At 33.0% G+C, this 144,179-nt stretch overlaps 7 protein-coding genes, 2 long non-coding RNA genes and 2 pseudogenes across 16 annotated transcripts; 3 read left to right on the forward strand and 8 right to left on the reverse strand.

Annotated features, from left to right (window-relative positions):
- Positions 1-736: 736 nt before the first annotated feature.
- LOC144547815 (UDP-glycosyltransferase 79-like) lies at positions 737-36,079 on the forward strand. The gene is made up of 3 exons (XM_078296502.1): positions 737-850; positions 35,489-35,661; positions 35,713-36,079. Exons 1-3 carry the CDS (start codon positions 737-739, stop codon positions 35,861-35,863), a joined length of 438 nt encoding a protein of 145 aa, XP_078152628.1. The 3' UTR covers positions 35,864-36,079.
- Positions 1,307-4,143, reverse strand: LOC144547734 (uncharacterized; annotated as a pseudogene). Its single transcript, XR_013509145.1, has 6 exons — positions 4,015-4,143; positions 3,069-3,289; positions 2,890-2,971; positions 2,583-2,786; positions 1,841-1,905; positions 1,307-1,773 (listed from the first exon to the last, which is right to left on the reverse strand). The product of XR_013509145.1 is annotated as an uncharacterized LOC144547734 (transcript).
- LOC144548113 (uncharacterized) lies at positions 21,423-21,894 on the forward strand. The gene is made up of 2 exons (XR_013509245.1): positions 21,423-21,603; positions 21,761-21,894. It is a non-coding gene; the product is annotated as an uncharacterized LOC144548113 (long non-coding RNA).
- LOC144548102 (putative disease resistance protein RGA3) lies at positions 22,400-30,506 on the reverse strand. 7 transcript variants are annotated; one of them, XM_078296796.1, is made up of 9 exons: positions 30,000-30,506; positions 26,494-29,721; positions 25,365-26,277; positions 24,762-24,946; positions 24,590-24,665; positions 24,311-24,401; positions 23,745-23,953; positions 23,585-23,633; positions 22,400-22,734 (listed from the first exon to the last, which is right to left on the reverse strand). In XM_078296796.1, exons 1-2 carry the CDS (start codon positions 30,369-30,371, stop codon positions 26,572-26,574), a joined length of 3,522 nt encoding a protein of 1,173 aa, XP_078152922.1. In that variant the 5' UTR covers positions 30,372-30,506; the 3' UTR covers positions 22,400-22,734; positions 23,585-23,633; positions 23,745-23,953; positions 24,311-24,401; positions 24,590-24,665; positions 24,762-24,946; positions 25,365-26,277; positions 26,494-26,571. The 7 variants fall into 7 exon arrangements, with proteins under 7 accessions (XP_078152922.1, XP_078152923.1, XP_078152918.1 ...); XM_078296797.1 differs by having other exon boundaries at positions 23,728-23,953; XM_078296792.1 differs by lacking the exon at positions 22,400-22,734 and having other exon boundaries at positions 23,228-23,633; positions 25,365-25,484; positions 25,782-26,277.
- A 6,649-nt stretch (positions 36,080-42,728) lies between the features above and the next one.
- On the reverse strand, positions 42,729-44,050 carry LOC144547816 (disease resistance protein RGA2-like). The gene is made up of 2 exons (XM_078296503.1): positions 43,679-44,050; positions 42,729-43,400 (listed from the first exon to the last, which is right to left on the reverse strand). The coding sequence occupies exons 1-2, from the start codon at positions 44,048-44,050 to the stop codon at positions 42,729-42,731; spliced, it is 1,044 nt and encodes a 347-aa protein (XP_078152629.1).
- A 21,791-nt stretch (positions 44,051-65,841) lies between these two features.
- On the reverse strand, positions 65,842-71,307 carry LOC144547817 (uncharacterized). The gene is made up of 5 exons (XM_078296504.1): positions 71,092-71,307; positions 68,175-69,102; positions 66,711-67,850; positions 66,085-66,572; positions 65,842-65,868 (listed from the first exon to the last, which is right to left on the reverse strand). The coding sequence occupies exons 1-5, from the start codon at positions 71,305-71,307 to the stop codon at positions 65,842-65,844; spliced, it is 2,799 nt and encodes a 932-aa protein (XP_078152630.1).
- An 8,692-nt stretch (positions 71,308-79,999) lies between these two features.
- LOC144547818 (putative disease resistance protein RGA1) lies at positions 80,000-84,099 on the reverse strand. The gene is made up of 6 exons (XM_078296505.1): positions 83,728-84,099; positions 82,498-83,437; positions 81,094-82,173; positions 80,807-80,931; positions 80,165-80,215; positions 80,000-80,059 (listed from the first exon to the last, which is right to left on the reverse strand). Exons 1-6 carry the CDS (start codon positions 84,097-84,099, stop codon positions 80,000-80,002), a joined length of 2,628 nt encoding a protein of 875 aa, XP_078152631.1.
- Positions 84,100-101,013: 16,914 nt separating this feature from the next.
- Positions 101,014-106,775, reverse strand: LOC144547859 (putative disease resistance protein RGA3). Its single transcript, XM_078296545.1, has 3 exons — positions 106,415-106,775; positions 101,487-104,775; positions 101,014-101,271 (listed from the first exon to the last, which is right to left on the reverse strand). The coding sequence occupies exons 2-3, from the start codon at positions 104,307-104,309 to the stop codon at positions 101,257-101,259; spliced, it is 2,838 nt and encodes a 945-aa protein (XP_078152671.1). The 5' UTR covers positions 104,310-104,775; positions 106,415-106,775; the 3' UTR covers positions 101,014-101,256.
- A 928-nt stretch (positions 106,776-107,703) lies between these two features.
- On the forward strand, positions 107,704-108,462 carry LOC144547864 (UDP-glycosyltransferase 74E2 pseudogene; annotated as a pseudogene).
- A 5,849-nt stretch (positions 108,463-114,311) lies between these two features.
- On the reverse strand, positions 114,312-115,196 carry LOC144547867 (uncharacterized). Its single transcript, XR_013509163.1, has 2 exons — positions 114,944-115,196; positions 114,312-114,727 (listed from the first exon to the last, which is right to left on the reverse strand). It is a non-coding gene; the product is annotated as an uncharacterized LOC144547867 (long non-coding RNA).
- Positions 115,197-115,341: 145 nt separating this feature from the next.
- Positions 115,342-120,318, reverse strand: LOC144547819 (uncharacterized). Its single transcript, XM_078296506.1, has 4 exons — positions 119,947-120,318; positions 117,034-117,961; positions 115,565-116,709; positions 115,342-115,431 (listed from the first exon to the last, which is right to left on the reverse strand). The coding sequence occupies exons 1-4, from the start codon at positions 120,316-120,318 to the stop codon at positions 115,342-115,344; spliced, it is 2,535 nt and encodes an 844-aa protein (XP_078152632.1).
- Positions 120,319-144,179: the final 23,861 nt, after the last annotated feature.

Raw genomic sequence — 144,179 nt, forward strand, 5'->3', positions numbered from 1 at the left:
TTGGCTTAATTATTTATTTTATTATTATTTTTTAATCTAATAGGTGTACTATTATGTGTTAAAACTTGAAAGAAAAATGGAACTGAAAAACAGAAAAAATAATTTTCGTTTGACCCCTCAAGTTCACAAGTATTATTAGAAAAATGGATGCGTCCCTAGCAAATTCATTTTTATAGGGTCTTTTCTAAAAAAACATATTGTAACTAATTGTTTGAAATTCATGAACTGCAGTTTGTAACTAGTTGTTGCAAATTTAATTGTAACATAGGTGTTTTTTTGCAAAGATTCTCTTCTTTTCTTTTCCTGCTACCATATTGTATTACAACTTTGAGATATAAATTAGCTCCAAATCAATATGATAATTAATTTAATTCAAGAAAAATTAACAAGAACATATGAAAATTAACAAGAAGATATGAATATCACAGATCAACTCTGTCACGGATTACTTGGCCCGGCTCGAGATCACCGACTCAGAGACACTAGACAACCTACTCTGGTCTGAGTCGACCGAGGGTCGGCCGGTCAGGGTTTTAGTGTATGATGCGTTCCTTCCTTGGGCAGGTGAAGTGGCAAGGCGGCAGGGAGAATCCTCTGCTGCATTCTTCGCACAACCATGTGCCGTGAATGTGGTGTATGGACACACAAGGGAGGATCAGGTCAAGGTGCCGGTCAAGATGAGCCCTTTTGTGGTGCCCGGATTGCCCGTTCTTGAACCCAAGGACTTGCCGTATTTATGCTCGGGGCCGGGCTGTACCCGGCTTATTTGGAGATGGTTGTGGCACAATTCAAGTGGCTAAATAAGGCAGATGGTGTGCTTGTTAACTCTTTCTACGAACTTGAACCTGAGGTTTGCCTACATAAAAAAAAAAAAACTCCTATTTTTCTCCTTTTTTTGGAATTTTTTTTTTTTTTTGCTACCTAGAAGCATGAGGACAAAGTCGGTAATTAAGTAAAAAAAAAAAATTTTGGCAACTAGTCTTTAGCTCCTAAATCAACAAACAAAAAATATCCACAAAAAATATCCACAGTAGTGCTGACGGTTTCATGATAAGGATCTTTCAAAAGTCAACAAAACCAAAAGTTATTCAAAGAAAAATACAATAAAACCATAATAGTACAAGGACTATCTATACCACTATCAATTGATGATAAGGATCTTTCATGTTTGTATCTCATTCATATTTGGTGTTGAATCACCTTTTGTCTGTGAAGAAAATGGCCAAGGACAAACAAGCATTTCTCAATATATAAAGCATATATTTCATCAAAAAAAAGTGTTGCCTATTTTGTGATTGTGGCTAGACTGATTTAAAATTGTTCAATTAAGGTTACCGTCAAAAACATGTATGCAGGTGTATTTTATGAGAATAATCACAAAAACATGTATTCAAACACGAATACCTAACCTCATTTTCAAAATATTTTGTAAAATGTTCTTCACTGCCAGTGACAAGCAAATATATAAATTACAAATCCAATATGCTCTCTAATCAAGGGAAATTTAATTCATTAATTCTACCATGTAAAAGAAGGCAAAACAAAGTTGGGATAGTCATCAAACTTGGTACATAGAGAATGCACGGCATCAGGTCTGGCCGTTTCACCAAAAGAACCAAGACCCAATTCGTCAGCATGTATGCCTCCAGTGATAAATGCTGATTGAATGTTTGCTCTATTTGATCCTTTTATGTCATGGTGCAGAGAATCACCTACTGTTATGCATTCCTTCGGGTCAATACCTGTTAACCCTATTGCTGATTCATATATCACCTAAAATGAAACAAAAGATATGTATGAGAACCCAAAATGAAACACGGGTAGAACACAAGTATAATACCTTATGAGGCTTTCCCATCCATCTCACTTCTCCGCCCAGTTTCTCATACTTAGCCCCTAGAGTACCTGACCAATGCCAATCACCTTATTTGTTAGTACGAGTGAAGCTACGGTACAATGCATAGTGCACACCAGCCTGTACTATGGCTCCATATCTCCATTTTCAAAGTCCAAACGGTCGATCCGAACAGCTCAGCATGACCTCCATATGAAAATGAACTTGAAGACCAAATTTTAAATTTTTCAGAATTTTTTTTACTATTTTTTTAGACAGCTAGGAAATTACTTGATCTAAAGATTCTAGAATTCATATCCCTGAGGTAATAGAAATTTTGAGTTTAGATTCGGACCGTCCAATCTGCTTTATTAAAGGGGCCCGTGCATTCCATCCCGGGCCGGATTGACCCGGATTCTAATCAGACGGTCCAGATCTAAACTCAAATATTTTGTTACCTCAGAGGATTCGTACTCAAGATTCTAGACAATTAAAATTTAGTGATTTTCTACCTATCTAAAAAAAGTATAAAAAATATAAAAAAATATAAATTTAATCACCAAATACATTTTAATATGGAGATCATGTTGAGCGGTTTTGATCAACCATTTAAAATCTGAAAACAGATATATGGAGCAATGGTATGTAAGGTTGTGCGCTATGCATAGTACCGTAGCCTCACTCTGATTAGTATTATACTATATTATATGGCATAGCCAAAAGAAATAATAGAATAACAGTAAAGCACCAGGCATCACACGCAAGTTACGTGCTTCGACCGTGACATAATCTGGATTAGCAACCAACATAGGTATCGGTTTTTGTCTCTTTGCACATAGTTCTAAAATCTGCTCAAGACCCTCCAAATCCATAGGTTCTGAACCACCAGATGGTAAACCTAGTGCTTCAGTGCCATGCGCCAGGATAAACTCAGCACATCTAAACCTAAACCCTATGAATAATTAACACATGAAAGCATTTGCAAAAGTTCACATTATTACATATGTTAAGCTAACATAGGAAGATTAATATAGAATACAACCAATTTAGACTACCTCAAGAGATATTGCCCCTCGATCATTCCATGTCATGTGGATGCATCTTCTTCCCATAGCAGCAAACCAGGAATCATCTCTCCTAATTTATTCTTATTATTATAATTAAACATTAAGAGCTAGATCTAACGAAAGGTAAATTTTCGTACTGACCTATATGAAATAATATATTATTATACCTCAAAAGAAATTGATGGGTTAGTTCTCCACTGGTAATAGCACCAAGGAATAGAGACGGGTCGAACCCGAGAGATTTAAGCTTATCATCTATAACAACTGCTCTTCTAGATGAATTGCTTATAATTACCATTTTAGCCCCTCTTGCTGCTAGCTTCTCTACTACCAAGTCAATATCAGCAAGCGAAATTATCAGATAAATGTTTGGGGCAAAATTCCTAAAATATTAAGTTAGCTCTCTCAGGATGTGAGAAAAATTCAGCAAGTAAAGTTACTACATCATGAGGTAGGAAAAACCATTACTGTCTAAATTAAAAATTCAAGATATTACATTGTATGTTTTTTACTAAACACTGAAAAGCAAAAACTGAAATGTCAAAGTTAACCCTTCTTAATCTTTTTGGAACAATTTACCCCTTTATCAGTCTATATCAAAAGTTTTCACCGATTTAGGCAATTTGATTTCACAAAAATCTCTCTTTCCTATCCTCCCTAAATTCTCCCAGATCACTAAAATTAACCCAATTTCTCTCAATATATCATAACAGTGCACGAATTAAATCAATTATAATGTCAAAGAGACCTTAAATCGTCCAGATTCAGCAAGAATACAGATCCCATCCAAGCAATTGAAAGCACAAGAAGCCTTCCCACTATCAGTTGAAGTGGTTTCAGCCAAGGTTTATGGTTAACTTGTTGCCAAATAAATTCAAAATTTGCATAAATTTTACAATGTGCCTCCAAAGTCCAAACCCTTCTTTCTCTGCCACTGTTACCGCATATATGATTAAAACGAATGCCTGATAAAAGAATCTCAAGGTCTAAAGTTTTCACCGATTTCGGCAATTCGGTTTCACAAAAATCTCTCTTTATCTCCAAAATTAACCCAATTTCTCTCAATATATCATAACAGCCCGCAAATTAAATCAATTATAATGTCAAAGAGACCTTAAATCGTCCGGATTCAGCAAGAGTACGGATCCCATCCAAGCAATTGAAAGCACGAGAAGCCTCTCCACTTTCAGTTGAAGTGGTTTCCTGCGAAAAGGAGCATTGGCTGGAGCTGGAGCTGGACATGGTCTTGCTCGTAACAGAGAGGAGTGATGGCTGGAAACGAGTATATAGACCTCTAGTGCTTGAAATGGAGAGAAATCTACTGGGCGTTATCGGAGGGGCGCAGTAGAAGCGTGCAATGTTGATTTTTGATCGGAGAGTGGGAGAAGGAGAGGACAAGTGAGAGGAAGAGCGCTCTCATTTTTTTTATTATGTTTTCTACCTTTTTTTTCTCTTGGCGAGGAGACGCTCAGAGCAACGATGCCTAGAAGGCGGAGTTTAAGATCTGCTGAGGTAACTCAAGTTTTGAGTTTAGATCCGAACCGTCCGATCCGAATAGATCAATCGTCCAAGTTGGAATGCAAAGGTCCTTGAGTATCGTGTCAAACACATATCGAATGGTCCGGATTTAAACTCAAAATTTGAGTTACCTTAGGTAAAATGAATAGTTTCATGGCCAGAACCAAACGAACCGATTTTTTTAAATATACCCAAAAAAAAAAAAATTTATTAAAAATAACCATTTTTTGAGTGAAATTTTAAAAATGCTCGGGCAGCAGAAAAAATTTGCGCACGAAAAAAAAAATATATTTTTTTAATTTTTTATTCCGAGCGCGGATATTTTCCGCGGCCCGGATATTTTTTTTTTTTTTAAGGGTTTGGACAATATTGTTTTTTGGGAATTTTTTGTCCAAATTTACATCTCTGCTTAACATATCAAATCACATTCAAATATCATGAAAATTTACCGACATGCATTCTTGACTTCATAGAATAAGACTGTGAAGTTTTATACAAAATCTCAAAACAGATCGTGAGATATTGACTCTCAAAAATTGCCCGAACTGCTGAAGGAGTACATCTAAGCCCAAAATTGCACCTCTGATAAACATACCAAAAACACCTTCAAAAGTCATGACAATTTACTGACATGCATTATTGACTTCATAGACCAAGACTGAGAAGTTTCATACAAAATCTAAAAACAGATCGTGAGATATCGGCTCTCAAAAATTGCCTGAATTGCTGAATGAGTGCATCTGAGCCCAAATTTGCACCTCTGATTAACATAACAAAACACCTTAAAAAATCATGAAAATTTACCGACATGCATTCTTGACTTCATAGAATAAGACTGTGAAGTTTCATACAAAATCTCAAAACAGATCGTGAGATATCGGCTCTCAAAAATTACCCGAACTGCTGAAAGAGTGCTTCTGAGCCCAAATTTGCACCTCTGATTAACATATCAAAACACCTTCAAAAATCATAAAAATTTACCACATGCATTCTTGACTTCATATAACAAGACTGTGAAGTTTCATACAAAATATCGAAACAGATCGTGAGATATCGGCTCTCAAAAATTGCCCGAACTGTTGAAGGAGTGCACCTGAGCCCAGATTTTCACCTCTGATTAACATATCAAAACACCTTCAAAAGTCATGAAAATTTACTGATATGCATTATTGACTTCATATAACAAGACTGTGAAGTTTCATACAAAATATCGAAACAGATCGTGAGATATCGGCTCTCAAAAATTGCCCGAACTGTTGAAGGAGTGCACCTGAGCCCAGATTTTCACCTCTGATTAACATATCAAAACACCTTCAAAAATTATGAAAATTTACTGACATGCATTCTTGACTTCATAGAATAAGACTGTGGAGTTTCATACAAAATCTCAAAACATATCGTGAGATATTGGCTCTCAAAAATTGCCCGAACTGCTGAATGAGTGCTTCTGAGCCCAAATTCGCACCTCTGATTAACATATCAAAACACCTTCAAAAATCATGAAAATTTACCGACATGCATTCTTGACTTCATAAAACAAGACTGTGAAGTTTCATACAAAATCTCGAAACAGGTTGTGAGATATCGGCTCTCAAAAATTGCCCGAGCTGTTGAAGGAGTGCATCTGAGCCCAAATTTGCACCTCTGATTAACATATCAAAACACCTTCAAAAATTATAAAAATTTACTGACAAGCATTCTTAACTTCATATAATAAGACTGTGAAGTTTCATACAAAATCTCAAAATAGATCGTGACACTACTAGAATTTCCGTTTTTTTCAAGGGTAGCATCTGTATTTTCAAGGGTAAGAAGGGCCCTTGGAAATGAAATTGAGTTTGCTGACACATTTAACTATTTTCAAGGGTAGGCCATTGGAAATAGTAGCGCATGGAAATCCCTGATGCCAACCCTTGAAAATGCTTGCTATCCACCCTTGGAAATACTTTTGCATGACCCATGACCCGCTAAACAGAACGAATACTATATTTTATTGAGAGCCCATATTATTTTCAAGGGACTACCCTTGAAAATGTTTTGGTAAGTCTGTTTATACTATTTTATAGTGAGGCTCATGGAAATGCTGGAGCACAATACCCTTGAAAATACTTTGTTGATTCAGTTTATATTATTTTATGCTGAGGCCCATGAAAATGCTGGAGCACACCCTTGGAAATGTTTTATTGATTCAGTTTATATTATTTTATAGTTAGATATAATATTTTCATGAGGCTACCGTTGGAAAAGTTTAGCTCTTAGAGACAGAAACATTTTTGATTATTTGAGATGCCCCTTTGAATGATAAAAATAATAAATCACAACAATAAAACTAGTACAATAAACACCCACAATTCCAATTAATAATACTAAATTATATAAAAAGATTACTAAATAACACAATAGTAATATCATATTATGCAAGTATCATATTTACAAAATCAAAGTATCTCATTATTCAACACAGTTTCATATATCTATGATCAGAAAAAATCCACCTACAATTTTTCTCAAAACAAGAAAAGTGTCAAAACCATTAAAAAAAACTCAACGCAAACTAATATATCCCCACTGGTTCTAACTAATACAGTGTACAGGGGGGATTTCATTGTGAATATGTCTAATAATCATGAATATCAATTACATTTTCTTTTGCTATATTAATTTTTTTCAAGATGGGATTTCATTGGAGTAAGGCTAGTGACTGGTACCAAGCCGGTACCAGCACATCAGTTTTACAACTGACCATATGTCAACATTACACAACATATATACCAATAGCATTCTTTTACTAATATAAACTCTTTCTAATAGCTAACCATGCAAAATAAAACCTGAGTTACAACCCAAACAAAACAAGTCTGACAACAACTATTACACTTTTGCAAATAAGTCCACATAACTAAGAAAATATCAAAAACTTGAAATCAGCAGCTAACAAATAAGCAAACTGTCAATTTCCAAATGGTTCAAACAGCCGATTCAAACCGTTAGACGTGGTATGTATATCAACAACATGTGCATGGTCATGCTCAAATGTAACCTGCTCTGCTGGCTTGAACTGCTCAGCCTGCACAAATTATCAAAAACACCAATTTAAAGCAAAAAAATAACATAAAAAGAAAAGGCATTTATTTTCTGGAGTGATTCAATGTCATAGTTATTAGGCAGACTAAACTCGATAATCAAAACTATAGGTTAGGCAAACAAAGCAAAGGAAACCACTTAAATTTTCCTAACATCAACCTCTTTAACAAAAAATTTGATTTCACTTTCAAACCCTTTCCTAATAGGTAACTATGCAAAATAATTTATGAGTTATAAGTAAAGTAAAATAATAAAAAAGAATATATATAATTAAGTCATGTTCCTTGATCCATTGTCAGAGAATTCTTCCCTGACCCGATACACAACCGATGCTGATAAGGAAATTATGAGGTGCAAAATCATGGAAATTATGATGCTGATAAAACCTCTCTCCCTGACAATGGATCAAGCTTAACTGATTCTTAGAAATTAGTTTCTTTGTACAAAATTACCTAAACTGAAAAATTCTCTTGTAATTATATCCGGTGCCAGCACATCCAGCACTAGTATATGTTGACATAAGTCTGAATTTACAAGCATCCATCTAATTTCACGCATAGAGTGCAAACTCTCCCTCTAACAGAAAATTAGTAAGAGTCAAAATATAGTTTTCATAAAAAATTAGTAAGAGTCAAAATATAGTTTTATCAACTTACTTTGGTACCATTGGGTACAAGGTCTTGCAAGATTCTCAGCCTCTCATTGATTATTAGGCTGTGAAGCTCTGAGGGTCTGTTGCAGAACCGTGACCGGCATGTGTTTTTGCAGAAGTTCGGTGTATTGTTTTTATTGTACATAATAGCTTTAAAAAGTGTATTTGGGGGTAAGCAAATAAACCATAGAGGGAATTGCGAAGCAAGGCATTAGATGAAGCAAGATGCATAACCGTAAATGATATCAGTACCAAATAATTTTCAATAAATGATATCTTGCAATAGCTCTGGTAGGATTCCATTATGACAATATATTTCATAATTTTCAATATAACCTAATTTTTCAACAAATGTAGTGAATGTTCCTTAAAAAGGTTAGGATATTTTACATTCTACATAACAAGGATAGAATCAGTTACTGGTAAAACCCTAATTCAATTAAAAAGCCCCAATTAAATAAAAATCAATCAATATCAGTGTATACAAAAAATGGTTAAAAAAATAGAGTGAGAGAGAGTACCAGTTGTGGAGGAGGTGGCGGTGGAACAGAGCTGCGGTGGCGAAGGATTGGACCGACGGAGAGGGGGAAGACAGCAGGGAGGGAACAGACCGCATGGTGTCGACCTTGGGTTTCAGGCGGGGATTTGTCGAAGGAAGGGGAAGGGAAAAAAAAGGTGGCGGCAGAGGAGGAGAGGAGGCAGAGGGAGGAGAAGGGGTGGTGGGAATGAGGATTGGAGGGGAGTAGAGAGAAGGGAAATGCAAAAAAAGAAGAAAAAGAAAGAAAGAATCGATACCGCTAAAGAAAGGGAGTCCGCATCGTCTGCATTAACTCAAAAACGGAGTCCAGCCGTGCGATTATAAACTGGATCCATCCGACCCTCCGCCTAAAACATTGGGTCTTTACTTTTAGTGCAGATCTAATTTGCACGACTCTCAAAGCAAATCAGACGGTCCAGATACATTAACTCAAAAGATTCCTTTTTGAGTTAACGTAGAGGATACAAATTCGAAGAAAGGGACCCATTATACTGTAGCAACTCATCAAGGATTAGATAGATAGTATAGATTGGTCCGGATCTCCTGAGGTAATGGAGATGTCCATTGACAATCAGGATGGCACATTTTTAATTGAACGGTTTAGATTTACAAATGTTCATAGCCCTTCGATGTCTCGATATTCCATTAGCTAGATGGATAAGTAAATGAACATGAAATCAGATCAAACTTTGCTGCAAGGAAATAAATACAGTGCTCTTTAATTTCAACGGTTCCGATCGACCACCGAACAATGTGTTTACGTGCGTCTTCATTAACTCACAAAGCAAGAGTATATGTTCTATAAAACATATACTCTTGCTTTGTGAGTTAATGAAGGCACACATATACACATCATTTGCTGATCGATCGAAACCGTTGAAATCAAAGAGCAATGCATATATATTATTGCAGTAAATTTTGATGAAATTTTATATTTATTTACCTATCCATCAAGTCGATGGAATATCAAAAGATCAAAGGGTTATAAACACTTCACGTTGGATCGAAACTCAAACACAACAAAACTTCAAAACTTTTATGTTGGTTGTGTTTAATATATGCCCTTGATCATTTCAAAACAAATTTATAATCATTTTATTGTAAATCAACCATTGATCGTTTACGCGAAAATGAACGGTCCACAGATATTTGCTAAATTTGAAGGGGCAAATAATGATGAAAGTCTTTAAAATTGACACTTATAAGTATAATTTGGCCATAAAAACATAATTAATTTTAATTTTAATTTTTTCATATTATTTGATGTATATGCATTACATAATTAGCAAATATCAACCTCCAAGCCGTATGATAGATAATGAATGGTGATGATGTATTTATTTGAGGTGATTTTATTAGCAAAGCAGTTTTGATTTATGCAGCGCACAACCTATATAATTTAAGGAGCTTCCAAAAAATTTGATACACTGCTTGAAGCTAAAACTGCTCTGTTAAAATCTATACTTGTCAAATTTAGTTCTCCCATTACATCCAGAGAATATCTTTAGGCGCCTCCTCTCTCTTTTCTCCCTAAATTTTTCATTTCTCCTAAATTTTCCCATTCCCTCCAATTTTATCCGCCATTTTTCTCTTCTTTTTCGAAAATTCCAAATGGAGCCGCCAAATGTGCCGATCTAACTAGACCCAGATTGAACGCGTCTCTCTCTCACACATACTTTACTCTCCTTCCTCTCTTTTCCTCTTCTAACTCCACCGTAGCACCTACCCTGCCGTAGCACCTCCCTCGCTGCCGTAGCACCTCCCGGCTGCCGTAGCACGTACCCCCACCGTAGCACCTCCCCCACAGCCGTAACACCTCCCGGCTGCCATAGCCCGTCACCTGATGCCGTAACACCTTCCCTGTCACCATAGCATCTTGAATTGTGAGTTAGGGTTTCAGTGAGTTAGGGTTCTGGACACATAGAACTCTTGAATTGTTTTTTAGTTGATGCCAAGTAATTAGGTTTTAATTATTTTAGTTTTAAATTAGACCACAACGATTAAATTAGACCATAAATTTCCTGGTTTTCCTTCCTTTTGTTGCTTGAAAATTGGTCGTTTTCTGTTTTACATTTTTTTAGGGTTTTGGATTTTATGAAATTTGGTTCAAAAGTTGAATACCAGTACCTTAGTGTATGCAGTCTAATAACAGGAATATTTGTATACTCTATAGTATGTACCTACATTGATGGCAGTTGTTCTCATTAGTGAAGCTGTATCCTGTACTGGTACGAAAGTCTCTGAGATTGGGACTAAAGGACATTTGTCTAATCCCCAAAGAGTACTACTAATTAATTAAGCCTTCATTGGGGATATATGATCCTAACACTACAAATCCTTATGTCAATTTGTACATATTGCAAAAGTTGTATGGAGAGAAATGCTTGGTCGGACTCTACGGACCCAACCCAAAATCTGGAACCAGTCAGCACATAGACATTGTGCTGCTCATAAATAAAAAGTTTGCCTTTCGTACCCTCATTTTATCAGTATAATTTATTTTCTTCTTTGCTTAAATCAGCCTGAGTTTTGTAATTTATGATAGTCTTAAATAAAAAAAAGATAGCATTGGAGATGTAATACCAAATCCAAAATTGCTAATAGTGTAAACAAAATTTGTAAGAAATTGACTTTACTGGGATCAATAAATTATAGACAGCAGTCGTTCTCTCTTTCATTTGCATAGTTGTTAATGCTTTACAGTAAGTTCATTTCATCAAATTTCTATTTCTATTTTTTGTATAATTAAAAAAGTGAATATGCTTTTAATTGTAGTTTGTCTATTACTTCATTTATATGCATTTGGTTTCACGTAGTTAATACATTCTTTCTTTTTCTGTTTCAGTTTATATTTCTTTACATATATTCTTTCTTTGCTTCATTTAATTTCAGAAACATAGTAAAACACTCTAACACTATTAGTTCTTTGTTTCAGAGGTCATGTATTTCAAGAAGAATGACAGTGCAAGAGCAGATATCAGCTTACATGGATTCGCCCCTGGCAGGCTCCACTATGCCAGAGAGTATCATCACCATTGCCATCACTCTCCAGATTTCGAAGAGGAGGTATCATACCACTTGTCTTTAATTGTCATTAGTCTAAAAATTGTGACTTATAAACTGAATTTCTGGTCTTCTGTCTGTTCAGTGCAACTTTAGTCGCCAGCTAAGCTTTCACTGGTCTCTTCCTGCACAGAGGTAAATTACTGCTTTTTTTTCTTTTCTTTTGTTAATGGCAAGTCTGTTGTTCCTTTTTTCCTCAATTGACTCAGCATTTCACTGATTTTTGTCAATGGTAGTGAGGTAAAAACAAATTTGTTCTACTTTTTTTTCCTGTGATTTTGGGTTCTATATCTCTGTTTTTTGTTGTATGTTGGGTCGTTTGCCTTTTCATGTAGAAATCACCTTATGTAAATGTCGGGAACAAGACCAAACAATAACGGTCCTATACTAATATAATACAACATTTTAAGTCAAAACAGACAAATAGTAGGACTGCAGTGACCATCCAATGTTGATTACAAAATTTTAAATGCACATATTAGGTATTGGGATGTGGATTGGAACTATCCTTGATACAAAAATGTTGCTGTCATGGACATGTAAGTAATTTTGTCAAAAATATTAGCTATATCTTAACATGTGCACTGCCAACACAATGTGAAATTTAATTGATATTATTCGAAATATGTACATGCTTAGTTATATGCAAATAAAAAATAGTATGCAATAATACTCTCAAGAATAACTTGTAAATATTGGTTGTACTAGATTTCACTACATGGCAATATCTTATAATAGCATAAGGAAATGCCATCTAAAAGAGAAGATACCATCTGAAAAGGATTACTTGTCAGAGGTAAATGATCTCATTTCTTGCTATCATTTTACTAAGTTGAATGTAGATGTAAGTTATGGCTATCATTTTATGTGGTGAAGTTGTACTTTTTTATGTTTGTAGAGTGTGGAAGCAAAATCATGACAAGCTAACAGTGATATTAAAGTGGTCCTAATTTGGATTGCTGTTGCGCTTGGCAAGGATTGGTAATGCTTTAGATTTTTACTATCTAAATATTAAATTGTATAACCTTTTAGTGATCACCACCTATTATTACAGTGAGAACAACATAGCAAGATAAAAGGAAGAGTGACTGCATTGTTCTCGTAAAACATTTTTGCAATTTAGTCAATTGTAAATATTATTTTGCTAGTTGTCTTCAATTAGGGCATATTTTGAGTATGTATAGAAGTGTTTTTTAAGCACTTTTAAAGGGTGTATACCATGGTTTATATTAGCGGTGTGCAAGCACACGATATTGTGTTGTAAAGGGTTTTTCACTTTCTTTTGATACAATGTGTTGATTATGCTATGTTAATGATTTATGCTTATTAAATGCTTTGCAATCTCTTTTCTTAATGTGTTTTTTATCGATTTGTAAGATGTGTTATCAGTTTGAATGGGAATTGGAGATTGTAAAGGAATATTGGGTTGGTATCGGGAGAATTATCCAATGAAAGCATTCTGGTACAAAAAAAAAAGAGGCTAGTATTTCCAGGGGTATATCAATGGAAAAAAAATGCATGGACCCATTTAAATAATAGCACCAATATCTGATCAGGTGGGGCCCACTTTCGCTGGTCATGGATATGCTGGGGTGTGTCCCTCGTAAACTACCCTTGAAAATACTCTAGTGGGTCCCAGGGGTGTCACCCTTGGAAATGTTCAAGTGGGACCCATGTTCCCTCCCCTTGAAAATAATCTGATGGGCTCCACGATGCTCCCCTTGAAAATAATCTGATGGGCCCCACGATGCTCCCCTTGAAAATAATGTAGACAGTGGCCAAGTTTGAAAGTATTTCCAACAGCCCTTTTTTCAAGGGTATTCTCTTGAAAAAAGTTAGAAAAGAGTATTTCCAACGGTACCCTTGGAAATACTGACTATTTGCAAGGAGGGTATTATCAACGGTAGTATTTTCAAGGGTAGCGCTTGAAAATAGCGATTTTTGGGCTTTTTTCAAGGGTAATCTCTTGGAAATAGCCATTTTCGGGAGCATGAAAAAAGAGTGAATTCTAGTAGTGTGAGATATCGGCTCTCAAAAATTGCCCGAACTGCTAAAGGAGTGTTTCTGAGCCCAAATTTGCGCCTCTGATTAACATATTAAAACACCTTCAACAATCATAAAAATTTACCGACATGCATTCTTGACTTCATAGAACAAGACTGTGAAGTTTCATACAAAATTTTAAAACAGATCATGAGATATCGGCTCTCAAAAATTACCCGAACCGCTAAAGGAGTGCTCTCAAAAAATTTGGGCTCGGACACTTCTTCAGAGAGAGTTCAGTTTTGTTATATTTGAGTTTTGATTTGTTATGTTCATTTTTATTATCTCACGATCTGTTTTGAGATTTTGTATGAAACTTTACAGTCTTGTTCTATGAAGTTAAGAATGCATGTCGGTAAATTTTCATGATTTTTGAAGGTGTTTTGATATATTAATCAGAGGTGCAAATTTGGGCTCAGATGCACTCGTTCAGCAGTTCGGGCAATTTTTGAGAGCCGATATCTCACGATCTGTTTTGAGATTTTGTATGAAACTTCACAATCTTATTCTATGAAGTAAATAATGCATGTCGGTAAATTTACATGATTTTTGAAGGTGTTTTGATATGTTAATCAGAGGTGCAAATTTGGGCTCAGAGCACTCATTCAGCAGTTCGGGCAATTTTTGAGAGCCGATATCTCACGATCTGTTTTGAAATTTTGTATGAAACTTCACAGTCTTATTCTATGAAGGCAAGAATGCATGTCAGTAAATTTTTATGATTTTTGAAGATGTTTGATATGTTAACCAGAGGTGCAAATTTGAACAAAAAATTCCAAAAAAATAATATTTTCCAAACTCCAAACTCTAAAAAAAAAATCCGGGCCGCGGAAAATATCCACGCTCGGAATAAAAAATAAAAAAAATAAAAAATTTCAGGGCACAAACTTTTTCCACGGCTCGGAATAAAAATTCCGGTGCGCGAATTTTTTCTGCGGCCCGGAATAAAAGTTCCGGGACGCGAAAAAAATGTGTGGCCTGGGCATTTTTAAAATTTATCTCAAAAACTGGTTATTTTTAATAAATTAATTTTTTTTTGGATATTTTTTAAAAAATCGGCCAAACTAGGGTATAACATGTTCTTTTTAACATATTGTTTACTATTTTACTGATTCAATACAATAAAATTAGTATTAACATTTAACATTAACAATATGAATTAGGGGTGCAAACGGATTGGATACGGATCAGATAGTGGTATCCGTTTTTATTTTCCGGATACATTTACAGATATTAGCCTTTTATAATAGTGAATAACATAATATTTTTTATAATATATATTAAACTATATTGCATATTTCTATTATTCGGATATAGATGATTAAAATTTAAAATCATATTTGTATCTGTATCATCACGGATATTTGTATCAAATTTTCAAATACGGTCGAATAATAATATCCGACCCGTTTGCACCCCTAATATGAATGATCGGTTTATATAAGCTTAAAAAAAATCAACTTTTCCTGCTAATTTTCCCCCGTGGAATAACATTTAATCGCTTTTACAAATCTTGAGGACAAAGAACTGATTAATTAATATTAAAAAAAGAGTGAGACTATGGTACATTGTAATACGTAGATCGGTCCGTGCATTAAATTTATGCCTTTATTTTTTAAATTTAAATAATCAATCAGAACCATAGTCACCTAAACATGTAAAGTAATATTACTCTTTTAACTAATTAGGATACAAATACCCTTCTTATTTAATTATCTAAATGTTATTGTTAGTAGTATTATTATTTGTTGCTGCTGCTGCTGTTGTGGCTCTTTTATCTCTCTTTGAAACATTTCAATTTCTTTATTTAAAATTAGTACTGAAATGAGGGTTTTTCTTTCATTCTATTAAAGTACAACATGGAAATAAATTTCTTTTCGAGTTTGTATAGTTTTAATACCATGAAAATATTGTTGTGTATAATCAATAGATTCTTTTCCTGTTAATTATAGAAAGCTAATTTACATTTTGCATAAAAGATGCACGATGCATTCTTTTATAAATTCAGATTCCCACAACCTAAGACTACATGTTTTGGTTATTTCAAAATTAAAATATATATATATATATATATATATATAGTAAAGCTAGGATGTGATATGCTCATCAAGAGAGTTTGGTGAGCACAACTCCAAAAGTTTATCGGATCGACTTCAAACGCAAAATCCAAACCGTTGAAATCCATGTGCTTCATGAGTGATGCATGTGCATGCAAAATTTTAAAAGTTTTGAGTTTATTTGCTACACGGTCAAGAGGTTAAAGAAATAATAAAAATTGACTATATAAAACAACTTATAAATTAACTTAATAAAATGTTCATTTCTTTGACCGTTTGACCGTGTAGCAAATGAACTCGAAACTTTCAAAATTTTGCATGCACACGCATCACTCATGAAGCACATGAATTTCAACGGTTTGAATTCGGCATTTGAAGTCGATCCGGTGAACTTTTGGAGTTGTGCTCACCAAACTCTCTTGGTGAGCACATCACACCCTAGCTTTACTAATATATATATATATATATATATAGAGAGAGAGAGAGAGAGGGTAAGGCTAAGGTGCTATGGCTTGCATAGAGGGCTACGGTGCTACAGCTCAATATTCGATTTTTTTTTAATTCAAACAGTCAATCCGAACCGTTTATCTTGTTCTCCATATTAATATGTGTTTGGAGACCAAATTTTACATTTTTTTTGGAAATTCTTTACTATTTTTTTAGATAGGTAGAAAATCAAATATCTGAATGGTGCAGAATTTTTTAGATCAACTGATTTTCTAATTATCTACAAAAATAGTAAAAAAATTTCCATCTAATTTTCTACCTATCCTTTGTAACTCTGTTTGGTGGAAACGACCTACCATCTAATTTTCAGTTGCTCTTATATATGCAAAGAATGTGTGGGATTACATGTCAATTCATTCAGGCATGCAGCTGCATAACTTGGAGACTCGGTTCAACAAACATGGGACAAATCATGGTTACTGCTCAGAGGATCTTCTTTGTAGCAGATTGAGAAAAAAAGTTTGGGCAACATGGTTTATCGCAACAGTCTGGTTTCTTTTGAAGCAAAGGAATGAAGTGGCATTTCGAGGGTGGCGGGTAGGATTAGAGAGGAGTGCAAGCTTTGGTTGAAGTTTTGCAATGGGAGGGGTAGTATGGATACTTGGTGCTTGTATAGTTTGTTTCATTAGCTGTAGCTTTATGCATTAGACTCATCCTATGTTACCCTGACACTTCTAGAAACTCATCGTACCTGTGTCCGACACGTATCCGACACTGACACGCCTCTGACACGGCCACGATACGTATCAGACACGCCAGTTGGCGCGTCTCCTTACGTGGCGTATCCTTAGTCCTTTGATACGGTCTCCGACACGCTCTGACTGGTCTGGATACGGCCTGGACACTGCCCTGACGCGTCTGGATACGCCATAAATACTACACAGTTCGTCGTATGGTCCATCGCTACCCCTGTGCACCGCGCCTGCAGTGGGCCTGCAGTGGACCGCCCGCTAGTTGCTGCTCCCGGTGCACCTAGCATGCTGTGAACCGCACCAAAATGTTTATTTCATCGCTACAAGGAGGATTCGAACCCGGGTTTCAGCTGAAAGCGCCAAAGGACTTGACCACTGCACTACTTCATATTTGGTGATATAATCTAGTAGCGTTTCTATTTAATGTATGTCAAGAACTTTTGATATTTAATTTATATAATACAAGTATTATTAAACTAATAATATAATATAATAGACGTGCCGTATCTTTAATTTTTGAGAATTGCCGTATCGCCATACCCGTGTCGTGTCCGACACGATACCCGTACCCATATCCATACAACATAGGACTCATCTAATAGCGTGGAGAACTCTTGGTAGCCACTACTAAGTCCCTAAAAAAGAATTTCCAGGGTCAATTTGAGTCTAGAATTAAATTAGACTTGATTTAGATCATTTAGGATTTTATTTGGATCAATTTAATTTGGAGTTGATTTGAGGTCATTTTAACTTGATTTGGGTTCAAAAGGACTTGCTTACGAGCTTTAAAAGTCAAGAGGGTCTATTTTGTAAATATTCAGGGGGGCTATATATTGTATTAGATTCAAGGTTTAAATTGGGTTTTATAACTTTTTAGGATCAATTGCGTAAAATTATTGGATATGATGGCTTGTTTATAAGTTTCTGAAGTGGCGAGGGTTGTTTTTTTTATAAAAAAAATAACATAATAGCTAGCTAGGTAGAAGTTTATGCGATATCATAATGAATTAAACATAACTCTTTGTGTGACAAAAATGAATTTCATTTGGAGTATATAAATAAGGAAACCCTAAACTAAAAAAAAAAAAAAATGTGTTCACGCAAGTCTTATCAAATCATGGCTATTCGCATTAACCTAATAGTATATCATGCAAGGAAGGTGTATCAAATGCATGCTATATATTCATGTTAAACTCTGTTGTATCATACAAACGACAAAAAAATACAAAGAAGAATTTCATGTATAGCTGTCAAAATCTTGAAATTATGTATCTTTTCTTTTAAAATTTCTAATATCATATTTATTCTCCTAAATATTAAATATTAAGAACTCCCAAATTTACTAAATTTATTATCGTCTCTATGAAAAATCATTTCAAATTTAATCCTTTATTAAAATAAAAATGTATCATGCATGTGTTAAAAAAAATGTCCGGTCTTCTATTGATAATATCATAGGAATCCAGATTAGCATTTGAAGTCAAAACATGGCGCACAGAAGCATCTGTTTGTTTATTATTCCAAGACGCTAAAAGTTAAAAATAACAAGCAAAAATTAAAAGCTTTTAATATGGGACTTTAATGGATCAAATTTAGGCCTTATAATGTTTTAAATTTGTACTCAGTTCTCATATGAGCTAACTGGGCTTATTTTGGGCTTAACGTTTTCTCTCCTATTTCAATTAATCGGATATTTAAATTACAACTCTTACTAATTCTAATTAACTTGCATTTGCTTATATGATTAATAATAAAAATAAAAATAAAATTGAATCTGGAAACAATGCTAGATGAATATTGGCAAATTAATTTCGTAAATTGAGGTTCATGCATTAGGCTGAGAAGAGGAAGAGATAAATTGGTACAAAATTAATGCTTGTAAGATTGTTATGGTCCCACCTCCACTTTTTTTTTTTTTTTTTGAAAAAGGAAATTAATCAGAAACTAGACTGGATTGAATGTGCATTGTAGTTTGTAGAGTTTGGATTTACCAAAGAAATTAGAGCTCATGGAGTTCAATTGCTAAATGCATGATAAGCTGCATTTCTTTAATTTATTATTGGAATCATCTGGAATCTAAGGATAGAGACATTTAAGGCTTAAATTGGATTTTATAACTTTCTAGGGTCACTTTCTAAAATTAATTTAGGCTTGATTTAGATAATTTAGGATTTTATTTGGGTTAAAAACGTCTTGTTTATGAGCTTTTAAAGTCAAGAGAGTCTTTTTTGTAAATATCCAGGGGCTATTGTTTTAGATTCAAGGTTTAGATTGGGTTTTATAACTTTCCATGGTCAATTGGGTAAAATGTCAAGCTATGAGGGCCTGTTTATAAGTTTTTAAAGTGGCAAGGGGTGTTTTCAAAAATTCTCAAGGGCTTCACACGTGAGTTTAGAGTTTCCTGCGGCCATTTTTATTAAAACCCTAAAAAAAATATTTTTTACAAAATTGCCCCATGTTTCAGGTTTTTTTTTAAAATGCCCCGGCCGCTTGGCCTGGGGGCGGTCCACTCTCCTAGCAAACCGTCCACACTAGGGACCTGACTGCCTCTTTGCTAGGCGGTCCTCTATTTTTTTTTTTTTTTGAGATCTTAATATTTTCATTTAAATAATTTTAGTTTTTTTATTTATGGTGTATGCCAAAAAATAAGAAATTTGATATATTTATGAGTGATGTCGTAACTCTTTATAACTCTGATTTGATTTGTTAGTTGGATATCACAAGTCTAAAGATAACAGTAATTAAGGACTTGGTTTTGATTCTTAATAATTTATTTATTCCAATATACACAAATAAATATAGTTAGATTGCATCAATAATGTCAACTTTTTCTCTTTTTTTTTAGAGAATAATTGAAGATAGACAAACGAACACAATAAATAGTAAATGTATTTTAAAATAATTATATGAATAATTTTTGAATAATCTCTTAGACTTTTAACTAAATAACATACCAATCGTTGCATGTATATCATTGAACGAAAACTTAAACTGAATTTTTGAGGCACTAAACGACGTTTTTTTTTTTTTAAATTGAAAAGGCCTGGCCATTGAATCTGGCCAATTTTGCTGTCGTATTTGGCCAAATTTATGAACAATGCATGCATCCATTCAACTCAAGTTTACAGCAAGGCTGAGGCTCACCGCTCAGTATGGTATAGGTCTGGTTGATGTACCAAGAATTATTTTCTTTTTTAATCTTTTGGTTGTGTCTGTTTGTTGTTAATGTCAAACAAAAATAAAATATGGTAACAATTTTAAATTAGTTCAGCTATTACTGAGAATTATGTAGTGGGCTCAAATTAAATAACCTTTCCAATGAAGATATATCTGAATTGCATTTTATGTGACAAGCTTCAGTACAGTTAATATTATCATTATTTTAGGAGATGAGAAGGGAAAATGTGACGCACAATACTGAGTGATGCTTCAGAGTTATGTTTTTCAACTCCTTTGTGTTCAGAAAATTCTTCTAGATGCTTCAGGGAAGGACACCTCTTAATCTTGATTATAATGATTCCATTTGCTTGGTCTTACTCCTTGACATGTCTTGAGAATTTCCTTGTTGTACAAAGAAACTGGATGTGCCAGTATATAACAATTGGTATCAGTCCTAAACTGTAATGTTCTTTATTAATTTGGAGTTGTGAAAGCAGAAATGTTTGCTTGATCTTGTACCAGTGCTTGCTTGCTTGCTCGGTTCTTTCATGACTAACCAGGCTGAGAATTGTTGCCTTTTTTGTTTCCTTGATATGTGAATTGAATTGTTAACTAACTTTCGTATACTTGGAATGAATATGTTTGCTAATTTAAGTTATATTTTGTTTTACTGTTTGCTTTCTCGAATTGTTAGCTAAATCGCCTTTGCATAGTCCTACCAGCATAATGTACAAGTTTTCAAGTGATTATGTACTGAGGTATCCATAGAATGAGGTTAGAATTGGAAAATTGTTGAAGGATCCCGATACACTTGCTCGGACCATTTCTGTCAAGTTAATTCTTTTTTGCTCGATGCTAATTATGTGTATGCAATAATCTATGTTGAAAAAAAGGAGCAGATTCCCTTGAAATTATTAATTCGTTTTTTCTTCACACCTGTTAATATTATAAAATAAAGGATGCATTTGTTGCTGCTTCATTTGGCATTTTCCCTTTCACATTATTTATTGTTATTCCAATTATAATATCTTCTTTCGAAAAACTGCACATATGATTCTTGATTCCATTTAATTAGAAGTTTTCTTTATGAAACCGAGAACCTTGGTATTAGTACATGCCAATACTTCAAATGGTTACAAAGTTTAGGCCTATGCTGATAACAGAAAAAGAAAAAGAAAATATTATTAAGATGTTACTTCTATAATTGTAGGGAGGTTTAAAAAAAATTAATCTTGGACCTATAATTGTGTAGTATATAAGGTGAACATAAGACTAGTGTCTTCTTATAATTGTACTGTTGCTTTTATTTATTTATTTTTCTCTTGGTGAAATTCAGGGAGGCTATGATTCCTTGCATCTTACTTGCTTTGGGTGGTAATCTTGTTGATGGTATGTGTTTTTTCTCTAACATGTTATCTTTTTGCTAATAAAAAGGTATATTACGCCTGATAATATATTTTAGATTTTATAGTGCTCATATTCAAATGTTGCTTCTGTCTTGAGGCTCCTATCTAGAAGAACAAACCTAATTTTTGTGTTTTTTTAGGTTTAGGAGTTGGAAGCAAGAGGTTGGGGTTGCATGCCACTTAATTTTACTTTCATATTAATTTATTGCAAGTTTTGTGCTATTGAATTGTCTTATGCATGTTATTCCTTTTTATGAATTCGTTATGCTTCTTATTCCTTGTATATTTTTTAAATATATATTTTACAAATAGATGATCATGTTTATCTTTAAATTAGTGCATGCACATTGATGCTCATATTAATTATTTTATATTTAAATTAGAATTATGAGTAATGAAATTGTGATCATGATAGATCGCCAAAAAAAGGAGAGACATGGAATGGAATGGTCACTGGGTGTATATATATAATTGTGATCGTCTGTAATATATGTAATAGTAGTGGTGTTGCTCATGTGTACCTGAATTAAGGATGATGGCTTACAGACACCAATTCAAAGCACAAAATGAAACCATGTGAGGAATGGGAAGTCCTTTGGTAATGTGCCGGTACACATTTTAACATAGTAGTTTAGGTTTCATAAAGTGCATGGACTATATGGATCGCTGTTTTGATTCGATAGTCAATGCGCTGCATGATGCTAAAACTACTATGATAAAATCTCTACCACAATATGCCTCCCTGGGAGCTCTCTTAAGAACACAAAAATAGCTTTTCTTAAGAACTCAAAAACTTAACAAGCAGCATAACCACATCAACAAAATTGCACAGTATTGAATACGATATTAACTACCATTTTACACAAGTGAAAAGAAAGCTTGGCAACTAGCTGACATTAATCCTAAAGTAAAAACTGATCAAACTCCAGAAATAAAAAGTAAACATCCAAAAACAATCACAACTCATTTTTAATTTTAGTTATCTTTTTTCATTACACACCCTGTCACCCACAACTAGAGATAGGTCAGAGAATTGACCTAAGATTAATGTTGGTATAAAAGAAAAAGAAAATTTTAGTCCTCCGGCTGCCACCTAAGCCTTGCTATTTCAGTTCTGCACAAAGAATATAAGAATAATTGACAGGTGTTAGCAACCTGAAAGTAATTTTGCACAAGTGTAAAAGAAGATTATTAAAGAATTTACCAGACAACTATCAACCCTAAACACCATGACATCCCATAAAGGTTGGGAAATATAGCCACAGAAAGTATGACCAGCATGGTACGAAAGGGATAAATACCAGTAGAACAGTAGTGCATCAAAAGTCCTAGCTTATACCAATTGGCACAGAACAAAGCTCCACGTAAAAGAAAACACACAGAAGTACATTAAATTTTCCCGTTTGGCCATATTACCAAAATTAGATGAAGTAGAAACAGTTTTAAGCAATTGCAGACAAGGATTGACTAGGGGTGGAACCAGCATAGTATGGTAGGATAAAGAAAAATTACAAGATATGACACAATTTTGTAATAATTTTGTAATCAAAGCAAATCTTAACAATTATACCCAAAATTTTCATTCCCCCCCAAACAACACTTCAATATAATTAAAAAAAAAGAACAAGATAAATTTTATTCATTACTGTAATATGTTCAATAAAAATCCTACAAACATAATATAAAACGTCGTTTGCCTATTCAGATAGACAGAGATGTCAATTTTTGATTCTACACTAATGGCAATCAGCAACATTTAAAATAAAAAATAAATAAAAGGACATGAGTTTGAATCTCATGTCAGACACAGACATTATACATGTATCTGTGGTACATAATCAGGATATACGCAAAACTTGAAAGCCAAACTTTAGATGGGTAATAAAAGAATATTGAGAGCTGCTGACAATATGGTGCCCTGATGGAACTCAACAGACTATTAACAGCAGTAACAGAAAGAACACCTTTCAAGGCCCCGACAACTGCTTCTGCTGTTTGTATTGCAATTCCTTCCTGTAAAAAAAGCATGTTAATAATTAGTATTTCTAAATTCAATATTTGGAATCAATAATTTAAGTGTGCAACACAGTAAATTGTCACCATATACCTTGATTCTTAATTTACCTTTGATACCAAGGAAGACATACTACCAGTACCAGCTGACTGCAACGAGCTTTGTGTATTTTGACCCGACTGAAGAGCAGAGGTTCGTAATTGACCCGATGAACCACCCAATGCCTGTGCTCGCATTTGGACTAGATAAACAACACTGACCATGTGACCTCCAGGCCCCATAGACTGACGCACAACACCTTGTGGATCGCCTGGGCTTCCTGTCAGTATGATGGTGGGAATCAAATTAAGCACTCAACACATTATTGTGATTCCATTTTATATAGATTTTGTTCTTTTTCTATTGGAAGCTACAAGTTGACCAGTCTAATTGACTTCTGAGCACGATACAACACTATAGAGTAGAAATAGATGATGTCTTAAATTTGGCCAGTAGTTATCATGGACAGACTGAAAGCAGTTACACAGATCCTACATGGTTACAATCAACATGTTTTCATGAAAATAGAAATATTAGGATCCATAATACCCGTCAACTCTCGGGAAATAAGAATCTATAAACCACATCATGTCAATTTTCTGTACATTATCTAGGTTTTGTTAACATCTTCAGTTACCTGCAGGTTGATTTGGTTGGGCTGCATTTGGATCAACTGAGAGTTTCATTAGCAGCTGTACCAGACGGTGGTAGAGCAGTTCCAGTAACACCTGATACCAAAGAAATTGTCAGAACTAAAATGATACTAGCATGAAGTGAAGGATTTAATTCGGGCCGAGTTGGTTTCTCGTTGCTCAATTAGCAGCTAGCATGATAGTTACTTTGTTAATTAAAAAAAAAAAAAACAAATTCAATTTTTCTTTGACTTGTATGTTAGAATTGTATATAGGATCCTCACTGGAAAATGGTCCAGCTACTCCACTAACGATCTGATGACCACCACCAAGCAAGGAGCTTGTTTGTAGAGGGAAAGGCTGAAAATCAAAGCAAAGAATAAAATAGAGAAGCTTAGAACCTTTTAAGTGTGTGTGTGTGTGCATGTGCGCACGTATCAACATGATGATACTGACCTGAACCATTATAGGATTGGGGCCATTAGCATTTATGTAAACCAAAGGTCCAGAATTCACAACAGACTCCTGCAGATTCAAAAAATTAAAAAGCTCAAAAAAAGAAAGAACAAATTGACTATAGCAAAGGAATGTTACTCAACCCTTTCATACTCTCTCAATGATGCTACATCGACTTCATTAACCTACAAAAATTGGCAGTCATTATTCCCTCCATAAATAAGCTAGGATATAATCAAAATTGAACTAAATTAATTGGTAGATAAACTTGTTGCTACTGCCATGTGCATAATTTTTATGTCTTATTCTTCTCCTGTCATTGTGCCAACTTGCTTTTAGGTCAAGTAGAAGTAATAGTGATTTTTATATTGTTAGGTACCAGGATTAAAGCTTACATTCTCAAGATTGCAACATCCTAATTTAAACTCATGAATTGTGGTCTGTGATAGGTTATACAAAATCTCAATTTATAAAACAAGTACGAGTTGCAATATCACTGATTACTACAGCCATCAATAGATGGCAAGTGCATTACTACAATATTTGAGTTTTCTACCAAGCAGGCTAGAATAGTCAGATATGCAAATTCAGTCGAAAACGAACCATGAGATCTGCTTCAGCAATAGACTACCGAGTCGAAGAGTACATTAGCTGTGGGCTCTCCTCCATAAACAATGTCATAATAAGAATGTCTTATCAAGTGAATGGAGCATCTCAATGAGGCTACAAAATTAAACTAAACTTTTGGGTGAAACTTAATTATAAAATGCTGAGTGCTTCATGTACAGTAATGGCAATTCAAATATTAATTGATGAAAGTTTCCCTGATTTGTGGTAGTAACTCAACCTGATTCAACTTGGAACAAAAGGTAACCATGACCCAACCCACAGAACGAGTCTGATTTGGAATGAAAGGTTTAGTATGGAATTAAATTTAGCTAAGAATAAAAATTTAAGGTGCAACATTTTTGTTTCCAGTTTAAAAGCACAAAAATATTTAAATGAAAGAAAAGAAAATACCTTGATTCATAAGGATCTGGAGGAAACGTGAGAGAAGCCATGTCAGGTGGCAGCCGGAGGTCAGCGCCCTGTGCAAACTCGACAGCCCTGTGTGAGAGAGGAAAGAGCAGCGAAAAGGGGCATCAGTACGATTGTAGCGAGAGATAGGACCGCGGGATAAGACACACTGAGAGAGAGAGAGGTCTTCGCGTTTTCTCTTTCGCGAGAGAGAGAGGGGGAAGGGGGCCGGGGCTGGATCGCAAGAATAAAAGAGGATTACTGGAAGCCTCCAGTGAATTTGGGCGTTTAGAAGCATCCTCTTTAAAGTTATTCCAAATTTAATTACCCTTTAATCAATCAACGGTTGTAGTTGATTCAGCCAATAGTTATTCCTGTAGCAGCAGTCCATAGAAGCATCCCTCATAAATCAAATAGTAAATTTATTTCTATCGAGGGTCTTCGAGGGGACTCCTAAATGTTGCTTGTGGGTCAAAGGAAGACATCATTGAATAGAACGCTGCAAAAAAGTGTTGGACAAGAGCTTAATTTTGTAGCAGCAACAAACAAGTAATATAAATATGAAATGTTTATTTGTCGAAACAGGTAATTTTGCAGCTTGATTAGTCAACAAATCCTACCAAGGCTTATGGTTACATAAAAGCAAAAAAATTCAGTGGTCTAAAATCTAAATATTAAAATACTAGTAATTATAATAATAGGAAAATTTATGAACCTGATTTGATTTATGTAGATCCCCAATTTTAATGGCAGTGCAACGGCAGTGAAGAACACGGATATAAGTGATGAATGGCTATGTCAGGGCAGTCTCAATTGATGGAATCAATCCATCTGGCAGAACACAAAGCAATTTACAGTTTTCAATTTCCAACCTTGTAAGTGTTGAAATGCTCCGTCGGCCGATATGTGGCTTTCCATGAGAGGAATCACCAATTGGCTTAGTAGATTCCACCAACTGTAGTCCATCCATTGTTATTGATTTAAGAACTTTACACTTGGAAATTTCCAGTGTAGCCAACATATCCAGATTCCCTAGTCCAGTAATCAACTCAAGGCAGCGACAACTAAAAATCTTCAATTTCTCAAGCTGGGAGGACATCTGCTCTAGCTGTAGAACTCGGAAACCATCACAACGACGAACAACGAGGTGCTTGAGAGTGTGAAGATTGTTGAATGGAAGAGATTGAATCTTGTCACATTTATCTAACAAGATTTCCAACGTTGTAAGTGTTGAAATGCTCTGTCGACCGATACGTGGCTTTCCATGAGAGGAATCACCAATTGGCTCAGTAGATTCCACCAACTGTAGTCTATCCAATGTTATTGATTTCAGGACTTCACACCCGAAAATTTTCAGTGTAGCCAACATATCTAGATTCCCTAGTCCAGTAATCAACTCAAGGCAGTGAGAACCAGAAATCTTCAATTCCTCAAGCTGGGAGGACAGCTGCTCTAGCTGTAGAACTCGGAAACCATGACAATCATGAAGGACGAGGTGCTTGAGAGTGTGAAGATTGTTGAATGGAAGAGATTGAATCTTGTCACATTTATGTAACAAGATTTCAAACCTTGTAAGTGTTGAAATGCTCTGTCGGCCGATACGTGTCTTTCCATGAGAGGAATCACCAATTGGCACAGTAGATTCAACCAACTGTAGTCCATCCATTGTTATTGATTTCAGGACTTCACACCCGGAAATTTTCAGTGTAGCCAACATATGCAGATTCCCTAGTCCAGTAATCAACTCAAGACAGGGACAACCAGAAATCTCCAATTTCTGAAGCTGGGAGGACAGCTGCTCTAGCTGTAGAACTCGAAAACCATCACAACGATGAACGATGAGGTGCTTGAGAGTGTGAAGATTGTTGAATGGAAGAGATTGAATCTTGTCACATTCCTCTAACAATATTTCTTGAATTGATTGTAAGGAACATGGATCACACATCCATCCCGGCACTGTGGCAGAAGAATAGGATCCTACTCCAAGTATTTTGAGGTTAGGATGTGGCTGGAGGGATTCTAACCAAGAAAAATCGGCATATTGGACACTTATTCCTGATTCGAGGCGTATTCCCAGCATTGATTTGGCAGGGTCAACCCACCAATCCTTATAATCACGATAACAGTTTATAAGCAAAGCTTCAAGTTTGCACTTATTTCTCATGTTAGCACACTGGGCATCTTTTAAATTACTCACTCCTCTAATAGTGAGATTTCCTTCAAGGTCCGTCATATCCTTTAACCAACCTACATTTGTAACTTTCAACCATGCTTTCATTGTCTTTATTGCTGGAAAATTAACAAGCCCATGCGGGAGATAATGCAATAAATTACCTGCTTCAATAATTAATCTCCGTAAGTTACTAAGTGAACCAATACTTTCAGGTAGATATTTAAGGTCATAACAATCAAGAATTAAAGTCTGTAGATTGTAAAGGAGGCCAATGGATAATGGCAATGTTTTAAGAGATACAGACTTAATATCAAGATAGGCTAGATGTTTCAACTCGGAAATGGAATCTGGAATTCTTGTCAAATTATATCCTTTCAATTCCAATACCCTGAGTCCTTCAAATTTTGTGAGGTTACATATTTGAAAATCTCCATAGCATCCTCTCATATCGATAGAAAGGGTTCTTAAACCCATCAGATTTTGTTGGAGAACTTGATTTACATATCTAGAGAAACCACCTACATATAAATGACATGCTTCTTGCAGAATGTTTTCCTTTTGAATATTAAGTGGTTGATTGATCTCCACTGAATAATGTTCATTCTCAGAATTAAGTCGAGCAAGATCATGGATTATATCGTGCAACTTACAACGTTCTTTAGATCCACTTGAAAAATCATCAACAAAGGACCTCTGTTTTAACTCTTCGTAATATTCAACACCAATTTCTGTAATTCTTCTTTTGCCCTTGGACTCAATGTAGCCATGAGAGATCCATAACTCTATCAAATTCATCTTTTCTAATAAGTAATCTTTTGGGTACATGGAGCACAATAAAAAACACGGCTTAAGGTGGCCAGGTAGATGAGCATAACTGATCTGAAGTGCTGGGAATATATCATTTGATGGATAGGACTCCCAAAGACCATTTTCTAGAATCTCTATCCACCTTTCTTCATCTGTTTCATGCCTAAGGAGGCTTGCAATCGACTTCACGGCCAATGGCAACCCACCACACTTCCTCATAATATCCTTTCCCATATTAACCAAGTGTGGTGGCATAGTGTCACTTGTACCAAGAAATGCATAATGCCGAAACAACTGCCAGCACGAATCTTCAGGCATATTAGTTGGCCTAAAACAGGTCGTTGTTTGCATGACATCTGCAACCTTTTTATTTCTAGTTGTGACGAGAATTCTGACCAGCTTTGCTTCTTTAAAAGGAATCGTTAACGAGTCCCAAAGACTTTGATTCTCGTTCCACACATCATCTAAAACAAGCACTATTGTTTTTCCCTTCACAGTTTTTGCAAGCTTCTCTTGTAATGAACTCAACTCACTCAATCCGTAATTGATTTCGGTGACTGATTCAATGATTGCTTTAGTGAGTCTCCCAACATCAAATTCTTCAGAGACACATACCCACCCACATAACTCAAAGCAACGGGTTACCCTCTCATCTTTGTAGACCAGTTGGGCAATGGTGGTTTTTCCGAGACCACCTTTTCCGATAATTGAAATGACTGAAAAGGGCTTTTCTTTATCAGATAGTAACAAATTGATTACCTCCTCTATTTCAGCATCTCTTCCAAAAATGCTTGCCTCATCTACCATGTGACCCGTTGGGGGTCGTAAAAGTTTATTGTTCGGACGCCTCGCCCCATCACTCTCCCTTAATTGAAGAGCCTCACGATGCTTTGCTATTTCATCAAATCGACTTCTTATTTTGTTAAGCCGATCAACCATATCATCAGGAATTGGAACAATGTACTATCCAAAAAGAAATGTATATATTATATAAGTATGCCAAAATTCATAATTTGTTAACTTAAAAATGATAATTAGATTGAAAATGTATTATATTATGTGACCACTCTGATGTTAGATTGGAAAAGCTGATAATATAACAAGTGACCATACATTCCGGTGGATACCAATCTAGCTAAAAAATAAATAAATAAATTCAAGCATCCTCTATTAAGTTTTAGTGCAACACAAGAAGAAAAATAACACTTGGACAATTAATATCTAAAGCACGAGGTACTAACCTCCATCTTCTTCCTCTTGTGAGAACCTGAAGCTTCAGAAGCCTTTCTTGCCTCTAGTTGGACTCGGGTGACCTCATACCGGTACTCGCCGAGCACATCCTCAGCATCATAAGCGACCTTCTTCAGCTCCTTGAGCCATAGCTTTACAGAACGATCCATGATCTCCCTCTCCTCAGCATCGTATAGTGTGGCCTTGATCCACTCCAGAGTTCGCATCAGCCTCTCCAGATCCTCCTCAACAGCTCGAGCACGCTCCCTTTCGGAGTTATTAGAATTTGAGGAAGAGGAAGAAGGAGCCTGCATAGAGGCTTTAATTGAGGGGAGCAAATTGGTGGCTAGAGAGAGCAGAGAGGTTATCAAATTCCCTGCCATTTTGATCTGTAGATTTCTTTGAAGAGCTTATTAGGAGAGAACCTTAGATCTGAGTGGTGAATGTGAGAAATGTGCGTAAAGTAAAGAGCACCAGAGTGTTGAGATCTGAGGAGAAGTGGTGTGGAGAAGACTTTGTACAGTAGTCAGTGTTTATTTTTTATTTAACGAGAGTGGGAATGAATATTTTAGGTGGAGGGGGGTCTTTTTATTCTCCACTAATTAATACCTTTAGGAAAGCTCTCTTCTTTTTCTTTGAGAAAAGCTCCGTTAGTTGTGAACTTGTGATAAAGGAAGAATTCAGAGTAGGTTCCGTGGAGGAGACTTTGTACAGTAGTCAATGTTTATTTTTTATTTAACGAGAGTGGGAATGGATATTTTAGGTGGAGGGGGGTCTTTTTATTCTCCACTAATTAATACCTTTAGGAAAAGCTCTCTTCTTTTTCTTTGAGAAAAGCTCCGTTAGTTGTGAATCTTGTGATAAAGGAATTCAGAGTAGGTTCCGTGGAGGAGACTTTATACAGTAGTCAATATTTATTTTTTATTTAATGAGTGGAAATGAATATTTTAGGTGGAGTGGAGTCACTAATTAATACCTTTACAAAGCTCTCTTCTTTTTCTTTGAGAAAAGCTCCATTAGTTGTGATAAAGGAATTTCCGAGTAGATTTGATGGGCATAGTGTTTTTTTTATTTTTGGACCCGTGTCAGTCTCTTCGCTCCTTCTTACTAATTGCCCGTCTTTAATCTTCTTCTCTTTAGTTCCACCGATCATTCCCAATTCAACCTCATCTCTTACTGATCGCGACCCGGGTCGTGACATCTTAAGCGTGTTTCATTTCAATTGACAGCGAACCAAGGGCAATTAATCGCATATTAGTCGTGACCATAGAAATAATTGACAGTGAACCAAGGTGAATTAATCGCCTTCTGTTAGAATTAAAATTGGTTATATATTATATCGGATGAGGTTTTTAATTGAAGAGGTCATGCGGCCTTTGACTTAATTATTTATTTTTAGGGAAAATTGGTTATTGGCCACTCCAAAATCTTTAAATTTGAAGAATGTCATTCTGAAATTTAAAATTTTAATAATGTCACTCTAAACTTCATTAATTTTTAATATTGTAACTCCATATAATTAATGATTAAAATATCCTCCATTTTTCTCATCTTCTTCTACCTCCTCTTTTTTTTTTTTTTTTTATATTCTCCTTCCATGGCCATAGCCATGTTGAAAATGGAAAAAAGAAGCTCTCAAATTATAAAGCTGAATGAAAAATTAACAAAATGAAAAATGGTTGAATACTGGAATTTCTTGACAAGGGAATAATTTAATATCCAACTCGAAATGTGCAGAGATTCAGAGAGCTAATCAATACTCAACAGTCAAGTATGACGAATCCATGCCAACCCATTACTCTTTATAACTCAAAAGACATATAGTGCACAGTAGATGTGCTACTAATTGTTATACAGTTGTATCTGTAAATCCAAACCGTACTTGTTAATTTTAACAATAATCTTAGGGAGAAAATCAGACGAATAAACAACACATCCAAAGAACTTGACAAGTAAATTATAATTAAATAAATCCAGAAGAGGTAATGCAGAGCTTAACTTCAACAAATACAAAATAATAACTTTTAACTAACGGTTGCACCAAAGATAACTAACATTAATTACCTCAACCCACCAAAATGAACTTAAGCCCAGAGAAACAAAAAACAACAACAGCAATAACGGTTCACTTGTGTTTGATCCCTAGAGTGAAAAGCAACCCTAATAAACAGCATCAAAATTTACTTCTTTATAATTTGAGAGCTTTTTTTTTTTTTCATTTTTGACACGGCCATGATCATGGGAGGAGAATATAAAGAAGAAAATGAGACAGGAGAAGAAGAAGAGAAGAAGAAGGGAGGGTATTTTAGTCATTAATTATTTGGAGTGGCAAAATTAAAAATTAATGAAGTTTAGAGTGGCATTATTACAATTTCAAATTTCAAGATAACATTTTTCAAATTTGGAGGTTTTGGAGTGGCAAATAACCAATTTTCCCTTATTATTATTATTATTATTATTATTTTTTTTTTAAATCTAATAGGTGTACTATTATGTGTTGAAAGTTGAAAGAAAAAAAGGAACTGAAAAATAGAAATAGTAATTTTCGTTTGAGCCCTCAAGTTCACAAGTATTATAAATAGACTAGTATCGTGCCCGTGCATTGCAACGGAAACATATTATAAGATTGAATAGAATATGAAGAGACTTTTTTATTTAACAATCACACAAAATAAAAAAAAAAAAAATTGAAAAAAAAAAACGGAAATCCAAATAATAAATAACAATATAAAAGAAACAACAACAAATGAAAAAAAGATCAAATATAACATGATTTTTTGTTTAAAATATCATTGCGATTCAATATCTAATTTTTTCTACAAGCGAGACAGGTCATTAAACAATTTAGAGGAGATGATATGTAAAGAAACAAATTTGAAAAATATATAATTAAATGATTCAAATAAGGATTTTCTCTACATATATATTCTTCATGAAAATTATTTTAACTGTAAAAATTTATGTACATATCATTTATGTACACGAAAGTTCTAGATATTATTTATTTTCTCTTCATATCAGAAAGATTTATTGCTTTTGTCAGAATAAGATCTGATATTCATCTATTCACAAAAATACAATAGCCATAAACAAAATATGAAAAAAATATGATTGTTTCCATTTTCATTGTTGAAACTATAAAGGAAGAGAAGAAATGAAGGAATCAAATCCTCTGTGCACTGGTGAGCAAAATTTTCCTGTCATCTATGAAAACTAACCAATACTAGTCTGACACGTTTCAGACCTCTTAATGATGGTTTTTACAATAATTAAATACTTGGTCCGTCATTAATATTTCTAAACATAGAAAAATTGACTTAGTCAACAAAAATAGAAAAAAAAAATCCAGTTTGTCTTTATGAAATCTCCATTTTATATTATGATACCACAAGTAAAATAAGTTTATAACAAATTACCAGAAGATTTTTTTTCTATGAAAAAAATATAAGTTATATAGAAGAGAGTTCCAATATAATAAATTTTATGTCAATTTGAGTAATAAATTTTCAAATATAAATGAAAAAGTAAACTTTGAACATTTTATAGCACAAAAATTTTGCTAGAGAATTTTGAATTTTAAAATTATTATTAAATAATATAGGAAAATTGATTGAATAGGTTAGATTTTCAAAGATTTAGAAGTCTCTGAGTTAGTGGTTTGAATTAAAACTCTTGAACCAAATTAGTAGTTCAGATTCAAATTTTGATGCCGAATTAGTGGTTCCGACTTAACCTTTGGACCCAAACTACCAACTCAATTCCAAAATTTAAATCCCAGTTACCCACTCAGCGCCTGCTATGCCATAAAAAAAATTCACGTACTGAATCTATATTCTTATATTATTTAATAATAATTTCTAAAAATAAAAATTCTCTATAATGCTACGACATTTTGTAGCAATTTTTTTTTTTATATTTTAAATTTTTTAACCCAAATTGCACATTAAATTTGTTATATTGAAACTCTCCTCTGAATAACTTCACATAAATAATACCTTGTGATATTCTTATTATTAATTTTTTATATTCATTTATATTCATTGTAATGATTATTCTCTAGATAAATTGTGGTATTATTTATTATTTCATAAAAGACATTGGATTGTATTTTTCTATCTTTGTTCATTATGGTTGTTAATTTTTCTACATTTACAAAACTTTATATATAAGTTAGTCTACACATATTAATGACAATTAATTATTGTAAAAACTTTCATTGAGAATTAACAAAATGAGGCATATACAGATTCATTAGTTTTTATAGATGGCAGGGAAATGAAACGGAGAAATAAGGAAATAATTTAATTGGCAAAATAGAAGATAGCTGTAAGGAGAAATAAGGAAACGAATTGCTAAGGATTTATTCAATTTTAATGTGATAAACCATGTAGCAGTCTGTGTGGCGAGCATGTTTTTAACTAAATTTAAATTTCTACACATAAAATAGATATATATAATCAAAAGAAGACAAATTATGTGATTGGAGGGTTGATATTCAATTGGAAAAATCATCTTTCAATCTCGGCCGTTGAAGGATCAGGACAACTACGTGCATAATATAAGAATGGAGATATAAAAAAAGAGATATATATATATATATATATATATCAAATGATTAAAATATATGGGTTCAAATATAAATTTTGAGTTTTTCGATTTTATTTCCAATAGACTAGATATAGCAATAAATCAACAAAAATATTCAAAAATCGTCTGCAAAACAATATGAATTTATTAAAGAAATCAAGTGAAAATATTTTCACTTGGACTGTACCAGCTGTGAGGAGGAGAAATTGTGCTCTTTAAATACTTGCTTAAAAATTAAAAAGTCAGCAATGAGTTGGCTACAAAGCAATATTCAATGCTTCCACTGTATCATGGATCCGTATCCTCCCAGGTACCTGACTCAACACAATTGAAATGGACGGTCCAGAAATAGTTTCAGCCGGTGCGTGTTTAATTGGGATGGCGTTTGGGGGCAATATTATTTGTGCTTTGTGATTCGTGCCAAGTTTAAAATTTCAATTTCAGACCGTCCGATTCAATTGTACTCGGTCAGGTAACCCGAGGGGATGTGAATTCCTGTATCATATCATATCTGCTACTTTTTTGCTGGTAGTATATCTTATATTTAAATAATAATAATACAAAAAGATCACACATTCAAGTCAAAGTCACAAACTCAACACTATCAGTCTATCATTATCATACATATTTCATTCATACCTCTTCCCTTTGCCAATACTTCTCTTGTTACATCTCAAGGCCTGCTCTGTACAAATTAACATGGCAAAGGAAGGAGAGCGCATTTGAAAGGCGCAGCCATGTGCTGCTGCTGCCATACCCAAGCCAAGGAATTGATGTGATTGAACAATGATCGAGTAGAAGTCAAATCTGCAAAGCCTCACAATCAAATTATTACAAGGAATTCTAAATTGCTTGACATACAATTTAATTCATGTGTTTTGCTTCACAAAAACAATGTCATGTATAATTTCAGGAAGCACAGTACATGGAGTCAAATTGGCGCGGTAAAACAATTGGGCCAACCGTACCGTCTTCGTACCTCGATAACCACCTCCCGTCTGACACATCTTATGGTTTCCACCTCTACACGCCAACCACAACCCCTTGCATTGCATGGCTCAACTCAAAACCCCTTGCATTACACGGGTCAAACTGGAGAGTGGCGGGTTGGTTAAGAGAGAAGAGATTGTAATTAAGGTGCATAAGTGAGGTGATGGAAGGAGAGAGATGTGAGGAGTATAGGAGAAATGCAAAGAAATGGAGAGAGAAGGCTCAAGAGGCAATGAGAGAAGATGGAAGCTCCTATAGAAATATTGTGGAATTTGCGGCTAAGTACAGGGCCAACTGATACTACATTACATGTGCACAGTACAGACTGGAATTTACTGGTACCGAGTCATGCCTCGATCATTTACTCTCATTCCTCACCTATTTATGTTATTGCTTTCATGTTTGTATCTTGTTCATATTTGGTGTTTAATCAGCTTTTCAATGTGTGTGAAGAGAATGGCCAAGGACAAACAAGCATTTCTCAATATATAAAGCATATATTTCATCAAAAAAAGTGTTGCCTATTTTGTGATTGTGGCTAGACTGATTTAAAGTTGTTCAATTAAGGTTACCGTCAATAACACTATCAGGAGTATTTTATGAGAATAATCACAAAAAACATGTATTCAACCAAGAAAACCTAACCTCCTTTTCAAAATATTTTGTAAAATGTTCTTCGCTGCCAGTGACAGAAGCAAATATGTAATTTACAAATCCAATATGCTCTCTAATCAAGGGAAATTTAATTCATTAATTCTACCTAGTCAAAGAGGAAGGAAATGTAGGAGGGGTATAATCGAAAATATAAATTTTAATGTGTGCGAGCTAAGTGCAAGGACAAACAAAAAAAGTATTGAAATAGTTATGGGTAAACATAATTGTATTGAAGTCTTGAGGGTACACAAGAAATTGATCCATTTTCAAAATATTAATTAGCTAAAAAAAGAGGTTGCACATATATCACTTAATTAGATAAAAAAAAGAGGGCATTTGAACCCTCCTCCACAAAGAATAGGAATAAATTTTGCTGGCTAGCAAACGAAGATTATTTTACTATTTTATCAGTGTAATATAAAAAAAATATAATTATTGTGAAAATATGTTCTTTCCTATAATATGATGGAATATTATAGCACAAAAACATGTATTCTTTTTTTATATTCAATATAACACAATTACATGTATTTTAAGGGTCTAATTCACAAAAAAATATTTGACTACTGAAATAGTTGAATGAAACATATCTCATATTCTAAAGAAAATTTATCTCAAATCGATATATGCATGTGTAATGAAATATACACCTTTAAAATATAGATATATATACTGCGCTACTTAAATACTACTACAAGTTATATAATTTCAAGGGCTTTGTGAAGAAGTGCAAACCTTTTAGCATTTTAAACTTTATTGCAACTATTTTGCCACTAAAGCTGCATTATTATTATGTTGCGGATGAGTAATCAACTAAATATCAACTTCAACACGAATAGTTGTAGAAATGCAGCCACAAACTGATTCCTGTTGCTGTAGGAGTGCAGAAAATACATGGGACCCATTAGTTCTCGCTCCTCATTTTTTTGTTTCCTATGACAGTATCGTACAAGATCTATGTAGTCATTAACTTTTTGACCCGGTTTCTCTCTACATTTCACCCGCAACATATTTCTTTTGTAAAGATTAAATCACAGAAGATCTGTGCTCCAAAATCACAATGAGTAAATTTAGAAAGCATGTTGATGGACTGGGCTCAAGAGATCGTGTAGCAGGTATACATTAATACGGTATTTTTATTTATAAATAATATAAAAATTAATACAGGGTAATGGATTAATTGTATAGAAAATTTGCTTTAACAGAAGGAACCAAAAATACCTCATACTACAAAAAAATTTCCCCAAGGGAAGATGCTGGACTCACAATGATTTTGTCACCCAATAGAAACTTAATTAAGGTTGTAGCAATATTTTCTTAGAATATTTGGCGAACAAATTTTAATTTGAAATAATTTAATAATTTTTATTTGAAAGAAAGCTAGATAGACATGTCGTAAAAGATGGAAAAAATGGTTTTATGTGGAATCAAATGTTTTTATTGGAAATTTTTTTTGAAATAATTTTATTTGAAAATGTTTTTATATGGAAACAAATGTAATTTGGTAAAGCACCAGCTATTTGAATATATAACACTAATATATATATTTTTTATAGCTGACAGCAAATGCCATCAACAGATATATTGATAAAAGTATATAACACTAATATAGGGCACATCTTGGAAAAGATGGAAAAAATCATAGTCAAAATAGACAATCTCATTTGATTAGCATTAATTGTTAGTCTGAAAGATATTTGAGGAGACTCCTTACCATATGTAGGATTATATTATTTTCCTTTTCTTTTCCAATTTGATTGTTGTGATTGGCCTATGAGGAGGGTTAAAATGCACCATCATTTTTGTGCTCCTAACGTGCACCCTCCTCTTATATCTTCATTTTCAAAGTTTAAATAGTTGATTCGAATCTTCCAACGTGTTCTTCATATTAAAATATGCTTGGAGACCAAATTTTACATTTTTTAGAAATTTTTTACTATTTTTTCAGATTTTTTTATTAAACTAAACAATAATAAAAAAAATTCAGCAAAGTGGTGATTTTCAAAAATTCTGAAAAAATAGTAAAATTTTTTCGAAAAATGTAAAATTTGGTCTCCAAGCACATTTTAATATGAAGAACACGTTGGAAGATTCGAATCGACTATTTGAACTTTGAAAATGAAGATACAAGGAAATGGTGCACGTTAGGAGCACAAAAGAGAGGGTGCATTTTAAATTGTGTAAATTATGTAATATCTTTTGTGGCAGGGGTTGTTCTACAAAATGTAGAAATGGTATAGCCAAAACTACAAACTTGAGAAGTCATTAAGAAAGAGATTGACAATGCTGTAGATAAGATGCGAAAATTTCGGAGTGCAATAACAAAAACAGGACCAAAGATTTGTTTTCCACTCAAAAGGATCAGCTTAGTAGGTTTTGTTCCTTCAAAAGGTTCGTTTTAATTAATACTACCAATTACCATGCACAACACATATATATTGGCTAAAAAATAAATAAATAGTAGAGATAAGGATATCGACAAAAAAATTAGGTAATACAAAAATTGACTGTTGGCTTGCTTAATTGTTTTTTAGAATTTCTTATTTACCCTTGTACTCTTTGTTATATTTAATATATTCCTTGAATTTCTTTACTTTTTTTTTCTATTTACCCATATATATAAAAATCAATAGTTAAGTCTTGTCAAAAAAATTATTTTCCCATTATACCCTTCTCTTTTATCTTGATCCTTTGACAAACTAAAAAATTGGTACAGCAACAAAGAGAAAAGAAAGGTTGAATTGTTGTGCGACCTCTCCAGTGCAATGGACACATAATAAGCGTCATAAAGATTAGCGGATGAAATACGAGATTTCAAGTGCAATGTGAGAAAAATACATTTTTTTGTTGGTATCTGTGAGAAAGGCAACAAAGGCAATGAGAAAGCAGAGTAGTTACTCTGCTTGCCTGGATAAGTGGTAATTGCTATTTTCAAAGCCAGATTTCAAAAACTTAAAGAGGTCTATTTGCATCTGAGAATAAAGCGAGCGTTTGGGTTTGATACGGATCCATAATCGTACACATAGTAGGAATTATCGGTATCGGGATCAGGATCGGTCCCGGCCAATACCGTTATAGGATCAGGGTATCGGCTCAGGATCAGCTCAGGATCAGGGTTTTTATTTTCCTTTTCTTTATGATTTGCTACGTGAGGATCGGCTCAGGATCGGATCGGGGTACGCCGATACTGATATGTATCAGCCGATCCATATCGGTATCGGCCGATATTTTCTACTATGATCGTACATCCACTTCTGTGAAGCGTACAAAGTTCCAACTGTAGAGTGTCGCACAACAGTTTGGCATATCTCTTCTATGTTGTTTTAATGATGTAAAAAAAGAAGGGCGCTAAGGAGAGAGTAAGCTTGGAGCTAATTAAGAACCCATTTGAGTTTTCATCTAATTTTCCAGACCAGGTAAAAACAATTTACATATTGCTTCCTGATGCATCGTCTGGTGCCGACCAGATAATGAGCTTAGTTTACATTCATTGAGAAGTGAGCTATTGGTACCAATCTAATCAAAGATCCATCCAATAAACTTTTTATTTTTGTTCTTTTAATGATATATATATAAAGATGAAGGCAAAATCACGTGCACGTGCATGCAGAGACACACACACACACACAAGTTCTCCAGTACGTGTTTGATGAAATGCCTATGAGAAATATGAATGTGTATTACTCCTTGGTTGAACTGGTACATTTCTGGCACCTTCTTTTGCATAGTTTAGTTTATTCAATTAACTTACTGATTTTGAAACAATAAGGGAATTAGTTTACTCATCTTATAGCTTGTGTCAGTAAATCTATTACTTAGAAATTCAACAGAGAACATTTTGGACCATCACACTTACACAACAAGTAACAGTGGCAAACTTGAACTTTACCTTCTCAAATCCTGAAGCTGACCGCCAACATGATTCAGTGAGCATTTTTAAGCTTGCCAATATAAAAAAGATGAAATAAAAGAGAAGGGTATAATAGGAAAATAAAAATTATGACAAGGTTTAACTATAGTTTTTTAGCTATATGGGTAATAGAAAAATGTAAAGATAGTTGAGGGATATACTAAATATTATAAAGACTAAAGAGTGTAGAGGTAAATAAGAAACTGAAGAAGTCTTTAAGTGTAAATAGAAAATTAACCCCAAAAAAATAAGTATAGAAAAAAAAATCAATGAAAATGAATCCCCATGAGAAAAGGAAATTATTTCTATGTATTACAAAACATGTAATAAATCAAATAGTAAATTTATTTCTATGGAGGGTCTTTGAGGGGACTCCTAAATGTTCCTTGTGGGCCAAAGGAAGACATCATCGAATAGAACGCTGCAAAAAAAGTTGGACAAGAGCTTAATTAATTTTGTAGCAGCAACAAACAAGTAATATAAATATGAAATGTTTATTTGTGGAAACTGGTAATTTTGCAACTTGATTAGTCAACAAATCCTACCAAGGCTTATGGTTACATAAAAGCAAAAAAGTTCAGTGGTCTAAAATCTAAATATTAAAATAATAATAATTATAATAATAGTAAAATTTATGAACCTGATTTGCTTTATGGTAGCTATGTAGATCCCCAATTTTAATGTCAGTGCAACCGCAGCGAAGAACACAGACATAAGTGATGAATGGCTCTGTCAGGGCAGTCTCAATTGATGGAATGAATCCATCTGGCAGAACACAAAGCAATTTACAATCTTCGATTTCCAACCTTGTAAGTGTTGAAATGCTCTGTCGGCCGATATGTGGCTTTCCATGAGAGGAATCACCAATTGGCTCAGTAGATTCCACCAACTGTAGTCCATCTATTGTTATTGATTTCAGGACTTTACACTCGTAAATTTTGAGTGTAGCCAACATATCCAGATTCCCCAGTCCAGTAATCAACTCAAGGCAGCGACAACCAGAAATCTTCAATTTCTCAAGCTGGGAGGACAGCTGCTCTAGCTGTAGAACTCGGAAACCATGACAATCACGAATGATGAGGTGCTTGAGAGTGTGAAGACTGTTGAATGGAAGAGATTGAATCTTGTCACATTCATCTAACAAGATTTTTTTAATTGATTGCAAGGAACATGGATCACACATCCATCTCGGCACTGTGGCAGAAGAATAACATCCTACTGCAAGTTTTTTGAGGTTAGGATGTGGCTGGAGGGATTCTAACCAAGAAAAATCAGCATTTATTTCTGGTCCGAGGATTATTTCCAGGTTTGATTTCGCAGGGTCAAGACACCAACCGATGAAATCAGGATCACAGTTTATATTAAAAGCTTCAAGTTTGCACTTATTTCTCATGTTAGCACGCTGGGCATCTTTTAAATTACTCACTCCACAAATAGTGAGATTTCCTTCAAGGTCCGTCATATCGTTTAACCAAGCTACATTTGTAACTGTCAACAATGCTTGCATTGTCTTTATTGCTGGAAAATTAACAAGCCCATGCGGGAGATAATCCAAAAAACGACCGTCTTCCATAATTAATCTCCGCAAGTTAATAAGTGAACCAATACTTTCAGGTAGATATTCAAGGGAATAACAATCGAGAATTAAAGTCTGTAGATTGTAAAGGAGGCCAATAGATAATGGCAATGTTTTAAGATATCGACACTTAATATCAAGATGAACTAGATGTTTCAACTCGGAAATGGAATCAAGAATTCTTGTCAAATTAAACCCTTTCAATTCCAATACCCTGAGTGCTTCAAATTTTGTGAGGTTACATATTTGAAAATCTCTCAAACATTTTTTATAACATTCCGACAAGCTTGAATTTAGGTCCATTGCCTCGGTATTGTTTATAAAATACTCGTGCTCTAAATCTCCATTGCATTTTCTCATTTCGATAGAAAGAGTTCTTAAACCCACCAGATTTTGTTGGAGAACTTGATTTGCATATCCAGAGAAACCACCTACATATAAATGACATGCTTCTTGCGGAACGTTTTCCTTTTGAATATCAAGTGGTTGATTGATCTCTACCGAATAATGTTCATTCTCAGAATTAAGTCGAGCAAGATCATGGATTATATCGTGCAACTTACAACGTTCTAGAGCTCCAATTGAAAAATCATCAACAAAGGACCTCTGTTTTAACTCCTCATAATATTCAACACCAATTTCTGTGATTCTTCTTTTGCCCTTGGACTCAATGTAGCCATGACAGATCCATAATTCTATCAAATGCATCTTTTCTAATATGTAATCTTTTGGGTACATAGAGCAAAACAAAAAACACGGCTTAAGGTGGGGAGGTAAATGATCATAGCTGATCTGAAGTGCTGGGAATATATCATTCGATGAATTTAATTCCCAAATATCACTTTCTAAAATCTCTCTCCAATCCTCTTCATTTGTTTCATGCCTAAGGAGACTTGCAATCAACTTCACAGCCAATGGCAACCCGTCGCACTTTCTCAATATCTCCCTTCCCATTTTTCTCTTCAAGAATAGTGTTTGCCCAGTGTAATTTGTACCACTAAATGCATAATGCTGAAACAACTGCTAGCATGAATCTTCAGGCAAGTTAGTAGGACTAAAATAGGTCGTTGTTTGCATGACCTTTGCAACCTTTTTATTTCTTGTTGTAACAAGAATACTAACAACCTTTGCTTCTTTAAAAGGAACCAGGAACAACTCCCAAAGACTTTGATTCTCGTTCCACAGGTCATCTAAAACAAGGAGTATTCTTTTTCCCTTCACAGTTTCTGCAAGCTTCCCTTGTAATGAAAACTCACTCAAATTGTAATTGATTTTGGGGACTGATTCAATGGTTGCTTTAGTGAGTCTCCCAACATCAAATTCTTCAGAGACACATACCCACCCACGTAAATCAAAGCACCGGGTTACCCTCTCATCTTTGTAGACCAGTTGGGCAATGGTGGTTTTTCCGAGACCACCTTTTCCAATAATCGAAATGACCGAAAAGGGCTTTTCTTTTTCAGATAGTAACAAATTGATTACCTCCTCTATTTCAGCATCTCTCCCAAAAATGCTTGCCTCATCTACCATGTGACCCGTTGGGGGTTGTAAAAGTTTATTGTTTGGACGCCTCGCCCCATCACTCTCCCTTAATTGGAGAGCCTCACGATCCTTCGCAATTTCATCAAATCGACTTCTTATTTTGTTAAGCCGATCAACCATGTCATCCGGAATTTGAACAATGTACTCAATGTACTGTCCAGAAAGAAATGTATATATTATAAAGTATGCCAAATTTCATTATTTGTTAACTTAAAAATGATAATTAGATTGGAACTGTATTATATTATGTGATCACTCTGATGTTAGATTGGAAAAGCTGATAATATAACAAGTGACCATACATTCCGGTGAATACCAATCTAGCTAAAAAATAAATAAAAAATTCAAGCATCCTCTATTAACTTTTAGAAGAAAAATAACATTTGCACAAGTAAGATAATTTTTAATATCTATATGCACGAGGTACTAACCTCCATTTTCTTCTTCTTGTGAGAACCTGAGACTTCAGAAGCCTTTCTTGCCTCTAGTTGGATACGGGTGACCTCATACTGGTACTCGCTGAGCACATCCTCGGCATCATAAGCGACCTTCTTCAGCTCCTTGAGCCATAGCTTTACAGAACGGTCTCTGATCTCCCTCTCCTCAGCATCGTACAGTGTGGTCTTGATCCGCTCCAGAGTTTGCATCAGCCTCTCCAGATCCTCCTCAAAAGCTCGAGCACGCCCCCTTTCGGAGTTATTAGAATTTGAGGAAGAGGAAGAAGGAGCCTGCACAGAGGCTCTAATTGAGGGGAGCATATTGGTGGCTAGAGAGAGCAGAGAGGTTATCAAATTCCCTGCCATTTTGCTCTGTAGATTTCTTTGAAGAGGCTATTAGGAAAGAACCTTAGATCTGAGTGGTGAATGTGAGAATGTGTAGAGTTCCGAGGAGAAGTGGTGTGGAGAAGACTTTCAATGTTTATTTTTTATTTAACGAGAGTGGAAATGAATATTTTAGGTGGAGTGGGGCCACTAATTAATGGGAAGGGAGTAGTTCGGATAGACAGGAAGGCATAAAAGGCTACCAGAGGAAGGATCAAAGTGAGACCTGCTCTGCCTTTCCATTTTCATTGATAGACGCTTCAGGATCGACCCAGGATAGAAGCCAGCAAGAAATGTGAACTACCTCTGTTTGTCTTAGTTACAACAAGAATTGGACAACACTCTATATGATTTAGGATTAGAACTTAAATATTGTGGATTGTAAATATATTTTTATCATGCACACATAAATGTAATTGATGTTGGTTGTACCAAATTGCGGTTGGTACAACTGTATCAATAGATTTTATTTCTATTTATTTAAATATTCAAATTCAAACTTTATTGTACCATTTTATATCAATCAATAATGTTCATGGTTGGTAGACTAATATTTTGAGAAGACAATTTGCAAGTTCAATTGTGTGTGTTTCTATTCAATTTATAGAAATAACAAATTATCTGATATGTAATTTTCCATCCACACACAGCTGCACAAACAATACATATTATTACAAAAACAATTTGAATCATGATAAGCAGGATATTCACAAATTGAGAAGTGAAGTAATCAAAAGATTAAAAAAAAAATAACAACACTAATCAAATCCACACTCTTTATTACATTACAAAATTTATTACTGAATTACATATTATAAAGAAAAATCCCCAAATTACCCTAATAAAAAGTATCCCTCACCAATTGACAAATATTTTGCAACATTTAATAGCATAAACTTGATAAAATTCTAAATCCATCATGAATAAATATCTCCTTAAATGAAACATATCCAAACAACCATAAGCTCTAAATTACAACCTACCCAAACCTACAAAACTAAACCTAATTGTTATACATATAGATACATTAGAATTTTATATAAAAAAAGATCCATCAAGAACACAGCTAAGATGAAGTCCAATACATCCCTTGCTCATTTCATTATTCTGTTCTCATATTATTTGCTCAGCTTTGCTTGCGTATGAGATCAATCAACTTGAAATTGATGTCATCACTTCTGCTTTAAAGCCCTTAACATTGTACCAACAATCAATAAAAAATATATATAAACCTCATACGAACACAATCAATCCTGAAATAAACAAGAAAGGATATTTTGTAAAATCTTTGACTGCAATTTAGAAATTAGCTAGACCTGATAAAATAAATAGTATTTGTCAAAACACTTCTACCAGTTTTTGTTTCAATCCCTATATCAGTTTTCATAACCCTTATGTCATCTTACAGTTCTTTTTTCTTGGAGTTGAGCACAAATTTTTTAAAGGGGATTGAACAATTTCTTAGCCGGTTTAAGTGTTGTACTAAAAACCAGACAAGTTGGGTGTCCAATCCGTCAACGGCTACAATTAAAAAATGAAACTTCGGATTTGATCTCAGCCCTCCAATTACATAATTTGGCTTCTTTTGATTAAATGCATCTGTTTTATGTATAGAAGTCTAAATTTAGTTAAAAACATACTCATTACATGTGCTGCCACATGATACGTTACAATTAAAATTGAACAAATTCTGAAATTTAGCGATATATTTATCCGTTTCCTTATTTCTTTGTTTCCATATATCTCTTCTTCAATTGAGAAGACTCCACATTCCATTTTCTTATTTCTTTGTTTCCTTACTTCTTCTTCGTTTCTATACGGATCACAATGGAAATCAATTTTTTTTTCTTATTTCTCTTTCTTTGTTTCTATACATATTGGTGTGGGCAATTTAGAATATATTTTCAATATATAATATATCAATGTATGTGTGTGTATATATTCTAAATTGGAAACAAAGAAGGAGAATAATATAAATTGGAAACAAAAAAGAATATAAATTGGAACGTGTGTGTGAATATATATTTCTCTTATAATATGTGTGTGTGTATATATATCATATACATACACACGATAACACTTTTATTTATATTTTTTGATATCATATTATATGTCGATATTGAATTGTTTGTATGATATTTGATATTAGATTCGAATCGAGCTATTATTTGATATCATTGGTACTTAAAAATAAAGAATCATCACATCATCAAATTGTTTTAAAATTTCATGATTAAAGTTAATTAAAAATACAGAATCATATAAATTTTTTATTAACATGTGTCTTGATTTTTAGTAATTATTATTTTTTATTGATATATTTGTTTCTTATAATATGTCTCCGTTGCAACGCACAGGTATGATACTTGTATATATATATAGAGAGAGAGATGGGCTACGATGAGTTGCGAAGTAAAGCAACTATTTTACTTCACACTCATATTTTGCGATTTAAAAATTCAAACAACCGATCCGAACCGCTCAACATGATCTCCATATTGAAATGTCCTTGGAGACCAAATTTTATATTTTTTTGAAATTTTTTTACTATTTATTAAGCAATTTTGAAAAACGCTGATCCGATGGTCCAGAAATTTTTACTGTTTTGTACTGTTTACAGCAAAACAGCAGTTTTCAAAATTGCTTAATAAATAGTAAAAAAATTTCAAAAAATGTAAAATTTGGTCTCCAAGCACATTTCAATATGGAGATCACATCTAACGGTTTGGATTGGTCGTTTGAACTTTCAAAATGAAAATACGGCGTAAAGTAGAAACGCGTTTTACTTCGTAACTCACCGTAGCTCATCTCTCTCTCTCTCTCTCTATATATAGGAGTTGGCTACGGTACTATGCATAGCATAGAGGGCCTCCGTACAATGGCTCAATATTTGAGTTCAATATGATCTCCATATGAGTATGTACTTGCGAACCAAATTTACTTTTTTTTAGAATTTTTTTACTATTTTTTTAGATAAGTAAAAAATCACTTAATCTGAATGATACATAATAATCAAGTAATTTGTGCCATGTCAATGCCATCTACGTTGGTTTGCATGCAGTAACAAGGAGAGAGGTCAACCAGTCCCAATTGACCTTAATTATATTATCTTTAAGTAATTATGTTGGTTGAAATAAATAATTGTGATGACCTCTGTGAATGATTATCTTCAACACACAGAATTTTGAAATAATATAGATTTTTTTTAAACTAATTATTTAATAGGGGCCTACCCCCTGTTTACTCGATTTATGATTTAGAAACATATATAATATAACTAAACTACGTACAATTCCTTAAATTGTAAAATATTATTTTCTAGCTAGATCCAATTTTTTCCCAATTAAGTTGACCTCATATCTACTAATTTACTGATCAACTGAGCCATGACATATAATTTAGGAAATAAATGAACGTAGATCAATTCTTTTGTTGGAGAGAGACCAACGACTTGAGTCAACTAATCCAACAAAAGAAATTAAATCTCGCTGTTAAGCTTAAAAACATCCAAATAAACTTGTTGATATATTGACAAAAGAACAATTTTACTGAAAATCTCGCACAGAAATTAAATTCTATATTATTTCAAAATTCTGTGTATTGATAAAAAGTTTGTTTATGCTGGTCATTAAGTTTTGTTAAGGTGACATGTATTTGTAATGTCATAACATGATGAGAAAAATATTATTTCTTACTATAATAATTGAATGTCCTAATTATACATCTTTCTTAAGTTTTTTTTTACTTTTTAATAATAAAGAACTATTGACTAACATGTTAATTTTATCATAATGTCTAAATTAGATATCCGAATTATATCTGTATCAGTTTAATTTCCGATTTATTAATATAAGTTTAATATCCGACTCATATATCCTCATCCAAAAAATAAAAACAAATATGAATATGATATTACCACTATCCAATCTGACCGTATCTGATCCGGATGGACCCCCATTGTTTCTAAGAATTAAACCACCTAAATACATATGGAGCCTTGAATTAAAGCCAATTCAATGTATGGCATTTAATTTTTTTTTTGTATTGGACTGGTACAAATAGGTACGTAATTTGAAATGATTGATCTTACTGCAAATTTTGAAATGGTCTAGCCTTGGTCTTAAGTGGACAGGTACAACGTGGTACAGATATAATAAGGGAATCTTCTTAATTTAAGCTTTGTGATATAATAAGGGAATCTTCTTAATTTAAGCTTTGTCCTCACGCTCATAATTATAAAATATTTTTATCTAGATACTTTCGGCTTTGAGATGTAAGCCTCGTTAGTGGATTTAATTACTTGATTAATCTCAACATTTTTACATAGAATCTCGAAATTAGTATTCAAAGGAAAAACGTCATGTAATTTTAGTTACGTATGATATAATTGAAAATTTTATTTTTAAAAATAAGTAATTATGTAACGCCACATTAAATCTAAATATTAAGGTACGATTAAAATAATTTAAATTTCTTTCTTCTTTCCTTAATCAAACCGCTTAATTAAATAAGAACACAAAATAGACACCTTGAATAGAATTTGTGTAGTCTGAAATTCATCAGAGATTAGAATACCATATAATTTCCAATTATAGGTCATCTGAATATGCAAAGCTCCAAATTAAAAATGGCTCAATATAATAAAAACAAATGTGTATATTAGAAAAAGGAAGGATTGCAGAGTAGGTAACCGAATGACATAAAATAAAAGGACAAGGGTCCTCTCTTCATGAATCAAGAGGGAATAAAGTGCTTCTCAGAGGACAGGACAAAACTAAATTAATAATTCTCAATTCAGGGATGGACATGGGTTATTAACAACGGCTCTATTAAGAACACTATGTTTTGGGTTTGGTGAGAAACCCACTTCCCAATCCTAAAAAAAAAAATTGTCTCTTCTTCTAATAAAACATTCTAATAAAAACAAATGTGTATATTATAAAAAGGACAGATTGCAGAGGGGTCCGGATCCGTAACCCAATTTTTGGGTTTCGGATCGAGATCATCCGATTCGAATTCGTCGCTAGAGATTGCTTCGCGATTCGAATTCATCTCTCGGAATGTGTCCTGATCCAAAACCTATCTACTTTGCCTTTACTACCAAATACCAACAATTTGTTTTGTATTCCTATCCTGCACAGATTGTAACTCTGTGAATGCCACATAAAATATGTTATTCTACAATAATTTAAAAAAGACTTGAGATTTTGATGTCAAGCTACTCTGTTAGTGCATTCAATCTCTATTCGTCTCTTCTATTCCTCATTGGATGAGCATGGGCTATTAACAACTATGTTTTTGATTTTGTGATTAACCCACTTCCCAATCCAATTTTTTTTTTTCTCTTCTTCTATAAAATTTCAACAAAAACGTCCTTTCGGAAGATAAAAAATTCTAATAAAAACAAATGTGTATATTATAAAAGGGATGGATTGCAGAGTAGGTATCACACACTACTACAAAAAAAATATCAGTACTTGATGGTGTATAGGTTCCAAAACTTAACCTGAGTAGCACAAGCAAACATGACCAGAAACATTACAGTACAGGCTGATTTTTTGTACCAGTACTGATATTCATATGGGTACCAGATAAGACCGGTAAAATTACTTGACCAGTACAACAACTAGCCAGCATGATATTTCATGGAAGTACTGGCAGATAGAGCCAAAATGTTTAATATATGGTGTCAGGTGATCAATTTTGATAATGAAATTAGAAATATTTCGATTTGAGAAACTTGATGATTCGTTTTAGCAGTATTGTTCTCATACCTTCTCCTGACCAGCTAAGAAGTCATATTATGCAAAAATAATCTCCTTTTGACTCTCATGGGCCATGTTTCTCAGGAACTATGTTGTGCGATATCTCCTAGAATCAAAAAAATTCCTTGGCACTCACGAAATTAGCAAACCGGTTTGAAGGGAAGTATTAACAGTTGACTAATACCTGATCCTCCAGTGAAGCACAGTAATAAGAAGAGTACAACAATGTCTAATTTTGTACATATGGCAGGAGGTGGCAACTTCTCAAGTGATACCCACTTCAGTGCCTAGCCTCCTCGTCATTCTCCGGTGTGAAAACGTTGTTGTCACGCTGCCTCGTTGCCATGCTACCTTGCCTGCTCAGCCTTCCTATTCTCTACAACTTTGCAATTTTATTTTTTATTCTATCTATTTCTATTATTTATTTCTGTTTACGGAGGTTTTGTTTTGTTTTGTTTGTTTTGTTTTCCATCTCATCTAAGTTTAAGTTTAAGTTTTACTTTGTCTCTGTTTTGTTTTGTTTTGTATTTCTTAATTGCTCACCATCAACTCTCTTCTTGCAATAGGATTCCATAACCCGCCTATTTCATTGATGAAACAAATGAAATATAATAGTTTTTATAAAGAATTGTCTGGTGGCAAGAAGGCTGGTTTTTATATAAGAAAGGAAGGCTGCTAGCTATTGGTTCAAAGAGTCGTTGCACTTCAAATTGATTGCTATTTATTATTAATTTTTTAATTATTTCCAAAATTATTTTAAAACTATTTTGAATTTTATTTTTCCTTCTAGACATCGATAGTTAAATAAATAAATCCAACCCCGGGATGAAAACCTCAGCTAGTCTCAGCAAATTTGGATGTAAAAGTAATTACGAATTTGGTAATTGATATCATAGAAGGAATTTTAGTTTTTAAAATTTCTAAGACAGAACAAATAAATTCATCAATATATTTTAATAGTTGGATGAAATATTAATTATCATCAAATTTAATTGTATGACTGAAATTTATTAATTTTTTACTTATAATTGTTCGTCAATTAATTAAATATAATGAGATTAATTATAGTTGGATGAAATTAATTACTTTATTGTATAATTATTTATTGACTTTATTGACCTTAAAAAAAATTCAACGTTCAGTCTTATTAATAATATTTTGTCTCAATTTAAAAATTAAGTTATTTCTTCAATACATAATTTATTTCAAGAAAGTCCGAGAACTAATCCTTAATAGAATCCAATTTTGTATTTCATGCTAGGTCCCCCTAACACTTGTTATTTTTAATTTGACAATGTACGTCAGGAAAACAATCAAGCGCAAACATTAAAGATAAGTTTGATTTACTACAATCAAGCACGAACATTAAAGATAAGTTTGATTTACTACAAGCTTAGAATCTTAAATGACATATTCAAATCATTAAAACCGGTCTACTTTGTAATAACCGATCCAAATGGTACTAATTTGGATCAGTTGTTACATATAACCGATCCTAATTCAAACTTTTAGTAGCGGCTGTTTGATTGATCCAGATTAATTTTTGCATTTGTATTGCTTGGATCAGGATCGTCTCTAGGTCCGATCCTAATATGCGTAAATAACCGATCCAGATTAGTGTTTTTCCACTAGTGACATCATTGACCTTATCGTCCAACTTGTTGACCGGCACCCTCGGCTCGTCCTTGTCAGATCGTATGGCCATCTTCGGTGGGTCTTCTGTGGCAGAACCCGGTGCAGTATGATAGGTGGTGGCGGTGAGAGACTCGTTGGGTTGTGCTCCTTGTGCACCTGACATTGATCTTCTTCTTTTTTTCTTTTTCTTTTTTGTAACCTACAAAACTGATACTGATGGAAAAATAGAAATAGCAAGTACTGAAACCTCAACTGTTGAACTAGAGTGAGATTTGATTTGTAGAAATCGAACGAAAGAAAATTGGGAAATATTTTATATGCAGAAACTACTAGCTAAGGGATGATTGGGGGCAATTAGGGGTGTCAATGGGTACGGTACAGGTCGGGTGGAGACATTTTCATACCCATACCCATTAAAATTGACCTTATCCATACCCTACCCATACCCATTAAAAATTGATCTTACCCTACCCTACCCTTACCCGTTAATATTATTGGGTAACGAAACGGTAGCGGGTGAATAACGGATAATACTAGTATAATAATTAGTATTATTATATTTTACAAATTAAACATAAAAAAATCATTCATTTTAACACATATATAATTGCATTTCTAATAAAAAATAAAATAAATGTGCAATCAATTCCAACTAAATTATTTTTTACAAATAATAAAAATTCAAAAACACGAACACACATTTAAGTGGGTTAGAAATTGAATTAAATATACATTTAAGTGGGTTGGAAATTGAATTGAATATATATTTGAATTTTATGATTACCCTATAGGGTAATGGGTACGAAATAGTCATTACCCATACCCTTACCTATTTATTTAACGAAAAAAAATTCTTATCCATACCCATACCCAATAAGCTAACGAAAAAAAAACATTACCTATACCCGCCTTATTGAATACGATACGGGTCGGGTAAACGGCTAAAATGGTACCATTGACACCCCTAGGGGCAATCCAACACGTGGGAGAGCTGACTGACACGTGTCTGTCAGACTTAAGGATGAAGAAACGCGTGTGATTCTAATTGTAATTGTAATAGAAAAGCACTCTGTTTGGGCCCTGACGCTTCATCTTGGGCCTATAATAAAAAATGTATTTTGTTTCAATTTTAAAAATTGAGGGCCGACAGAAAAATTTGTGATGATCGTTCAACTTGGTCCAATAAAAAACTATCAAAGAAAACAGCTAGACAATAGTCAAAATAATATAATTTGTATTATTTAGAAGAAAATATTATTTGATAAAACAGAGAGTTGGAATAATATAACATTATACCATAATGTGATATAATAACAGTAGTAGTAATGTAATTTGTATCATTGTGCTCTAATAATTTCAAAAAAGACGGACAAGAGCTAGGGGTGTAAACGGATCGGATATTATCCGGATTTATCCGGATCCGAATCCGAAAAATAGCGGATTCTGATATTCGGATACGGATATTTTCGGATACGGATCCGGATTCGGATACTTTTTTAACGGATACGGATACGGATACGGTTTCGAATATGAAGTCGGATACGGATCCGGATACAGATAATTATCCGTATCCGATATTTTCTTTATTTCGGATATTCGAATTTTCTCAACTGGGCCCAAACTCCACCGGCCTGTTACAATAAGGTTTCAAATATTGGTTGAATTTGGTTCTCTACTGTATACAACCTTAGACTTTTGGTCTACAAATAATATTTTAATATTTGTTTTCTTATAGCCTTCCTTTTTTTTTACTTTTACTGTGACCTCACTTTTGCTTCTTCTACAAGCTTCGAAAGGTAAACCATCTTCATATTTACTCCATTTGAATTCTAACAGCTTGGTTCATCTCGAAATCAACTAAGATTGATTAATAGGGCATGATTTCTGAACAAAACCAAAAGGTTCGATTTGTGCCAAATAAAAAAAAACAGTGGTATGTATAAATTATGTTAATTGTATAATTAATTAGAATAAAAGAACTATACTTGTTGCTGGTTCAAAAATAATGTGTACATAAATTATGATTTCTTTTTTTTAGTAAATTGATTTATTAAACTATATCTACATGTATATTTCTGATTGATTATTTATATATATAGGCCACACAGCATCAATATATGATTTTGTTGAAGAAGTAGAAGCAGAAGATGTTGGTTCAGAAGAAGAAGTCTGAAATTGGCATTGTTGATGCAGATGATTTAAAACATTTTTAGTTTTTGTTTATCCTACATGGATAAAAAGAATGTTATTCAGCTTAGATTGGTACATTTTGATGAACAATATGACATGATTAGTACCTATTATTTTGTTAACATGATATATGTTTTGTAACCAACGAACTTATGAAAAATATTAAATGTCGCAAAAAGTTATATTTAGATATTACTTTTTACTAGAATGTGCATTAGTATTTTATTTTTAATTATCCGAATTATATTGATATCCGTATCCGTATCCATCCGAAATCCGATCCGTATCCGTATCCGTTTAACATCCGATCCGTATCCGTATCCGAGACTATCCGTATCCGTATCCGTATCCGAAAAGTTATAACGGATACGGATACGGTTTGACCATTATCCGATCCGTATCCGACCGTTTACACCCCTAACAAGAGCACACATTTCTAGATCAAAACTAGGTTGTGATGTGCTCACTAAGAGAATTTGGTAAGCACAATTCTAAAAGTATATCGGATCGAGTTCAAATTTCAAATCCAAACCATTCAAATCAATGTACTTTATGAGTGATGCATGTACCGAGATTTTTATTTTTACCCAAAAAAAATATATTTTATTATAAATAACCACGGTTTAGCAAAATTTATAAAAATGCGCAAACCGCACAGAATATTTGCTGTCCGGATTTAAAATTCCGGACCGTATAAAATATTTGCGGTCCGATTTTTTATTTTTTTGCTTTTTTCAAATGGCCGAGGTAATTTTTGAGTGATGATATCTCACGATCTATTTAGAGATTTTGTATGAAACTTCACAGTCTTGTTCTACGATGTCAAGACTACATGTCGGTCAATTTTCATGATTTTTGAAGATGTTTTTCTATGTTAACAAAATATGCAAAGTTGGACTCAGAAGCATTCCTTCAGCAGTTCGGGCAATTTTGAGTGATGATATCTCACGATCTGTTTAGATATTTTGTATGAAACTTCACAATCTTGTTCTACGATGTCAAGACTACATGTCGGTCATGGTTTTTGAAGATGTTTTCCTATGTTAACCAGAGATGCAAAGTTGGACTCAGAAGCACTCCTTCAACAATTCGGGTAATTTTTGAGTGATGATATCTCACGATCTGTTTAGAGATTTTGTATGAATCTTAAGACTTGTTCTACAATGTCAAGACTACATGTCAGCCAATTTTTATAATTTTTGAAGATGTTTTTCTATGATAACCAAAGATATAAAATTGGACTCAAAAACACTCCTTCAGCAGTTAGAACAAATTTTGAGAGATGATATCTCATGATCTGTTTGGCGATTTTAAATAAAACTTCACAGTCTTGTTGTACAATGTCAAGATTACATGTTGGTCAATTTCCATGATTTTTAAAGATATTTTCCTATGTTAACCAGAGATGCAGAGTTTGACTCAAAAGCATTCCTTCAGCAGTTCCGGCAATTAATTTTTGAGTGATGATATCTCACGATCTGTTTTGAGATTTTGTATGAAACTTCACAGTCTTGTTCTACGATATCAAGACTATATGTCGGTCAATTTTCATGATTTTTGAAGATGTTTTTCTATGATAACCAGAGATGCAAAGTTGGACTCAAAAGCACTCCTTCAGCAGTTCGGGCAATTTTTGAGAGATGATATCTCACGATCTGTTTGGAGATTTTAAGTAAAACTTTACAGTCTTGTTCTACGATGTCAAGACTACATGTTATCATCTCCAAAACCCGGTGCAGTATGATAGGTGGTGGCGGTGAGAGACTCGTTGGGTTGTGCTCCTTGTGCACCTGACATTGATCTTTTCTTTTCTTTTTTTCTTTTTTTTTAACCTGCAAAACTGATACTGATGGAAAAATAGAAATAGCAAGTACTGAAACCTCAACTGTTGAACTAGAGTAAGATTTGATTTGTAGAAATAGAACGAAAGAAAATTGGGAAATATTTTATATGAATAAGCTACTAGCTAAGGGATGATCGGGGGCAATCCAACACGTGGGAGAGTTGGCTGACACGTGTCTGTCAGATTTAAGGATGAAGAAACCCGTGTGATTATAATTGTAATTGTAATAGCAAAGCACTCTGTTTGGGCCCTGACGCTTCATCTTAGGCCTATAATAAAAATTGTATTTTGTTTCAATTTTAAAAATTGAGGGCCGACATAAAAATTTGTGATGATCATTCCACTTGGTCCAATAGAAAATTATCAAAGAAAACAGTCAATTATATCTATTCAGACAATAGTTAAAATAATATAATTTGTATTATTTAGAAGAAAATATTATTTGATAAAACAGCGAGTTGGAATAATATAACATTATACCCTACTGTGATATAATAACAGTAGTAGTAATGTAATTAATTTGTATCATTGTGCTCTATTAATTTCGAAAAAGACCGACAAGAGCACACATTTTTAGAGCAAAACTAGGGTGTGATGTGCTCACCAAGAGAGTTTGGTGAGCACAACTCTAAAAGTATATCGAATCGACTTCAAATTTTGAATCCAAATTGTTCAAATTCATATACTTCATGAGGGATGCATGTACATGCAAAATTATAAAAGTTTTGAATTTATTTGCTACAAGGTCAATCGGTCAATGAAAAGAATATTTTATAAATTGATTTATAAATTTTTTTATATATTTAATTTTTATCATTTCTTTAACCGCTTGACCTTGTTATAAATAAACTCGAAACTTTCAAAATTTTGCATATGTATGAATCATTCATGAAGTACATAGATTTGAACGGTTTGGATTCGATATTTGAAGTCGATTCGATATATTTTTGAAGTTGTGCTCACCAAACTCATTTAGTGAGCACATCCCATCCTAGCTTTGCTCCACATTTCCGCTCCGTTTCTCTCGAACAATTTAGACCATAAATCGGAAATGCATCAAAAATCGAGTCTAAAACGAGACTTTTTTGTTTGGACCCATCTATTTGTCATTGTTGTTCGAAATTGACCAAATTCTTATAAACACAAAAAAATCCATTAATTTGTGAAAAAGCCCAATTTCTGATGTTGATTCAGAAAAGCCCAATTTCTGATGTTGATTCAGAAAAGCCCAATTTCTGATGCTCATTTCAGGAAAGCCCAATTGAAGTGATTGATCAAAGGCCTGATCAGCCTGTCCTGTCACTGTCACTCAGACAAGTTCACAAATCAAATGCTCTTTTCCTCTTCGCTAATCATATTCACAAGTTCACATGCAAATCCATTTTGTCTAGCCGGTCGGTTACAGCGCAAATTCATAAATTCATAAATAATGCTCCCTTTATTAGCGAATTTTTTTTTTTTGAAGGTCAGGGACAAGATGCCCTCCGACATTTGCTGTATTAAAATAAAATAAAGTGTAATATTTACAAGGTCACCTCAGCACATCATATTACATATTGCATAGTCCACATAGCTACCTATTTGGAATAAGATGCTTCTAATAATATACAAAATCCTCTCACAAAATATCTCTCTAAATCACCCCCTCTAGTTGGAGTGATGAGATGCCTATAGAACAGCTTGCCATTGCTTGATATGTGAGGATGCTTCATTTGAAATAAGTAAACAAAAAGAAAAAACAAAGGAAGGAGAAAGCTTAACTTTTCAATAGTTATTTAGTACACCTCTTTTCTACTATATAATCAAGACATACACATTGCCTTCTTCCTAACTTATTACATTGCATACATAGATAACAAGAGGAAACTTTGTGGTCTAGCCAATACCGGCAACACCGAGATCAGGTTTTCCATCAGCTCCGGCACCAAAGAAGGGCCTTATCCTCCAAATTGTTCACCGGCACCCCCGGCTCGTCCTTGTCAGACCTTATGGCCATTGTCGGTGGATCTTCTGTGGCAACACCCGTCGCATTATGATAGGTGGTGGCGGTGAAAGACCCCTTGGGTTGTGCTCCTTGTGCATCTGACATTAATCTTTTTTTTTTCTTTTAATCGCAAAACTGATATTGATGGATTAATAGAAATAGCTAGTACTGAACTAGAGTGAGACATGGTTTGTAGAAATCGAAGAAAGGAAGAGATTAGAGAAAAGATTTAGATGAAGAATTGACTGACACGTGTCAGGAAGATTTAAGTATGGAGGGACGCGTGTAATTGTAATTGCACAGCACTCTATCTGGGCCTTCACGCTTCTGTTTGGGCCTAAAACATAAAATGCTTTTTGGGCCTGTAGCTGTTGGTCCAGTACAGTTAGAGCAGTTAAAGTGAGTCGTACCATCATCTGATAAATCCCAGCCCATATAAAAAATTAAAAGGATAGTATTGCACTTCAAAATACTATTAAATTTCTACCCTTTCCTCTTTTTTGTTCATGCTAAACAGTTGATCTCATATATTATTAACAACAAGCACTTATGAGATATTTAGAGACATTAATTTAAGTACACGAGTAATAAAACGAAATGAAAGAATAAGAATCTCAATTAAGACTAAGCCTAAATCTAAAGAATGATTGTCAGGGCAGCCACACAGAGAAAGTAGTAATAAGGAAGAGAGAATCAGATGCATAACCAAAATCGAAAGTTTTTGTTGATGAAAACAAGTCACTAAAGAAGAACAAATAGGAGATGCATACCTGAAGCGGATCGGACGATAGAGGAATATATCGGGTTCGAATTTGAGCTTGTTGAAATTTTTTTTCCTTTTATAAAATGTAAAATAGGTAAATATGTGAGTTTTCAAAGTTTGGAAGGCTAAAAATATAATTACGAAATTTAGAGAGAAAAATATGTAATTTAATTTTTTTTTTGAGATGTATACTTGAAATTCCCCCTTTTCTTTATTTGGCAACACAACAAAATACCGTATTGCACCTTTTTATATTTAATTTCCTTCAAAATCTCAATTATTTCAATACATTTTGTTTAAAACTTGAACAAGAAGAACGACAAATGTTGATATCAATAATAATCATGGCATAAAACCATACATACACGTGGATGTATAGCACGTTTAGAATATCAAAAATTAAAGAATTTGAATTATATACGAGTTAAAAATTATACTCCTGTAAATTTTGTGGTTCATTCAAAATACCGTACAAACTATGTAACCCGGATACTCCATATAAGGGTCCGTACCTGTATCAATATGCGTCTGATACGGTCACGATACGTATTAGATACACCAGCTGACGTATCGGCCACAATACGTATCGGATACTCATATCCATGCAACATAGCATGCAAATAACACAATATGTACACTTCATATCATGCTTTTCCTCCTTTCAAGCTTAGAGAGGGGTGATGCATTAACTTTGTCTTAACACATAGTAAGCAAAAAAAAAAGTGAGACTTAATTTAACATTTAAAAAAAAACGTGAATTAAAAATCCAAACTCAGACTATCAAATTATTTCAGATTGACACCAAACTGATACTTAACCTTCAATTGAAATAGAATAATGAAGTACTTGCCTCAAAAGCCAGTATTGCACTTTAATTTTTAGGTTGACTAATATACAATGTTTCAATTGTGAAGTACTTGCCTCAATTTGCATTTTGCTTTTATACATTAACATTGCTTTAATACATTCATAGAATTTAATTTAGGCCCAAGAGTGGATTTTGGCTACCTCCAAATTCTATATTATTAAAACTACATGGCGACTTGAAGCATTAATTTTTTAAAAAAAATCATAACTTATGTTTAATTTATAACCATAGCATAATATAACTTTTATTTATGAGTCCATACAGCATAATAAATAACATGAGTTGCATGAGTTAAATAGATAAAAATGACTCATATAAAAAATGAAAAGAAAAAAAAAAACAAGCGACGAAGGGAAATTTTGCTCTGAATACATACTGTACATAATTAGATAAAATATAACAGAAAATCAATCTGACAAAAAAAAAATATTTGCATGAATAAGCTACCTACTAAATCCATTTGCAACTAGAGTCTCAATTTGACATCAACATTGTTGGGTACATACAATTGTGACGTGTAGCATATAAATTACATGTAATAAAATTAATACATTAAAATTAATTTATTAACCTTTCAATTTTGAATATATTTTTTATCACTTGAATTTATGCTAAATTAATTCTAAAATTTTAAATTTTCACATGTAGTTATATCATTCGTAAGATAGATCATTTTCAACAGATATAAGTTTTAATGGAGTGTAAACAGATACAGATAATCCGCACTGAATCAGAATCCATAACACAACCGGATACGTATTCAGATATTTTTTTACCAAGAAATGAGCATATATCTGCTAATTATCCGATTAATTAGCAGAAGCCATGCATAGCGGTATCAAAATTTAATCCAGTTAAATCCGTTGGCACAACTTACTTTTTCCCGAATTTTTTATTAATATCCAAAAAAAATATTAAATTTCAAAATCGATACTCTGTTTGACAAGATTTCGAAAACTGTCCAAACTGCTGATTTATTTCCCTGTTTTAGACCGAATTACGGTAGATTTATTTTTTCAGTTTTGGATTTCCAGAACTGGGAAATAAATTTCCGGTTTTGCTTTTGAAATTCCAAAACCGGAAATAAATGTCCGGTTTTAAATATTTTTTAATTAAACGTAAAATATTATAAGTTATTTTTTTATTAAAATATTAGAAATATTTTTTATATATTTTTTAAAATGGATGGAACACTATATAATTTGATTTATTAGAAAGACTGTGACAAATAATCCGGATCAATATTTTTCAGGGTAAATTATGGCTGTAAGACATTAAAATATTTCTTGATATGTTATTGAAAAATAATTTTTTTTGGAATCTGAGTTATCGATCCCGGTTCAAAAGTCAATTTAAGGTAAATACATAAAATATTTGGAATCTTCTATTTTTGAAAAAAAGTTTTTCACCGAAACTTTTTGTCAGAATTTTTTTGTTTTCTAAAAAAATTAAAAATAGAAGAATTCAAATATTTTACATATTTATTTAGAAGTGACTTTTGAACAGGGATCAATAACTCAAATTCAAAACATTTTTTTTTCAAATAACACTCAATGAATTATTTTAATTTTACATACAGCCGTAAAATATGTAGCTTGAAAAATGTTGATCCAGATTATTTTTCACAATTTTTCTAATAAATCAAATTATATAGTATTCCATGTACTTTAAAAAAATATAACATATTTCTAATATTTCAATACAATAAACAAATAAATTATAAACATTTCTGTTTAATTAAAAAAATCTTAGAACCGAAAATTTAATCTCGGGTTCTTAGAACCGGAATTTTTTTTTTGTGAAAAATTTGTGTAAAATTGAGAATTTAATCTCTGGTTTGGACAGATTTCGAAATTTGTGTGTATAAAATATAAATTTTAAAATTTAATACTTTTGTCAGATGTTAATAAAAATTTCTGTACTTTCCCAATGGCTCTTGATTTTCTGAAAGGGCAACCCTTTTCCCAAAGAACACTTTTACCCAAGATTGTTTTTTGATTGAAATTTTTACCCAAGATAATCACGTGGCTTAGGAGAGGTTCTCTTATGTATGATCTTACAAAACTCATTTATTATAATGTTGTGGGACTATTGTATAGACATAAAATCGGACAAAACAATTTTTTTTTTGTGGTATTAGTTAAAAAAAATGTTTTGATTACAAGACTTGTATTATATTATATAAGTAGATTATTTGAGTGAATTATTTATATAATTTAATTATCCGGCAATTATTTGTTTTGTATCTATTTGAATCCGTATTTCTAGATTATCCGTTTCGTATTCGTTTAAAGCATATTTAATTTTGAATTTTGACATATTTTTACTATTTGTATCCGTTTATTAAAATATATATATGAATTTAGTATCAGCATTATCCCCTCAAAATCCGCTCCTTTTACACCCCTAAGTTTTATTAATGTTTGATGCAAAGAAGTTGAAGAATGATGCCTGGTTATTAATTACATGAAAGACTAAAAGCAAGAAGAATGCAACAACGTATTTGTGTGCTTGTATAAAATGAAATTTTACTGAAACTTCACTTTGACCAGAGCTCAACAGAGAAAATAACAAAATTAAGAGGACTTGACAATGGGTAGAAATTAATTGGTACCCAACGGAACCAGCAGATGAAAAGAATGATTCCCATTCATTTGGGTTGGGCTGCTTTTAGTGGGCCTTATTCGCTATATGGAACATTAATTCTTACCCAAAGTAACCATCTAAGGTTTTTAATTAGTAATGTCGTCTCGAACTTGACATGCTGACCCGTCTCATGTTGGAATCTAAACGGATTCACGGGCCCACCTAAGGTTAATTAAAATTCACTCAAGAATCTCTCCTATTTGTTGGAATTCGTATTCTCTGCATTAACTCAAAAGAGAATCTCTCTCTTTTGAGTTAATACTTCTGCACCGTTCAATACGCTTTAAAATCTGTGCGGACTAAATCCACATTAATATTAAAGGGCCACTGAATTATAGTCTGTGACCAGATTGATTAGGTTTAAAATCAAATGGCCGAGATGTATTAACTCAAAAGATGCTCTTTTGAGTTAATGCAAATGATCCGAATTATATCCGTATCAGTTTAATTTCAGATGTATACATATAAGTTTAATATCCGATCCATATATCCGCATCCAAAAAATAAAAATAAATATGAATATGATTTTACCACTATTCAATCTGACCGTATCTGATCCGGATGGACCCCCATTGTTTCTAAGAAACCACCTAAATACATATGGAGCCTTGAATTAAAGCCAATTCAATGTATGGCATTTAAATTTTTTTGGTATTGGACTGGTACAAGTAGGTACGTAATTTGAAATGATTGATCTTACTGCAAATTTTGAAATGGTCTAGCCTTGGTCTTAAGTGGACAGGTACAACGTGGTACTGATATAATAAGTGAATCTTCTTAATTTAAGCTTTGTCCTCACGCTCGTAATAAAATATTTTTATCTAGATACTATCGGCCTTGATGTAAGGCTCGTTCGTGGATTTACTCTATTAATCTCAACATTTTTACATAGAATCTCGAAATTAGTATTCAAAGGAACTTAATTTAATGGAACGTCATGTAATTTTAGTTACTTACAATATAATTGAAAATTTTATTTTTAAAAATAATCAATTATGCAACACCACATTAAATTTAAAGAGCCTGATAATTGTACTCCAAATAAATCCCGCAGCGCGTTTCCAAGTATTTAATATATAACTTTCATTTTCAGCGTGTATATTCAATCTTTTAAAGTTTTATTTCTAACATTTTAAAGTGCTACTCGCAAGTATTTAAAACTTTATCTGCAAGTAACTAAATTCTAAATCGGTGTAGTTGTAACTTCTAACTACTTTTGTATTCAAGCCAAAAAAGAAAATATTTTTTTCACCCACATTTTTTTTCCTTCGATAATTCTCGTCCATTTTTTCGATAATCTGTGATGAATTTGCGAATCTAAAAATACAAATATCTTTTACTCAATTTTCTCAGAGGTTTAAATAATGGTTGTATATTGAGCTTTAAAAGGTAACAAAATTAAAGTGCTCATGGGATTTACTTTTAAAAAAATAATTTCAAAATAACTCAAAAATATTTTTTTTCATAGATCTCATTTGAAAGAGAAAATCGAGTAGAAAATGCTCGTAGTTTTAGATTCATAAATTTATCACGGATTGTTAAAAAAAGTATGAGAATGATCAAAGAAAAGTTAAAAAATAGTGAGTAAAAAGAATTTTTTTTCTTTATTTGGCTTGAAGACAAAAATAGTTAGGAGTTAAAACTATACAGATTTGAAATTTTATTGCTTACATATAGAGGTTTAAATGCTTTTGATCTTAAGAATAGCATTTTAAAATGTTATAAATAAAACTTTCAAAGCTTGAATATGGGTGCTGGAAATGGAAGTTAAACAAAATCGGAAGACTTTTTCTGTTAAACTAGTTGGGAGATGCGCTCGGGTATGATAGCTTGGGGACCATAACATTTCTCTTTATAGTAAGTATATATTGCTTTTTAGGGTGATACTTGTTGCTAGCATAATCAGATGCTTGGTGGTATTCAAATGAAGTAGGATTTGAAGAATTTTTTTTTTATTATACCGGGATTGTGTGGAAGCCTCACAAAGAATCAAGTAACAAAATACGAGTCAAAGAGGAAGGAAATGTAGGAGGGGTATAATCGAAAATATAAATTTTAATGTCTGTGAGCTAAGTTCAACGACAAACAAAAAAGTATTGAAAGAGTTAAGAGTAAATATAATGTATTGAAGTTTTGAGGCTACACAAGAAATTGACCAATTTTGAAAATATTAATTAGCTAAAAAAAAGGATTGACACATATAAATCACTTATATCTTTTTGTATTCTCTGCATGCTTCGATCATATTAAACAACTGATAAAAAAATTTCTAAATCAAGATCTACAAACAAATGAAATAAACTTCTAATTTTTTTAATTAGTATCAAATACTCTATGTATCAATAAATTTTGATCAAATCTAATAAAAATAATAAAACATAGCTATGTACAAAATTATGTAGGTAAAACAAAGAATAGGAATAAATTTTGCTGGCTAGCAAACGAAGATTATTTTACTATTTTATCAGTGTAATATAAATAAAAAATTGTAATTATTGTGAAAATATGTTCTTTCCTATAATATGATGGAATATCATAGCACAAAATATGTATTATTTTTTATATTCAATATAACACAATTACATGTATTTTAAGGGTCTAATTCACAAAAAAATATTTGATTACTGAAATAGTTGAATGAAACATATCTCATATTCCAAATAAATTTTGATCAAATCTAATAAAAATAATAAAACATAGCTATGTACAAAATCATGTAGGTAAAACAAAGAATAGGAATAAATTTTGCTGGCTAGCAAACGAAGATTATTTTACTATTTTATCAGTGTAATATAAATAAAAAATTGTAATTATTGTGAAAATATGTTCTTTCCTATAATATGATGGAATATCGTAGCACAAAAATATGTATTATTTTTTATATTCAATATAACACAATTACATGTATTTTAAGGGTCTAATTCACAAAAAAATATTTGATTACTGAAATAGTTGAATGAAACATATCTCATATTCTAAAGAAAATTTATCTCAAATCGATAGATGCATTTGTAATGAAATATACACCTTTAAAATATAGATGGATACAAAAATTCAATGGTCTAAATATAGCAATTTTGTTAAATACTTAATAAATAGTAAAAAATTCAAAAAATATAAAATTTTATTTGCAAGCACATTTTAAAATATCAATTATGTTGAACGATTTAGATCAACTATTTAAACTTCAAAAACTTTAAAAATCGAGAGTATAATTTGATATCACCAAAAAATGATATAAATACTACAAGTTACATAATTTCAAGGGCTTTGTGAAGAAGTGCAAACCTTTTAGCATTTAAACCTTTATTGCAACTATTTTGGCACTAAAGCTGCATTATTATTATGCTGCGGATGAGTAATCAACTCAATATCAACTTCAACGGGAATAGTTGTAGAAATGCAGACACAAACTGATCCTTGTTGCTGTAGGAGTGCAGAAAGTACATGGGACCCACTAGTTCTCACTCCTCAATTTTTAGTGATGAAATTTTTAAAATGTAGTGCCTCAATTTTTCGTACAAGATCTATGTAGTGATGAAATTTTTGACCCGGCTTCTCTCTACATTTCACCCACAACATATTTCTTTTGTAAAGATTAAATCACAGAAGATCTTTGCTCCAAAATCACAATGACTACATTCAGAAAGCTTGTTGATGGACTGGCCTCAAGAGATCATATAACAGGTATACATAAATACAGTATTTTTATTTATAAATAATATAAAAATTAATACAGGGTAATGGATTAATTGTATAGAAAATTTGCTTTAACAAAAGGAACCAAAAATACCTCATATTACAAATATATATATATAAAAGATGCGAAAATTTTGGAGTGCAATAACAAAAACGGGACCAAAGATTTGTTTTCCACTCAAAAGGATCAGCTTAGTAGGTTTTGTTCCTTCAAAAGGTTCGTTTTAATTAACACTGCCAATTACCATACACAAATTGGCTAAAAAAAAAAATAGTAGAGATAAGGATGACGACAAAAAATTGGGTAATACAAAAATTGACTGTTGGCTTGCCTAATCGTTCTTTAAGAGGCGAAGAAAATTTGAAGGCTCTACGAGGGGCTAAAGGAACCAATCATCGAATAGACGCTGCAAAAAAAGTTGGACAAGAACTTAATTTTGTAGCAGCAACAAACAAGTAATATAAATATGAAATGTTTATTTGTCGAAACAGGTAATTTTGCAGCTTCATTAGTCAACAAATCCTACCAAGGCTTATGGTTACATAAAAGCAAAAAAAGTTCAGTGGTCTAAAATCTAAATATTGAAATAGTAATAATTATTATAATAGAAAAATTTATGAACCTGATTTGATTTATGTAGATCCCCAATTTCAATGTTAGTGCAACCGCAGTGAAGAACACGGACATAAGTGGTGAATGGCTCTGTCAGGGCAGTCTCAATTGATGGAATCAATCCATCTGGCAGAGCACAAAGCAATTTACATAATATGATTTCCAACCTTGTAAGTGTTGAAATGCTCTGTTGGCCGATACGTGGCTTTCCATGAGAGGAATCACCAATTGGCTCATGAGTAGATTCCACCGATTGTAGTCCATCTATTGTTATTGATTTCAGGACTTCACAAGAGGAAATTTTCAGTGTAGCCAACATATCCAGATTCCCTAGTCCAGTAATCAACTCAAGGCAGCCACAATCAGAAATCTCCAATTTCTCAAGCTGGGAGGATAGCTGCTCTAGCTTTAGAACTCGGAAACCACAATAACGAATGACGAGGTGCTTGAGAGTGTGAAGATTGTTGAATGGAAGAGATTGAATCTCGTCACATTCATCTAACAAGATTTCCAACCTTGTCAGTGTTGAAATGCTCTGTCGGCCAATATGTGGCTTTCCATGAGAGGAATCACCAATTGGATCAGTAGATTCCACCAACTCTAGTCCATCCATTGTTATTGATTTCAGGACTTCACAGCAGGAAATTTTCAGTGCAGCCAACATATCCAGATTCCCTAGTCCAGTAATCAATTCAAGGTAGCCACAACAAGAGATCTGCAATTTCTCAAGCTGGGGGGACAGCTGCTCTAGCTGTAGAACTCGGAAACTATCACAACCCCAAACAGTGAGGTGCTTGAGAGTGTGAAGATTGTTGAATGGAAGAGATTGAATATTGTCACACTCATATAACAAGATTTCTTGAATTGATGGCAAGGAACATGGATCACACATCCATCCCGGCACTGTGGCAGAAGAATAAAATCGTACTCCAAGTTTTTTGAGGTTAGGATGCGGCTGGAGGGATTCTAACAAAGAAAAATCGGCATCATGGACACTTATTTCTGGTCTGAGGTCTATATACAGCGTATTCTGATGTTCAACCCAATCAGCATAATCAGGATTAAAGCTTATATACAAACCTTCAAGTTTGCACTTATTTCTCATGTTAGCACACTGGGCATCTTTTAAATTACTCACTCCATAAATAATGAGATTTCCTTCAAGGTCCACCATATCCTTTAACCAAGCTACATTTGGAACTTTCAACCATGCTTTCATTGTCTTTATTGCTGGAAAATTAACAAGCCCATGCGGGAGATAATCCATTGACTTAGCTGCTTCAATAATTAATCTCTGTAAGTTACTAAGTGAACTAATACTTTCAGGTAGATATTCAAGGTATTGGCAATCAAGAATTAAAGTCTGTAGATTGTAAAGGAGGCCAATGGATAATGGCAATGTTTTAAGATATGGACACTTAATAATTAATCTCCGTAAGTTACTAAGTGAGCCAATACTTTCAGGTAGACATTCAAGGCAAAAGCAATCAAGAATTAAAGTCTGTAGGTTGTAAAGGAGGCCAATGGATAATGGCAATGTTTTAAGATTGTAAGACTTAACATCAAGATAGGCTAGATGTTTCAACTTGGAAATGGAATCAAGAATTCCTGTCAAATCATACCCTTTCAATTCCAATACCCTGAGTGCTTCAAATTTTGTGAGGTTACAAAACTCGTGCTCTAAATCTCCAGAGTATCGGCTCATATCGATAGAAAGGGTTCTTAAACCCATCAGATTTTGTTGGAGAACTTGATTTACATATCCAGAGAATCCACCTACATATAAATGACATGCTTCTTGCGGAACGTATTCCATTTGAATATCAAGTAGTTGATTGATCTCCACCGAATAATGTTCATTCTCAGAATTAAGTCGAGCAAGATCATGGATTATATCGTGCAACTTACAACATTCTTCAGATCCACTTGAAAAATCATCAACAAAGGACCTCTGTTTTAACTCCTCATAATATTCAACACCAATATCTCTGATTTTTCTTTTGCCCTTGGACTCAATGTAGCTATGAGAAATCCATAACTCTATCAAACGCATCTTTCCTAATAAGTAATATTTTGGGTACATTGAGCACAATAAAAAACACGGCTTAAGGTGGGCAGGTAGATGAGCATAACTGATCTGAAGTGCTGAGAATACATCATTTGATGGATAGGACTCCCAAAGATCATTTTCTAGAATCTCTCTCCACCTTTCTTCATCTGTTTCATGCCTAAGGAGGCTTGCAATCGACTTCACGGCCAATGGCAACCCACCACACTTCCTCATAATATCCTTTCCCATATTTACCAAGTGTGGTGGCATAGTGTCACCTGTACCACGAAATGCATAATGCTGAAACAACTGCCAGCACGAATCTTCAGGCATGTTAGTTGGCCTAAAACAGGTCGTTGTTTGCATGACATCTGCAACCTTTTTATTTCTAGTTGTCACGAGAATTCTAACAAACTTTGCTTTTTTAAAAGGAACCCTTAATGAGTCCCAAAGACTTTGATTCTCATTCCACACGTCATCTAGAACAAGCACTATTGTTTTTCCCATCACAGTTTCTGCAAGCTTCTTTTGTAATGAACTTAACTCACTCAAACCGTAATTGATTTCGGTGACTGATTCAATGATTGCTTTAGTGAGTCTCCCAACATCAAATTCTTCAGAGACACATACCCACCCACATAAATCAAAGCACCGAGTTACCCTCTCATCTTTGTAGACCAGTTGGGCAATGGTGGTTTTTCCGATACCACCTTTTCCAATAATTGAAATGACTGAAAAGCGCTTCTCTTTTTCAAATAGTAACAAATTGATTACCTCCTCCATTTCAGCATCTCTCCCAAAAATGCCTGCCTCATCTACCATGTGACCCGTTGGGGGTCGTAAAATTTTATTGTTCAGACGTCTCACCCCGTCACTCTCCCTTAAATGAAGAGCCTCACGGTCATTCACAATTTCGTCAAATCGACTTCTTATATTTTTAAGCCGATCAACCATGCCATCAGGAATTTGCACAATGTACTGTCCAAAAAGAAATGTATATATTATATACGTATGCCAAAATTCATAATTTGTTAACTTAAAAATGATAATTAGATTGTAAATTTATTATATTAGATTGGAATAGCTGATAATATAACAAGTGATCATACATTCCGGTGGATTAATAGGGGTGAAAACGGAGCGGGTTCAGAGCGGATAATGCTGATACCATATCTGCATCCGTTGGATAATGATCGGATACGAATACGGATACAGATAATAAACGAATATCAAAATTCAAAACCAAATCTGTCTTAAACGGATACAGATACGGAGCGGATAATTTACGAATACGGATTCGAATACGGATATGATATAAATAATTGTCGGATAATTAAATTATTTAAACTTTAAGATACAAATATTAATATAATAAAATTCAAATATGAAAATGAATGAATAACTTAAGTTAGTTTATTTAAATTTGTAATTAAAATTTATGGAAATATCAAATTAAAATCAAAGATATAATTGAATGCCGGCTGGATTTAAAATGGAGACAATTATTAACAGAATTTTATATATAAAAAAAAAAAAATATATATATATATATAGAGTTAAGCTGGGGTGCTATGGATAGCATAGAGGCCTCTATGCTACGGCTCAATATTCAAGTTTTCAAAATCCAAATGGTCGATCCGAACCGTTCATCTTATTCTCCATATTAATATCTGCTTGGAGACCAAATTTTACATTTTTTTGAATTTTTTTACTATTTATTAAGTATTTTACAAAATTGTTGATCCAACGGTGGCTGCACAAAACAGTAAAACCGTTGGATTAGCGATTTTCAAAGTGGCTTAATAAATAGTAAAAAAATTCAGAAAATTATAAAATTTGGTCTCCAAACAGATATTAATATGGAGAATAAGATGAACGGTTCGGATCGACCGTTTGGATTTTGAAAACTTGAATATTGAGCCGTAGCATAGAGGCCTCTATGCTATCCATAGCACCCCAGCCTAACTCTATATATATATATATATATATATATATATTCAAAGCGAAGCTAGATGGCTAACTGCCTTTATAATAATATATATGCCTTTTCGTCTAAAATTAAATAAATGAGTCAAAGACTTCAAGCTAGTCAAAGCCTTGCTCGAAGTACGAGCCTCATAAAGCAGCGAAATAGATGCGCTGGCTAGGTGTGTTGTCCGGATGCTTCAGATATTGCTTTAGTCCCACAATCATAACGGAAAATAAATATGGTTAATATATAACCCTTTTCCGATTTCTAAGCGTCACGCAGTAAGATATCGGAGATAGAATGGGTTGAAAAATTTGATTCGGATACATGCGTATATCTGATGCGTTTAAGCGCCTCTATTTGTATTTAGGCATAGTAAAAAAGCTCGTGGACCGCATGATTTGCATTGAACTCGATCGTTGGGAGCTTCAGCTCGGTCTAAATATGAATTTGTGAAATGATTTAAATTTATGCGAATTTAGTATGCATGAATTTATTTTGAAAACTATGTTAGTATGAATTTGAAGATTTAGTATTTTAGTACGTATGAAATTAATTATAAATTTTTTGATAGTTAACTTTATATTATATTATCTAATACATTTTGACTTTTGGTCCACGAGCTTTTGCAAGCTAGCTCAGCTCGCTTGTTGTCAAAACAAACGAGCCACGAGCCACTTTCTCAGCTTGAATCCGAATGTTGGCTAGCTCATGACTTGCTCGTTGTTAAAATGAGCGAGTTATGAGCTTGGTCTAGCTCGGACCGAGCCAGCTCATTGCTAGCCCTATCTGTATGCGGATACTATTTCTCTTATCAAAAAATTATCCGTATCTGTATCTGGTCGACTCTGTTTTCACCCCTAGGTGAATACCAATCTAGCTAAAAAATAAATAAAAAATTGAAGCATCCTCTATTAAGTTTTAGTACCACACAAGAAGACTAATAACACTTGCACAAGTAAGATAATTTTTAATATCTATATGCACGAGGTACTAACCTCCATCTTCTTTGTCTTGTGAGAACCTGAAGCTTCATAAGCCTTTTTTGCCTCTAATTGGACATGGGTGACCTCATACCGGTACTCACCGAGCAAATCCTCGGCATCATAAGCTACCTTCTTCAGCTCCTTGAGCCATAGCTTTACAGAACGGTCTCTGATCTCCCTCACCTCAGCATCGTACAGTGTGGTCTTGATCCGCTCCAGAGTTCGCATCAGCTTCTTTAGAGCCTCCTCAAAAGCTCAAGCACGCCCGCTTTCGGAGTTATTAGAATTTGATGAAGAGGAAGAAGGAGCCTGCACAGAGGCTCTAATTGAGGGGAGCAAATCGGTGGCTAGTGAGAGCAGAGAGGTTATCAAACACCCTGCCATTTTGCTCTGTAGATTTCTTTGAAGAGGCTATTAGGAAAGAACCTTAGATCTGAGTGGTGAATGTGAGAAATGTGTGTAGAGTAAAGAGCACCAGAGTGTTGAGTTCTGAGAAAGGAGAAGTGGTGTGGAGAAGACTTTGTACAGTAGTCAATGTTTATTTTTTATTTAACGGGAGTGGGAATGGGGTCACTAATTAATACCTTTACGAGAGCTCTCTTCTTTTTCTTTGAGAAAAGCCTTTCGCTCCTTCTTACTAATTGTGACAAAAAGCTCTCTTATTTAACGAGAATGGCCAGTTGTTGTATATGAAAAACAACAACAACAAAAGTACCCAAATGTGATTAATTTTATATTTTGACTAGAAAGACGATTATAAGTTAGCTAAAGGAACTGATTCAATTTACGTTTTTAAAAGCAAACTTTTTATTTGTTGACCTGAGAAGACTAAGCTGGCACTTTTTATTTGTCATTAATTTTATATTTTCAAAGAACTTGCTGATTGAGTTGGATTGAAGCTTGAGAGAGCACATTGCTACTGCTGCCTGATCATCAGATCTGCATTAATTAAGTTCATCACATTTGAATCACATTTGTATGAATTGGACATATTTTGAAGGTGTGTGGAAATGTGGATGTATTATTTTTTAAAAGATGAGAATTTATTAACAAGGGATTAACTGAATAATTTTTTATACCATAGAAAAACTAATAATTTTGAAACATAACAATTAAATATGACTTGCCTTTAAAAGTTTAATGGCAAATATAATGCTCTCTAAATGCAAGATCACAGATTCAAAATTCAGATGGAGATTTCTTCTAAATATTAATTAGTTAGGTGATTTGACTTTCAACATTTACTCATCAAAAATTATTTTGTAAATTATTTTGAAACCAATTTTTCACTAAAAGTTTAGATTAACTCATCAAATGTTAATTGAAAATGTCTAACAATATCATGAATAATCCAATTCCCAAAATGTTAATGAAGAATATTGATTTCTTAAAAATGTACGAGCCTTAAATCAAATAAAACATGTTATATTAAGAATTTTTTTTTTAGAAACCACAAATTAAAAAATACATTTTACCGAACCAACTTGGTTGCTTTGGTTTTTACAAAAACCATAAGAACGAGATGCCATTTCGGTCCGAAATATTTTTTTTTGAACCAAATTGTCATTTTGCTCTGAACCGTTTTCACAGATTTCGAAAAAATTAATGTTGTAAAAATTAAGTAGAAATTAAGTTGAACAAGTAAATTAATGTTGTAAAAATTAAGTTGTTTGCTGCTCATTCAAAGAAAGTGCATGTTGTAAAAATTAACTTGTAGAAATTAATGTCTGCTGCATGTAGACATTTAAACAACTGCATGTGAGTGTCTGAGCAGCAAACAACTTCAATTCGGGGGAGCCAAGCATCAATAATTGTCCTTTACTTGTTGAACTTAATTTCTACTTTTTGACTCGAGTCTTCTTCTTTTGTATCAACGTTGATCAGACACTAACATGCAGTTGTTTGCTGCTCATTCAAAGAAAGTGCCCGCTGTCAGCATCAGAGGCCTTCTTTCTTGCTACTTTTTCTTTCTCAGTCAATTTAAAAATCAAAGTCAGTCAACTGGTTACTTCAAAGATAGAATTTCTCTGGGTAATAAAAATAGAATTCTGCTAGAGGTGATGAAATATCTATTTACATATTTGGCTTACTATTATTTTTTTTCAATCTAACTGAATTGGTTGCCAATATTTGTATATTTTTCTTCGGCTGCATTAGTTCAATTGAAAGGAATGACTTAAAAATAAACCAAAATGTCAGTTGTGTGTATGTCAAAGTCGCAGCAAAAATAACAAAAAAAAAAAAAAAACTGAAATACATAATTATTTCCTATGAAATGCAAAAAGATGTATAAATTAATTACGTGAGGATATATATAATTTGTTTCAATTTATTTTAGTCATGAAAAAGGCTCGCATGCTTCTCTTCAATGTTAATTTTTTTTTCTCACGAGTACCGAACTAAATAAAAAAATTGTAGGACAAAAATCATTAGGAAAAAAAAATATTACTTTCCAAAATCTTTTATTATTTCTATTATTTGTTTATTATGTGGAACAGCGGAAGCCCCAATATTTCTGACACAACATTAAATACTAAATAGAAAAGTTACATGGCAGATCAATGATATAATATTATAGTGTAAGAAAGAATGAAATGAATCATAGACTGGAAAATTATTTTTACTTTGGCTCATCTATATATATTATATGCTATTAGAAATTAGAGAAGGTTCCAATGTTTCATCTTTTTCATACCTCATCATACTTCATATTTTATACTTTCGTTTTCAAAGTTCAATTTTTCGATCCGAACCGTTCAACATAATATTTATACTAAAATATGCATGTAGATGAAATTTTATATTTTTTTTGCCATTTTTTTACTATTTTTTAAGATAGGTACAAAATCACTGTTTTTGAACCGTTCAAAAAACAGTGATTTTCTATCTATCTTAAAAAATAGTAAACAAAGCTCAAAAAAAAATATAAAATTTCATCTCTAATCATATTTTAGTATGGATATCACGTTGAACAGTTTGGATCGATAATTTAGACTTTAAAAATGAAGATATAGCATATGAGGTATGATAAGATATGAAAGACATGAGGCATTGGAACCCTCTAGAAATTAATACTGAGATATCTGTTTGTTAATCTAAAAAAGTGTTGCCTATTTTGTGATTGTGGCAAAGACTGATTTAAAATTGTTCAATTAAAATTACCGTCAATAACACTATCAGGAGTATTTTATGAGAATAATCACAAAAGAAACATGTATTCAATTCAACCAAGAAAAACCTAACCTCCTTTTCAAAATATTTTGTAAAATGTTATTCGCTGCCAGAGACAGAAGCAAATATATAAATTACAAATCCAATATGCTCTCTAAACAAGGGAAATTTAATTCATTAATTAATTCTACCGAGTCAAAGAGGAAGGAAACGTAGGAGGGCTATAATCGAAAATATAAATTTTAATGTGTGCGAGCTAAGTGCAAGGACAAACAAAAAAAGTATTGAAATAGTTATGGGTAAACATAATTGTATTGAAGTCTTGAGGGTACACAAGAAATTGATCCATTTTCAAAATATTAATTAGCTAAAAAAAGAGGTTGCACATATATCACTTAATTAGATAAAAAAAGAGGGCATTTGAACCCTCCTCCACAAAGAATAGGAATAAATTTTGCTGGCTAGCAAACGAAGATTATTTTACTATTTTATCAGTGTCATATTAAAAAAATATATATAATTATTGCGAAAATATGTTCTTTCCTATAATATGATGGAATATTATAGCACAAAAACATGTATTCTTTTTTTATATTCAATATAACACAATTACATGTATTTTAAGGGTCTAATTCACAAAAAAATGTTTGACTACTGAAATAGTTGAATGAAACATATCTCATATTCTAAAGAAAATTTATCTCAAATCGATATATGCATGTGTAATGAAATATACACCTTCAAAATATAGATATACTAATGAATGCGCTACTTAAATACTACAAGTTATATAATTTCAAGGGCTTGGTGAAGAAGTGCATCCCTTTTAGCCGAGATTTTTATATTTACCCAAAAAAATTATTTTTTATTAAAAATAACCACGGTTCGGCGAAATTTTTAAAAATACCCAACCCGCGGAAAAAATCTGCGGCCCGGGAATTTTAATAATTTTTTTTTCTAGAGATTATGCTATTCAGTTTATTTGAAATTTAGATTAGTTTGAATTGTTAAGTTGGAGGTTTGTATGAATTTTATTTGTATGAATTGTCAAGTCAGAGTGCTTCTGAGCCCAAATTTGCACCTTTGGTTAACATACCAAAGCATCTTCAAAAATCATGAAAATTGACCAACATGTAGTCTTGATATCTTAAAACACGACTGTGAAGTTTCACAAAAAATCTCAAAACAGATCGCAAGATATCACATCTCAAAAATTGCCCGAATTGTTGAAGGAGTGTTTTTGAGCCCAACTTTGCACCTCTGGTTAACATAACAAAGCATCTTTAAAAATTATGAAAATTGACCAACATGCAGTCTCAATATTATAAAACACGACTATAAATTTTTACAAAAAATCTCAAAACAGATCGCAAGATATCATCTCTCAAACATTGCTCGAACTGCTAAAGGAGTGCTTTTGAGCCCAATTTTGCACCTCTGGTTAACATACCAAAGCATCTTCCAAAATTATGAAAATTGACCGACATGTAGTCTTGATATCATAGAACATGACTGTGAAGTTTCACAAAAAATCTCAAAACAGATCGCGAGATATCATATCTCAAAATTTGCCCGAACTACTAAAGGAGTGCTTCTGAGCCCAACTTTGCACCTCTGGTTAACATAGCAAAGCATCTTTCAAAATCATGAAAATTGACCGACATGTAGTCTTGATATCGTAGAATATGACTATGAGGTTTCACAAAAAATTCCAAAACAAATTGCGAGATATTATCTTTCAAACATTGCCCGAACTGTTGAAGGAGTGCTTCTGAGCCTAACTTTGCACCTCTGGTTAACATAGGTAAACATCTTCAAAAATCATGAAAATTGACCGACATGCAGTCTTCTTCTATGATGTCAAGACTACATGCCAATCAATTTTCATGATTTTGGAAGATGCTTTGGTATGTTAACCAGAGGTGCAAAGTTGGGCTCAGAAGCACTCATTCAGCAGTTCGAGCAATTTTTGAGAGATGATATTTCGCGATCTGTTTTGAGATTTTGTGTAAAACTTCATAGTTGTATTTTACGATATCAAGACTCCATGTCGGTCAATTTTCATGATTTTTGAAGATGCTTTGCTATGTTAACCAGAGGTGCAAAGTTGGGCTCAAAAGCACTCCTTCAGCAATTCGGGTAATTTTTGAGATATGATATCTCGCGATCCGTTTTGAGATTTTTTGTGAAACTTCGCAGTCATGTTTTACGATGTCAAGACTGCATGTCGGTCAATTTTCATGATTTTTGAAGATGCTTTGGTATGTTAACCAGAGGTGCAAAGTTGGGCTCAGAAGCACTCCTTCAGCAGTTCGGGCAATATTTGAGATATAATATCTCCCGATCTTTTATGAGATTTTGTATGAAACTTCACAGTTTTGTTCTACAATGTTAAGATTGCATGTCGATCAATTTTCATGATTTTTGAAGATGCTTTGGTATGTTAACCAGAGCTGCAAAATTGAATTCAGAAGCACTCTGACTTACAATTCATACAAACCTCCAACTTAACAATTCAAACTAATCTAAATTCCAAATAAACTGAACAACATAATCTCCAGAAAAAAAAATTATTAAAATTCCCGGGCCGCGGATTTTTTCTACGGGGTGGAATAAATTCCGGGCCGCAGATTTTTTCCACGGGTTGGATATTTTTAAAAATTTCGCCGAACCTTGGTTATTTTTAATAAAAAAATATATTTTTTGGGTAAATAGAAAAATCTCGGCCCTTTTAGCATTTAAAACTTTATTGCAACTATTTTTGCCACTAAAGCTACATTATTATTATGCTGCGGATGAGCAATCAACTAAATATCAACTTCAACGCGAATAGTTGTAGAAATGCGGCCACAAACTGATCCCTGTTGCTGTAGGAGTGCAGAAATTACATAGGGCCCACTAGTTCTCGCTCAATTTTTAGTTTCCTATGTCGGTATTGTACAAGATCTATGTAGTGATGAACTTTTTGACCCGGTTTCTCTTTACATTTCACCCACAACATATTTCTATGGTAAAGATTAAATCACAGAAGATCTTTGCTCCAAAATCACAATTAGTAAATTCAGAAAGCGTGTTGATGGACTGGGCTCAAGAGATTATATAGCAGGTATACATAAATACAGTATTTTTATTTATAAATAATATAAAAATTAATACAGGGTAATGGATTAATTGTATAGAAAATTTTCTTTAACAGAAGGAACCAAAAATACCTCATACTACAAATATATATATTCCCTAACTAAAAAATCCGAAAATATATAATTTCCAGTCGTTTAGAAGAACCGATAAAATTTTAGGTTTTGACTACATAATTAAAATCTCATTGTCCTGTCTATATATATTAAGTTGTAGTGTTCATTAATTGGTGTATATAAGGTCAGTTTAGTCCCTTTTTTTGCAAATTTAAAATGTTTGTTTTCAATTGACAGAAAGCTCCCATGCATTCAAATGTGAAAGGATTTGTCACTTGGGTTTATCGAAAATCCCATATAGGTAAAGCCCAAATGAATGATTTAACTTTGTCAACTTTGTATTCTTAAACTTGACAGTGTATAATTTTTTGTTTTCTTCATTGAAAATGATCGTCTTCATAGGTTTTCTTCCTTGAAAAGGCTCATGTTAATATTAATTGACAATTATAAAGCACAAAACAAAAGTATTGCAATCATTTTTCCCCAAGGGAAGATGTTGGACTCACAATTATTTTGTCACCCAATAGAAACCTAAGGTTTTAGCAATATTTTCTTAGAATATTTGGCGAACAAATTTTAATTTGAAATAATTTCATAATCTTTATTTGAAAGAAAGCTAGACAGATATCTCGTAAAAGATGGAAAAAAATGGTTTTATGTGGAATCAAATGTTTTTATTAGAAAAAAATTGAAATAATTTTATTTGAAAATGTTTTTATATGGAAACAAATGTAATTTGGTAAAGCACCAGCTATTTCAATATATAACACTAATATATATGTAGTTTTTTTTTTATAGTTGACAGCAAATGCCGTCAACAGATATATTGATAAAAGTATATGACACTAATATAGGGCACATCTTGGAAAAGATCGAAAAAATCATAGCCAAAACAGACAATCTCATTTGATTAGCACTAATTGTTAGTTTGAAAGATATTTGAGGAGACTCTTACCATATGTAGGATTAGATTATTTTCCTTTTATTTTCCAATTTGATTGTTGTGATTGGCCTATATATGTTGCCACTGTAGGATAGGAAACCTTGTTCTAAATTGTGTAATACTTTCGTGGCAGGAGTTGTACTTCAAAAATGTAGAAATAGTACAGCCAAAACTACAAACTTGAGAAGTCATTATGACTGAGATCGACAATGCTATAGATAAGATGCGAAAATTTTGGAGTGCGATGACAAAACAAAAACGGGACCAAATATTTGTTTTCCACTCAAATGGATCGGCTTAGTAGGTTTTGTTCCTTCAAAATGTCCGTTTTAACTAATACTTCCAATTACCATACACAACACAAATATATTGGCTAAAGAAAAAAAAAATAGTAGAGATAAGGATAACGACAAAAAATTGGGTAATACAAAAATTGACTATTGGCTTGCTTAATTGTTTTTTATAATTTCTTATTTACCCTTGTACTCTTTGTTATATTTAATATATCCCTTGACTCTTTTTACTTTTTTTTTTTCTATTTACCCATATATATAAAAATCAATAGTTAAGTCTTGTCAAAAAAATTATTTTCCCATTATACCCTTCTCTTTTATCTTGATCCTTTGACAAACTAAAAAATTGGTACAGCAACAAAGAGAAAAGAAAGGTTGAATTGTTGTGCGACCTCTCCAGTGCAATGGACACATAATAAGCGTCATAAAGATTAGCGGATGAAATACGAGATTTCAAGTGCAATGTGAGAAAAATACATTTTTTTGTTGGTATCTGTGAGAAAGGCAACAAAGGCAATGAGAAAGCAGAGTAGTTACTCTGCTTGCCTGGATAAGTGGTAATTGTTATTTTCAAAGCCAGATTTCAAAAAATTAAAGAGGTCTATTTGGATCTGAGAATAAAGCGAGCGTTTGGGTTTGATACGGATCCATAATCGTACATCCACTTCTGTGAAGTGTACAAAGTTCCAACTGGAGAGTGTCGCATATCTCCTCTCTGTTGTTTTGAATGATGTAAAAAAATAAGGGAGGAGTATATTATTAAGCTTGGAGCTAATTAAGAACCCATTTGAGTTTCCATCTAATTTTCCAGACCAAGTAAAAACATTTTACATATTGCTTCCTGATGCATTGTCTGGTGCTGACCAGATAATGAGCTTAGTTTACATTCATTGAGAAGTAGGCTATTGATACCAATCTAATCAAAGATCCATCCAATAAACTTTTTATTTTTGTTCTTTTAATGATATATGTATAAATATGAAGGCAAAATCACGTGCACGTGCATGCAGAGACACACACACACACAAGTTCTCCGGCACGTGTTTGATGAAATGCCTATGATAAATATGAATGTGTACTACTCCTTGGTTGAACTGGTACATTTCTAGCACATTCTTTTGCATAGTTTAGTTTATTCAATTAACTTCCGGTTTTGAAACAATAAGAGAATTAGTTTATTCATCTTATAGCTTGTGTCAGTAAATATATTACTTAGAAATTCAACAGAGAACATTTTGGACCATCACACTTACACAACAAGTAACAGTGGCTAACTTGAGGTGGAAATAAAAATCCATATTACCAGACGGTAGAACAACTCAAACCTTTTCTCTCTCATGGTGTGGACTGGTATGCCACTTTGGCATGACACCCAACACCTGACAGATACTAGTTACTCACGAAGAATGTAACTCAGTAAAAAAAATGAAAAATGCAAGCACACGACACCGACACTAACCAAGATAATTCATCATGAACTTTACCTTCTCAAATCCTGAAGCTGACTGCCAACATGATTCAGTGAGCATTTTAAGCTTGTCAGTATAAAAGAGATGAAATAAAAGAGAAGGGTATAATAGGAAAATAAAAATTATGACAAGGTTTAACTATAGATTTTTAGCTATATGGGTAAATGAAAAAAATGTCAAGATAGTTGAGGGATATACTAAATATTATAAAGATTGTAGGGGTAAATAAGAAACTGAAGAAGTCTTTAAGGATAAATAGAAAATTAACCCAAAAAAAAAAAGTATAGAAAAAAAAAATCAATTAAAATGAATCCCCATGAGAAAAGGAAATTCTTTCTGTGTATTACAAAACATGTAATAAATCAAATAGTAAATTTATTTCTATCGAGGGGACTCCTAAATGTTCCTTGTGGGCCAAAGGAAGACATCATCGAATAGAACGCTGCAAAAAAAGTTGGACAAGAGCTTAATTTTGTAGCAGCAACAAACAAGTAATATAAATATGAAATGTTTATTTGTCGAAACAGATAATTTTGCAGCTTGATTAGTCAACAAATCATACCAAGGCTTACGGTTACATAAAAGCAAAAAAGTTCAGTGGTCTAAAATCTAAATATTAAAATAATAATAATTATAATAATAGTAAAATTTATGAACCTGATTTGATTTATAGTAGCTATGTAGATCCCCAATTTTAATGTCAGTGCAACCACAGCGATGAACATGGACATAAGTGATGAATGGCTCTGTCAGGGCAGTCTCAATTGACGGAATCAATCCATCTGGCAGAACACAAAGCAATTTACAGTTTTTGATTTCCAACCTTGTAAGTGTTGAAATGCTCTGTCGGCCGATATGTGGCTTTCCATGAGAGGAATCACCAATTGGCTCAGTAGATTCCACCAACTGTAGTCCATCCATTGTTATTGATTTCAGGACTTTACACTCGTAAATTTTGAGTGTAGCCAACATATCCAGATTCCCCAGTCCAGTAATCAACTCAAGGCAGCGACAACCAGAAATCTCCAATTTCTCAAGCTGGGAGGACAGTTGCTCTAGCTGTAGAACTCGGAAACCATGACAATCACGAATGATGAGGTGCTTGAGAGTGTGAAGACTGTTGAATGGAAGAGATTGAATCTTGTCACATTCATCTAACAAGATTTTTTTAATTGATTGCAAGGAACATGGATCACACATCCATCTCGGCACTGTGGCAGAAGAATAACATCCTACTGCAAGTTTTTTGAGGTTAGGATGTGGCTGGAGGGATTCTAACCAAGAAAAATCAGCATTTATTTCTGGTCCGAGGATTATTTCCAGGTTTGATTTCGCAGGGTCAAGACACCAACCGATGAAATCAGGATCACAGTTTATATTAAAAGCTTCAAGTTTGCACTTATTTCTCATGTTAGCACGCTGGGCATCTTTTAAATTACTCACTCCACAAATAGTGAGATTTCCTTCAAGGTCCGTCATATCCTTTAACCAAGCTACATTTGTAACTTTCAACAATGCTTGCATTGTCTTTATTGCTGGAAAATTAACAAGCCCATGCGGGAGATAATCCAGAAAACCACCTTCTCCCATAATTAATCTCCGCAAGTTAATAAGTGAACCAATACTTTCAGGTAGATATTCAAGGGAATAGCAATCGAGAATTAAAGTCTGTAGATTGTAAAGGAGGCCAATAGATAATGGCAATGTTTTAAGATATCGACACTTAATATCAAGATGAACTAGATGTTTCAACTCGGAAATGGAATCAGGAATTCTTGTCAAATTAAACCCTTTCAATTCCAATACCCTGAGTGCTAGAAATTTTGTGAGGTTACATATTTGAAAATCTCCCAAACATTTTTTATAACATTCCGACAAGCTTGAATTTAGGTCCATTGCCTCGGTATTGTTTATACAATACTCGTGCTCTAAATCTCCATTGCATTTTCTCATTTTGATAGAAAGAGTTCTTAAACCCACCAGATTTTGTTGGAGAACTTGATTTACATATCCAGAGAAACCACCTACATATAAATGACATGCTTCTTGCGGAACGTTTTCCTTTTGAATATCAAGTGGTTGATTGATCTCTACCGAATAATGTTCATTCTCAGAATTAAGTCGAGCAAGATCATGGATTATATCGTGCAACTTACAACGTTCTAGAGCTCCAATTGAAAAATCATCAACAAAGGACCTCTGTTTTAACTCCTCATAATATTCAACACCAATTTCTGTGATTCTTCTTTTGCCCTTGGACTCAATGTAGCCATGACAGATCCATAATTCTATCAAATGCATCTTTTCTAATATGTAATCTTTTGGGTACATAGAGCAAAACAAAAAACACGGCTTAAGGTGGGGAGGTAAATGATCATAGCTGATCTGAAGTGCTGGGAATATATCATTCGATGAATTTAATTCCCAAATATCACTTTCTAAAATCTCTCTCCAATCCTCTTCATTTGTTTCATGCCTAAGGAGACTTGCAATCAACTTCACAGCCAATGGCAACCCGTCGCACTTTCTCAATATCTCCCTTCCCATTTTTCTCTTTAAGAAGAGTGTTTGCCCAGTGTAATTTGTACCACTAAATGCATAATGCTGAAACAACTGCCAGCATGAATCTTCAGGCAAGTTAGTAGGACTAAAATAGGTCGTTGTTTGCATGACCTTTGCAACCTTTTTATTTCTTGTTGTAACAAGAATACTAACAACCTTTGCTTCTTTAAAAGGAACCAGGAACAACTCCCAAAGACTTTGATTCTCATTCCACAGGTCATCTAAAACAAGGAGTATTCTTTTTCCCTTCACAGTTTCTGCAAGCTTCCCTTGTAATGAAAATTCACTCAAATTGTAATTGATTTTGGGGACTGATTCAATGGTTGCTTTAGTGAGTCTCCCAACATCAAATTCTTCAGAGACACATACCCACCCACATAAATCAAAGCACCGGGTTACCCTCTCATCTTTGTAGACCAGTTGGGCAATGGTGGTTTTTCCGAGACCACCTTTTCCAATAATCGAAATGACCGAAAAGGGCTTTTCTTTTTCAGATAGTAACAAATTGATTACCTCCTCTATTTCAGCATCTCTCCCAAAAATGCTTGCCTCATCTACCATGTGACCCGTTGGGGGTCGTAAAAGTTTATTGTTCGGACGCCTCGCCCCATCACTCTCCCTTAATTGGAGAGCCTCACGATCCTTCGCAATTTCATCAAATCGACTTCTTATTTTGTTAAGCCGATCAACCATGTCATCCGGAATTTGAACAATGTACTCAATGTACTGTCCAGAAAGAAATGTACATATTATAAAGTATGCCAAATTTCATTATTTGTTAACTTAAAAATGATAATTAGATTGGAACTGTATTATATTATGTGATCACTCTGATGTTAGATTGGAAAAGCTGATAATATAACAAGTGACCATACATTCCGGTGAATACCAATCTAGCTAAAAAATAAATAAAAAAATTCAAGCATCCTCTATTAAGTTTTAGTACCACACAAGAAGAAAAATAACATTTGCACAAGTAAGATAATTTTTAATATCTATATGCACGAGGTACTAACCTCCATCTTCTTACTCTTGTGAGAACCTGAGACTTCAGAAGCCTTTCTTGCCTCTAGTTGGACACGGGTGACCTCATATCGGTACTCGCTGAGCACATCCTCGGCATCATAAGTGACCTTCTTCATCTCCTTAAGCCATAGCTTTACAGAACGGTCTCTGATCTCCCTCTCCTCGGCATCGTACAGTGTAGTCTTGATCTGCTCCAGAGTTCGCATCAGCCTCTCCAGATCCTCCTCAAAAGCTCGAGCACGCCCCCTTTCGGAGTTATTAGAATTTGGGGAAGAGGAAGAAGGAGCCTGCACAGAGGCTCTAATTGAGGGGAGCATATTGGTGGCTAGAGAGAGCAGAGAGGTTATCAAATTCCCTGCCATTTTGCTCTGTAGATTTCTTTGAAGAGGCTATTAGGAAAGAACCTTAGATCTGAGTGGTGAATGTGAGAATGTGTAGAGTTCCGAGGAGAAGACTTTGAATGTTTATTTTTTATTTAACGAGAGTGGAAATGAATATTTTAGGTGGAGTGGGGCCACTAATTAATGGGAAGGGAGTAGTTCGGATAGACAGGAAGGCATAAAATGCTACCAGAGGAAGGATCAAAGTGAGACCTGCTCTGCCTTTCCATTTTCATTGATAGACGCTTCAGGATCGACCCAGGATAGAAGCCAGCAAGAAATGTGAACTACCTCTGTTTGTCTTAGTTACAACAAGAATTGGACAACACTCTATATGATTTAGAACTTAAATATTGTGGATTGTAAATATATTTTTATCATGCACACATAAATGTAATTGATGTTGGTTGTACCAAATTGCGGTTGGTACAACTGTACCAATATATTTTATTTCTATTTATTTATATTCAAATTCAAACTTTATTGTATCATTGTATATCAATCAATAATGTTCATGGTTGGTAAACTAATATTTTGAGAAGACAATTTGCAAGTTCAATTGAGTGTGTTTCTATTCAATTTATAGAAATAACAAATTATCTGATATGTAATTTTCCATCCACACACAGCTGCACAAACAATACATATTATTACAAAAACAATTTGAATCATGATAAGCAGGATATTCACAAATTGAGAAGTGAAGTAATCAAAAGATTAAAAAAAAAATAACACTAATCAAATCCACACTCTTTATTACATTACAAAGTTTATTACTGAATTACATATTATAAAGAAAAATCCCCAAATTACCCTAATAAAAAGTATCCCTCACCAATTGACAAATATTTTGCAACATTTAATAGCATAAACTTGATAAAATTCTAAATCCATCATGAATAAATATCTCCTTAAATGAAACATATCCAAACAACCATAAGCTCTAAATTACAACCTACCCAAACCTACAAAACTAAACCTAATTGTTATACATATAGATACATTAGAATTTTATATAAAAAAAGATCCATCAAGAACACAGCTAAGATGAAGTCCAATACATCCCTTGCTCATTTCATTATTCTGTTCTCATATTATTTGCTCAGCTTTGCTTGCGTATGAGATCAATCAACTTGAAATTGATGTCATCACTTCTGCCTTAAAGCCCTTAACATTGTATCAACAATCAATAAAAAATATATATAAACCTCATACGAACAAAATCAATCCTGAAATAAACAAGAAAGGATATTTTGTAAAATCTTTGACTGCAATTTAGAAATTAGCTAGCCCTGATAAAATAAATAGTATTTGTCAAAACACTTCTACCAGTTTTTGTTTCAATCCCTATATCAGTTTTCATAACCCTTATGTCATCTTACAGTTCTTTTTTCTTGGAGTTGAGCACAAATTTTTTAAAGGGGATTGAACAATTTCTTAGCCGGTTTAAGTGTTGTACTAAAAACCAGACAAGTTGGGTGTCCAATCCGTCAACGGCTACAATTAAAAAATGAAACTTCGGATTTGATCTCAGCCCTCCAATTACATAATTTGGCTTCTTTTGATTAAATGCATCTGTTTTATGTATAGAAGTCTAAATTTAGTTAAAAACATACTCATTACATGTGCTGCCACATGATACGTTACAATTAAAATTGAACAAATTCTGAAATTTAGCGATATATTTATCCGTTTCCTTATTTCTTTGTTTCCATATATCTCTTCTTCAATTGAGAAGACTCCACATTCCATTTTCTTATTTCTTTGTTTCCTTACTTCTTCTTCGTTTCTATACGGATCACAATGGAAATCAATTTTTTTTCTTATTTCTCTTTCTTTGTTTCTATACATATTGGTGTCGGCAATTTAGAATATATTTTCAATATATAATATATCAATGTATGTGTGTGTATATATTCTAAATTGCAAACAAAGAAAGAGAATAATATAAATTGGAAACAAAAAAGAATATAAATTGGAACGTGTGTGTGAATATATATTTCTCTTATAATATGTGTGTGTGTGTATATATCATAGACATACACACGATAACACTTTTTATTTATATTTTTTGATATCATATTATATGTCGATATTGAATTGTTTGTATGATATTTGATATTAGATTCGAATCGAGCTATTATTTGATATCATTGGTACTTAAAAATAAAGAATCATCACATCATCAAATTGTTTTAAAATTTCACGATTAAAGTTAATTAAAAATACAGAATCATATAAATTTTTTATTAACATGTGTCTTGATTTTTAGTAATTATTATTTTTTATTGATATATTTGTTTCTTATAATATGTCTCCGTTGCAACGCACGGGTATGATACTTGTATATATATATAGAGAGAGAGAGATGGGCTACGATGAGTTGCGAAGTAAAGCGACTATTTTACTTCACACTCATATTTTGTGATTTAAAAATTCAAACAACCGATCCGAACCGCTCAACATGATCTCCATATTGAAATGTCCTTGGAGACCAAATTTTATATTTTTTTGAAATTTTTTTACTATTTATTAAGCAATTTTGAAAATCGCTGATCCGATGGTCTAAAATTTTTTACTGTTTTTTACTGTTTACAGCAAAACAGCAGTTTTCAAAATTGCTTAATAAATAGTAAAAAAAATTCAAAAAATGTAAAATTTGGTCTCCAAGCACATTTCAATATGGAGATCACATCTAACGGTTCGGATTGGTCGTTTGAACTTTCAAAATGAAAATACGGCGTGCAGTAGAAACGCGTTTTACATCGTAACTCACCGTAGCTCATCTCTCTCTCTCTATATATATATATATAGGAGTTGGCTACGGTACTATGCATAGCATAGAGGGCCTCCGTACAATGGCTCAATATTTGAGTTCAATATGATCTCCATATGAGTATGTACTTGCGAACCAAATTTACTCGAAAGATATTACTCAACATATAACATGTACTTGCCACATATTACTCAAATATTGGCTGCCACATGATACGTTACTCAATTTTACTCGAAAGATATTACTCAAAAGATGTATGAATAATTGAACTCAAAAACTTGTATCAGAAAATAAATATTAGCACTTTTGTGTAAAGTAAGCACTAATTGACAGCTTTAGCACAAAGTACCATGCGGATGTGAACACAGATAAATGAAACGGGCTCTGTTGCTTCCTCATTGGATGCTGAAAAACTAAATTAATAATTCTCAATTCAGGGATGGTCATGGGCTATTAACAACTGCTCTATTAAGAACACTATGTTTTCGGTTTGGTGAGAAACTCACAACTGCTCTATTAAAGTAATTTTAGTTTGTGACAGCAAGTGATCGATGTATAAGTTCTACCAAAAAATCCTTTTGGAAGATAAAACATTATAATAAAAACAAATGTGTATATTAGAAAAAGGAAGGATTGCAGAGTAGGTAACCGAATGACATAAAATAAAAGGACAAGGGTCCTCTCTTCATGAATCAAGAGGGAATATATAAAGTGCTTCTCACAGGACAGGACAAAACTAAATTAATAATTCTCAATTCAGGGATGGACATGGGTTATTAACAACGGCTCTATTAAGAACACTATGTTTTGGGTTTGGTGAGAAACCCACTTCCCAATCCTAAAAAAAAAAATTATCTCTTCTTCTAATAAAACATTCTAATAAAAACAAATGTGTATATTATAAAAAGGACAGATTGCAGAGGGGTCCGGATCCGTAACCCAATTTTTGAGTTTCGGATCGAGATCATCCGATTCGAATTCGTCGCTCGAGATTGCTTCACGATTCGAATTCATCTCTCGGAATGTGTCCCGATCCAAAACCTATCTACTTTGCCTTTACTACCAAATACCAACAATTTGTTTTGTATTCCTATCCTGCACAGATTGTAACTCTGTGAATGCCACATAAAATATGTTATTCTACAATAATGCAAAAAACTTGAGATTTTGAAGTCAAGCTACTCTGTTAGTGCATTCAATCTCTATTCGTCTCTTCTATTCCTCATTGGATGAGCATGGGCTATTAACAACTATGTTTTTGATTTTGTGATTAACCCACTTCCCAATCCAAATTTTTTTTCTCTTCTTCTATAAAATTTCAACGAAAACGTCCTTTTGGAAGATAAGACATTCTAATAAAAACAAATGTGTATATTATAAAAAAGACGGATTGCAGAGTAGGTATCACACACTACTACAAAAAAATATTGGTACTTGATGGTGTATAGGTTCCCAAACTTAACCTGGGTGGGACAAGCAAACATGACCAGAAACCATAGTAGGAAATATCGGCCGATACCGATCCGTATCGGTATCGGCCGTGACCGATCCGATACTGGTCCGATACTCGCGATAGTGTGTTAAAGAGCCTGAGCCATATTGGGCGATACTGGTCCGATACGTATCGGTATCGGCTGTGACCGATCCCTATCCCGATACCGATACCGATATTTCCTACTATGCCAGAAACATTACAGTACAAGCTGATTTTTTTGTACCAGTACTGATATTCATATGGGTACCAGATAAGACCGGTAAAATTACTTGACGTGAAGTGATCATAATACAGACGACGATGAAGTGATCCAGCCATCACGATATAGTTTCTGACAGTGAAAGAGTGTGTTTATAGTTTTAATGATTGTATTATATTGTATTAGAGCATCTACATCCCTGAAACTATTAGAGTTTCTAATCTGACGTGGCAGTTTCTAATCCAGTTTTAGAGATGTGAGAGAGTTTCTTATTTAGAAACTATGCAGGAAAGTTTCTTATTAAGAAACTGTTTATAAACTCTATGTTGGCCAAATGATTGGCTCAAATTGTTTCTCCTTTTTAATTTATTGCATGACGTGGCTTAATAGAAACTCTAAAATGAGTTTCAGGGATGTGGAGGTTAGAAACTTTAGAGGCCATAATTTCTAAAAAGTATTTTTTTTGAAAAACTGATAGCAGCTATCAGTGAGTAATAATTTCTAAGAAGTAGTTAACAGTTTTTTAGAAACCCTTGTGAGTTTTAGGAATGTAGATGCTCTTAGTGGATTATTTGATTGTAATCATTTATCTAAACATAAATTATTGACAAATTATTTTTTTATCAATTTTTTCCTATTTTTTTTTAGTGTAAAACAAGCTTCTGGCCAAAATGTTCAATTTTCCGATCCGAATCTGCCGGGACCGATCCCGATACCGATATTTCCATCTATGCTTTCCATCTTCATTTATTTCTTTAAAACTGAACATTGTTAGAATAAGTATAGTAATGTTATACTGTTACTTCTGTATTGTTGTATTGATATCTGAAGCTTTCAGTTAATTTAAGGAAACACGTAGTATGATAGTATTTACTGGTACCATTGATGACTCGGCACCAAATTAATATCCTTTTGTGTTAATATGGAAGAAATCTTCATATAACGGCACAAGTGTTATTTTAATTTAAATGAAATCATTTCTATTGTATTATGTATATTTTCAATAAAAAATCTGAGAAGATTTTAATTGTTTTTCATTTTTATTCCGATCAACAAAGTTAAATTGGAATTCATTTCTATTGAATTCTACTAAATTCAAATCTATTGAACTCCAGCACCTCTATTATTCCGATCAGACCCTTAATTTATACAGATCTGATACCAGTATATAACCTTACCAGTATTATTACTCCAGTACAGATTTATCCGTGCATTTAAATGTTGTTCTCTTATATTGTGATAATTTTTGTTCTTTCTTTATGTTAATTGAGCTGAGGCCTAAACCCCAATATTCTTGTTATTCATTATTTTCATTTCATAATTCTGGTAATAGAAGATAGTTGGTACCAGAACCTGGTTATTGTTCATTTTTTTTTTTTTAATTTGTGCCTTTTCATGTTAAGCCTTGCAGTTGCAATTTTTTCTGAGTCTAAGTCACGTCTCTTCAGGATTTTGAGTTGGGACTACATTTTTAGTTTTATTCTAAATAATTCTAAATTTTGAGATTTGTATATGCAGGTATACCCTGAAGGAACCCACTTTATGATCCATGGTTTACAAGACCGATAATCTATGACGTGCGGGCCCAACCCCATCTTGTTGAGAGCATTCCTGGTAGCCGTGATCTGCAGATGGTATTTACTCTGATTTATTTCTGCTGTTATTTGTTCTAAAACAATTTATTGTGGATCTTATTAAAAGGGGCCCCGATAACCCATTACTGGCGTGATTCTGATCCATTTGTTTTATATCAGACAGATTCGTCTGGAAAACAGGTTTTAAGTCAAGAATAACAGCAGTTATGGACCTGTATTTATTCTTTCTAATTTACTTAAATTTATTTTTATGAAGCGAACTTCATGTATGTAGTAAGTGCTTTGTTACACTAAATTTACTGTCAAATCCATTGCTTACAATTACGAAGGCTATGCTCAGTACAATTGCTTGTGAGAAATACTTGCATGTGTATAAAAGGCACTTTCTGAGAAATATTTCTTTTGGCCAGCTCTATTGCAATACAATAGAAGTGTCAATTAAATTGGATTAATTACAAGTATTTGAAAACTTTTGCTTATAATTTATTTTTTTAGCAATAATTTTTATGAAGCTCTCTTTTCAGAAATAGTATACTCTATATAGCAAGTTTACTTTTCCAATGTGGTTTCTAATAATGATCACGAACACAACTAAGCTTGATATTACAAAGAATAAGTGACCTTGCTTTGCCATTGTACAATCTGAGTCGATTTATTTGAAATTTATTGTTCATTTTTATTAAAAATAACTTCTTGAACAAGATTTTGTTTTGCTAAAAGTGATCTTTCATTTCTTTTCTTTTTTTACTTTTTTCCCTTGTCTGCAATATATTTAACTCTTGTGTGCATTTCTTTTAATTTGAAAGGTGAAAATCGGGCTGAAGGTTATGACGAGACCGTTGCCAGAGAAACTGCCGAGACTGTCAAGGCCGTCGTTGCTCAGTACAATGCTAGCAAGCTCACCACTCAAAGAGATCAACAAGAATACCTATCGATGCGGTCTCTAAGCTTCATTAAAAAACGCTCATGATCCTCCTCAGCAGTTTTAACGAGTCGATTGAGGAGCGCCTTCTTCTTGATAAAACCGAGTCATTCAACATCTACCTCTCTCTGTTCTCCCTCTGTCAAAGTGAGGATCCCGGTTCTCATCCATGCGTAAGGTGGCAACTTCTCAAGCGATACCCACATCAATGCCTCCTCATCATTCTCCGGCGTGAAAACGTTGTTGTCACGCTGCCTTGTTACCATGCTACGTACCTTGCCTGCTCAGGCTTCCTATCCTCTACAACTTTGTAATTTTTTTTTCTATCTATTTCTATTATTTATTTCTGTTTGCGGAGGTTTTGTTTTGTTTGTTTTGTTTTCCATCTCATCTAAGTTTTAAGTATTACTTTGTCTCTGTTTTGTTTTGTTTTGTATTTCTTAATTGCTCACCATTTACTCTCTTCTTGCAATAGGATTCCACAACCCGCCTATTTCATTGATGAAACAAATGTAATATAATAGTTTTTATAAAGAATTGTCTGGTGGCAAGAAGACTGGTTTTTATATAAGAAAGGAAGGCTGCTAGTTATTGGTTCAGAGAGTCGTTGCACTTCAAATTGATGGTTATTTATTATTAATTTCTTAATTAGTTCCAAAATTATTTTAAAACTATTTTGTATTTTATTTTTCCTTCTAGACATCGATAGTTAAATAAATAAATCCAACCCCAGGATGAAAACCTCAGCTAGTCTGAGCAAATTTGTATGTAAAAGTAATTACGAATTTGCTAATTGATATCATAGAAGGGATTTGAGTTTTTAAAATTTCTAAGACAGAACAAATAAATTCATCAATATATTTTAATAGTTGGATGAAATATTAATTATCATCAAATTTAATTGTATGACTGAAATTTATTCATTTTTTACTTATAATTGTTCGTCAATTAATTATATGAAATTAATCCATCGTGGTATATATAATTGAATATATGAAACTAGTTACTTTATTGTATAATTATTTATTGACCTTAAAAAAATTTCAACGTTCAGTCTTATATATTAATAATATTTTGTCTCAATTTAAAAATTAAGTTATTTCTTCAATACATAATTTATTTATAATATTTTGTCTCAATTTAAAAATTAAGTTATTTCTTCAATACATAATTTATTTCAAGAAAGTCCGAGAACTAATCCTTACTAGAATCCAATTTTTTATTTCATGCTAGGTCCCTCTAACACTTGTTATTTTTAATTTGACAATGTACGTCAGAAAACGATCAAGCGCGAACATTAAAGATAAGTTTGATTTACTACAATCAAGCGCGAACATTAAAGATAAGTTTGATTTAATGTAAGCTTAGAATCTTAAATGACATATTCAAATCATTAAAACTGGTCTACTTTGTAATAACCGATCCTAATGGTACTAATTTGGATCAGTTGTTACATATAACCGATCCTAATGGTACTAATTTGGATCAGTTTTAGTAGCGGTTGTTTGACCGATCCAGATTAATTTTGCATTTGTATTGCCTGGATCAGGATCGTCTCTAGGTCCGATCCTAATATGAGTAAATAACCAATCTAGATTAGTGTTTTTCCACTAGTGACATCATTGACCTTATCATGATAAGGTCAATGATGTCACTAGTGGAAAAACACTAATCTAGATTGGTTATTAGTGTTTTTCCACTAATAACCAATCAGGATGATCATCCAACTTGTTGACCGGCACCCTCGGCTTGTCCTTGTCAGATCGTATGGCCATCTTCGGTGGGTCTTCTGTGGCAGAACCCGGTGCAGTATAATAGGTGGTGGCGGTGGAAGACCCCTTGGGTTGTGCTCCTTGTGCACCTGACATTGATTTTTTTTTTCTATTTTTTTTGTAACCTGCAAAACTGATACTGATGGAAAAATAGAAATAGCAAGTACTGAAACCTCAACTGTTGAGCTAGTGTGAGATTTGATTTGTAGAAATCGAACGAAAGAAAATTGGGAAATATTTTATATGAAGAAGCTACTTAGCTGATTGGGGGCAATCTAACACGTGGGAGAGTTGACTGACACGTGTCTGTCAGATTTAAGGATGAAGAAACGCGTGTGATTCTAATTGTAATTGTAACAGCAAAGCACTCTGTTTGAGCCCTGACGCTTCATCTTGGGCCTATAATAAAAAATGTATTTTGTTTCAATTTTAAAAATTGAGGGCCGACAGAAAAATTTGTGATGATCGTTCAACTTGGTCCAATAAAAAACTATCAAAGAAAACAGCTAGACAATAGTCAAAATAATATGATTTGTATTATTTAGAAGAAAATATTATTTGATAAAACAGAGAGTTGGAATAATATAACATTATACCATAATGTGATATAATAACAGTAGTAGTAATGTAATTTGTATCATTGTGCTCTAATAATTTCAAAAAAGACGGACAAGAGCACACATTTCTAGATCAAAACTAGGTTGTGATGTGCTCACTAAGAGAATTTGGTAAGCACAATTCTAAAAGTATATCGGATCGAGTTCAAATTTCAAATCCAAACCATTCAAATCAATGTACTTTATGAGTGATGCATGTATAGAGATTTTTATTTTTATCCAAACCATTTCAAATCCGATTTTTTATTTTTTGCTTTTTTCAAATGGCCGAGGTAATTTTTGAGTGATAATATCTCACGATCTATTTAGATATTTTGTATGAAACTTCACAGTCTTGTTCTACGATGTCAAGACTACATGTCGGTCAATTTTCATGATCTTTGAAGATGTTTTCCTATGTTAACCAAATATGCAAAGTTGAACTCAGAAGCACTCCTTCAGCAGTTCGGGCAATTTTGAGTGATGATATCTCAAGATCTGTTTAGATATTTTGTATGAAACTTCACAATCTTATTCTACGATGTCAAGACTACATGTCGGTCAATTTTCATGGTTTTTGAAGATGTTTTCCTATGTTAACCAGAGATGCAAAGTTGGACTCAGAAGCACTCCTTCAACAATTCGAGTAATTTTTGAGTGATGATATATCACGATCTGTTTAGAGATTTTGTATGAAACTTCAGACTTGTTCTACAATGTCAAGACTACATGTCAGTCAATTTTTATAATTTTTGAAGATGTTTTTCTATGATAACCAAAGATGTAAAATTGGACTCAAAAGCACTCCTTCAGCAGTTCGAACAAATTTTGAGAGATGATATCTCATGATCTGTTTGGCGATTTTAAATAAAACTTCACAGTCTTGTTCTACAATGTCAAGACTACATGTTGGTCAATTTCCATGATTTTTAAAGATATTTTCCTATGTTAACCAGAGATGCAGAGTTGGACTCAAAAGCATTTCTTCAGCAGTTCGGGCAATTAATTTTGGAGTTATGATATCTCACGATCTGTTTGGAGATTTTGTATGAAACTTCACAGTCTTGTTCTACGATATCAAGACTACATGTCGGTCAATTTTCATGATTTTTGAAGATGTTTTTCTATGATAACCAGAGATGCAAAGTTGGACTCAAAAGCACTCTTTCAGCAGTTTGGGCAATTTTTGGGAGATGATATCTCACGATCTGTTTGGAGATTTTAAGTAAAACTTTACGGTCTTGTTCTACGATGTCAAGACTACATGTTATCATCTCCAAAACCCGGTGCAGTATGATAGGTGGTGGCGGTGAGAGACTCGTTGGGTTGTGCTCCTTGTGCACCTGACATTGATCTTTTTTTTTGTAACCTGCAAAACTGATACTGATAGAAAAATAGAAATAGCAAGTACTGAAACCTCAACTGTTGAACTAGAGTAAGATTTGATTTGTAGAAATCGAACGAAAGAAAATTGGGAAATATTTTATATGAAGAAGCTACTAGCTAAGGGATGATTGGGGGCAATCCAACACGTGGGAGAGTTGGCTGACACGTGTCTGTCAGATTTAAGGATGAAGAAACGCGTGTGATTATAATTGTAATTGTAATAGCAAAGCACTCTGTTTGGGCCCTGACGCTTCATCTTGGGCCTATAATAAAAAATGTATTTTGTTTCAATTTTAAAAATTGAGGGCCGACAGAAAAATTTGTGATGATCGTTCTACTTGGTTCAATAGAAAATTATCAAAGAAAACAGCTAATTACATCTAATCAGACATAGTTCAAATTATATAATTTGTATTATTTAGAAGAAAATATTATTTGATAAAACAGCGAGTTGGAATAATATAACATTATACCATACTGTGATATAATAACAGTAGTAGTAATATAATTTGTATCATTGTGCTCTATTAATTTCAAAAAAGACGAACAAGAGCACACATTTTCAGAGCAAAGCTAGGGTGTGATGTGCTCACCAAGAGAGTTTGGTGAGCACAACTCTAAAAGTATATCGGATAGATTTCAAATTTCGAATCCAAACCGTTCAAATTCATGTATTTTATGAGTGATGCATGTAGATGCAAAATTATAAAAGTTTCGAGTTTATTTGCTACAAGATCAGTCGGTCAAAGAAATGAATATTTTATAAGTTGATTTATAATTTTTTTTATATATTCATTTTTTATCATTTCTTTGACCGCTTGACATTGTTGCAAATAAACTCGAAACTTTCAAAATTTTGCATATGTATGCATCATTCATGAAGTACATGAATTTGAACGGTTTAGATTCGAAATTTGAAATCCATTCAATATACTTTTAGAGTTGTACTCGTCAAACTCTTTTGGTGAGCACATCCCATCCTAGCTTTGCTCCACATTTCCGCTCCGCTTCTCTCGAACAATTTAGACCATAAATCGGAAATGCATCAAAAATCGAGTCTAAAACGAGACTTTTTTGTTTGGATCCATCTATTTGTCATTGTTGTTCGAAATTGACCAAAATCTTATAACATTCTTTTAGGTAAACACATAAGAAATCCGTTAATTTGTGAAAAAGGCCAATTTCTGATGTTGATTCAGAAAAGCCCAATTTGTGATGTTCATTTCAGGAAAGCCCAATTGAAGTGATTGATCAAAGGCCTGATCAGCCTGTGTCCTGTCACTGTCACTCAGACAAGTTCACAAATCAAATGCTCTTTTCCTCTTTGCTAATCATATTCACAAGTTCACAAATCCATTTTCTCTAGCCGGTCGGTTACAACGCAAATTCACAAATTCATAAATAATGCTCCTTTTTTTAGCGGATTTTTTTTTTTTTTTTGGAAGGTCAGAGGCAAGATGCCCTCCGACATTTGTTGTATTAAAATAAAATAAAGTGTAATATTTACAAGGTCACCTCAGCTCATCATATTACATATTACATAGTCCACACAGCTACCTGTTTGGTAGCTATTTAGAATAAGATGCTGCTAATAATATACAAAATCCTCTCACAAAATATCTCTCTAAATCACCCCCTCTAGTTGGAGTGATGAGATGCCTATAGAACAGCTTGCCATTGCTTGATCTGTGAGGATGCTTCATTTGAAATAAGTAAACAAAAAGAAAAAACAAAGGAAGGAGAAAGCTTAACTTTTCAATAGTTATTTAGTACACCTCTTTTCTCCTATATAATCAAGACACACACGTTGCCTTGCCTTCTTAACTTATTACATTGCATACATAGATAACAAGAGGAAACTTTGTGGTCTAGCCAATACTGGCAACACCGGGATCGGGTTTTCCATCATCTGCTCTGGCACCAAAGACGGGCCAACCCAAGCCAGCCGCATCCTTGACCTTATCCTCCAATTTGTTGACCGGCACCCCCGGCTCGTCCTTGTCAGACCTTATGGCCATTCTCGGTGGATCTTCTGTGGCAACACCCGGCGCATTATGGTGGTGGTGAAAGACCCCTTGGGTTGTGCTCCTTGTGCACCTGACATTAATCGATCTTTTTTTTTTTTTTTTTTTTTCTTTTAATTGGAAAACTGATATTGATGGAAAAATAGAAATAGCAAGTACTGAACTAGAGTGAGACATGGTTTGTAAAATCGAAGATTAAAATGGGTTGAAATAGAAACAAATGGGTTGAAATAGAAATTTTGAGTTTTTCGATTTTATTTCCAACAGACTAGCAATAAAATCAACAAAAAAAAAAAAAAATCAGAAATCGTCTGCAACACAATATGAATTTATTAAAGAAATCAAGTGAAACTAGGGGTGTAAACGGATACGAATAATCTGCTCCATATTCGCTCCGTATCCGGAGATTATCTGTATTCGGATTAAACGAATACGGATAATTTCATGAAGATGAATATTTGAATCTGTATCCACAATTATCCGGATCCGAATTAAATTATTCCCAATCAGCTTTAACTTTACTGCTCCGGATAGAAGTTGTTACATATTATCTCATATTCATTTTAGTCTTGATTGTGGTATAAATGATAATACAATATGATTTTCAATTTAATCTCTTTTTTGCTAGTGATGGTGCTATAATAACACAATTTTCTTTTCTTTTTATCTCCATTTCTTTATTATTCATTCTTCATTCTTTTCCATTCAAGACTTTAGTCCGTGAATATAGTATGATTTTAGTCTCTGCTAAATTAGTTTTAGTCATTATTTCAAGACAACAACAAGTCACTTTTTTTGTATCTTAAAGTGCATGACTTGGTTATCCGACAATTATTCGTTTCGTTTGTGTTGTGTTTGTGTTGGGTGCAATATGTGCATGTTCCTTTATATACTTAATTTATCAAGATTAAACAATGCAATATTTATATAATTTTGATGATGACTTCTGTTCATTTATATATGCGCCTGTGTGAATGAGAAAGATATATATCAGCATAAGAAAGAAATTAGACTGTATTAAACAAATTATACATAGTCATATGTTTGTTTTTCTTTTATTATTTCTAATGCAACACTTGAACCAATTAAAATTAACATTAATAATTCATGATTAATTCGGTTTGTCCGGTCAAAAGTTAGGTGTGGAACTCCGATAAAACAAACTTTTACTATTCATAAGTCATAACTATTACTTTTGTTGTTGTCTTAATTTTTATTTTGTTCTATTTATATTTTTTTTTCCAAATTAACCTCTAATTTTAGATATTTCAATAACATATCTAAATTAAATAATATGATTATTTTAAAATATGTCTCGAAATTATTTTTTATTTAAAATTATTTCACTTATCTTGCGGTGGTTCGAGTCTCAGTTCAGTGAGAGTACAATTGAACTAGTGGTGGTTCAAGTCCCCCTAGTGAGACGCCAATAGCTAGGGTGATTCGAGTCCCCCTGGTGAGGCAAACAAGATATAGCGGTGGTTCGAGTCCTCATCTAGTGGCACGACCAAGATCTAGTAGAGGTTGAGTCTCCCTGGTGAGACAGTTAAAAACTGAAAAGATAAATAAAGAAGTGTGTGTGTGTGTTTTAAATATGCATTAGTAAGATAGCATGTGAGGACATAATTTTAATATCTTGTTTGTGTTAATAAGTGAATTTGATAAACTCCGGGACTGGAACTAAATTCCGTAGTGAGAGACTATTCAATCTCTCACCCATTCTACCTTTACGTGTGTTCCAGAAAATGATGAGGCCAGAAATGAGGACGAATAGAAGGGATGTGGATCGGAAGGCCAACAAGCGGAGGTAATGAAGAAGAGACGCCTAAGCAAAGATCATGAGTAAGAGCAAGCGGAATTATCCATGTTTTGATTAAATGTCATTTATGGTCATTTTTAATTTTGTATGTTTATTTTCAGTAAATTTGATACACTTGAACAGGCAAGGTTGTTGTCGTATTTTCAACCATATCTATCGTGATCATTGTTGTAAGTCTTTTATATTGCAAAATTACTGTGACATTTATGGATGTTATTGATAATGTATGTGATATGCATACGTCTTACGTGTAAATAATACGTGGCGGGTTGTCTCGGGGTGTAATATTTAATATATACAAATGATGCTGAGGTGTGTTTTTTCTGAACTTATTAATGATGTATATGAATTTATATTAACTATATATTGCTTTTGAGGGTGATACTTGTTGCTAGCATAATCAGATGGTTGGTGCATGGTATTCAAATGCAGTAGGATTTAATTTGAAGAAATTTTTTTATTATACCGGGATTGTGTGGAAATCTCACAAAGAATCAAGTAACAAAATACGAGTCAAAGAGGAAGGAAATGTAGGAGGGCTATAATCGAAAATATAAATTTTAATGTGTGCTAAGTGCAAGGACAAACAAAAAAATATTGAAAGAGTTAAGGGTAAATATAATGTATTGAAGTTTTGAGGGTACACAAGAAATTGACCCATTTTCAAAATATTACTTAGCTAAAAAAAAGGATGCACACATATCACTTATATCTTTTGTATTCTCTGCATGCTTTGATCATATTGAACAACTGATAAAAAAAAAATTCGAAATGAAGAACTACAAATAAAAGAAATAAACTTCCAATTTTTTTTAATTAGTATCAAATACTCTATGTATCAATAAATTTTGTTCAAATCTAATAAAAATAATAAAGCATAGCTATGTACAAAATTATGTAGGTAAAACAAAGAATAGGAATAAATTTTGCTGGCTAGCAAACGGAGATTATTTTACTATTTTATCAGTGTAATATAAAAAAAATGTAATTATTGTGAAAATATGTTCTTTCCTATAATATGATGGAATATCATAGCACAAAAATATTTATTATTTTTTATATTCAATATATATAACACAATTACATGTATTTTAAGGGCCTAATTAATTCACAAAAAAATTTGACTACTGTAATAGTTGAATGAAACATATCTCCTATTCTAAAGAAAATTTATCCTGCCTATATTAATTGAAATCTCATGGCAGGCTATCTATTGTCCTGCCTATATTAATTGAAATCTCATGGAATCACATGTTCATTAATTGGTGTTATATAAGGTCAGTTTAGTCATTTTTTTGCAAATTTAAAATGTTTGTTTTTAATTGACAGAAAGCTCCCATGCATTCAATTGTCAAAGGATTTGTCACTTGGGTTATCGAAAATCCAATATAGGTAAAGCCCAAATGAACAATTTAACTTTGTTAATTTTGTGTTCTTATACTTGACAGTGTATAATTTTTTGTTTTCTTCATTGAAAATGATCGTCTTCATATGTTTTCTTCCTTGAAAAGGCTCATGTTAATATTAATTGACAATTGTAAAGCACAAAAAAAAAATATTGCAATCATTTTTCCCCAAGGGAAGATGTTGGACTCACAATGATTTTGTCACCCAATAGAAACCTAAGGTTGTAGCTAGCAATATTTTCTTAGAATATTTGGCGAACAAATTTTAATTAATTTCATAATTTTTATTTGAAAGAAAGTTAGACAGACATCTCGTAAAAGATGGAAAAAATGCTTTTATGTGGAATCAAATGTTTTTATTGGAAAAAAAATTGAAATAATTTTATTTGAAAATGTTTTTATATGGAAACAAATGTAATTTGGTAAAGCACTAGCTATTTCAATATATAACACTAATATAGGACACATCTTGGAAAAGATAATAACCAAAACAAACAATCTCATTTGATTAGCACTAATTGTTAGTCTGAAAGATATTTGAGGAGACTCTCACCATATGTAGGATTAGATTATTTTCCTTTTCTTTTCCAATTTGATTGTTGTGATTGGCCTATAGATGTTGCCACTGTAGGATAGGCAACCTTGTTCTAAATTGTGTAATATCTTTCGTGGCAGGGGTTGTTCTACAAAAATGTAGAAATGGTGCAGCCAAAACTACAAACTTGAGAAGTTGCTATAGATAAGATGTGAAAATTGTGGAGTGCGATAACAAAAACTGGACCAAAGATTTGTTTTCCACTCAAAAAGGACTGGCTTAGTAGGTTTTGTTCCTTCAAAAGGTTTGTTTTAATTAATACTGTTAATTACCATACACTACACAAATATATTGGCTAAAGAAAAGAAAAATAGTAGAGATAAGGATAACGACAAAAAATTGGGTAATACAAAAATTGACTTAATCATTCTTTAATAGGCGAATATTTGAAGAAAAAGTTAGTAGAGAAAAAAAAATCAATGAAAATGAATCCCCATGAGAAAAGGAAATTATTTGTGTATTACAAAACATATAATAAATAAAATAGTAAATTTATTTCTATCAAGGGTCTTCGAGGAGACTCCTAAATGTTTCTTGTGGGGCAAAGCAAGACATCATCGAATAGATCGCTGCAAAAAAAGTTGGACAAGAGCTTAATTTTGTAGCAGCAACAAACAAGTAATATAAATATGAAATGTTTATTTGTCGAAACAGGTAATTTTGTAGCTTGATTAGTCAACAAATCCTACCAATGCTTATGGTTACATAAAAGCAAAAAAGTTCAGTGGCCTAAAATCTAAATATTAAAATAATAATTATTATAATAATAGGAAAATTTATGAACCTGATTTGATTTATGTAGATCCCCAATTTCAATGTCAGTGCAACCGCAGTGAAGAACACAGACATAAGGAATGAATGGCTCTGTCACCCGCAATTTTAATGTCAGGGTAGTCTCAATTGGAATCAATCCATCTGGCAGAACACAGAGCAATTTACAGTGTTCGATTTCCAACCTTGCAAGTGTTAAAATGCTATGTCGGCCGATATGTGGCTTTCCATGAGAGGAATCACCAATTGGCTCAGTGGATTCCACCAACTGTAGTCCATCCATTGTTATTGATTTCAGGACTGTACACCAGGAAATTTTCAGTGTAGCCAACTTATCCAGATTCCCTAGTCCAATAATCAACTCAAGGCAGTAACAATCAGAAATCTTCAATTTCTCAAGCTGGGAGGACATATGCTCCAGCTGTAGAACTCGGAAACCACGACAAGCACGAATGACGAGGTGCTTGAGAGTGTGAAGATTGTTGAATAGAAGAGATGCAATCTGGTCACATTTATCTAACAAGATTTTCAACCTTGTAAGTGTTGAAATGCTCTGTCGGCCGATATGTGGCTTTCCATGAGAGGAATCACTAATTGGCTCAGTAGATTCCACCAATTGTAGTCCATCCACTGTTATTGATTTCAGGACTTCACACCGGGAAATTTTTAGTATAGCCAACATATCTAGATTCCCTAGTCCAGAAATCAAATCAAGGCAGCGACAACCAGAAATCTTCAATTTCTCAAGCTGGGAGGACAACTGCTCTAGCTGTAGAACTCGGAAACCATGACAATCACGAATGACGAGGTGCTTGAGAGTGTGAAGATTGTTGAATGGAAGAGATTGAACCTTGTCACATTTATCTAACAAGATTTTCAACCTTGTAAGTGTTGAAATGCTCTGTCGGCCGATATGTGGCTTTCCATGAGAGGAATCACCAATTGGCTCAGTAGATTCCACCAATTGTAGTCCATCCATTATTATTGATTTCAGGACTTCACACTGGGAAATTTTTAATGTAGCCAACATATCCAGATTCCCTAGTCCAGTAATCAACTCAAGGCAACGACAACCAGAAATCTTCAATTTTTCAAGATGGGAGGACAGCTGCTCTAGCTGTAGAAATTGGAAACCATGACAATCACGAATGACGAGGTACTTGAGAGTGTGAAGATTGTTGAATGGAAGAGATTGAATCTTGTCACAGTTATCTAACAAGATTTCTTGAATTGATTGCAAGGAACATGGATCACATATCCATCCTGGCACTGTGGCAGAAGAATAAAATCCTACTCCAAGTTTTCTGAGGTTAGGATGTGGCTGGAGGGATTCTAACCAAGAAAAATCGGCATCATGGAAACCTATTTCTGGTATGAGAATTATTCCCAGCATTGATTTCAGAGGGTCAACCCAATCAGGATTACAGTTTATATAAAAAGCTTCAAGTTTGCACTTATTTCTCATGTTAGCACGCTGGGCATCTTTTAAATTACTCACTCCATAAATAGTGAGATTTCCTTCAAGGTCCGTCATATCCTTTAACCAAGCTACATTTATAACGTTCACCCATGCTTTCATTGTCTTTATTGCTGGAAAATTAACAAGCCCATGCGGGAGATAATCCAATGAATTATATTGTTCAATAATTAAAGTTTGTAGATTGTAAAGGAGGCCAATGGATAATGGCAATGTTTCAAGATATGGACACTTAATATCAAGATGAGCTAGATGTCTCAACTCGGAAATGGAATTAGGAATTCTTCTCAAATAATCCCCTTTCAATTCCAATACCCTGAGTGCTTCAAATTTTGTGAGGTTACATATTTGAAAATATATGGAACATTTTTTAGTACTTTCCGACAACCTTGAATTTAGATCCATTTCCTTGGTATTGTTTATACAATACTCGTGCTCTAAATCTCCATAGCATCCTCTTACATAGATAGAAAGGGTTCTTAAACCCACCAGATATTGTTGGAGAACTTGATTTACATATCCAGAGAAACCACCTACATATAAATGACATGCTTCTTGCGGAACGTTTTGCTTTTGAATATCAAGTGGTTGATTGATCTCCACCGAATAATATTCATTCTCAGAATTAAGTCGAGCAAGATCATGGATTATATCATGCAACTTACAACGTTCTTCAGATCCCCGTGAAAAATCATCAACAAAGGACCTCTGTTTTAACTCCTCATAATATTCAACACCAATATATGTGATTCTTCTTTTGCCCTTGGACTCAATGTAGCCATGAGAGATCCATAACTCTATCAAATGCATCTTTTCTAATATGTAATCTTTTGGGTACATTGAGCACAATAAAAAACACGGCTTAAGGTGGGCAGGTAGATGAGCATAACTAATCTGAAGTGCTGGGAATATATCATTTGATGGATTGGACTCCCAAAGATCATTTTCTAGAATCTCTATCCACCTTTCTTCATCTGTTTCATGCCTAAGGAGGCTTGCAATCGACTTCACGGCCAATGGCAACCCACCACACTTCCTCATAATATCCTTTCCCATATTTACCAAGTGTGGTGGCATAGTGTCACTTGTACCACAAAATGCATAATGCTGAAACAACTGCCAGCACGAATCTTCAGGCATGCTAGTTGGACTAAAACAGGTCGTTGTTTGCATGACATCTGCAACCTTTTTATTTCTTGTTGTCACGAGAATTCTAACCAGCTTTGCTTCTTTAAAGGGAACCTGGAACAACTCCCAAAGACTTTGATTCTCGTTCCACACGTCATCTAAAACAAGCAGTATTGTTTTTCCCTTCACAGAATTTGCAAGCTCCTCTTGTAATGAACTGCACTCACTCATGCAAACCGTTCTTGGCTTTGGAATCGTTCTCGTCTTTGGAATCGTTCTTGTCTTTGGGGACTGATTCAATGATTGCTTTAGTGAGTCTCACAACATCAAATTCTTCAGAGACACATACCCACCCAAATAAATTAAAGCACTGGGTTACCCTCATCTCTTTGTAGACTAGTTGGGCAATGGTGGTTTTTCCGAGGCCACCTTTTCCAATAATTGAAATGACCAAAAATGGCTTTTCTTTTTCAGATAGTAACAAATTGATTACCTCCTCTATTTCATCATCTCTCCCAAAAATGCCTGCCTCATCTACCATGTGACCCGTTGGGGGTTGTAAAATTTTATTGTTCAGACGTCTCACCCCGTCACTCTCCCTTAAATGAAGAGCCTCACGATCATTCGCAATTTCGTCAAATCGACTTCTTATTTTTTTAAGCCGATCAATCATGCCATCGGGAATTTGCACAATGTGCTGTCCAAAAAGAAATGTATATATTATATAAGTATGCTAAAATTCATAATTTGTTAACTTAAAAATGATAATTAGATGAGAAATTTATTATATTATGTGACCACTCTGATGTTAGATTGGAAAAGCTGATAATATAACAAGTGACCATACATTCCGGTGGATTAATAGGGGTGAAAACGGAGCGGGTTTAGAGCGGATAATGTTGATACTATATCTGCATCCGTCAGATAATGAGTAGATACGAATATGAATACAGATAATAAACGGATATCAAAATTCAAAACCAAATCCGTCTTAAACGGATACGGATACGGAGCGGATAATTTACGAATACGGATTCGAATACGGATATGAAACAAATAATTGTCGGATAATTGAATTATTTAAACTTTAAGATACAAATATTAATTAACAAAATTCAAATATGAAAATGAATGAACAACTTAAGTTAGTTTATTTAAATTTGTAATTAAAATTTATGGAAATATCAAATTAAAATAAAAAATATAATTGAATGCCGGCTGGATTTAAAATGGAGACAATTATTAACAGAAATTTATATAAAAAATATATATATATTCAAAGCGAAGCTAGATGGCTAACTGCCTTTATAATAATATATATATATGGCAGCAGCAGCCTTTTCGTCTAAAATTAAATAAACGAGTCAAAGACGTCAAGCTAGTCAAAGCCTTGCTCGAAGTACGAGCCTCATAAAGCAGCGAAATAGATGCGCTGGCTAGGTCTGTTGTCCGGATGCTTCAGATATAGCTTTAGTCCCACAATCATAACGGAAAATAAATATGGTTAATATATAAGCCTTGTCCGATTTGTAATCGTTATGCACTAAGATATCGGAGATAGAATGGGTTGGAAAATTTGATTCGGATACATGCAGTTATCCGATCCGTTTAAGCACCTCTATCTGTATCTAGGGGTAGCAACAAATCTTGTGGACCGCTCATGACTTGCAATTTAACTTGTTTGTTAATAACTCATTCGTTAATGGACTCAATTCAAAATTAACAAGTTTGAGCTGGGTTCTATCTCACTGGCAAGCCAGTTCGGTTCAAATATGAATTTGTGAAATGATATAAATTTACGCGAATTTAGTATATATGAATTTATTTTGAAAACTATGTTGGTATGAAATTAAAGATTTAGTATTTTAGTACGTAAGAATTTAATTATAAACTTAATTTATGGTAGTTAACTTTTTATTACATTATCTAATACATCTGGACTTTCAGTCCACGAGCTTTTGCAAGCTGGCTCGGCTTGTTTATTGTCAAAAAAACGAGCCACGAGCCACGAGCCACTTTTTCAGCTTGAATTCGAATGTTGGTTCGCTCATGACTCGCTCGTTATTAAAATGAGCGAGCTATGAGCTTGGTCTAGCTCGGACCGAGCCAGCTCATTGCCAGCGCTATCCGTATCCGGATACTATTTCTCTCATCAAAGAATTATCCAGATCCTTATCCAGTCGACTCCATTTTCACCCATAGGTGGATACCAATCTAGCTAAAAAATAAATAAAAAATTGAAGCATCCTCTATTAAGTTTTAGTACCACACAAGAAGAATAATAACACTTGCACAAGTAAGATAATTTTTAATATCTATATGCATGAGGTACTAACCTCCATCTTCTCTGTCTTGTGAGAACCTGGAGCTTCAGAAGCCTTTCTTGCCTCTAGTTGGACACGGGTGACCTCATACCGGTACTCGCTGAGCACATCCACGGCATTATAAGCGACCTTCTTCAGCTCCTTGAGCCATAGCTTTACAGAACGGTCTTTGATCTCCCTCTCCTCAGCATCGTACAGTGTGGCCTTGATCCGCTCCAGAGTTCGCATCAGCCTCTCCAGATCCTCCTCAAAAGCTCGAGCACGTCCCCTTTTGGAGTTATTAGAATTTGAGGAAGAGGAAGAAGGAGCCAGCACAGAGGCTCTAATTGAGGGGAGCAAATTGGTGGCTAGAGAGAGCATAGAGGTTATCAAATACCCTGCCATTTTGCTCTGTAGATTTCTTTGAAGAGGCTATTAGGAAAGAACCTTAGATCTGAGTGGTGAATGTGAGAAATGTGTGTAGAGTAAAGAGCACCAGAATTTTGAGTTCTGCGAAGAAGTGGTGTGGAGAAAACTTTGACCATAGAAAATTCATCCTAACCAAGGGGAAGAGGTATTAGTCGCCACCATAGAAATTTGGTATTGTCGCTTATTAGTCGCGACCATAGAAAATTCATCCTAACCAAGATAATTCGGTATCATCACTTGTTAGTGGAGACCATAGAAATAATTGACAGCGAACCAAGGGGAAGCCTGGAAGAGTTAATTGCCTTCTGTTAGAATTAAAATTGGTTATGTACATTTAATCGGATGAGGTTTTTAATTGAAGAGGTCATGCGGCCTTTGGCTTAATTATTTATTTTTATTATTATTTTTAAATCTAATAGGTGTACTATTATGTGTTGAAACTTTAAATAAAAAAGGAACTGAAAAACAGAAATAATAATTTTCGTTTGAGCCTCAAGTTCACAAGTATTATAAATAGATATATAAAAAAAGAGATATATATCTAATGATTAAAACAATGGGTTGAAATATAAATTTTGAGTTTTTTGATTTTATTTCCAACAGACTAGATATAGCAATATATCAACAAAATATTCAGAAATCGTCTGCAACACAATATGAATTTATTGAAGAAATCAAGTGAAACTTATCTTTACTTGACTGTACCAGCTGTGAGGAGGAGAAATTGTGCTCTTCAAATAATTGCTTAAAAATTGAAAAGTCAGCAATGAGTTGGCTACAAAGCAATATTCAATGAAAAGTCAGCAATGAATTATAAATTGCTTGACTTATTATTGAATTGCTTCATCTGTTTTGCTTCACAAAAACAATGTCATGTATAATTTCAAGAAGCACAGTACATGGAGTCAAAATGGCGCGGTAAAACAATCGGGCCAACTGTACCATCTTCGTACCTCTACAACCACCTCCCGTCTGACACATCGTATGGTTTCCACCTCTACATGCCAACCATAACCCCTTGCATTGCATGGCTCAACTCAAAACCACCGCAATCGGTTGTGTATACCTCCTTCGGTAGCATGGCCTGCCTAGACCCGGCCCAGATGGAGGAACTGGCATATGGACTCCATGACTGTGGCAAGCTGTTTTTGTGGGTCATTAGGTCGGTAGAAGCCGACAAAATACCCGAAAATTTTGCCGAGAAAGTGAAAAACAGAGGGGTTATATTCTCTTGGAGCCCGCAACTAGAGGTGTTGGCGCATCAAGCAGTGGGGTGCTTCTTTTCACATTGCGGTTGGAATTCAACTGTGGAGGCACTCGTGCTTGGCGTACCAATGGTGGGGATTTCTCAGTGGACGGATCAACCGTTGAATGCAAAATATGTTGAAGGGGTTTGGGAAGTCGGTAAACGGGTTAAACCGGAGAGTGGCGGGTTGGTAAAGAGAGAAGAGATTATAAGGTGCATAAGTGAGGTGATGGAAGAAGAGAGGTGTGAGGAGTACAGGAGGAATGCAAAGAAATGGAGAGAGAAGGCTCAAGAGGCAATGAGAGAAGACGGAAGCTCTTATAAAAATATTGTTGAATTTGCGGCTAAGTACAGGGCCAACTGATACTACATTACATGTGCACATTATAGACTGGAATTTACTGGTATTGAGCATGCCTCGATCATTTACTCTCATTTTAAATTAAGGAAATATTCAAACAGAGAAAGAAGAGCAAAGTAATTTTTCATAAATAATTTAAATTGTTTAAAAAAATATATAATTTTTTCTAGATCATTTTAAATTACCTAAATTATTCTAAACCATTTTGGAACCAATTTGCAATTTAAACTATTTTACACCATTTTAAAATTTTCTAAATTATTCGGGCACCAATTTGAAATTTTTTAAATTATTTTATACCATTTTGGAACTTTCTAAAAATTATTAGTGCACCATTTTCAAATTCTCTAAATTATTCTACACTATTTTAGAATTTTATAAATTACTCTAGACCGTTTTGGAAATTTCTAAATTTTTCGGGCACAATTTTAGAATTTTCTAAATTTTTCTACACTATTTTGAAATTTTTCGTATAAAAAAACCAACTTTCTGCTAACTGAGTAACCGAACACCTCTTTCCGGTTGCCCAGTAATTGAAAATTCCCAATATTTTCGCTTATCCAGTGAGTGGACATTTTTTTCTATTTCCACTTACCCAGTGAAAGGAAAGAAATTGAAAATCCGGTTGTTGAGTAACCGGATTGAGTATTTTTTGAGATTCTTTCAAAAATTTAGTAGATTTGATAATTTCGTTTTGTTTTTGGGTATTTGTAAAAATTTCGGTGAGAAATGAGAGTAAATGATCAAGGCATGACTCGATGCCAGTAGATCTCAGTTTACTACATGCACATGCATGGTAATGTAGTACTAATTGGCCCTGTACTTCGTTGCAAATTCCACAATATTTTTATACGAGCTTCCATCTTCTCTCATTTCCTCTTGAGCTAGGCCTGCTAAACGAGTCGGGCCGACTCATGGACTTTGAGATAAACTCTTGAATGGGTCAATATTGAGCCGAGTTCAATTCGAGTTGAGCCTGAACTCGGCTCGAACTCAAAATAATTCATCTTTTCATAACCAAGTCAATCCGATCCGAGCCATGCCCATCCAAGCTTGCCAATCTTTTCATCTATTTGAATTTAGCTGGGTTAAGATCGGTATATTATCAAGTCATTATATTCATGCATCCATGGAGATAAAAAAATTACAAGTATTAATTTAGGCGGCAAAATTAGAAGTAATATTTATCTCCAGGAATTGGCTACGGTGCTATGCGTAGCATAGAGGGCTTCCGTGCAACGGCTCAATATATGAGTTTTTAAAATCTTAACGCTCAATAGTTCATCTCCATATGAATATGTACTTGCAAATCAAATTTTACATTTTTTTAGAATTTTTTTACTCTTTTTTTAGATAAATAGAAAATCACTTGATATGAATGGTACAGAATTTTCCGATTAAGTGATTTGTGCCATGTCAATGCCATCTATGTTGTTTGTATGCAGTAACAAGGAGATAGGTCAACCAGTCCCAATTGACCCTAATTATATTAATATATTATCTTTTAAGTAATTATGTTGATTGAAATAAATAATTGTGATGACCTCTGTGAATGATTATCTTCAACACAGAATTTTGAAACAGTATAGATTTGTTTTAAACTAATTATTTATAGGGGCCTACCCCCCGTTACTCGATTTATGATTTAGAAACATATATAACTAAACTACAATTAATTCCTTAAATTCTAAAATATTATCTTCTGGCTACATCCAATTTTTTTCAAAGTTGACCTCATATATATCTGCTAATTTACTCAACTGAGCAATGACATATATTTTAGGAAAAAAAATGCCTTGCTCAGAGCCTCAGAATACTTATTTTTGAGAAAGAAAAAAAACGTAGACCAATCCCTTGCCACCCAATGACTGAAGTCAACTAATCCAACAAAAGAAAATCTCGCTGTTAGGCTTAAAAACATTCAAATAAACTTGTTGATATATTGACAAAAGGACAATTTTACTGAAACTTCACTTTGATCAGAGGTCAACAGAGAAAATGAAATCATTGAAGAAAAAATAACAAAATTAAGAGTACTTGACAATGGGTAGAAATTTGGTACCCAACGGAACCAGCAGATGAAAAGAATGATTCCCATTCATTTGGGTTGGGCTGCTTTTAGTGGGCCTTAGTCGCTATATGGAACATTAATTCTTACCCAAAGTAACCATCGAAGGTTTTTACTTAGTAAGTAATGTCGTCTCGAACTTGACATGTTGACCCGTCTCATGTTGGAATCTAAACGGATTAACGGGCCCACCTAAGGTTAAGATTCACTCAAAAATCTCTCCTACTTGCTGGAATTCGTATCCTCTGCATTAACTTTTAAAGTTTTAATGCTTCTGAACCGTTCAATACGCTTTAAGATCCGTGCAGACTAAATCCACACTAATATTAAAGGACTACTGAATTATAGCCTGTGGTCAGATTGACTTTGTTTAAAATCAGATGGTCGAGATGTATTAACTCAAAAGATGCTCTTTTGAGTTAATGCAGATGATGCAGACTCTATTTGTTGTCTCTACTCACTTTGACTTAGTTTATGTGGATACCGAAACAGATACAGTTCGAATTTTGGAAGCAAATATGGATAATTATCTATATTTGTATTTTTTTTTCAGATACAGATAATTATTTGTATCTATATTTTTTTTTATCCGCTTGTTTATAATCATAAATGATTAAAGAAAAATATATTTTTGTTGGTAAATATTGATAAAAAGTTTGTTTATGCTGGTCATTACATTTTGTTAACGAGAGATGTATTTGTAATGTCATAACATGAGAAAAATAATATTTCTCTATTATAATGATTGAATATCCGAATTATACATCTTTCTCAAGTTATTTTTACTTTTTAATAATAAAGAACTATTGAATAACATGTTAATTTTACAACAATATCTAAATTAGATATTCGAATTATATCCGTATCAATTTAATTTTCAATGTATTCATATAAGTTTAATATCCGATCCATATATCCGCATCCAAAAAATAAAAACAAATATGAATATGATTTTACCACTATTCAATCTAACCGTATCAAATATATCCGTATCAAATATGGACCCCCATTGTTTCTAAGAAACCACCTAAATACATATGGAGCCTTGAATTAAAGCCAATTCAATGTATGGCATTTAAATTTTTTTTGTATTGGACTGGTACAAATAGGTACGTAATTTGAAATGATTGATCTTACTGCAAATTTTGAAATGGTCTAGCCTTGGTCTTAAGTGGACAGGTACAACTGGTACAAATTTAATAAGTGAATCCTCTTAATTTAAGCTTTGTCCTCACGCTCATAATAAAATATTTTTACCTAGATACTTTCGGCCTTGATATGTAAGGCTCGTTAGTGGACTTAATTACTTGATTAATCTCAACATTTTTACATAGAATCTCGAAATTAGTATTCAAAGGAACTTAATTTAATGGAACGTCATGTAATTTTAGTTACGTACAATATAATTGAAAATTTTATTTTTAAAAAATAATCAATTATGCAACGCCACATTAAATTTAAAGAGCCTGATAATTGTACTCCAAATAAATCCCACAGCGCGTCCCCAAGTATTTAATGTATAACTTTCATTTTCAGCGTGTATATTCAATATTTTAAAATTTTATTTCTAACATTTTAAAATGCTATTCGCAAGTATTTAAAACTGTATCTGCAAGCAACTAAATTCTAAATCTGTATAGTTATAACTTCAAACTACTTTTGTATTCAAGTCAAAAAAGAAAATATTATTTTCACCCACAGTTTTTTTCCTTCGATAATTCTCGTCCATTTTTTCGATAATCTGTGATGAATTTGCGAATCTAAAAATACAAATATTTTTTACTCAATTTTCTCAGAGGTTTAAATAATGGTTGTATACTGAGGTTTAAAAGGTAAAAAAATTAAAGTGCTCATGGGATTTACTTTTAGAAAAAATGATTTCAAAATAACTCAAAAGTATTTATTCATAAATCTCATCTGAAAGAGAAAATCGAGTAGAAAATGCTCGTAGTTTTATATTCATAAATTTATCACGGATTTTTGAAAAAATGTATGAGAATGATCAAAGAAAAGTTAAAAAATAGTGGGTAAAAATAATTTTTTTTCTTTATTTGGCTTGAACACAAAAGTAGTTAGGAGTTAAAAATATACATATTTGAAATTTTATTGTTTACATATAGAGGTTTAAATGCTTTTGATCTTAAGAATAACATTTTAAAATGTTATAAATAAAACTTTCGAAGCTTGAATATGGGTGCTGGAAATGGAAGTTAAACAAAATCAGAAGACTTTTTTTGTTAAACTAGTTGGGAGATGCGCTCGGATATGATAGCTTGGGGGACCAGAACATTTCTCTTTATAGTAAGTATATATTGCTTTTTAGGGTGATACTTGTTGCTAGCATAATCAGATGCTTGGCGGTATTCAAATGAAGTAGGATTTGAAGAATTTTTTTTTATTATACTGGGATTGTGTGGAAGCCTCACAAAGAATCAAGTAACAAAATATGAGTGAAAGGGGAAGGAAATATGTAAGAGGGGTATAATCGAAAATATAAATTTTAATGTGTGTGAGCTAAGTTCAAGGACAAACAAAAAAAGTATTGAAAGAGTTAAGAGTAAATATAATGTATTGAAGTCTTGAGGGTACACAAGAAATTGACCCATTTTGAAAATATTAATTAGCTAAAAAAAAGGATTGACACATATAAATCACTTATATCTTTTTGTATTCTCTGCATGCTTCGATCCTATTAAACAAGTGATAAAAAAATTTCTAAATCAAGATCTACAAACAAATGAAATAAACTTCTAATTTTTTTAATTAGTATCAAATACTCTATGTATCAATAAATTTTGTTCAAATCTAATAAAAAAAAAAAAGCATAGCTATGTACAAAATTATGTAGGTAAAACAAAGAATAAGAATAAATTTTGCTGGCTAGCAAACGAAGATTATTTTACTATTTTATCAGTGTAATATAAAAAAAATTGTAATTATTGTGAAAATATGTTCTTTCCTATAATATGATGGAATATCATAGCACAAAAATATGTATTATTTTTTATATTCAATATAACACAATTACATGTATTTTAAGGGTCTAATTCACAAAAAAATATTTGATTACTGAAATAGTTGAATGAAACATATCTCATATTCTAAAGAAAATTTATCTCAAATCGATATATGCATTTGTAATGAAATATACACCTATATTACTTTAAAATATAGATGGATACAAAAAATTCAATGGTCTAAATATAGTAATTTTGTTAAATACTTAATAAATAGTAAACAAATTCAAAAAATATAAAATTTTATTTGCAAGAACATTTTAAAATATCAATTATGTTGAACGATTTAGATCAACTATTTAAACTTCAAAAACTTTAAAAATCGAGAGTATAATTTGATATCACCAAAAAATGGTATAAATACTACAAGTTACATAATTTCAAGGGCTCTGTGAAGAAGTGCAAACCTTTTAGCATTTAAACCTTTATTGCAACTATTTTGGCACTAAAGCTGCATTATTATTATGCTGCGGATGAGTAATCAACTCAATATCAACTTCAACGGGAATAGTTGTAGAAATGCAGACACAAACTGATCCTTGTTGCTGTAGGAGTGCAGAAAGTACATGGGACCCACTAGTTCTCACTCCTCAATTTTTAGTGATGAAATTTTTAAAATGTAGTGCCTCAATTTTTCGTACAAGATCTATGTAGTGATGAAATTTTTGACCCGGCTTCTCTCTACATTTCACCCACAACATATTTCTTTTGTAAAGATTAAATCACAGAAGATCTTTGCTCCAAAATCACAATGACTACATTCAGAAAGCTTGTTGATGGACTGGCCTCAAGAGATCATATAACAGGTATACATAAATACAGTATTTTTATTTATAAATAATATAAAAATTAATACAGGGTAATGGATTAATTGTATAGAAAATTTGCTTTAACAAAAGGAACCAAAAATACCTCATATTACAAATATATATATATAAAAGATGCGAAAATTTTGGAGTGCAATAACAAAAACGGGACCAAAGATTTGTTTTCCACTCAAAAGGATCAGCTTAGTAGGTTTTGTTCCTTCAAAAGGTTCGTTTTAATTAACACTGCCAATTACCATACACAAATTGGCTAAAAAAAAAAATAGTAGAGATAAGGATGACGACAAAAAATTGGGTAATACAAAAATTGACTGTTGGCTTGCCTAATCGTTCTTTAAGAAGCGAAGAAAATTTGAAGGCTCTACGAGGGGCTAAAGGAACCAATCATCGAATAGACGCTGCAAAAAAAGTTGGACAAGAGCTTAATTTTGTAGCAGCAACAAACAAGTAATATAAATATGAAATGTTTATTTGTCGAAACAGGTAATTTTGCAGCTTGATTAGTCAACAAATCCTACCAAGGCTTATGGTTACATAAAAGCAAAAAAAGTTCAGTGGTCTAAAATCTAAATATTGAAATAGTAATAATTATTATAATAGAAAAATTTATGAACCTGATTTGATTTATGTAGATCCCCAATTTCAATGTTAGTGCAACCGCAGTGAAGAACACGGACATAAGTGGTGAATGGCTCTGTCAGGGCAGTCTCAATTGATGGAATCAATCCATCTGGCAGAGCACAAAGCAATTTACATAATATGATTTCCAACCTTGTAAGTGTTGAAATGCTCTGTTGGCCGATACGTGGCTTTCCATGAGAGGAATCACCAATTGGCTCATGAGTAGATTCCACCGATTGTAGTCCATCTATTGTTATTGATTTTAGGACTTCACAAGAGGAAATTTTCAGTGTAGCCAACATATCCAGATTCCCTAGTCCCGTAATCAACTCAAGGCAGCCACAATCAGAAATCTCCAATTTCTCAAGCTGGGAGGATAGCTGCTCTAGCTTTAGAACTCGGAAACCACAATAACGAATGACGAGGTGCTTGAGAGTGTGAAGATTGTTGAATGGAAGAGATTGAATCTCGTCACATTCATCTAACAAGATTTCCAACCTTGTCAGTGTTGAAATGCTCTGTCGGCCAATATGTGGCTTTCCATGAGAGGAATCACCAATTGGATCAGTAGATTCCACCAACTCTAGTCCATCCATTGTTATTGATTTCAGGACTTCACAGCAGGAAATTTTCAGTGCAGCCAACATATCCAGATTCCCTAGTCCAGTAATCAATTCAAGGTAGCCACAACAAGAGATCTGCAATTTCTCAAGCTGGGGGGACAGCTGCTCTAGCTGTAGAACTCGGAAACTATCACAACCCCAAACAGTGAGGTGCTTGAGAGTGTGAAGATTGTTGAATGGAAGAGATTGAATATTGTCACACTCATATAACAAGATTTCTTGAATTGATGGCAAGGAACATGGATCACACATCCATCCCGGCACTGTGGCAGAAGAATAAAATCGTACTCCAAGTTTTTTGAGGTTAGGATGCGGCTGGAGGGATTCTAACAAAGAAAAATCGGCATCATGGACACTTATTTCTGGTCTGAGGTCTATATACAGCGTATTCTGATGTTCAACCCAATCAGCATAATCAGGATTAAAGCTTATATACAAACCTTCAAGTTTGCACTTATTTCTCATGTTAGCACACTGGGCATCTTTTAAATTACTCACTCCATAAATAATGAGATTTCCTTCAAGGTCCGCCATATCCTTTAACCAAGCTACATTTGGAACTTTCAACCATGCTTTCATTGTCTTTATTGCTGGAAAATTAACAAGCCCATGCGGGAGATAATCCATTGACTTAGCTGCTTCAATAATTAATCTCTGTAAGTTACTAAGTGAACTAATACTTTCAGGTAGATATTCAAGGTATTGGCAATCAAGAATTAAAGTCTGTAGATTGTAAAGGAGGCCAATGGATAATGGCAATGTTTTAAGATATGGACACTTAATAATTAATCTCCGTAAGTTACTAAGTGAGCCAATACTTTCAGGTAGACATTCAAGGCAAAAGCAATCAAGAATTAAAGTCTGTAGGTTGTAAAGGAGGCCAATGGATAATGGCAATGTTTTAAGATTGTAAGACTTAACATCAAGATAGGCTAGATGTTTCAACTTGGAAATGGAATCAAGAATTCCTGTCAAATCATACCCTTTCAATTCCAATACCCTGAGTGCTTCAAATTTTGTGAGGTTACAAAACTCGTGCTCTAAATCTCCAGAGTATCGGCTCATATCGATAGAAAGGGTTCTTAAACCCATCAGATTTTGTTGGAGAACTTGATTTACATATCCAGAGAAACCACCTACATATAAATGACATGCTTCTTGCGGAACGTATTCCATTTGAATATCAAGTAGTTGATTGATCTCCACCGAATAATGTTCATTCTCAGAATTAAGTCGAGCAAGATCATGGATTATATCGTGCAACTTACAACATTCTTCAGATCCACTTGAAAAATCATCAACAAAGGACCTCTGTTTTAACTCCTCATAATATTCAACACCAATATCTCTGATTTTTCTTTTGCCCTTGGACTCAATGTAGCTATGAGAAATCCATAACTCTATCAAACGCATCTTTCCTAATAAGTAATCTTTTGGGTACATTGAGCACAATAAAAAACACGGCTTAAGGTGGGCAGGTAGATGAGCATAACTGATCTGAAGTGCTGAGAATACATCATTTGATGGATAGGACTCCCAAAGATCATTTTCTAGAATCTCTCTCCACCTTTCTTCATCTGTTTCATGCCTAAGGAGGCTTGCAATCGACTTCACGGCCAATGGCAACCCACCACACTTCCTCATAATATCCTTTCCCATATTTACCAAGTGTGGTGGCATAGTGTCACCTGTACCACGAAATGCATAATGCTGAAACAACTGCCAGCACAAATCTTCAGGCATGTTAGTTGGCCTAAAACAGGTCGTTGTTTGCATGACATCTGCAACCTTTTTATTTCTAGTTGTCACGAGAATTCTGACAAACTTTGCTTTTTTAAAAGGAACCCTTAATGAGTCCCAAAGACTTTGATTCTCATTCCACACGTCATCTAGAACAAGCACTATTGTTTTTCCCATCACAGTTTCTGCAAACTTCTTTTGTAATGAACTTAACTCACTCAAACCGTAATTGATTTCGGTGACTGATTCAATGATTGCTTTAGTGAGTCTCCCAACATCAAATTCTTCAGAGACACATACCCACCCACATAAATCAAAGCACCGAGTTACCCTCTCATCTTTGTAGACCAGTTGGGCAATGGTGGTTTTTCCGATACCACCTTTTCCAATAATTGAAATGACTGAAAAGCGCTTCTCTTTTTTAAATAGTAACAAATTGATTACCTCCTCCATTTCAGCATCTCTCCCAAAAATGCCTGCCTCATCTACCATGTGACCCGTTGGGGGTCGTAAAATTTTATTGTTCAGACGTCTCACCCCGTCACTCTCCCTTAAATGAAGAGCCTCACGGTCATTCACAATTTCGTCAAATCGACTTCTTATTTTTTTAAGCCGATCAACCATGCCATCAGGAATTTGCACAATGTACTGTCCAAAAAGAAATGTATATATTATATAAGTATACCAAAATTCATAATTTGTTAACTTAAAAATGATAATTAGATTGTAAATTTATTATATTAGATTGGAATAGCTGATAATATAACAAGTGATCATACATTCCGGTGGATTAATAGGGGTGAAAACGGAGCGGGTTCAGAGCGGATAATGCTGATACCATATCTGCATCCGTTGGATAATGATCGGATACGAATACGGATACAGATAATAAACGAATATCAAAATTCAAAACCAAATCTGTCTTAAACGGATACAGATACGGAGCGGATAATTTACGAATACGGATTCGAATACGGATATGATATAAATAATTGTCGGATAATTAAATTATTTAAACTTTAAGATACAAATATTAATATAATAAAATTCAAATATGAAAATGAATGAATAACTTAAGTTAGTTTATTTAAATTTGTAATTAAAATTTATGGAAATATCAAATTAAAATCAAAGATATAATTGAATGCCGGCTGGATTTAAAATAGAGACAATTATTAACAGAATTTTATATATAAAAAAAAAAAAATATATATATATATATAGAGTTAAGCTGGGGTGCTATGGATAGCATAGAGGCCTCTATGCTACGGCTCAATATTCAAGTTTTCAAAATCCAAATGGTCGATCCGAACCGTTCATCTTATTCTCCATATTAATATCTGCTTGGAGACCAAATTTTACATTTTTTTGAATTTTTTTACTATTTATTAAGTATTTTACAAAATTGTTGATCCAACGGTGGCTGCACAAAACAGTAAAACCGTTGGATTAGCGATTTTCAAAGTGGCTTAATAAATAGTAAAAAAATTCAGAAAATTATAAAATTTGGTCTCCAAACAGATATTAATATGGAGAATAAGATGAACGGTTCGGATCGACCGTTTGGATTTTGAAAACTTGAATATTGAGCCGTAACATAGAGGCCTCTATGCTATCCATAGCACCCCAGCCTAACTCTATATATATATATATATATATATATTCAAAGCGAAGCTAGATGGCTAACTGCCTTTATAATAATATATATGCATTTTCGTCTAAAATTAAATAAACGAGTCAAAGACTTCAAGCTAGTCAAAGCCTTGCTCGAAGTACGAGCCTCATAAAGCAGCGAAATAGATGCGCTGGCTAGGTGTGTTGTCCGGATGCTTCAGATATTGCTTTAGTCCCACAATCATAACGGAAAATAAATATGGTTAATATATAAGCCTTTTCCGATTTCTAAGCGTCACGCAATAAGATATCGGAGATAGAATGGGTTAAAAAATTTGATTCGGATACATGCGTATATCTGATGCGTTTAAGCGCCTCTATTTGTATTTAGGCTTGCTAAAAAAGCTCGTGGACCGCATCATTTGCATTGAACTCGATCGTTGAGAGCTTCAGCTCGGTCTAAATATGAATTTGTGAAATGATTTAAATTTATGCGAATTTAGTATGCATGAATTTATTTTGAAAACTATGTTAGTATGAATTTGAAGATTTAGTATTTTAGTACGTATGAAATTAATTATAAATTTTTTGATAGTTAACTTTATATTATATTATCTAATACATTTTGACTTTTGGTCCACGAGCTTTTGCAAGCTAGCTTAGCTCGCTTGTTGTCAAAACAAACGAGCCACGAGCCACTTTCTCAGCTTGAATCCAAATGTTGGCTAGCTCATGACTTGCTCGTTGTTAAAATGAGCGAGTTATGAGCTTGGTCTAGCTCGGACCGAGCCAGCTCATTGCTAGCCCTATCTGTATGCGGATACTATTTCTCTTATCAAAAAATTATCCGTATCTGTATCTGGTCGACTCTGTTTTCACCCCTAGGTGAATACCAATCTAGCTAAAAAATAAATAAAAAATTGAAGCATCCTCTATTAAGTTTTAGTACCACACAAGAAGACTAATAACACTTGCACAAGTAAGATAATTTTTAATATCTATATGCACGAGGTACTAACCTCCATCTTCTTTGTCTTGTGAGAACCTGAAGCTTCATAAGCCTTTTTTGCCTCTAATTGGACATGGGTGACCTCATATCGGTACTCACCGAGCAAATCCTCGGCATCATAAGCTACCTTCTTCAGCTCCTTGAGCCATAGCTTTACAGAACGGTCTCTGATCTCCCTCTCCTCAGCATCGTACAGTGTGGTCTTGATCCGCTCCAGAGTTCGCATCAGCTTCTTTAGAGCCTCCTCAAAAGCTCGAGCACGCCCGCTTTCGGAGTTATTAGAATTTGATGAAGAGGAAGAAGGAGCCTGCACAGAGGCTCTAATTGAGGGGAGCAAATCGGTGGCTAGAGAGAGCAGAGAGGTTATCAAACACCCTGCCATTTTGCTCTGTAGATTTCTTTGAAGAGGCTATTAGGAAAGAACCTTAGATCTGAGTGGTGAATGTGAGAAATGTGTGTAGAGTAAAGAGCACCAGAGTGTTGAGTTCTGAGAAAGGAGAAGTGGTGTGGAGAAGACTTTGTACAGTAGTCAATGTTTATTTTTTATTTAACGGGAGTGGGAATGGGGTCACTAATTAATACCTTTACGAGAGCTCTCTTCTTTTTCTTTGAGAAAAGCCCTTCGCTCCTTCTTACTAATTGTGACAAAAAGCTCTCTTATTTAACGAGAATGGCCAGTTGTTGTATATGAAAAACAACAACAACAAAAGTACCCAAATGTGATTAATTTTATATTTTGACTAGCAAGACGATTATAAGTTAGCTAAAGTAACTGATTCAATTTACGTTTTTAAAGTAAACTTTTTATTTGTTGACCTGAGAAGACTAAGCTGGCACTTTTTATTTGTGATTAATTTTATATTTTCAAAGAACTTGCTGATTGAGTTGGAATGAAGCTTGAGAGAGCACATTGCTACTGCCGCCTGATCATCAGATCTGCATTAATTAATTAAGTTCATCACATTTGCATCACATTTGTATGAATTGAATATATATATTTTGAAGGTGTGGAAATGTGGATGTATTATTTTTTAAAAGATGAGAATTTATTAACAAGGGATTAATTGAATATTTTTTTATACCATAGAAAAACTAATAATTTTGAAACATAACAATTAAATATGACTTGCCTTTAAAAATTTAATGGCAAAGATAATGCTCTCTAAATGCGAGATTAAAGATTCAAAATTCAGATGGAGATTTCTTCTAGATCTTAACTAGTTAGGTGATTTGACTTTCAACATTTACTTATCAAAAATTATTTTGTAAATTATTTTGAAACCAATTTTTCACTAAAAGTTTAGATTAACTCATCAAATGTTAATTGAAAATGTCTAACAACATCATGAATAATCCAATTCCCAAAATGTTAATGAAGAATATTGATTTCTTAAAAATGTACGAGCCTTAAATCAAATAAAACAGGTTATATTAAGAATTTTCTTTTAGAAACCACAGATAAAAAAAATACATTTTACCGAACCAACTTGGTTGCTTTGGTTTTTACAAAAACCATAAGAATGAGATGTCATTTCGGTCCGAAATATTTTTTTTTGAACCAAATTGTCATTTTGCTCTGAACCGTTTTCACAGATTTCGAAAAAATTAATGTTGTAAAAATTAAGTAGAAATTAAGTTGAACAAGTAAATTAATGTTGTAAAAATTAAGTTGTTTGCTGCTCATTCAAAGAAAGTGCATGTTGTAAAAATTAACTTGTAGAAATTAATGTCTACATGCAGTTGTTTGCTGCATGTAGACATTTAAACAACTGCATGTTGTAAAAATTAATGTCTGATCAAGTTGTAAAATTAATTTTTACAACAAGTAAATTAATGAGCAGCAAACAACTGCATGTGAGTGTCTGAATGAGCAGCAAACAACTGCATGTGAGTGTCTGAGCAGCAAACAACTTCAATTCGGGGGAGCCAAGCATCAATAATTGTGCTTTACTTGTTGAACTTAATTTCTACTTTTTGACTCGAGTCTTCTTCTTTTGTATCAACGTTGATCAGACACTCACATGCAGTTGTTTGCTGCTCATTCAAAGAAAGTGCCCGCTGTCAGCATCAGAGGCCTTCTTTCTTGCTACTTTTTCTTTCTAAGTCAATTTAAAAATCAAAGTCAGTCAACTGGTTACTTCAAAGATAGAATTTCGCTGGGTAATAAAAATAGAATTCTGCCAGAGGTAAAGAAATATCTATTTACATATTTGGCTTACTATTATTTTTTTTCAATCTAACTGAAATGGTTGCCAATATTTGTATATTTTTCTTCGGCTGCATTAGTTCAATTGAAAGGAATGACTTAAAAATAAACCAAAATGTCACTTGTGTGTATGTCAAAGTCGCAGGAAAAAATTAAAAAAAAAAACAAAAAAAAAACTGAAATACAGAATTATTTCCTATGAAATGCAAAAAGATGTATAAATTACGTGAGGATATATATAATTTGTTTCAATTTATTTTAGTCATGAAAAAGGCTCGCAAGCTTCTCTTCAATGTTAATTTTTTTTTTCTCACGAGTACCGAACTAAATAAAAAAATTGTAGGACAAAAATCATTAGGAAAAAAAAATATTACTTTCCAAAATCTTTTATTATTTCTATTTGTTTATTATGTGGAACAGCGGAAGCCCCAATATTTCTGACACAACATTAAATACTAAATAGAAAAGTTACATGGCAGATCAATGATATAATATTATAGTGTAAGAAAGAATGAAATGAATCATAGACTGGAAAATTATTTTTACTTTGGCTCATCTATATATATTATATGCTATTAGAAATTAGAGGAGGTTCTAATGCCCCATCTTTTTCGTATCTCATCATACTTTATATTTTATATTTTTGTTTTCAAAGTTCAATTTATCGATCCGAACCGTTCAACATAATATTTATACTAAAATATGCATGTAGATAAAATTTTATATTTTTTTGCAATTTTTTTACTATTTTTCAAGATAGGTACAAAATCACTATTTTTTAACCGTTCAAAAAACAGTGATTTTCTATCTATCTTAAAAAATAGTAAAAAAAGCTCCAAAAAAATATAAAATTTCATCCCTAATCATATTTTAGTATGGATATCACGTTGGACGGTTTGGATCGATAATTTAGACTTTAAAAATGAAGATATAGCATATGAGGTATGATGAGATATAAAAAACATGAGGCATTGGAACCCTCTAGAAATTAATACTGAGATATCTGTTTGTTAATCTAAAAAAGTGTTGCCTATTTTGTGATTGTGGCAAGACTGATTTAAAATTGTTCAATTAAAATTACCGTCAATAACACTATCAGGAGTATTTTATGAGAATAATCACAAAAGAAACATGTATTCAATTCAACCAAGAAAACCTAACCTCCTTTTCAAAATATTTTGTAAAATGTTATTCGCTGCCAGAGACAGAAGCAAATATATATATATTACAAATCCAATATGCTCTCTAAACAAGGGAAATTTAATTCATTAATTAATTCTACCGAGTCAAAGAGGAAGGAAGCGTAGGAGGGGTATAATCGAAAATATAAATTTTAATGTGTGCGAGCTAAGTGCAAGGACAAACAAAAAAAGTATTGAAATAGTTATGGGTAAACATAATTGTATTGAAGTCTTGAGGGTACACAAGAAATTGATCCATTTTCAAAATTTTAATTAGCTAAAAAAAGAGGATGCACATATATCACTTGAAAAAATTTGACTCTTAAATTTTAGATTTTGAGTTATTAAAGATTTTAAAAATAGAGGCATAATGGAGGCACAAAAAGTGGAGGCATTTGAACCCTCAACAAAGAATAGGAATAAATTTTGCTAGCTAGCAAACGAAGATTATTTTACTATTTTATCAGTGTAATATAAAAAAAATATAATTATTGTGAAAATATATTCTTTCCTATAATATGATGGAATATTATAGCACAAAAACGTGTATTCTTTTTTTTATATTCAATATAACACAATTACATGTATTTTAAGGGTCTAATTCACAAAAAAATATTTGACTACTGAAATAGTTGAATGAAACATATCTCATATTCTAAAGAAAATTTATCTCAAATCGATATATGCATGTGTAATGAAATATACACCTTCAAAATATAGATATACTAATGAATGCGCTACTTAAATACTACAAGTTATATAATTTCAAGGGCTTGGTGAAGAAGTGCATCCCTTTTAGCCGAGATTTTTATATTTACCCAAAAAAAATATTTTTTATTAAAAATAACCACGGTTCGGCGAAATTTTTAAAAATACCCAACCCGCGGAAAAAATCTGCGGCCCGGGAATTTTAATAATTTTTTTTTCTAGAGATTATGCTGTTCAGTTTATTTGAAATTTAGATTAGTTTGAATTGTTAAGTTGGAGGTTTGTATGAATTTTATTTGTATGAATTGTCAAGTCAGAGTGCTTCTGAGCCCAAATTTGCACCTCTGGTTAACATACCAAAACATCTTCAAAAATCATGAAAATTGACCGACATGCAGCTTGACATCGTAGAACATGACTGTAAAGTTTCACAAAAAATCTCACAACAGATCGCGAGATATCATATCTCAAAAATTGCCCGAACTGCTGAAGGAGTGCTTCTGAGCTCAAATTTGCACCTCTAGTTAACATACCAAAGTATCTTAAAAAATTATGAAAATTGACCAACATGTAGTCTTGATATCGTAAAACACGACTGTGAAGTTTCACAAAAAATCTCAAAACAGATCGGGAGATATCATATCTCAAAAATTGCCCGAATTGTTGAATTGTTAAGTTTAGATTAACTCATCAAATGTTAATTGAAAATGTCTAACAACATCATGAATAATCCAATTCCCAAAATGTTAATGAAGAATATTGATTTCTTAAAAATGTACGAGCCTTAAATCAAATAAAACAGGTTATATTAAGAATTTTTTTTTTAGAAACCACAAATAAAAAAATACATTTTACCAAACCAACTTGGCTGCTTTGGTTTTTACAAAAACCATAAGAACGAGATGCCATTTCGGTCCAAAATATTTTTTTTTGAACCAAATTGTCATTTTGCTTTGAACCGTTTTCACAGATTTCGAAAAAATTAATGTTGTAAAAATTGTGAAAATATCTCGGACTGAATTGTCATTTTGATTTCCAAAAAAAAAAACAGTTCGAACCGAAATGACATTTCAGTTCTTATGATTTTTTTTTGAAAAATAATTGTTTCATAAAAAAAATAGAGGTGGGCTACGGTGAGTTGCGATTTTAAAGTTCAAAACGTCGATCCGAACCGTTCATCTTGTTCTCCATATTGAAATGTGCTTGGAGACCAAATTTTACATTTTTTGAAATTTGTTTACTATTTATTAAGTAATTTTGAAAGTTGCTGATCTGATGGTCCAGAAAATTTTACTGTTCACAGCAAAACAGCAATTTTCAAAAATGCTTAAAAATAGTAAAAAAAATTTCAAAAAATTTAAAATTTGGTCTCCAAGCACATTTCAATATGGATTAAATATCTGACGGTTCGGATCGGTCGTTTGGACTTTCAAAATAAAAATACGGCGTGAAGTAGAAACGCGTTTTACTTTGCAACTCACCGTAGCCCACCTCAAAAAAATATTAATTATGGTTTATAAAAAAAATTATATATTAACGCTAAATTATAAAAATTAAAAAAATATAAAAAACTGATGAATACGAATTGGAAGCTTGAACTCAAGTCTCCTATGGAAAGACACGGTACGTATAGAGAAAGAACTTCAATTCGGTGGAGCCAAGCATCAATAATTGTCCTTTACTTGTTGAACTTAATTTCTACTTTTTGACTCGAGTCTTCGTCTTTTGTATCAACGTTGATCAGACACTCACATGCAGTTGTTTGCTGCTCATTCAAAACGTTGATCAGACACTCACATGCAGTTGTTTGTTGCTCATTCAAAGAAAGTGCCCGCTGTCAGCATCAGAGGCCTTCTTTCTTGCTACTTTTTCTTTCTAAGTCAATTTAAAAATCAACTGGTTACTTGAAAGATAGAATTTCTCTGGGTAATAAAAATAGAATTCTGCTAGAGGTAAAGAAATATCTATTTACATATTTGGCTTACTATTATTTTTTTCAATCTAACTGAATTGGTTGCCAATATTTGTATATTTTTCTTCGGATGCATTAGTTCAATTGAAAGGAATGACTTAAAAATAAACCAAAATGTCAGTTGTGTGTATGTCAAAGTCGCAGCAAAAAAAAAAAAAAAAAAAAAAAAACTGAAATACATAATTATTTCCTTTGAAATGGAAAAAGATGTATAAATTACGTGAGGATATATATAATTTGTTTCAATTTATTTTAGTCATGAAAAAGGCTCGCAAGCTTCTCTTCAATGTTAATTTTTTTTTTCTCACGAGTACCGAACTAAATAAAAAAATTGTAGGACAAAAATCATTAGGAAAAAAAAATATTACTTTCCAAAATCTTTTATTATTTCTATTTGTTTATTATGTGGAACAGCGGAAGCCCCAATATTTCTGACACAACATTAAATACTAAATAGAAAAGTTACATGGCAGATCAATGATATAATATTATAGTGTAAGAAAGAATGAAATGAATCATAGACTGGAAAATTATTTTTACTTTGGCTCATCTATATATATTATATGCTATTAGAAATTAGAGGAGGTTCTAATGCCCCATCTTTTTCATATCTCATCATACTTCATATTTTATATTTTTGTTTTCAAAGTTCAATTTGTCGATCCGAACCGTTCAACATAATATTTATACTAAAATATGCATGTAGATGAAATTTTATATTTTTTTACAATTTTTTTACTATTTTTTAAGATAGGTACAAAATCATTATTTTTGAACCGTTCAAAAAAGAGTGATTTTCTATCTATCCTAAAAAATAGTAGAAAAAGCTAAAAAAAATATAAAATTTCATCCCTAATCATATTTTAGTATGGATATCACGTTGGACGGTTTGGATCGATAATTTAAACTTTAAAAATGAAGATGTAGCATATGAGGTATGATGAGATATAAAAGACATGAGGCATTGGAACCCTCTAGAAATTAATACTGAGATATCTGTTTGTTAATCTAAAAAAGTGTTGCCTATTTTGTGATTGTGGCAAGACTGATTTAAAATTGTTCAATTAAAATTACTGTCAATAACACTATCAGGAGTATTTTATGAGAATAATCACAAAAGAAACATGTATTCAATTCAACCAAGAAAACCTAACCTCCTTTTCAAAATATTTTGTAAAATGTTATTCGCTGCCAGAGACAGAAGCAAATATATATATATTACAAATCCAATATGCGCTCTAAACAAGGGAAATTTAATTCATTAATTAATTCTACCGAGTCAAAGAGGAAGGAAGCGTAGGAGGGGTATAATCGAAAATATAAATTTTAATGTGTGCGAGCTAAGTGCAAGGACAAACAAAAAAAGTATTGAAATAGTTATGGGTAAACATAATTGTACTGAAGTCTTGAGGGTACACAAGAAATTGATCCATTTTCAAAATTTTAATTAGCTAAAAAAAGAGGATGCACATATATCACTTAAAAAAATTTGACTCTTAAATTTTAGATTTTGAGTTATTAAAGATTTTAAAAATAGAGGCATAATGGAGGCACAAAAAGTGGAGGCATTTGAACCCTCAACAAAGAATAGGAATAAATTTTGCTAGCTAGCAAACGAAGATTATTTTACTATTTTATCAGTGTAATATAAAAAAAATATAATTATTGTGAAAATATATTCTTTCCTATAATATGATGGAATATTATAGCACAAAAACGTGTATTCTTTTTTTATATTCAATATAACACAATTACATGTATTTTAAGGGTCTAATTCACAAAAAAATATTTGACTACTGAAATAGTTGAATGAAACATATCTCATATTCTAAAGAAAATTTATCTCAAATCGATATATGCATGTGTAATGAAATATACACCTTCAAAATATTGATATACTAATGAATGCGCTACTTAAATACTACAAGTTATATAATTTCAAGGGCTTGGTGAAGCAGCGCATCCCTTTTAGCCGAGATTTTTATATTTACCCAAAAAAAATATTTTTTATTAAAAATAACCACGGTCGGCAAAATTTTTAAAAATACCCAACCCGCGGAAAAAATCCGCGGCCCAAGAATTTTAATAATTTTTTTTTTCTGGAGATTATGTTGTTCATTTTATTTGAAATTTAGATTAGTTTGAATTGTTAAGTTGGAGGTTTGTATGAATTTTATTTGTATTAATTGTCAAGTCAGAGTGCTTCTGAATTCAATTTTGCACCTCTAGTTAATATAGTAAAACATCTTCAAAAATCATACAAATTGACTGACATGCAGTTTTGACATCGTAGAACAAAACTGTGAAGTTTCATATAAATTTCAAAACAGATCGCGAGATATTATCTCTCAAAAATTGCCCAAACTGCTGAAGGAGTGCTTCTGAGCCCAAATTTGCACCTCTGGTTAACATAGCAACGCATCTTCAAAAATTATGAAAATTGACCGACATGCAGTCTTGACATCGTATAACATGACTGTAAAGTTTCACAAAAAATATCACAACAGATCGCGAGATATAATATCTCAAAAATTGCCCAAACTGCTGAAGGAGTGCTTCTGAGCCCAAATTTGCACCTCTGGTTAACATACCAAAGTATCTTCAAAAATTATGAAAATTGACCAACATGTAGTCTTGATATCGTAAAACACGACTGTGAAGTTTCACAAAAAAATCTCAAACTAGATCGCGAGATATCATATCTCAAAAATTGCCTGAATTGTTCAAGGAGTGTTTTTGAGACCAACTTTGCACCTCTAGTTAACATAGCAAAGCATCTTTAAAAATCATAAAAATTGACCAACATGCAGTCTCGATATCATAAAACACGACTGTAAAGTTTCACACAAAATCTCAAAACAGATCGCGAGATATCATCTCTCAAAAATTGCTCGAAAGGAGTGCTTCTGAGCCCAATTTTGCACCTCTGGTTACCATATCAAAGCATCTTCCAAAATTATGAAAATTGACCGACATGTAGTCTTGATAGCATAGAACATGACTGTGAAGTTTCACAAAAAATCTCGAAACAGATCGCGAGATATCATATCTCAAAATTTGCCCGAACTGCTCAAGGAGTGCTTTTGAGCCCAATTTTGCACCTCCGGTTAACATAGCAAAGCATCTTCCAAAATCACAAAAATTGACCAACATGTAGTCTTGATATCATAGAACATGACTATGAGGTTTCACAAAAAATTCCAAAACAGATTGCGAGATATTATCTTTCAAAAATTGCCCAAACTGTTAAAGGAGTGCTTCTGAGCCTAACTTTGCACCTCTGGTTAACATAGGTAAACATCTTCAAAAATCATGAAAATTGACCGACATACAATCTTCTTCTATGATGTCAAGACTGCATGCCAGTCAACTTTCATGATTTTGGAAGATGCTTTGGTATGTTAACCAGAGGTGCAAAGTTGGGCTCAGAAGCACTCCTTTCGAGCAATTTTTGAGAGATGATATCTCGCGATCTGTTTTGAGATTTTGTGTGAAACTTTACAGTCGTGTTTTATGATATCAAGACTGCATATCGGTCAATTTTCATGATTTTTGAAGATGCTTTGCTATGTTAACCAGAGGTGCAAAGTTGGGCTCAAAAGCACTCCTTCAGCAATTCAGGCAATTTTTGAGATATGATATCTCGCGATATGTTTTGAGATTTTTTGTGAAACTTCACACTCGTGTTCTACGATGTCAAGACTGCACGTCAGTCAATTTTCATGATTTTTGAAGATGCTGTGGTATGTTAACCAGAGGTGCAAAGTTGGACTCAGAAACACTCATTCAGCAGTTCAGTCAATATTTGAGATATAATATCTCCCGATTTGTTTTGATATTTTGTATGAAACTTCACAGTTTTGTTCTACGATGTTAAGACTGCATGTCAGTCAATTTTCATGATTTTTGAAGATGCTTTGGTATGTTAACCAGAGGTGCAAAATTGAATTTAGAAGCACTCTGACTTAACAATTCATACAAATAAAATTCATACAAACCTTCAACATAACAATTCAAACTAATCTAAATTCCAAATAAACTGAACAGTATAATCTCCAGAAAAAAAAATTATTAAAATTCCCGGGCCACGGATTTTTTCTACGGGGCGGAATAAAAAATCCCGGGCGGCGGATTTTTTCCACGAGTTGGGTATTTTTAAAAATTTCGCGGAACCGTGGTTATTTTTAATAAAAAATATATATTTTTGGGTAAATATAAAAATCTCGGCCCTTTTAGCATTTAAAACTTTATTGCAACTATTTTGCCACTAAAGCTGCATTATTATTATGCTGCGGATGAGTAATCAACTAAATATCAACTTCAACGCGAATAGTTGTAGAAATGCAGCCACAAACTGATCCCTGTTGCTGTACGAGTGCAGAAAGTACATGGGACCCACTAGTCCTCGCTCCTCAATTTTTTGTTTCCTATATCGGTATCGTAAAAGATCTATGTAGTGATCAACTTTTTGACCCGGTTTCTCTCTACATTTCACCCGCAGCATATTTCTTTTGTAAAGATTGAATCACAGAAGATCTTTGCTCCAAAATCACAATGAGTAAATTCAGAAAGCGTGTTGATGGACTGGGCTCGAGACTATATAGCAGGTATACATAAATACAGTATTTTTATTTATAAATAATATAAAAATTAATACAGGGTAATGGATTAATTGTATATAAAATTTGCTTTAACAGAAGGAACAAAAAATCCTCATACTACAAAAATATATATATTCCCTAACTAAAAAAACCGAAAATAATTTACAGTTCGTTTAGAAGAACATGTTCAATGTGAAAGGATTTGTCACTTGGGTTTATCGAAAATCCCATATAGGTAAAGCCCAAATGAACGATTTAACTTTGTTAATTTTGTGTTCTTATACTTGACAGTATATAATTTTTTGTTTTCTTCATTGAAAATGATCGTCTTCGTAGGATTTCTTCCTTGAAAAGGCTCATGTTAATATTAATTGACAATTGTAAAGCACAAAACAAAAATATTGCACTCATTTTTCCCCAAGGGAAAGATGTTGGACTCACAATGATTTTGTCACCCAATAGAAACCTAAGGTTGTACCAATATTTTCTTAGAATATTTGACTGAGATGGACAATGCTATAGATAAGATGCGAAGATTTTGCAGTGTGATAACAAAAAGGGGACCAAAGATATATTTTCCACTCAAAAGGATCGGCTTAGTAGGTTTTGTTCCTTCAAAAGGTTCGTTTTAATTAATACTGCCAATTACCATACACAATACAAATATATTGGCTAAAGAAAAAAAAATAGTAGAGATTAGGATAACGACAAAAAATTGGGTAATACAAAAGAGAAAAGATTTCTGTCCACTAGGTTTTGTCCACCATTTGTCTACAACCTTATCCACACCCATCTAACTGTATTTTTACAGTATACAAGATTCAATTGAAAATTTACAGTATTATTTGAAAATTTTACAGTATACGAGATTCAATTTTACAGTATGCAAGATTCAATTGAAATTTTACTGTATACAAGATTTAATTTTTACAGTATACAAGATTCAATTGAAAATTCTACTGTATACAAGATTCAATTTTACAGTTCTACTGATTCAATTTTACAGTATACAAGATTCAATTGTAAATTTTACTGTGTAGAAGATTCAATTTTACAGTATACAAGATTCAATTGAAAATTTTACTGTATACAAGATTCAATTTTACAGTATACAAGATTCAACCCAGTGCGGACGCTAATAATTAACTATAACTGCCAATAACCGCTAATAACTAACTCTAACTGCCAATAACTTCCTATAACTGTAATTTCTGAAAGTACAGTTTGAAAGTACATTTATTTTGTCATGTTGTGCAAGTTGCAATCTTTTTCTAATTATCATGACACCACTTCAAATAGTTGTTGGATGTTTTGTGATTAACTGATATATTTTATGTGATCTATTGTATAATTATACAGCACGTAGAAGTAATTTTACAGTATTCGCGCAAGTCAAAGCTGTGGACAAATGGTGGACAAAAAGCTGTGGACAATTAGACGCTTCCATTTAATATATCCCTTGACTCTCTTTACTTTTTTTTTTCTATTTACCCATATATATAAAAATCAATAGTTAAGTCTTGTCAAAAAAAATTATTTTCCCATTATACCCTTCTCTTTTATCTTGATCCTTTGACAAACTTAAAAAATGGTACAGCAACAAAGAGAAAAGAAAGGTTGAATTGTTGTGCGACCTCTCCAGTGCAATGGGCACATAATAAGCGTCATAAAGATTAGCGGATGAAATACGAGATTTCAAGTGCAATGTGAGAAAAATACATTTTTGTTGGTATCTGCGAGAAAGGCAACAAAGGCAATGAGAAAGCAGAGTAGTTACTCTGCTTGCCTGGATAAGTGGTAATTGCTATTTTCAAAGCCAGATTTCAAAAAATTAAAGAGGTCTATTTGGATCAGAGAATAAAGCGAGCGTTTGGGTTTGATACGGATCCATAATCGTACATCCACTTCTGTGAAGCGTACAAACTTCCAACTGTAGAGTGTTGCACAACAGTTTGGCATATCTCCTCTCTGTTGTTTTGAATGATGTAAAAAAATAAGGGAGTATATTATTAAGCTTGGAGCTAATTAAGAACCCATTTGAGTTTCCTTCAAATTTTCCAGAGCAAGTAAAAACATTTTACATATTGCTTCCTGATGCATCGTCTGGTGCCGACCAGATAATGGGCTTAGTTTACATTCATTGAGAAGTAGGCTATTGATACCAATCTAATCAAAGATCCATCCAATAAACTTTTTATTTTTGTTCTTTTAATGATATATGTATAAAGATGAAGGCAAAATCACGTGCACGTGCATGCAGAGACACACACACACAAGTTCTCCGGTACGTGTTTGATGAAATGCCTATGAGAAATATGAATGTGTATTACTCCTTGGTTGAACTGGTACATTTCTAGCACCTTCTTTTGCATAGTTTAGTTTATTCAATTAACTTCCGGTTTTGAAACAATAAGAGAATTAGTTTATTCATCTTATAGCTTGTGTCAGTAAATCTATTACTTAGAAATTCAACAGAGAACATTTTGGACCATCACACTTACACAACAAGTAACAGTGGCAAACTTGAGGTGGAAATAAAAATCCATATTACCAGACGGTAGAACAACTCAAACCTTTCTTCTCTCATGGTGTGGAACTGGTAAGCCACTTTGGCATCACACCCAACACCTGACAGATACTAGTTACTCACGAAGAATGTAACTCAGCAAAAAAAATGAAAAATGCAAGCACACGCACACCGACACTAACCAAGATAATTCATCATGAACTTTACCTTCTCAAATCCTCAAGCTGACCGCCAACATGATTCAGTGAGCATTTTTAAGCTTGTCAGTATAAAAGAGATGAAATAAAAGAGAAGGGTATAATAGGAAAATAAAAATTATGACAAGGTTTAACTATAGATTTTTAGCTATATGGGTAAATTCAAAAAAATGTCAAGATAGTTGAGGGATATACTAAATATTATAAAGAGTGTAGGGGTAAATAAGAAAATGAAGAAGTCTTTAAGGATAAATAGAACATTAACCCAAAAAAAAAAAAGTATAGAAAAAAAAAATCAATTAAAATGAATCCCCATGAGAAAAGGAAATTCTTTCTGTGTATTACAAAACATGTAATAAATCAAATAGTAAATTTATTTCTATCGAGGGTCTTCGAGGGGACTCCTAAATGTTCCTTGTGGGTCAAAGGAAGACATCATCGAATAGAACGCTGCAAAAAAAGTTGGACAAGAGCTTAATTTTGTAGCAGCAACAAACAAGTAATATAAATATGAAATGTTTATTTGTTGAAACAGATAATTTTGCAGCTTGATTAGTCAACAAATCCTACCAAGGCTTATAGTTACATAAAAACAAAAAAGTTCAGTGGTCTAAAATCTAAATATTAAAATAATAATAATTATAATAATAGTAAAATTTATGAACCTGATTTGATTTATAGTAGCTATGTAGATCCCCAATTTTAATGTCAGTGCAACCGCAGCAATGAACATGGACATAAGTGATGAATGGCTCTGTCAGGGCAGTCTCAATTGACGGAATCAATCCATCTGGCAGAACACAGAGCAATTTACAGTTTTTGATTTCCAACCTTGTAAGTGTTGAAATACTCTGTCGGCCGATATGTGGCTTTCCATGAGAGGAATCACCAATTGGCTCAGTAGATTCCACCAACTGTAGTCCATCCATTGTTATTGATTTCAGGACTTTACACTCGTAAATTTTGAGTGTAGCCAACATATCCAGATTCCCCAGTCCAGTAATCAACTCAAGGCAGCGACAACCAGAAATCTCCAATTTCTCAAGTTGGGAGGGCAGCTGCTCTAGCTGTATAACTCGAAAACCATGACAATAATGAATGATGAGGTGCTTGAGAGTGTGAAGACTGTTGAATGGAAGAGATTGAATCTTGTCACATTCATCTAACAAGATTTTTTTAATTGATTGCAAGGAACATGGATCACACATCCATCTCGGCACTGTGGCAGAAGAATAACATCCTACTGCAAGTTTTTTGAGGTTAGGATGTGGCTGGAGGGATTCTAACCAAGAAAAATCAGCATTTATTTCTGGTCCGAGGATTATTTCCAGGTTTGATTTCGCAGGGTTAACAACCCAACCCACGTAATTAGGATCACAGTTTATATTAAAAGATTCAAGTTTGCACTTATTTCTCATGTTAGCACACTGGGCATCTTTTAAATTACTCACTCCACAAATAGTGAGATTTCCTTCAAGGTCCGTCATATCGTTTAACCAAGCTACATTTGTAACTGTCAACAATGCTTGCATTGTCTTTATTGCTGGAAAATTAACAAGTCCATGCGGGAGATAATCCAAAAAACGACCGTCTTCCATAATTAATCTCCGCAAGTTACTAAGTGAACCAATACTTTCAGGTAGATATTCAAGGGAATTGCAATCAAGAATTAAAGTCTGTAGATTGTAAAGGAGGCCAATAGATAATGGCAATGTTTTAAGATATCGACACTTAATATCAAGATGAACTAGATGTTTCAACACAGAAATGGAATCAACAATTCTTGTCAAATTAAACCCTTTCAATTCCAATACCCTGAGTGCTTCAAATTTTGTGAGGTTACATATTTGAAAATCTCCCAAACATTTTTTATAACATTCCGACAAGCTTGAATTTAGGTCCATTGCCTCGGTATTGTTTATGCAATACTCGTGCTCTAAATCTCCATTGCATTTTCTCATTTTGATAGAAAGAGTTCTTAAACCCACCAGATTTTGTTGGAGAACTTGATTTACATATCCAGAGAAACCACCTACATATAAATGACATGCTTCTTGCGGAACGTTTTCTTTTTGAATATCAAGTGGTTGATTGATCTCTACCGAATAATGTTCATTCTCAGAATTAAGTCGAGCAAGATCATGGATTATATCGTGCAACTTGGACTCCTCACAAAATTGATCAACAAAGGACCTCTGTTTTAACTCCTCATAATATTCAACACCAATATCTGTGATTCTTCTTTTGCCCTTGGACTCAATGTAGCCATGAGAGATCCATAATTCTATCAAATCCATCTTTTGTAATATGTAATCTTTTGGGTACATAGAGAAAAACAAAAAACACGGCTTAAGGTGGGGAGGTAAATGATCATAGCTGATCTGAAGTGCTGGGAATATATCATTCGATGAATTTAATTCCCAAATATCACTTTCTAAAATCTCTCTCCAATCCTCTTCATTTGTTTCATGCCTAAGGAGACTTGCAATCAACTTCACAGCCAATGGCAACCCGTCGCACTTTCTCAATATCTCCCTTCCCATTTTTCTCTTCAAGAAGAGTGTTTGCCCAGTGTAATTTGTACCACTAAATGCATAATGCTGAAACAACTGCCAGCATGAATCTTCAGGCAAGTTAGTAGGACTAAAATAGGTCGTTGTTTGCATGACCTTTGCAACCTTTTTATTTCTTGTTGTAACAAGAATACTAACAACCTTTGCTTCTTTAAAAGGAACCAGGAACAACTCCCAAAGACTTTGATTCTCATTCCACAGGTCATCTAAAACAAGGAGTATTCTTTTTCCCTTCACAGTTTCTGCAAGCTTCCCTTGTAATGAAAATTCACTCAAATTGTAATTGATTTTGGGGACTGATTCAATGGTTGCTTTAGTGAGTCTCCCAACATCAAATTCTTCAGAGACACATACCCACCCACGTAAATCAAAGCACCGGGTTACCCTCTCATCTTTGTAGACCAGTTGGGCAATGGTGGTTTTTCCGAGACCACCTTTTCCAATAATCGAAATGACCGAAAAGGGCTTTTCTTTTTCAGATAGTAACAAATTGATTACCTCCTCTATTTCAGCATCTCTCCCAAAAATGCTTGCCTCATCTACCATGTGACCCGTTGGGGGTCGTAAAAGTTTATTGTTCGGACGCCTCGCCCCATCACTCTCCCTTAATTGGAGAGCTTCACGATCCTTCGCAATTTCATCAAATCGACTTCTTATTTTGTTAAGCCGATCAACCATGTCATCCGGAATTTGAACAATGTACTCAATGTACTGTCCAAAAAGAAATGTATATATTATAAAGTATGCCAAATTTCATTATTTGTTAACTTAAAAATGATAATTAGATTGGAACTATATTATATTATATTATGTGATCACTCTGATGTTAGATTGGAAAAGCTGATAATATAACAAGTGATCATACACCGAATTTTTTATTAATATCCAAATTTAATATTAAATTTCAAAAAATAACCGGATCAGTAACGTTTTTCGAAATCTATCCTTTCCGGAAATTTTTTTTCCGGAAATAGGCTAAATCCGGAAAAAATTTATCCGGAAATAGGATTTTTTTTTTTTTTTTTTTAGGAAATTTTTTTATAGGAATTTTTTTTCAGTTTTTATTTATAATTTATTTATTTTTTGTATTTAAGTATTATAAATATTTAATATAGTTTTTTAAAAAATAGATGGAATACTATATAATTTGATTTATTCGAAGGACTGCTACAAATAATCCGGATCAACATTTTTCATGCCGGATTTTTTACGGCCGTAAAAAAAAATAATATAATATAATATATGCATATGTATATGTATATATAATATAATATATGTATATGTATATATAATATAATAGAGATGGGCTACGGTGAGTTGCGAAGTAAAATGCATTTCTACTTCACGCCGTATTTTTATTTTGAAAGTCCAAACGACCGATCCGAACCGTTAGATGTTTAATCCATATTGAAATGTGCTTGGAGACCAAATTTTACATTTTTTTTAATTTTTTTACTATTTATTAAGCATTTTTTAAAATTGCTGTTTTTACTGTGAACAGTAAAAACAATAAAATTTTCTGGACCATCAGATCAGCGACTTTCAAAATTACTTAATAAATAGTAAAAAAATTCCCAAAAATGTAAAATTTGGTCTCCTAGCACATTTCAATATGGAGAACAAGATGAACGGTTCGGATCAACGTTTTGAACTTTAAAATCACAAAATATGAGCGTGAAGTAAAATAGTCGCTTTACTTCGCAACTCACCGTAGCCCACCTCAATATAATATATGTATATATATGTAGAGGAGGGATCAAGTTACAACACTTGAAAGTTACAACAAAGTTACAACAACATTTTTTTTCATTTTCAAAGTCCAAATCGTCGATCCAAACCGTTAGATATTCAATCTATATTAAAATGTGCTTGCAGACCAAATTTTACATTTTTTGAAATTTTTTTGCTATTTATTAAGATGAGTACAAAATCGCTGTTTTTATTAAAATTCTGCACCATTAAAAAACAGCAGTTTTGTACCCATCTTAATAAATAGCAAAAAAATTTCAAAAAATGTAAAATTTGGTCTGCAAGCACATTTTAATATAGATTGAATATCTAACGGTTTAGATCGACGATTTGAACTTTGAAAATGAAAAAAAATGATGTTGTAACTTTGTTGTAACTTTCAAGTGTTGTAACTTGATCCCTCCTCATATATGTATATATAATATAATATATATATATATATATATATATATATATATAGGCTGTGGCTAATTTGCTGCCGGCAGCATTTCTGCCGGCGGTGCTGCCACTGTTTTTTCTATATTTTGATGTTCAAATGACAAATCTAAACCGTTAGATGTTTAATCTATATTATAATCTACTTGGAGACCAAATTTTACATTTTTTGGAATTTTTTTACTATATATTAAGCTGGTTTGAAAACCGCTGATTTCAATGCTGCAGAAATTTACTGAAATCAGCGGTTTTCAAACCAGCTTAATATATAGTAAAAAAATTCCAAAAAATGTAAAATTTGGTCTCCAAGTAGATTATAATATAGATTAAACATCTAACGGTTTGGATTTGTTGTTTGGACATCACACGGCTAAATATAGCCCCGGCAGCACCTCTGCCGAAATGCTGCCAGCAGCAATTTAGATAGACCCTATATATATATATATATAGAGTACGGCTAACGCGCTTCCTCTAGCATATGGGCCGAAATGCTTCCGGTGGAAATTTGAAATTTCAAAATCCAAAAAGTCGATCTGAACCGTTCATCTTCTTCTCCATATTAATATCTGCTTGGAGACCAAATTTTACATTTTTCTGAAATTTTTTACTATTTATTAAGCCACTTTGAAAATTGCTGATCCAACGGTGGCTTACCAAACAGTAAAAATCAGAAGCTACCGTTGGATCAGCGATTTTCAAAATGGCTTAATAAATAGTAAAAAAATTCAGAAAAATGTAAAATTTGGTCTCCAAGTAGATATTAATATGGAGAAGAAGATGAACGGTTCAGATCGACTTTTTGGATTTTGAAATTTCAAATTTCCACCGGAAGCATTTCGGCCCATATGCTAGAGGAAGCGCGTTAGCCGTACTCTATATATATATATATATATGAAAATGAAGATATAAAATATGAGGTATGATGAGGTATAAAAAATATGAGGTATTGGAACCCTCGTTTAGTGCCTCGTATAAAAAATATGAGGTATAAAAAATATTATATATACATATATATACATATATTATATTATATATACATATACATATGCATATAAATATGAGGTATAAAAAATCCGGCATGAAAAATGTTGATCCGGATTATTTGTAGCAGTCCTTCGAATAAATTAAATTATATAGTATTCCATCTATTTTTTTCAAGCTTCTAAATAGCGTTTATAGCGGTATAGCGGGGAGACAAAAAAAAAAGCTTTAGCGAATAGCGGAGCTATAGCGAAAGCTATTATAAATAGCGTTTTTTTATTTCAAAAATTATATTTTATATTTCTACTAATAGTAAAAAGAGTGATGCTTCTATGGCCATAAGGGCCTATTTGTAAAATGAATATATTTTTATTTTCAAAGTTCAAACAGCCGATCCGAACCGTTCATCTTGTTCTCCATATTAATATATCTTTGGAGACCAAATTTTACATTTTTCTGAATTTATTTACTATTTATTAAGATGGGTATAAAAAATATCAAATTCAGACAATTGAATTTTGTACCCATCTTAATAAATAGTAAAAAAATCAGAAAAATGTAAAATTTGGTCTCCAAGCACATATTAATATGGAGAACAAGACGAACGGTTCGGATCGACTGTTTGAACTTTAAAAATAAAAATATGTTCATTTTACAAATAGGTCCTTATGTCCATAGAAGGCTTTGCCTAGTAAAAATGTCTCATCAAGAAAAAAAATATCAAATTAATTAAGAAGTTCTAATATTATTCATATTAAACCAATACAAAGTTCAAATTGTCATTCAAAATATCCCTAATTCAAAAACTATTGATATATTTTATATTCAAAATATACCACTACCATATATTAATGCATGATACAAAATTTAATTGATATAGCGGTATAGCCCGCACATGTTCCATTGTATTGATATAGCTTAATAAAGTAAAAAAAAAAAAACCAATCTAGATATTAAGGCCCATTAAAATTGCAAAATCATGTTTTCAGAAAAAAAATTGCAAAATCATAACCCATGTAGCATAGCGGACCGCTATTGCCGCTACGCGCTACGCGCTATAGCGCACCGCTATTACCGCTATAGCGGTCGTAGCTTGATTAGCGCAGTTTTAGCCCGTAGCTTAGCTTTCTGGGTCCAAAACCGCTATAGCTAGCTATTTAGAAGCTTGATTTTTTTAAAAACTATATTAAATATTTGTAATACTTAAATACAAAAAATAAATAAATTATAAATAAAAACTGAAAAAAAAAATCCTATAAAAAAATTTCCTAAAAAAAAAAAAAAAAATCCTATTTCCGGAAATAGCTACCGTTTCCGGAAATTTTTTTTTCCGGAAACAGAGGCTGTTTCGGGGAATTTTTTTTTCCGGAAATGGTAGATTTCGAAAAACGTTACTGATCCGGTTATTTTTTGAAATTTAATATTAAATTTGGATATTATTAAAAAATTCGGGACCATACATTCCGGTGAATACCAATCTAGCTAAAAAATAAATAAAAAATTCAAGCATCCTCTATTAAGTTTTAGTACCACACAAGAAGAAAAATAACATTTGCACAAGTAAGATAATTTTTAATATCTATGTGCACGAGGTACTAACCTCCATCTTCTTACTCTTGTGAGAACTTGAGACTTCAGAAGCCTTTCTTGCCTCTAGTTGGACACGGGTGACCTCATCTCGGTACTCGCTGAGCACATCCTCGGCATCATAAGCGACCTTCTTCAGCTCCTTAAGCCATAGCTTTACAGAACGGTCTCTGATCTCCCTCTCCTCAGCATCGTACAGTGTAGTCTTGATCCGCTCCAGAGTTCGAATCAACCTCTCCAGATCCTCCTCAAAAGCTCGAGCACGCCCCCTTTCGGAGTTATTAGAATTTGAGGAAGAGGAAGAAGGAGCCTGCACAGAGGCTTTAATTGAGGGGAGCATATTGGTGGCTAGAGAGAGTAGAGAGGTTATCAAATTCACTGCCATTTTGCTCTGTAGATTTCTTTGAAGAGGCTATTAGGAAAGAACCTTAGATCTGAGTGGTGAATGTGAGAAATGTGTGCAGAGTAAAGAGCACCAGAGAGGGTTGAGATCTGAGGAGAAGTGGTGTGGAGAAGACGTTGCACAGTAGTCGATGTTTCTTTTTTATTTAGCGAGAGTGGGAAACTGGGAATGAATATTTTAAGGAAGGATTGCAGAGTGGGAAACTGGGGTCTGGGAATGAATATTTTTACAACAAGAATTGGACGACACTCTATATGATTTAGGATTAGAACGTAAATATTGTGGATTGTAAATATATTTTTATCATGCACACCTAAATGTAATTGATGTTGGTTGTACCAAATTGCGGTTGGTACAACTGTACCAATATATTTTATTTCTATTTATTTATATTCAAATTCAAACTTTATTGTATCATTGTATATCAATCAATAATGTTCATGGTTGGTAAACTAATATTTTGAGAAGACAATTTGCAAGTTCAATTGTGTGTGTTTCTATTCAATTTATAGAAATAACAAATTATCTGATATGTAATTTTCCATGCACACACAGCTGCACAAACAATACATATTATTACAAAAACAATTTGAATCATGATAAGCAGGATATTCACAAATTGAGAAGTGAAGTAATCAAAAGATTAAAAAAAAAATAACACTAATCAAATCCACACTCTTTATTACATTACAAAGTTTATTACTGAATTACATATTATAAAGAAAAATCCCCAAATTACCCTAATAAAAAGTATCCCTCACCAATTGACAAATATTTTGCAACATTTAATAGCATAAACTTGATAAAATTCTAAATCCATCATGAATAAATATGTCCTTAAATGAAACATATCCAAACAACCATAAGCTCTAAATTACAACCTACCCAAACCTACAAAACTAAACCTAATTGTTATACATATAGATACATTAGAATTTTATATAAAAAAAACAAGCTCCATCAATAACACAGCTAAGATGAAGTCCAATACATCCCTTGCTCATTTCATTATTCTGTTCTCATATTATTTGCTCAGCTTTGCTTGCGTATGAGATCAATCGATCAACTTGAAATTGATGTCATCACTTCTGCCTTAAAGCCCTTAACATTGTACCAACAATCAATAAAAAAAATATATAAACCTCATATGAACAAAACCAATCCTGAAATAAACAAGAAAGGATATTTTGTAAAATCTTTGACTGCAATTTAGAAATTAGCTAGCCCTGATAAAATAAATAGTATTTGTCTAAACACTTCTACCAGTTTTTGTTTCAATCCCTATATCAGTTTTCATAACCCTTATGTCATCTTACAGTTCTTTTTTCTTGGAGTTGAGCACAAATTTTTTAAAGGGGATTGAACAATTTCTTAGCCGGTTTAAGTGTTGTACTAAAAACCAGACAAGTTGGGTGTCCAATCCGTCAACGGCTACAATTAAAAAATGAAACTTCGGATTTGATCTCAGCCCTCCAATTACATAATTTGACTTCTTTTGATTAAATGCATTTGTTTTATGTATAAAAGTCTAAATTTAGTTAAAAACATACTCATTACATGTGCTGCAACATGATACGTTACAATTAAAATTGAATAAATTCTGAAATTTAGCGATATATTTATCCGTTTCCTTATTTCTTTATTTCCATATATCTCTTCTTCAATTGAGAAGACTCAACATTCCATTTTCTTATTTCTTTGTTTCCTTACTTCTTCTTCGTTTCTATACAGATCACAATGGAAATCAATTTTTTTTTCTTATTTCTCTTTCGTTGTTTCTATACATATTGGTGTGGGCAATTTCGAATATATTTTCAATATATAATATATCAATGTATGTGTGTGTATATATTCTAAATTGGAAACAAAGAAGGAGAATAATATAAATTAGAAACAAAAAAGAATATAAATTGGAACGTGTGTGTGAATATATATTTCTCTTATAATATGTGTGTGTGTATATATATCATATACATACACACGATAACACTTTTTATTTATATTTTTTGATATCATATTATATGTCGATATTGAATTGTTTGTATGATATTTGATATTAGATTCGAATCGAGCTATTATTTGATATCATTGGTACTTAAAAATAAAGAATCACATCATCAAATTGTTTTAAAATTTCACGATTAAAGTTAATTAAAAATACAGAATCATATAAATTTTTTATTAACATGTGTCTTGATTTTTAGTAATTATTATTTTTTATTGATATATTTGTTTCTTATAATATGTCTCCGTTGCAACGCACGGGTATGATACTTGTATATATATATAGAGAGAGAGAGATGGGCTACGATGAGTTGCGAAGTAAAGCGACTATTTTACTTCACACTCATATTTTGTGATTTAAAAATTCAAACAACCGATCCGAACCGCTCAACATGATCTCCATATTGAAATGTCGTTGGAGACCAAATTTTATATTTTTTTGAAATTTTTTTACTATTTATTAAGCAATTTTGAAAATCGCTGATCCGATGGTCTAGAAATTTTTACTGTTTTTTACTGTTTACAGCAAAACAACAGTTTTCAAAATTGCTTAATAAATAGTAAAAAAATTTCAAAAAATGTAAAATTTGGTCTCCAAGCACATTTCAATATGGAGATCACATCTAACGGTTTGGATTGGTCGTTTGAACTTTCAAAATAAAAATACGGCGTACAGTAGAAACGCGTTTTACATCGTAACTCACCGTAGCTCATCTCTCTCTCTCTCTCTCTATATATATATATATAGGAGTTAGCTACGGTACTATGCATAGCATAGAGGGCCTCCGTACAATGGCTCAATATTTGAGTTCAATATGATCTCCATATGAGTATGTACTTGCGAACCAAATTTACTCAAAAGATATTACTCAACATATAACATGTACTTGCCACATATTACTCAAATATTGGCTGCCACATGATACGTTACTCAATTTTACTCGAAAGATATTACTCAAAAGATGTAGGAATAATTGAACTCAAAAACTTGTATCAGAAAATAAATATTAGCACCTTTGTGTAAAGTAAGCACTAATTGACAGCTTTAGCACAAAGTACCATGCGGATGTGAACACAGATAAATGAAACGGGCTCTGTTGCTTCCTCATTGGATGCTGA

This window comes from Carex rostrata, chromosome 32 (assembly GCF_964058835.1).
Source record: "Carex rostrata chromosome 32, lpCarRost1.2, whole genome shotgun sequence".
Lineage (NCBI taxonomy): Eukaryota > Viridiplantae > Streptophyta > Magnoliopsida > Poales > Cyperaceae > Carex > Carex rostrata.

Bases quoted from the DNA above. Each gene is read 5' to 3' on its own strand.
- LOC144548102 (XM_078296796.1), bottom strand. From the start codon at position 30,371: ATGGCAGGGAATTTGATAACCTCTCTGCTCTCTCTAGCCACCAATTTG. The intron at 29,722-29,999 runs GTTAGTACCTCG...CTTTTTGGATAG, and splicing joins ACAAGAGGAAGAAGATGGAG to TACATTGTTCCAATTCCTGA.
- LOC144547815 (XM_078296502.1), top strand. From the start codon at position 737: ATGCTCGGGGCCGGGCTGTACCCGGCTTATTTGGAGATGGTTGTGGCA. The intron at 851-35,488 runs GTTTGCCTACAT...GTATAATTTCAG, and splicing joins TCTACGAACTTGAACCTGAG to GAAGCACAGTACATGGAGTC. The intron at 35,662-35,712 runs GTCAAACTGGAG...ATTGTAATTAAG, and splicing joins AAACCCCTTGCATTACACGG to GTGCATAAGTGAGGTGATGG.
- LOC144547816 (XM_078296503.1), bottom strand. From the start codon at position 44,050: ATGGCAGGGAATTTGATAACCTCTCTGCTCTCTCTAGCCACCAATATG. The intron at 43,401-43,678 runs GTTAGTACCTCG...CTTTCTGGACAG, and splicing joins ACAAGAAGAAGAAAATGGAG to TACATTGAGTACATTGTTCA.
- LOC144547817 (XM_078296504.1), bottom strand. From the start codon at position 71,307: ATGCGAACTCTGGAGCGGATCAAGACCACACTGTACGATGCTGAGGTG. The intron at 69,103-71,091 runs GTTAGTACCTCG...CTTTTTGGACAG, and splicing joins ACAAGACAAAGAAGATGGAG to TACATTGTGCAAATTCCTGA. The intron at 67,851-68,174 runs GTTTTTTATTGT...ATTTATATGTAG, and splicing joins ACCTGCCCACCTTAAGCCGT to GTGGATTCTCTGGATATGTA.
- LOC144547818 (XM_078296505.1), bottom strand. From the start codon at position 84,099: ATGGCAGGGAATTTGATAACCTCTCTGCTCTCTCTAGCCACCAATATG. The intron at 82,174-82,497 runs GTTTTTTGTTTT...ATTTATATGTAG, and splicing joins ACCTCCCCACCTTAAGCCGT to GTGGTTTCTCTGGATATGTA. The intron at 80,932-81,093 runs GTAAAGTCCTGA...GTGTTCTGCCAG, and splicing joins TACACTCAAAATTTACGAGT to ATGGATTGATTCCGTCAATT.
- LOC144547859 (XM_078296545.1), bottom strand. From the start codon at position 104,309: ATGAGTGAGTGCAGTTCATTACAAGAGGAGCTTGCAAATTCTGTGAAG.
- LOC144547819 (XM_078296506.1), bottom strand. From the start codon at position 120,318: ATGGCAGGGTGTTTGATAACCTCTCTGCTCTCTCTAGCCACCGATTTG. The intron at 117,962-119,946 runs GTTAGTACCTCG...CTTTTTGGACAG, and splicing joins ACAAGACAAAGAAGATGGAG to TACATTGTGCAAATTCCTGA. The intron at 116,710-117,033 runs GTTTTTTATTGT...ATTTATATGTAG, and splicing joins ACCTGCCCACCTTAAGCCGT to GTGGTTTCTCTGGATATGTA.